We start from the raw sequence: 141423 nt of genomic DNA on the forward strand, positions 1-141423 counted from the left end.
ACGAGGCTCGGCGCTAATCACCGACAATAAATATGCCCCAAATAAGACTCCAGATAAGCCTGTTAATGCTGCAGGTCCCACTATGAGCCACAGCGGAGAAAAACATCATCATTTAAATTTGAGAAATGGTCAAAACATTTTCATGAAAAAAAAGCAGGTAAATGTGAATGTTGGAATTATTACTGAGCAGTCTCTGGAATTATTAATGAGCAGACTCTGGAATTATTACTGAGCAGTCTCTGGAATTATTACTGAGCCCACCCTGGAAGTACTACTGGGCAGACTCTGGAATTATTAATGAGCAAACTCTGGATCTGTTACTGAGCAGTCTCTGGAATTATTACTGAGCAGACTCTGGAATTTTTACTGTGACAACTCTGAAATTATTAATGAGCAGACTCTGGAATTATTACTGAGAAGACTCTGGAATTATTATTGAGAAGACTCTGGAATTATTAATGAGCAGACTCTGAAATTATTATTGAGAAGACTCTGGAATTATTAATGAGAAGACTCTGGAATTATTAATGAGCAGACTCTGGAATTATTACTGAGCAGTCTCTGGAATTATTACTGAGCAGACTCTGGAATTATTACTGAGCCCACCCTGGAAGTACTACTGGGCAGACTCTGGAATTATTAATGAGCAAACTCTGGATCTGTTACTGAGCAGTCTCTGGAATTATTACTGAGCAGACTCTGGAAGTACTACTGAGCAGACTCTGGAATTATTACTGAGAAGACTCTGGAATTATGAATGAGCAGACTCTGGAATTTTTACTGTGAAAACTCTGAAATTATTAATGAGCAGACTCTGGAATTATTACTGAGAAGACTCTGGAATTATTATTGAGAAGACTCTGGAATTATTAATGAGCAGACTCTGGAATTATTATTGAGAAGACTCTGGAATTATTAATGAGAAGACTCTGGAATTATTAATGAGCAGACTCTGGAATTATTACTGAGAAGACTCTGGAATTATTATTGAGAAGACTCTGGAATTATTAATGAGCAGACTCTGGAATTATTACTGAGAAGACTCTGGAATTATTATTGAGAAGACTCTGGAATTCACTTGTGCTTGTCGCTGACTAGCAGGTTACTCATACTCGTCGTTAACTGGCAGGTGACTCGTGCTGGTTGCTGACTGGCAGGTGACTCGTGCTGGTTGCTGACTGGCAGGTGACTCGTGCTGGTCGCTGACTGGCAGGTGACTCGTGCTGGTCGCTGACTAGCAGGTGACTTGTGCTTGTTGCTCACTGGCAGGTGACTCATGCTGGTCATTCACTGGCAGGTGACTCATGCTGGTCGCACACTGGCAGGTGACTCGTTCTGGTCGCTCATTGGCAGGTGACTCATGCTGCTCGCTCACTGGCAGCTGACTCTTGCTTTTTGCTGACTGGCAGGTGACTCATGCTGTCGCTCACTGGCAGGTGACTCGTGCTGGTCGCTTACTGGAATGTCACTCATGCTCATCAGTCACTGGCAGGAGACTCGTATTCATTGTTAACTGGCAGGTGATTCGTTCTTGTCGCTGACTAGCCGGTGACTCGTGCTTGTCGCTAACTCTGGAATTATTACTGAGCAGACTCTGGAATTGGACTTGTGCTTGTTGCTCACTGGCAGGTGACTCATGCTCATCGTTAACTGACTGGTGGCTCATGCTGGTCGCTCACTGGCAGGTGACTCGTGCTTGTTGCTGACTGGCAGGTGACGACTAGCAGGTGACTCATGCTGGTCGCTCAATGGCAGGTGACTCGTGCTTGTCGCTCACTGGCAGGTGACTCATGCTCATCGTTAACTGGCATGTGACTCATGCTAGTTGCTCACTGGCAGGTGACTCATGCTCATTACTTACTGGAAGGTGACTCATGCTCATCGCTCACTGGCAGGTGACTCGTACTCATTGCTAACTGGCAGGTGACCCGTGCTTGTCGCTGACTGGCAGGTGACTCATGCTGGTCGTTCACTGGCAGGTGACTCGTGCTTGTCACTGGCTAGCAGGTGACTCATGCTTGACACTCACTGCCAGGTGACTCGTGCTTGTCGTTAACTGACAGGTGACTCGTGCTGGTCACTCATTGGCAGATGACTCGTGCTGGTCGCTCACTGGCAGGTGATTCGTGCTGGTCGCTCGTTGGTAGGTGACTCGTGCTTGACGCTCACTGGCAGGTGACTCGTGCTTGACGCTCACTGGCAGGTGACCCGTGTTTGTCGTTGACTGGCTCGTGACTCGTGTTTGTCGTTGACTGGAATGTGACTCGTGCTTGACGCTCACTGGCAGGTGACTCGTGCCGAGGGTTAATGTAGCATGTCCAATTGGCTTGACTGCATGTCTTTGGACTGTGGGAGGAAACCGGAGAATCCGAAGGAAACCCACGCAGACACGGGGAGAACATGCAGACTCCACACAGAGAGGACCCTGGTCACCCAGCCAGGGAATATGCAGTGGGTAGAAAGGCTGAAAAGCACTGACGTGTTCCTTTAATCCAGAGCGAGGAATCAGCGCTGCTGTGTTAAAGGAGTCGTGGCGGCTCTGCTGTAAACACACTTTAAATCATGGATTATGAGCTGCTGGTGGCTTTGACGCTGACTGTGGGTCAGTTCTGCGGAGGATACAGTCAGCAGAGCTGATTTTAGCTCACAGAGCTCCATTAAAGCGTTAATCTCCTGATCTGAGGTCAGAACCCAGCAAGCCCCGGAGGGGGTGGTGGGGGGTGGGAGGGGTCGTGGGGGGAAAGGGGGGGTCACCATCCGCACGCTGACCTGTAATATGTTAAATAACGCTGAGGTGGATTAGGACAGAGTTACATCTGGGCGGCGAAGGCAGTAGGAGGATTTCTGACCTACTCTCTGGAGAATTAAGGCCAGGCTGGACGGCCTCCAGAGGGTTTCAGTGCTGATGAAGAGCTGGAGCTCGGCCAGGGCTCGTCTCACAGTGAGGAAAAATCTCAGATAAAAGCCCTGAAGACCTTTTCCATATTCACAGGGTGAAAGGCTAAAGAGATAATTCACTGTGTCCAGTGACCCTGTCCAGCACAGTGGACATTCACAGATAAACAGACCTACAGGCCGGACAGACAGCCCTTACAGAGAGAACACTGGGGTGGGAGAAGACTGGACAATTTACAGTCTCACTTTTAACAGCTGTGTTTAGTGAATAGAGCACTTTGGTTCTGCTCATCAGACTGAAGGTTTTCCTGTTCTCTGAGGTCCTTATATGAACTGGAACACTAAAGCATCTTATTGTTCTAATGAGGAACATCTACACTGATCCACAAGCCAAGGTCAGGACAGAGAATGGACAAACTGAACGTTTCCACATCGACAAATGAGTCCGGTGTGTTTGGAGGAGCTGAAGGTAAAAGAGGATGAGCAGCTACAAGATGCACAGAGACAATCAGAGGAACCAGCTATTCAGATGCCTGAAGACCCAAACAGAAGACAGGGCATTCTGAAGGAACACTGTCCACACAGTCACCAGGGGACAAAAACAGTGTGACAGCATAATAATAATAATAATAATAATAATAATAATAATTAAAGATCTATCAAATCTGATGCTGCTACATTAAAAGAATACATAGACAGTAATTAACTGGTTAAGATGTAATCAGAGCGGTTCTGGGTGGTTTGGTGTGAACTTTGGTGTGAAAAGTTCTAGATAAACTGACTGAGTCAGAGCCGCTCACAGTGGTGGTGATGGGAACCAGACGTCCCTCTAAAAGCTCCTACAGAAAGTTCCTACATGAACTGGTTCTGAATTCACTGCCTGATGACTGAGACGCTGTTTTATGAGAGTTTAGAGAACTTCAACTCCATTCATGGTGGAGGGAGACATGCAGGGCGCTGTGAGGCGGCTGTCCCAATAACACAAAGACATCATATTAAACATCGTCTGTGTTCAGGAACCTCGAACAGCTCAGTGATTTACACCCAGCCTGTTATTTCATATCGATCTGTCAGAGCACTTATTTCTGCAGTACGAATATCAGATAACGGGTCCACCCACAGTAGCAATCAGAGGACCAGCAGTAGCTGCTGTAAAGATCAGATTCTGTACAGAGACGTTGACTTTGATACGCTTTTTAACATGAAGGATCAGAAGCTGTGAATTACTGTCTGTTAATATTAGTATTAACACAAACAGATTCTCCAGTAGTGCTGCTAGGAACTGAATCTGAATCAGTCACTCAATCAGAAACAGAATTAAAATCAGGGAATCAGAGTCACAATCCAAAACAGAATCAGTATCGCAATCCGCGTCAGGACTGGAATAAGAATCAGAATCAGTAAAAGAATTCAAATCAGAATTCAAATCTGTCCAAATTCACAGTGAGAGTCAGAATCAGAGCCAAAGAGTCGAAATTCAAAACGAGAACCAGAATCAGAAGCAGTCAGCCTCTAAATTAGAATCAGTATCAGAATGAGAGCTAGAATCAGAGTCAGATTCAGAATCCAGATCAGTTAGAATCTGAATCAGTATCAGAATCAGGATTATTTTCAGAATGTGAGATAGAATGAAAATCAGAATAACAGTAAGAATCACAATCAAACCAGAAGTGAAACTAAGACAGTGAAACAATCCTGAAAATAAACAGGGTGTTTTACATCTAATCTACATATAAGCTCCTCCCCCTTTATGTACTGAGTGAACAGAAAAGTAGCAATACAGGTTCATTTAGATGAATACAGGTTCATTTACATTAATACAGGTTCATTTAGATGAATACAGGTTCATTTAGATGAATACAGGTTCATTTACATTAATACAGGTTCATTTAGATTAATACAGGTTCATTTAGATGAATACAGGTTCATTTACATTAATACAGGTTCATTTAGATTAATACAGGTTCATTTACATTAATACAGATTATAAATAAACACCAACTCCCTGCTTCCCAGATAAAAACCATTGAGCGTCTCGGTCTGGCTCAGTGAGCGTCTCGGTCTGGCTCAGAGAGCATCTAGATCAGACTCAGTGAGTGTCACTGGCTCAAAGAGCGTCACGGTCTGGCTCAGAGAGCGTCTTGTTCTGGCTCAGGAAGCATCCAGGTCAGACTCAGTGAGCGTCTCGGTCTGGCTCAGTGAGTGTCTATATCAGACTCAGTGAGCGTCTCGGTCTGACTCAGAAAGTGTCTCGGTCTGAGGCAGTGAGCATCTCGGTCTGGCTCAGAGAACGTCACGGTCTGGCTCATATCCACACTGATTCATATATCCACACTGATTCATATATCCCCTCTGATTCATATATCCACACTGATTCATATATCCCCTCTGGTTCATATATCCCCTCTAGTTCACATATCCACACTGATTCATATATCCCCTCTAGTTCATATATCCACACTGATTCATATATCCCCTCTGATTCATATATCCACACTGATTCATATATCCCCTCTGGTTCATATATCCCCTCTAGTGCATATATCCACACTGATTCATATATCCACACTGATTCATATATCCCCTCTGATTCATATATCCACACTGATTCATATATCCCCTCTGGTTCATATATCCCCTCTAGTTCATATATCCACACTGATTCATATATCCCCTCTAGTTCATATATCCCCTCTAGTTCATATATCCACACTGATTCATATATCCACACTGATTCATATATCCCCTCTGATTCATATATTCACACTGATTCATATATCCCCTCTGGTTCATATATCCCCTCTAGTTCATATATCCACACTGATTCATATATCCCCTCTGATTCATATATCCACACTGATTCATATATCCCCTCTGGTTCATATATCCCCTCTAGTTCATATATCCACACTGATTCATATATCCCCTCTGATTCATATATCCACACTGATTCATATATCCCCTCTGGTTCATATATCCCCTCTAGTTCATATATCCCCTCTGGTTCATATATCCACACTGATTCATATATCCCCTCTGGTTCATATATCCACACTGATTCATATATCCCCTCTGGTTCATATATCCCCTCTAGTTCATATATCCCCTCTAGTTCATATATCCACACTGATTCATATATCCCCTCTGGTTCATATATCCACACTGATTCATATATCCCCTCTGATTCATATATTCACACTGATTCATATATCCCCTCTGGTTCATATATCCCCTCTAGTTCATATATCCACACTGATTCATATATCCCCTCTGGTTCATATATCCCCTCTAGTTCATATATCCACACTGATTCATATATCCCCTCTAGTTCATATATCCACACTGATTCATATATCCCCTCTGGTTCATATATCCACACTGATTCATATATCCACACTCATTCATATATCCCCTCTGATTCATATATCCACTCTGATAAATATATCCACGCTGATTCATATATCCACTCTGATTCATATATCCACACTGATTCATATATCCCCACTGATTCATATATCCCCTCTGATTCATATATGCCCTCTGGTTCATATATCCCCTCTGGTTCATATATCCCCTCTGATTCATATACCCCCTCTGGTTCATATATCCACACTGATTCATATATCCACACTGATTCATATATCCACGCTGATTCATATATCCACTCTGGTTCATATATCCACTCTGATTCATATATCCACTCTGATTCATATATCCACACTGATTCATATATCCACTCTGATTCATATATCCCCTCTGATTCATATATCCCCTCTGGTTCATATATCCCCTCTGATTCATATATCCACACTGATTCATATATCCACTCTGATTCATATATCCACACTGATTCATATATTCCCCCCTGATTCATATATCCACGCTGATTCATATATCCACTCTGGTTCATATATCCACTCTGATTCATATATCCACTCTGATTCATATATCCACACTGATTCATATATCCCCTCTGATTCATATATCCACTCTGATTCATATATCCACACTGATTCATATATCCACTCTGATTCATATATCCACACTGATTCATATATCCACTCTGATTCATATATCCCCTCTGGTTCATATATCCCCTCTGATTCATATACCCCCTCTGGTTCATATATCCCCTCTGATTCATACATCCACACTGATTCATATATCCATTATTTTACGAAGACTCCAAGAACACAGTTTAGTTCAAGGCTGGATTACAGAGGTTCTGCAAGGGGTACGATCACAACACGGCAGCACAGCTTGACCCTCTAAATAAGGCCTGTAGCCTGTGGCGCCCCAGGAGCTTCACTCTTTCATCTACAACGTCCTTTGATGTCACGTACAACATCGTCGACCTGAAAGGGTTAATCAGCTCAGTACTTCAGGACTTTCCCTAATTTTATGGAATGTTAGGGTCAGGATTGTTCTTATATCAATATTATGTTCCAAACACCTCTGGAGAAATTGATACACAGCCTCTGATTAGGGTCTCAGAGACCCCCAGCTGGAATACAGGATAACAGGCAGTAGATTTCTGTGTGTTTAGTCTCTGTCCGGTGTTAAAGGTTCAGCTGAGTCTCTTTGACTGAAATCTACTGAAGACCTGAGTCTGCAGACCATGGCTGAAGGAGCTGGGAGACAGTGCAGGAGGAGGAGGGCTTGTTCCACCACTGAGGGGCACTAAAGGACACTAAAGAGACTCAGAGGCCTGTTCAGATCAGAAGATGAAGTGATGAGCTGCTCAAAAACACATGAAGTCATATAAAGATCATAAACTGAAAAATGTTTTTAATCCACAGGTCCAGCTCAGTAATGTAGTGAGATGTTTCTCGAGGTCTCACTGCTGAAAAGGTGCTATAGGACTTTTCATTCCCTGTGTGCGCAGAAAAGCCCAAACAGGCCCCGCCTGGCTGTGTGTGTGTGGTATTTATTTGATTTGGGTTCTGAGTGCTTTCCTGTTATTCTTGTAAAACCTTGTTCTTTCAGTAAAATACTGACATTCCATGTGTGATGCTGCCTTCACAAGGTTTTGCTCCTCAAAAAGCATTGTTTCTAAAGGTGATGTGTGACCAAGAGCAGCATAAACAACACAAGAACACAAAATTGCATTTTAAACATCTCAGAGGCTGCCGACTCGAACTCCACTGCCCCTCTGATCACCGTCCTCTGTTAATGTTGATGATGAAATATTACAGTGAAGATGGTGAATAATTGAGGAGGCGGAGCGGAACGGTCTGTTTATTAGGAGGAGAAATGTTGGCGCGCTCAGCTAAAGCATTTGGGAAATGGAGACTGAAACTGGGCAGCGGCGATGCTCTGATAAACAGCAGGAATATAATATGAATATGAATATGATAAACAGCAGGGGGAGCTCTGATAAACAGCAGGGGGCGACTCTGATAAACAGCAGGGGGCGACTCTGATAAACAGCAGGGGGAGCTCTGATAAACAGCAGGGGGCGACTCTGATAAACAGCAGGGGGAGCTCTGATAAACAGCAGGGGGCGACTCTGATAAACAGCAGGGGGTGCTCTGATAAACAGCAGGGGGAGACTCTGATAAACAGCAGGGGGCGACTCTGATAATCAGCAGGGGGCGACTCTGATAAACAGCAGGGGGCGACTCTGATAAACAGCAGGGGGAGACTCTGATAAACAGCAGGGGAAGCTCTAATAATCAGCAGGGGGCGACTCTAATAAACAGCAGGGGGAGACTCTGATAAACAGCGGGGGAAGCTCTGATAATCAGCAGGGGGAGCTCTGATAAACAGCAGGGGGAGACTCTGATAAACAGCAGGGGGAGCTCTGATAATCAGCAGGGGGAGCTCTGATAAACAGCAGGGGGAGCTCTGATAAACAGCAGGTGGAGTTCTGATAAACAGCAGGGGGCGCTCTGATAAACAGCATGGGGAGCTCTGATAATCAGCAGGGGGAGACTCTGATAAACAGCATGGGGAGCTCTGATAAACAGCAGGGGGCGCTCTGATAAACAGCAGGGGGAGCTCTGATAAACAGCAGGGGGAGCTCTGATAAACAGCAGGGGGAGACTCTGATAATCAGCAGGGGGCGACTCTGATAAATAGCAGGGGGAGCTCTGATAATCAGCAGGGGGAGCTCTGATAAACAGCAGGGGGCGCTCTGATAAACAGCAGGGGGAGCTCTGATAAACAGCAGGGGGCGACTCTGATAAACAGCAGGGGGAGCTCTGATAAACAGCGGGGGGAGCTCTGATAAACAGCAGGGGGCGACTCTGATAAACAGCAGGGGGTGACTCTGATAAACAGCAGGGGGAGCTCTGATAAACAGCAGGGGGCGACTCTGATAAACAGCAGGGGGAGACTCTGATAATCAGCAGGGGGAGCTCTGATAAACAGCAGGGGGAGACTCTGATAAACAGCAGGGGGAGCTCTGATAAACAGCAGGTGGAGTTCTGATAAACAGCAGGTGGAGTTCTGATAAACAGCAGGGGGCGCTCTGATAAACAGCATGGGGAGCTCTGATAATCAGCAGGGGGAGACTCTGATAAACAGCATGGGGAGCTCTGATAAACAGCAGGGGGCGCTCTGATAAACAGCAGGGGGAGCTCTGATAAACAGCAGGGGGAGCTCTGATAAACAGCAGGGGGAGACTCTGATAATCAGCAGGGGGCGACTCTCATAAATAGCAGGGGGAGCTCTGATAATCAGCAGGGGGAGCTCTGATAAACAGCAGGGGGCGCTCTGATAAACAGCAGGGGGAGCTCTGATAAACAGCAGGGGGCGACTCTGATAAACAGCAGGGGGAGCTCTGATAAACAGCGGGGGGAGCTCTGATAAACAGCAGGGGGCGACTCTGATAAACAGCAGGGGGTGACTCTGATAAACAGCAGGGGGAGCTCTGATAAACAGCAGGGGGCGACTCTGATAAACAGCAGGGGGAGACTCTGATAATCAGCAGGGGGAGCTCCGATAAACAGCAGGGGGAGACTCTGATAAACAGCAGGGGGAGCTCTGATAAACAGCAGGTGGAGTTCTGATAAACAGCAGGGGGCGCTCTGATAAACAGCATGGGGAGCTCTGATAAACAGCAGGGGGCGCTCTGATAAACAGCAGGGGGAGCTCTGATAAACAGCAGGGGGAGACTCTGATAAATAGCAGGGGGAGCTCTGATAATCAGCAGGGGGAGCTCTGATAAACAGCAGGGGGCGACTCTGATAAACAGCAGGGGGAGCTCTGATAAACAGCAGGGGGCGACTCTGATAAACAGCAGGGGGAGCTCTGATAAACAGCGGGGGGAGCTCTGATAAACAGCAGGGGGCGACTCTGATAAACAGCAGGGGGTGACTCTGATAAACAGCAGGGGGAGCTCTGATAAACAGCAGGGGGTGACTCTGATAAACAGCAGGGGGAGACTCTGATAATCAGCAGGGGGAGCTCTGATAAACAGCAGGGGGAGACTCTGATAAACAGCAGGGGGAGCTCTGATAAACAGCAGGGGGCGACTCTGATAAACAGCAGGGGGAGCTCTGATAAACAGCAGGGGGAGACTCTGATAAACAGCAGGGGGCGACTCTGATAAACAGCAGGGGGAGACTCTGATAATCAGCAGGGGGCGACTCTGATAAACAGCAGGGGGAGCTCTGATAAACAGCAGGGGGAGACTCTGATAAACAGCAGGGGGAGCTCTGATAAACAGCAGGGGGAGACACTGATAAACAGCAGGGAGAGACTCTGATAAACAGCAGGGGGCGCTCTGATAAACAGCAGGGGGCGACTCTGATAAACAGCAGGGGGAGCTTTGATAAACAGCGGGGGGAGCTCTGATAAACAGCAGGGGGCGACTCTGATAAACAGCAGGTGGAGTTCTGATAAACAGCAGGGGGAGCTCTGATAAACAGCAGGGGGTGACTCTGATAAACAGCAGGGGGAGACTCTGATAATCAGCAGGGGGAGCTCTGATAAACAGCAGGGGGAGACTCTGATAAACAGCAGGGGGAGCTCTGATAAACAGCAGGGGGCGACTCTGATAAACAGCAGGGGGAGCTCTGATAAACAGCAGGGGGAGACTCTGATAAACAGCAGGGGGAGCTCTGATAAACAGCAGGGGGAGACTCTGATAATCAGCAGGGGGCGACTATGATAAACAGCAGGGGGAGCTCTGATAAACAGCAGGGGGAGACTCTGATAAACAGCAGGGGGAGCTCTGATAAACAGCAGGGGGAGACACTGATAAACAGCAGGGAGAGCTCTGATAATCAGCAGGGGGAGCTCTGATAAACAGCAGGGGGAGCTCTGATAAACAGCAGGGGGAGCTCTGATAAACAGCAGGGGGCGCTCTGATAAACAGCAGGGGGCGACTCTGATAAACAGCAGGGGGCGCTCTGATAAACAGCAGGGGGCGCTCTGATAAACAGCAGGGGGAGCTCTGATAAACAGCAGGGGGCGCTCTGATAAACAGCAGGGGGCGCTCTGATAAACAGCAGGGGGAGCTCTGATAAACAGCAGGGAGAGCTCTGATAATCAGCAGGGGGAGCGCTGATAAACAGCAGGGGGAGCTCTGATAAACAGCAGGGGGAGCTCTGATAAACAGCAGGGGGCGACTCTGATAAACAGCAGGGGGAGCTCTGATAAACAGCAGGGGGCGACTCTGATAAACAGCAGGGGGAACTCTGATAAACAGCAGGGGGAGCTCTGATAAACAGCAGGGGGCGACTCTGATAAACAGCAGGGGGAGCTCTGATAAACAGCAGGGGGCGACTCTGATAAACAGCATGGGGAGCTCTGATAATCAGCAGGGGGAGCTCTGATAAACAGCAGGGGGCGACTCTAATAAACAGCAGGGGAAGCTCTGATAAACAGCAGGGGGCGACTCTAAACAGCAGGGGGAGACTCTGATAAACAGCAGGGAGATAGTTTGATAAACACAGAGCTCTGTGATTGGCTGCTCTAGTTTGAAGGACAGGTCAGAGCTCTGTGACTGGCTGCCCTAGTTTCACGGACAGGTCAGAGCTCTGTGATTGGCTGCTGTAGTTTGATGGACAGGTCAGAGCTCTGTGATTGGCTGCTCTAGTTTCACGGACAGGTCAGAGCTCTGTGATTGGCTGCTCTAGTTTGATGGACAGGTCAGAGCTCTGTCATTGGCTGCTGTAGTTTGATGGACAGGTCAGAGCTCTGTGTTTGGCTGCTCTAATTTGATGGACAGGTCAGAGCTCTGTGATTGGCTGCTGTAGTTCGACGGACAGGTCAGAGCTCTGTGATTGGCTGCTGTAGTTTCACGGACAGGTCAGAGCTCTGTGATTTGCTGCTGTAGTTTGATGGACAGGTCAGAGGTCTGTGATTGGCTGCTGTAATTCGACGGACAGGTCAGAGCTCTGTGATTGGCTGCTATAGTTTGATGGACAGGTCAGAGCTCTGTGATTGGCTGCTGTGTTTTGACAGACATATCAGAGCTCTGTGTTTGGCTATTGTAGTTTAACGAACAGCTCAGAGCTCTGTGATTGGCTGCTATAGTTTGATGGACAGGTCAGACCTCTGTGATTGGCTGCTCTAGTTTGATGGACAGCTCAGACCTCTGTGATTGGCTGCTCTAGTTTGATGGACATGTCAGAGCTCTGTGATTGGCTGCTCTAGTTTGATGGACAGGTCAGAGCTCTGTGATTTGCTGCTGTGGTTTGATGGACATATCAGAGCTCTGCGATTGGCTGCTCTAGTTTGATGGACATGTCAGAGCTCTGTGAATGGCTGCTGTAGTTTGATGGACAGGTCAGAGCTCTGTGATTGGCTGCTCTAGTTTGATGGACATGCCAGAGCTCTGTGATTCGCTGCTGTAGTTTGATGGACAGGTCCTAGCTCTGTGATTCGCTGCTGTAGTTTGATGGACAGGTCAGAGCTCTGTGATTTGCTGCTGTAGTTTGATGGACAGGTCAGAGGACTGTGATTGGCTGCTCTAGTTTGATGGACAGGTCAGAGCTCTGTGATTGGCTGCTCTAGTTTGATGGACATGTCAGAGCTCTGTGATTGGCTGCTCTAGTTTGATGGACATGTCCGAGCTCTGTGATTGGCTGCTCTAATTTGATGGACGTATCAGAGCTCTGTGATTGGCTGCTCTAGTTTGATGGACAGGTCAGAGCTCTGTTTAATCCCGCAGAGGGGGCTGTGATCTGTTGGAAGGAGAGGTGAAGTCTGGGTTGTCCTGATTAAAGCCGGGCACCACTGGTCAAATCACGGCTGATTTATTAATACAGATTATTAATACTGCAGCGCTTCCTCTGAGCTGCGTTTTAATTGGCCGGCTTTGTTGGAGCTGAGGAGAAAAATTGCTGTGTTGTCCTGCAGAGCTGAATCTGAAAAAGCTGAAAAATGCAAATGTATGTAAAGATGGATTATGATGTCATTTCAGCTTTAATGATTTGGTCTAAAGTGACTCATCCTTCTGAAATTAACACTCAGGTGGAGAACATCTCCATCTCTGCTCTCCAGCTCCTGGAGCTCCTTATCAAACACTGAGCACTGAGTTCTTCGCCTCTCACTGCTCTGACATCAGCCCTGAATGTGTAATATAATAATAGTTTATAGATAAACTCCATCTCATTTCTCTAGCTCACATCTCCAAACCGCGAAACCTCAGATCCTCAGAACGTGCTCTTCTCTGACTCTAGTTCTAATAATTATCTGTCTGATGAAGCTTAAAATGAATAACATATTAAAAATGAAGTTTCCCAAATGGCTCTTGGCTTCTTCTATTTGGCGCTGAACTTTACATTATGTGGAAAGAAATTTGCAGGTAAGAATGGAAACCCCTGCCGTAGAACTTTCGGTTCTTCAAAGCTGAGGTTCTCAAAACAGCCTTTGGGGCCCCCAGAAGGTCCACATTTTTCCACATCCTCATGTTTGCAAGCTGGGTTGAGACAAAACTGGGCTATCTATGGTTCCCTGAGGACCAGTTGGAGAACCACTGCCCTAGCTAACCAGTGGATGGTTGTCTGAAGAACCATGGTTTAAATCCTCCACATAATGTTAAGATTCTACACCACTTAATGTTTGGAACTGTTTATTCAAGCCAAGAACCGTTAAGGAAGCTTTATGTTTAAGAGTGTAGATTAGCACCCTGTCTTCTGGGTGAGTTCTGCTGATGAAAGTTCTCTTCTGTTCTTGCTCTTCTCCTCCTGGTGGTTAATTAATTAAATCTGACGCTCTTTATGGAGGCTGACCCGCTGTTTCAGATCTAATCGGGGGCGTCTGTGTTTGATTCTGTCTTTGGCAGAGCTAGAACCGATGACTGATCTTCTGGAGTGCGGGTCACAGAGTTGAGGGAGCTTCATTAGCATTCAGCCTGCAGGTTAGAGGAGCTCCAACATCGACAAGATGAAGGATCAGACAGACAGACCTTATTACAGCCCCTAAAACCTTTAGAGAACACACTCGTTTACTGTGCCTTAAAGTCTAGATATCAGCTTTATGAATGTGAGGTACAAACTGCAAGGTACTAGGAAATGATGGTGAATTAGAAGACAGTCTAAATTTCACTGAAATGTCCAACAGGTTCTAGATTTTAACTGAGTAAGGGTGAGGTACAAATCTCCACAGTGCTAGGTGCTAGGTCATTGTTTTGAGTAGTGCAATGGCGAGTTCCAACATGGTCTAACTAAATTTCACTGAAATGTCCAACAGGTTCTAGATTACTCAGATAAGTGGGTGTAACATGGATATTAAGGGTACCTGGTTGAAGTGCTGTTGAACTGTTTGGGGTAAAATGTAAGTGAGTAAGCAGACAGTCAGACTAACTGACACACGTTAAAGCTGGGAAATTAAATGAAATATTGATTTATTTCTTTGCTGTACATTTTTTAAATATTAATTAAAAGTGTTTCTATAAACACTTTAGTCACATTTTACCATGACCTTTATCTGCTTCATAGCTAGAACGTCTGAAGGCATTCTGTCTTGGCCTCACTGCTTTACCAACTTTTAAACCAAAACAACAGAACACTTTGGAGTTTGTACCACACACCTACCAAATCAATATCTAGAACCTTAATTCATTAAGTTTGGAATTTGTACCTCACTCTTACCTGGTTTATATCTAGAGCTTAAGGACACAACTGCTGACCTATGACTCACAGCAGATTCTGCTGCTGACCAACATCCCTCTCCAGACATCTTCAGCAGCACTGAGAGAACCGACATGTTTATCTGCCTCGTTCTGAGCAACTCTCCATGGGAACCATGTATGTCAACTGGACTTTATTGTCATTCCTCAATATAAATTCATATACATCAGAATGAAGTGTGGATCTTCAGGACCAGAACATCAGACAACAGAACCACACAGAGTGTGGAGACAGGACAGAGTATAGAATAGACAATAAACCCACCACACCGTAAACATAAACAACAATAAACACACCACACCATAAACATAAACAACAATAAACTCACCACCCTGTAAACATAAATAACAATAAACCCACTACACCATAAACATAAACAACAATAAACTCACCACCCTGTAAACATAAATAACAATAAACCCACCACACCATAAACATAAACAACAAAAAACACCACACCATAAGCATAAACAATAAACCCAATACACTGTAAACATTAACAACAATAAACCCACCACACCGTAAACATAAACAACAATAAACCCACCACACCATAAACATAAACAACAATAAACCACTGCACCATAAACATAAACAACAATAAACTCACCACCCCATAAACATAAACAACAATAAACCCACCACACCATAAACATTAACAACAATGAACCCACCACACCGTAAACATTAACAACAATAAACCCACCACACCGTAAACATAAACAACAATAAACCCACCACACCATAAACATAAACAACAATAAACCACTGCACCATAAACATAAACAACAATAAACTCACCACCCCATAAACATAAACAACAATAAACCCACCACACCATAAACATTAACAACAATGAACCCACCACACCGTAAACATAAACAACAATAAACCCACCACACCATAAACATAAACAACAATAAACCACCACACCATAAACATAAACAACAATAAACTCACCACCCCATAAACATAAACAACAATAAACCCACCACCCCGTAAACATTAACAACAATAAACCCACCACACCGTAAACATAAACAACAATAAACCCACCACCCCGTAAACATAAACAACAATAAACCCACCACACCATAAACATAAACAACAAAACACCCACCACACTGTAAACATTAACAACAATAAACACACCACACTGTAAACATAAACAAGAATAAACTCACCACCCCGTAAACATAAACAACAATAAACCCACCACACCGTAAACATAAACAACAATAAACCCACCACACCGTAAACATTAACAACAATAAACACACCACACTGTAAGCATAAACATCAATAAACCCACCACACCGTAAACATAAACAACAATAAACCCTACACACCATAAACATAAACAACAATAAACCCACCACACTGTAAACATTAACAACATTAAACACACCACACTGTAAGCATAAACAACAATAAACCCACCACACCATAAACATAAACAACAATAAACCTACCACACCGTAAACATAAACAACAATAAACCCACCACGCCGTAAACATTAACAACAATAAACCCACCACACCGTAAACATAAACAACAATAAACCCACCACACTGTAAACATTAACAACAATAAACACAACACACTGTAAACATAAACAACAATAAACCCACCACACTGTAAACATAAACAACAAAAAACACCACACCATAAGCATAAACAATAAACCCAATACACTGTAAACATTAACAACAATAAATCCACCACACCGTAAACATAAACAACAATAAACCCAATACACTGTAAACATAAACAACAATAAACCCACCACACCGTAAACATAAACAACAATAAACCCACCACACCATAAACATAAACAACAATAAACCCACCACCCCGTAAACATTAACACCAATAAACCCACCACACTGTAAACATAAACAACAACAAACCCGTCACACTGTAAACATAAACAATAATAAACATACCAGACAATAAACACTCAACAGAACAGTAAAGCAGTACACAAGATTGGGCGTGACTCTGTATATAAGTATAAACACATTTATAAATATACAAATGAATGGACTGGCGTCAAACAGCCTGTTAGTGATGAAGGAACCAGTGCACTGTCAGTGTGAACTGGACAGAAAGACTGAGTCTCAGCAGATTCACACAGTTTTAAAGTAAAGGTGTGCAGTGATGGTAAAGGGTCTGAGATCATTCTATGGTGGATGATGGAGAGGGTCTAGATTGGTCCAGCTGGATGATGGAGACGGTTTGGATTAGTCCAAGTGGATGTCAATGAGAGGAGTGGAGGAGTCGTCCACAGTGCTGGTGGCTTTGCAGATGTAGTGCTTGTGGTAGGAGATGTCGATGGAGGTAAAGACACCTCAGTGATCTTCTCAGCTAGACGGTGCAGATCCCAAACTACACAGTGAGTCGGTTGGTCAGGATGCTCTCTACTGTCCCCTGGAGGACGCAGTGAGTATGGAAGGGAGGGTTTGCACTGTAGGAGTAGGTAAAGTCACTGCTCGGCTTTCTTGGCGAGGCAGGTGGTGTTGGGGGTCCAGGTGAGGTCACTGGAGCTTTTGACTCTCCGCAGTTGAACCACTGAAGTGCAGTAGAGTTTGATCACTGCGAGGCTTCCTGAGGTCAGCAGTCATCTCTTTGTCTGATCAGCAGTGAGACACATTGATTCCTGCACCAGTCTGGACGCTGCTCCACCTCCTCGCTGTCTGTTGACTCCTGTTCCTGATCAGACTCAGCACTGTTGTGTCATCAGATGTGAGGAGGTGATTGAGCTCTGATTTCATTTTTGCACTCCTTCACAACCGGCTACATCATACATTCTTTATTTATTACTATAAAATTTTAAATAGGTAGGTTAAATCCGTAAATATTTGCGGTGGTGTGGATGTTGGTGGGTGGACCGGCCTTGAGAACAACAGTGTGAGTAAACAAGCCAACAACACTCAATTACACTCAACTGTTCAGTCAGTGAAGGTAATTTTGTTATGGGCTGATTTTATATGCACAGGGACCGGATGGCTCCCAGCTCTGCCGCCGTGTCCGTGTGCATGTCTCAGACATTATGTCTGTTGAATGTGCTGCGGGTCTAAATGAGACTGAATGAGCTCCGGCCGGTTTGTGGTGGAGGCCGAATGCTTCCAGTATGTATTGGAGTGGTTTGAACTCTGACGGCGTCACACTGTGTTCCTCTTTTAGTTTATTAGTACAGCAAGAGCACAAATTCAAAACACTGTGTGATTCATATTCAGGGCGTATTTCAGCCAGTTACACTGCAGCGTCTCTCTGTGGGAAAAACTCCAGACCAGCAGATGAAAATGAAAGAAAAACAAGCACAAGGTTTTGATGATTCCCTCCGTCAGCAGAGCAGCAGGTGCCACACTGAGAGGACAGAGCGAATAAAGGAGGTGCTGTGATGTCACTCTCTCATCAACTGGGCTCATTTCTCATGTATTCTCTATAAGACCCAACACAGAGAGGCTCTTCAGAGGTCAGATGATCATAAAGCAGGTCAGTTCTGCACTGTAGGTCAGTTCTGCACTGTAGGTCAGTCCTGTAGATCAGTTCCATAATGTAGGAGAGTTCTGCACTGTAGGTCAGTACTGTAGGACAGTTCTGCACTGTAGGTCAGTTCTGTAGGTCAGTTCTGTATTGTAGGTCAGGTCTGCACTGTAGGTCAGGTCTGGACGTTAGTTTTGTAGGTCAGTTCTGTAGGTAAGTTCTATAGGTCAGTTCTGTACTGTAGGACAGTTCTGCACTGTAGGTCAGTACTGTAGGTCAGGTCTGCACTGTAGGTCAGGTCTGGAGGTTAGTTCTATAGGTCAGTTCTAGACTGTAGGACAGTTCTGCACTGCAGGTCAGTTCTGTAGGTCAGTTCTGTACTGTAAGTCAGGTCTGGAGGTCAATTCTGTAGGTCAGTTCTGCACTGTAGGTCAGTTCTGTACTGTAGGTCACTTCTGTACTGTAGGTCAGTTCTGTAGGGCAGTTCTGCAATGTAGGTCAGTTTTGTACTGTAGGTCAGTTCAGCACTGTAGGTCAGGTCTAGAGGTTAGTTCTGTAGGTCAGTTCTGTAGGTCAGTTCTGTAGGTCAGTTCTGTACTGTACGACAGTTCTGCACTGTAGGTCAGTTCTGTAGGTCAGTTCTGTACTGTAGGTCTGTACTGTAGGACGGTTCTGCACTGTAGGTCAGGTCTGGAGGTCAGTTCTGTAGGTCAGTTCTGTACTGTAGGTCAGTTCTGTACTGTAGGACAGTTCTACACTGTAGGTCTGGAGGTTAGTTCTGTAGGTCAGTTGTTTTGTAGGTCAGTTCTGCACTGTAGGTCAGTTCTGCACTGTAGGTCAGTTCTGGAGGTTAGTTCTGTAGGTCAGTTCTGTACTATAGGTCAGTTCTGCACTGTAGGTCAGGTCTGCACTGTAGGTCAGGTCTGGAGGTTAGTTCTGTAGGTCAGTTCTGTAGGTCTGTTCTGTACTGTAGGACAGTTCTGCACTGCAGGTCAGTTCTGTAGGTCAGTTCTGTACTGTAGGTCAGGTCTGGAGGTCAATTCTGTAGGTCAGTTCTGCACTGTAGGTCAGTTCTGTAGGCCAGTTCTGTACTGTAGGTCACTTCTGTACTGTAGGTCAGATCTGTAGGTCAGTTCTGCACTGTAGGTCAGTTCTGCACTGTAGGTCAGTTCTGTAGGTCAGTTCTGCACTGTATGTCAGTTCTGTACTGTAGGACAGTTCTGTAGGTCAGTTCTGTACTGTATGTCAGTTCTGTACTGTAGGTCAGTTCTGCACTATAGATCAGGTCTGGAGGTTAGTTCTGTAGGTCAGTTCTGCACTGTAGGTCAGTTCTGTAGGTCAGGTCTGTACTGTAGGACAGTTCTGCACTGTAGGTCAGGTCTGGAGGTCAGTTATGTAGGTCAGTTGTGTACTGTAGATCAGTTCTGCACTGTGGGTCAGGTCTGGAGGTTCGCTCTGTAGGTCAGTTCTGTTTTATAGGTCAGTTCTGTACTGTAGGTCAGTTCTGTAGGTCAGTTCTGCACTGTAGGTCAGTTCTGCACTCTAGGTCAGTTCTGTACTGTAGGTCAGTTCTGCACTGTGGGTCAGGTCTGGAGGTCAGTTCTGTACTGTAGGACAGTTCTGCACTGTAGGTCAGGTCTGGAGCTCAGTTCTGTGGGTCAGTTCTGTACTGTAGATCAGTTCTGTACTGAAGGTCAGTTCTGTACTGTAGGTCAGTTCTGCACTGTAGGTCAGGTCTGGAGGTTAGTTCTGTAGGGCAGGTCTGTACTGTAGATCAGTTCTGTACTGTAGGTCAGTTCTGCACTGTAGGTCAGGTCTGGAGGTTAGTTCTGTAGGTCAGTTCTGCACTGTAGGTCAGTTCTGTAGGTCAGTTCTGTACTGTAGGACAGTTCTGTAAGTAAGTTCTGTACTGTAGGACAGTCCTGTAGGTAAGTTCTGCACTGTAGGTCAGGTCTGGACGTTAGTTTTGTAGGTCAGTTCTGTAGGTAAGTTCTGTAGGTCAGTTCTGTACTGTAGGACAGTTCTGCACTGTAGGTCAGTACTGTAGGTCAGTTCTGTACTGTAAGTCAGGTCTGGAGGTCAATTCTGTAGGTCAGTTCTGCACTGTAGGTCAGTTCTGTAGGTCAGTTCTGTACTGTAGGTCACTTCTGTACTGTAGGTCAGTTCTGTAGGGCAGTTCTGCACTGTAGGTCAGTTTTGTACTGTACGTCAGTTCAGCACTGTAGGTCAGGTCTGGAGGTTAGTTCTGTAGGTCAGTTCTGTAGGTCAGTTCTGTAGGTCAGTTCTGTACTGTACGACAGTTCTGCACTGCAGGTCAGTTCTGTAGGTCAGTTCTGTACTGTAAGTCAGGTCTGGAGGTCAATTCTGTAGGTCAGTTCTGCACTGTAGGTCAGTTCTGTAGGTCAGTTCTGTACTGTAGGTCACTTCTGTACTGTAGGTCAGTTCTGTAGGGCAGTTCTGCACTGTAGGTCAGTTTTGTACTGTACGTCAGTTCAGCACTGTAGGTCAGGTCTGGAGGTTAGTTCTGTAGGTCAGTTCTGTAGGTCAGTTCTGTAGGTCAGTTCTGTACTGTACGACAGTTCTGCACTGTAGGTCAGTTCTGTAGGTCAGTTCTGTACTGTAGGTCTGTACTGTAGGACGGTTCTGCACTGTAGGTCAGGTCTGGAGGTCAGTTCTGTAGGTCAGTTCTGTACTGTAGGACAGTTCTACACTGTAGGTCTGGAGGTTAGTTCTGTAGGTCAGTTGTTTTGTAGGTCAGTTCTGCACTGTAGGTCAGTTCTGCACTGTAGGTCAGTTCTGGAGGTTAGTTCTGTAGGTCAGTTCTGTACTATAGGTCAGTTCTGCACTGTAGGTCAGGTCTGCACTGTAGGTCAGGTCTGGAGGTTAGTTCTGTAGGTCAGTTCTGTAGGTCTGTTCTGTACTGTAGGACAGTTCTGCACTGCAGGTCAGTTCTGTAGGTCAGTTCTGTACTGTAGGTCAGGTCTGGAGGTCAATTCTGTAGGTCAGTTCTGCACTGTAGGTCAGTTCTGTAGGCCAGTTCTGTACTGTAGGTCACTTCTGTACTGTAGGTCAGATCTGTAGGTCAGTTCTGCACTGTAGGTCAGTTCTGCACTGTAGGTCAGTTCTGTAGGTCAGTTCTGCACTGTATGTCAGTTCTGTACTGTAGGACAGTTCTGTAGGTCAGTTCTGTACTGTATGTCAGTTCTGTACTGTAGGTCAGTTCTGCACTATAGATCAGGTCTGGAGGTTAGTTCTGTAGGTCAGTTCTGCACTGTAGGTCAGTTCTGTAGGTCAGGTCTGTACTGTAGGACAGTTCTGCACTGTACGTCAGGTCTGGAGGTCAGTTATGTAGGTCAGTTCTGTACTGTAGATCAGTTCTGCACTGTGGGTCAGGTCTGGAGGTTCGCTCTGTAGGTCAGTTCTGTTTTATAGGTCAGTTCTGTACTGTAGGTCAGTTCTGTAGGTCAGTTCTGCACTGTAGGTCAGTTCTGCACTCTAGGTCAGTTCTGTACTGTAGGTCAGTTCTGCACTGTGGGTCAGGTCTGGAGGTCAGTTCTGTACTGTAGGACAGTTCTGCACTGTAGGTCAGGTCTGGAGGTTAGTTCTGTAGGTCAGTTCTGCACTGTAGGTCAGTTCTGTAGGTCAGTTCTGTGCTGTAGGACAGTTCTGTAAGTAAGTTCTGTACTGTAGGACAGTTCTGTAGGTCAGTTCTGTACTGTAGGTCAGGTCTGGAGGTCAATTCTGTAGGTCAGTTCTGCACTGTAGGTCAGTTCTGTAGGTCAGTTCTGTACTGTAGGACAGTTCTGAAGGTCAGTTCTGTACTGTAGGACAGTTCTGCACTGCAGGTCAGTTCTGTAGGTCAGTTCTGTACTGTAGGTCAGGTCTGGAGGTCAATTCTGTAGGTCAGTTCTGCACTGTAGGTCAGTTCTGTAGGCCAGTTCTGTACTCTAGGTCACTTCTGTACTGTAGGTCAGTTCTGTAGGTCAGTTCTGCACTGTAGGTCAGTTCTGCACTGTAGGTCAGTTCTGTAGGTCATTTCTGCACTGTATGTCAGTTCTGTACTGTAGGACAGTTCTGACAGTTCTGTAGGTCAGTTATGTACTGTATGTCAGTTCTGTACTGTAGGTCAGTTCTGCACTATAGATCAGGTCTGGAGGTTAGTTCTGTAGGTCAGTTCTGTTTTATAGGTCAGTTCTGTACTGTAGGTCAGTTCTGTAGGTCAGTTCTGCACTGTAGGTCAGTTCTGTACTGAAGGTCAGTTCTGTACTGTAGGTCAGTTCTGCACTGTAGGTCAGGTCTGGAGGTTAGTTCTGTAGGTCAGGTCTGTACTGTAGCTCAGTTCTGTACTGTAGGTCAGTTCTGCACTGTAGGTCAGGTCTGGAGGTTAGTTCTGTAGGTCAGTTCTGTACTGTAGGTCAGTTCTGTACTGTAGGACAGTTCTACACTGTAGGTCTGGAGGTTAGTTCTGTAGGTCAGTTGTTTCTTAGGTCAGTTCTGCACTGTAGGTCAGTTCTGCACTGTAGGTCAGTTCTGGAGGTTAGTTCTGTAGGTCAGTTCTGTACTCTAGGTCAGTTCTGCACTGTAGGTCAGGTCTGCACTGTAGGTCAGGTCTGGAGGTTAGTTCTGTAGGTCAGTTCTGTAGGTCAGTTCTGTACTGTAGGTCAGGTCTGGAGGTCAATTCTGTAGGTCAGTTCTGCACTGTAGGTCAGTTCTGTAGGCCAGTTCTGTACTGTAGGTCACATCTGTACTGTAGGTCAGATCTGTAGGTCAGTTCTGCACTGTAGGTCAGTTCTGCACTGTAGGTCAGTTCTGTAGGTCAGTTCTGCACTGTATGTCAGTTCTGTACTGTAGGACAGTTCTGACAGTTCTGTAGGTCAGTTCTGTACTGTAGGTCAGTTCTGCACTATAGATCAGGTCTGGAGGTTAGTTCTGTAGGTCAGTTCTGCACTGTAGGTCAGTTCTGTAGGTCAGGTCTGTAATGTAGGACAGTTCTGCACTGTACGTCAGGTCTGGAGGTCAGTTATGTAGGTCATTTCTGTACTGTAGATCAGTTCTGCACTGTGGGTCAGGTCTGGAGGTTCGCTCTGTAGGTCAGTTCTGTTATATAGGTCAGTTCTGTACTGTAGGTCAGTTCTGTAGGTCAGTTCTGCACTGTAGGTCAGTTCTGCACTCTAGGTCAGTTCTGTACTGTAGGTCAGTTCTGCACTGTGGGTCAGGTCTGGAGGTCAGTTCTGTACTGAAGGTCAGTTCTGCACTGTGGGTCAGGTCTAGAGGTCAGTTCTGTTTTATAGGTCAGTTCTGTACTGTAGGTCAGTTCTGTAGGTCAGTTCTGCACTGTAGGTCAGTTCTGCACTGTAGGTCAGTTCTGCACTATAGATCAGGTCTGGAGGTTAGTTCTGTAGGTCAGGTCTGCACTGTAGGTCAGTTCTGTAGGTCAGGTCTGTAATGTAGGACAGTTCTGCACTGTACGTCAGGTCTGGAGGTCAGTTATGTAGGTCATTTCTGTACTGTAGATCAGTTCTGCACTGTGGGTCAGGTCTGGAGGTTCGCTCTGTAGGTCAGTTCTGTTATATAGGTCAGTTCTGTACTGTAGGTCAGTTCTGTAGGTCAGTTCTGCACTGTAGGTCAGTTCTGCACTCTAGGTCAGTTCTGTACTGTAGGTCAGTTCTGCACTGTGGGTCAGGTCTGGAGGTCAGTTCTGTACTGAAGGTCAGTTCTGCACTGTGGGTCAGGTCTAGAGGTCAGTTCTGTTTTATAGGTCAGTTCTGTACTGTAGGTCAGTTCTGTAGGTCAGTTCTGCACTGTAGGTCAGTTCTGCACTGTAGGTCAGTTCTGTAGGTCATTTCTGCACTGTATGTCAGTTCTGCACTGTAGGACAGTTCTGACAGTTCTGTAGGTCAGTTATGTACTGTAGGTCAGTTCTGTACTGAAGGTCAGTTCTGTACTGTAGGTCAGTTCTGCACTGTAGGTCAGGTCTGGAGGTTAGTTCTGTAGGTCAGGTCTGTACTGTAGCTCAGTTCTGTACTGTAGGTCAGTTCTGCACTGTAGGTCAGGTCTGGAGGTTAGTTCTGTAGGTCAGTTCTGTACTGTAGGTCAGTTCTGTACTGTAGGACAGTTCTACACTGTAGGTCTGGAGGTTAGTTCTGTAGGTCAGTTGTTTCTTAGGTCAGTTCTGCACTGTAGGTCAGTTCTGCACTGTAGGTCAGTTCTGGAGGTTAGTTCTGTAGGTCAGTTCTGTACTCTAGGTCAGTTCTGCACTGTAGGTCAGGTCTGCACTGTAGGTCAGGTCTGGAGGTTAGTTCTGTAGGTCAGTTCTGTAGGTCAGTTCTGTACTGTAGGTCAGGTCTGGAGGTCAATTCTGTAGGTCAGTTCTGCACTGTAGGTCAGTTCTGTAGGCCAGTTCTGTACTGTAGGACAGTTCTGCACTGTAGGTCAGTACTGTAGGTCAGTTCTGTACTGTAAGTCAGGTCTGGAGGTCAATTCTGTAGGTCAGTTCTGCACTGTAGGTCAGTTCTGTAGGTCAGTTCTGTACTGTAGGTCACTTCTGTACTGTAGGTCAGTTCTGTAGGGCAGTTCTGCACTGTAGGTCAGTTTTGTACTGTACGTCAGTTCAGCACTGTAGGTCAGGTCTGGAGGTTAGTTCTGTAGGTCAGTTCTGTAGGTCAGTTCTGTAGGTCAGTTCTGTACTGTACGACAGTTCTGCACTGCAGGTCAGTTCTGTAGGTCAGTTCTGTACTGTAAGTCAGGTCTGGAGGTCAATTCTGTAGGTCAGTTCTGCACTGTAGGTCAGTTCTGTAGGTCAGTTCTGTACTGTAAGTCACTTCTGTACTGTAGGTCAGTTCTGTAGGGCAGTTCTGCACTGTAGGTCAGTTTTGTACTGTACGTCAGTTCAGCACTGTAGGTCAGGTCTGGAGGTTAGTTCTGTAGGTCAGTTCTGTAGGTCAGTTCTGTAGGTCAGTTCTGTACTGTACGACAGTTCTGCACTGTAGGTCAGTTCTGTAGGTCAGTTCTGTACTGTAGGTCTGTACTGTAGGACGGTTCTGCACTGTAGGTCAGGTCTGGAGGTCAGTTCTGTAGGTCAGTTCTGTACTGTAGGACAGTTCTACACTGTAGGTCTGGAGGTTAGTTCTGTAGGTCAGTTGTTTTGTAGGTCAGTTCTGCACTGTAGGTCAGTTCTGCACTGTAGGTCAGTTCTGGAGGTTAGTTCTGTAGGTCAGTTCTGTACTATAGGTCAGTTCTGCACTGTAGGTCAGGTCTGCACTGTAGGTCAGGTCTGGAGGTTAGTTCTGTAGGTCAGTTCTGTAGGTCTGTTCTGTACTGTAGGACAGTTCTGCACTGCAGGTCAGTTCTGTAGGTCAGTTCTGTACTGTAGGTCAGGTCTGGAGGTCAATTCTGTAGGTCAGTTCTGCACTGTAGGTCAGTTCTGTAGGCCAGTTCTGTACTGTAGGTCACTTCTGTACTGTAGGTCAGATCTGTAGGTCAGTTCTGCACTGTAGGTCAGTTCTGCACTGTAGGTCAGTTCTGTAGGTCAGTTCTGCACTGTATGTCAGTTCTGTACTGTAGGACAGTTCTGTAGGTCAGTTCTGTACTGTATGTCAGTTCTGTACTGTAGGTCAGTTCTGCACTATAGATCAGGTCTGGAGGTTAGTTCTGTAGGTCAGTTCTGCACTGTAGGTCAGTTCTGTAGGTCAGGTCTGTACTGTAGGACAGTTCTGCACTGTACGTCAGGTCTGGAGGTCAGTTATGTAGGTCAGTTCTGTACTGTAGATCAGTTCTGCACTGTGGGTCAGGTCTGGAGGTTCGCTCTGTAGGTCAGTTCTGTTTTATAGGTCAGTTCTGTACTGTAGGTCAGTTCTGTAGGTCAGTTCTGCACTGTAGGTCAGTTCTGCACTCTAGGTCAGTTCTGTACTGTAGGTCAGTTCTGCACTGTGGGTCAGGTCTGGAGGTCAGTTCTGTACTGTAGGACAGTTCTGCACTGTAGGTCAGGTCTGGAGCTCAGTTCTGTGGATCAGTTCTGTACTGTAGATCAGTTATGTACTGAAGGTCAGTTCTGTACTGTAGGTCAGTTCTGCACTGTAGGTCAGGTCTGGAGGTTAGTTCTGTAGGTCAGGTCTGTACTGTAGATCAGTTCTGTACTGTAGGTCAGTTCTGCACTGTAGGTCAGGTCTGGAGGTTAGTTCTGTAGGTCAGTTCTGCACTGTAGGTCAGTTCTGTAGGTCAGTTCTGTGCTGTAGGACAGTTCTGTAAGTAAGTTCTGTACTGTAGGACAGTTCTGTAGGTCAGTTCTGTACTGTAGGTCAGGTCTGGAGGTCAATTCTGTAGGTCAGTTCTGCACTGTAGGTCAGTTCTGTAGGTCAGTTCTGTACTGTAGGACAGTTCTGAAGGTCAGTTCTGTACTGTAGGACAGTTCTGCACTGCAGGTCAGTTCTGTAGGTCAGTTCTGTACTGTAGGTCAGGTCTGGAGGTCAATTCTGTAGGTCAGTTCTGCACTGTAGGTCAGTTCTGTAGGCCAGTTCTGTACTCTAGGTCACTTCTGTACTGTAGGTCAGTTCTGTAGGTCATTTCTGCACTGTATGTCAGTTCTGTACTGTAGGACAGTTCTGACAGTTCTGTAGGTCAGTTATGTACTGTATGTCAGTTCTGTACTGTAGGTCAGTTCTGCACTATAGATCAGGTCTGGAGGTTAGTTCTGTAGGTCAGTTCTGTTTTATAGGTCAGTTCTGTACTGTAGGTCAGTTCTGTAGGTCAGTTCTGCACTGTAGGTCAGTTCTGTACTGAAGGTCAGTTCTGTACTGTAGGTCAGTTCTGCACTGTAGGTCAGGTCTGGAGGTTAGTTCTGTAGGTCAGGTCTGTACTGTAGCTCAGTTCTGTACTGTAGGTCAGTTCTGCACTGTAGGTCAGGTCTGGAGGTTAGTTCTGTAGGTCAGTTCTGTACTGTAGGTCAGTTCTGTACTGTAGGACAGTTCTACACTGTAGGTCTGGAGGTTAGTTCTGTAGGTCAGTTGTTTCTTAGGTCAGTTCTGCACTGTAGGTCAGTTCTGCACTGTAGGTCAGTTCTGGAGGTTAGTTCTGTAGGTCAGTTCTGTACTCTAGGTCAGTTCTGCACTGTAGGTCAGGTCTGCACTGTAGGTCAGGTCTGGAGGTTAGTTCTGTAGGTCAGTTCTGTAGGTCAGTTCTGTACTGTAGGTCAGGTCTGGAGGTCAATTCTGTAGGTCAGTTCTGCACTGTAGGTCAGTTCTGTAGGCCAGTTCTGTACTGTAGGTCACATCTGTACTGTAGGTCAGATCTGTAGGTCAGTTCTGCACTGTAGGTCAGTTCTGCACTGTAGGTCAGTTCTGTAGGTCAGTTCTGCACTGTATGTCAGTTCTGTACTGTAGGACAGTTCTGACAGTTCTGTAGGTCAGTTCTGTACTGTAGGTCAGTTCTGCACTATAGATCAGGTCTGGAGGTTAGTTCTGTAGGTCAGTTCTGCACTGTAGGTCAGTTCTGTAGGTCAGGTCTGTAATGTAGGACAGTTCTGCACTGTACGTCAGGTCTGGAGGTCAGTTATGTAGGTCAGTTCTGTACTGTAGATCAGTTCTGCACTGTGGGTCAGGTCTGGAGGTTCGCTCTGTAGGTCAGTTCTGTTATATAGGTCAGTTCTGTACTGTAGGTCAGTTCTGTAGGTCAGTTCTGCACTGTAGGTCAGTTCTGCACTCTAGGTCAGTTCTGTACTGTAGGTCAGTTCTGCACTGTGGGTCAGGTCTGGAGGTCAGTTCTGTACTGAAGGTCAGTTCTGCACTGTGGGTCAGGTCTAGAGGTCAGTTCTGTTTTATAGGTCAGTTCTGTACTGTAGGTCAGTTCTGTAGGTCAGTTCTGCACTGTAGGTCAGTTCTGCACTGTAGGTCAGTTCTGCACTGTACGTCAGGTCTGGAGGTCAGTTATGTAGGTCATTTCTGTACTGTAGATCAGTTCTGCACTGTGGGTCAGGTCTGGAGGTTCGCTCTGTAGGTCAGTTCTGTTATATAGGTCAGTTCTGTACTGTAGGTCAGTTCTGTAGGTCAGTTCTGCACTGTAGGTCAGTTCTGCACTCTAGGTCAGTTCTGTACTGTAGGTCAGTTCTGCACTGTGGGTCAGGTCTGGAGGTCAGTTCTGTACTGAAGGTCAGTTCTGCACTGTGGGTCAGGTCTAGAGGTCAGTTCTGTTTTATAGGTCAGTTCTGTACTGTAGGTCAGTTCTGTAGGTCAGTTCTGCACTGTAGGTCAGTTCTGCACTGTAGGTCAGTTCTGTAGGTCATTTCTGCACTGTATGTCAGTTCTGCACTGTAGGACAGTTCTGACAGTTCTGTAGGTCAGTTATGTACTGTATGTCAGTTCTGTACTGTAGGTCAGTTCTGCACTATAGATCAGGTCTGGAGGTTAGTTCTGTAGGTCAGTTCTGTTTTATAGGTCAGTTCTGTACTGTAGGTCAGTTCTGTAGGTCAGTTCTGCACTGTAGGTCAGTTCTGTACTGAAGGTCAGTTCTGTACTGTAGGTCAGTTCTGCACTGTAGGTCAGGTCTGGAGGTTAGTTCTGTAGGTCAGGTCTGTACTGTAGCTCAGTTCTGTACTGTAGGTCAGTTCTGCACTGTAGGTCAGGTCTGGAGGTTAGTTCTGTAGGTCAGTTCTGTACTGTAGGTCAGTTCTGTACTGTAGGACAGTTCTACACTGTAGGTCTGGAGGTTAGTTCTGTAGGTCAGTTGTTTCTTAGGTCAGTTCTGCACTGTAGGTCAGTTCTGCACTGTAGGTCAGTTCTGGAGGTTAGTTCTGTAGGTCAGTTCTGTACTCTAGGTCAGTTCTGCACTGTAGGTCAGGTCTGCACTGTAGGTCAGGTCTGGAGGTTAGTTCTGTAGGTCAGTTCTGTAGGTCAGTTCTGTACTGTAGGTCAGGTCTGGAGGTCAATTCTGTAGGTCAGTTCTGCACTGTAGGTCAGTTCTGTAGGCCAGTTCTGTACTGTAGGTCACATCTGTACTGTAGGTCAGATCTGTAGGTCAGTTCTGCACTGTAGGTCAGTTCTGCACTGTAGGTCAGTTCTGTTGGTCAGTTCTGCACTGTATGTCAGTTCTGTACTGTAGGACAGTTCTGACACTTCTGTAGGTCAGTTCTGTACTGTAGGTCAGTTCTGCACTATAGATCAGGTCTGGAGGTTAGTTCTGTAGGTCAGTTCTGCACTGTAGGTCAGTTCTGTAGGTCAGGTCTGTAATGTAGGACAGTTCTGCACTGTACGTCAGGTCTGGAGGTCAGTTATGTAGGTCATTTCTGTACTGTAGATCAGTTCTGCACTGTGGGTCAGGTCTGGAGGTTCGCTCTGTAGGTCAGTTCTGTTATATAGGTCAGTTCTGTACTGTAGGTCAGTTCTGTAGGTCAGTTCTGCACTCTAGGTCAGTTCTGCACTCTAGGTCAGTTCTGTACTGTAGGTCAGTTCTGCACTGTGGGTCAGGTCTGGAGGTCAGTTCTGTACTGAAGGTCAGTTCTGCACTGTGGGTCAGGTCTAGAGGTCAGTTCTGTTTTATAGGTCAGTTCTGTACTGTAGGTCAGTTCTGTAGGTCAGTTCTGCACTGTAGGTCAGTTCTGCACTCTAGGTCAGTTCTGTACTGTAGATCAGTTCTGCACTGTGGGTCAGGTCTGGAGGTTCGCTCTGTAGGTCAGTTCTGTTTTATAGGTCAGTTCTGTACTGTAGGTCAGTTCTGTAGGTCAGTTCTGCACTGTAGGTCAGTTCTGCACTCTAGGTTGGTTCTGTACTGTAGGTCAGTTCTGCACTGTGGGTCAGGTCTGGAGGTCAGTTCTGTACTGTAGGTCAGTTCTGTAGGTCAGTTCTGCACTGTAGGTCAGTTCTGTACTGAAGGTCAGTTCTGTACTGTAGGTCAGTTCTGCACTGTAGGTCAGGTCTGGAGGTTAGTTCTGTAGGTCAGGTCTGTACTGTAGCTCAGTTCTGTACTGTAGGTCAGTTCTGCACTGTAGGTCAGGTCTGGAGGTTAGTTCTGTAGGTCAGTTCCGCACTGTAGGTCAGTTCTGTAGGTCAGTTCTGTACTGTAGGACAGTTCTGTAGGTCAGTTCTGTACTGTAGGTCTGTACTGTAGGACGGTTCTGCACTGTAGGTCAGGTCTGGAGGTCAGTTCTATAGGTCAGTTCTGTACTGTAGGTCAGTTCTGTACTGTAGGACAGTTCTACACTGTAGGTCTGGAGGTTAGTTCTGTAGGTCAGTTGTTTCTTAGGTCAGTTCTGCACTGTAGGTCAGTTCTGCACTGTAGGTCAGTTCTGGAGGTTAGTTCTGTAGGTCAGTTCTGTACTCTAGGTCAGTTCTGCACTGTAGGTCAGGTCTGCACTGTAGGTCAGGTCTGGAGGTTAGTTCTGTAGGTCAGTTCTGTAGGTCAGTTCTGTACTGTAGGTCAGGTCTGGAGGTCAATTCTGTAGGTCAGTTCTGCACTGTAGGTCAGTTCTGTAGGCCAGTTCTGTACTGTAGGTCACATCTGTACTGTAGGTCAGATCTGTAGGTCAGTTCTGCACTGTAGGTCAGTTCTGCACTGTAGGTCAGTTCTGTAGGTCAGGTCTGTAATGTAGGACAGTTCTGCACTGTACGTCAGGTCTGGAGGTCAGTTATGTAGGTCATTTCTGTACTGTAGATCAGTTCTGCACTGTGGGTCAGGTCTGGAGGTTCGCTCTGTAGGTCAGTTCTGTTATATAGGTCAGTTCTGTACTGTAGGTCAGTTCTGTAGGTCAGTTCTGCACTCTAGGTCAGTTCTGCACTCTAGGTCAGTTCTGTACTGTAGGTCAGTTCTGCACTGTGGGTCAGGTCTGGAGGTCAGTTCTGTACTGAAGGTCAGTTCTGCACTGTGGGTCAGGTCTAGAGGTCAGTTCTGTTTTATAGGTCAGTTCTGTACTGTAGGTCAGTTCTGTAGGTCAGTTCTGCACTGTAGGTCAGTTCTGCACTGTAGGTCAGTTCTGTAGGTCATTTCTGCACTGTATGTCAGTTCTGTACTGTAGGACAGTTCTGACAGTTCTGTAGGTCAGTTATGTACTGTATGTCAGTTCTGTACTGTAGGTCAGTTCTGCACTATAGATCAGGTCTGGAGGTTAGTTCTGTAGGTCAGTTCTGTTTTATAGGTCAGTTCTGTACTGTAGGTCAGTTCTGTAGGTCAGTTCTGCACTGTAGGTCAGTTCTGTACTGAAGGTCAGTTCTGTACTGTAGGTCAGTTCTGCACTGTAGGTCAGGTCTGGAGGTTAGTTCTGTAGGTCAGGTCTGTACTGTAGCTCAGTTCTGTACTCTAGGTCAGTTCTGCACTGTAGGTCAGGTCTGGAGGTTAGTTCTGTAGGTCAGTTCTGTACTGTAGGTCAGTTCTGTACTGTAGGACAGTTCTACACTGTAGGTCTGGAGGTTAGTTCTGTAGGTCAGTTGTTTCTTAGGTCAGTTCTGCACTGTAGGTCAGTTCTGCACTGTAGGTCAGTTCTGGAGGTTAGTTCTGTAGGTCAGTTCTGTACTCTAGGTCAGTTCTGCACTGTAGGTCAGGTCTGCACTGTAGGTCAGGTCTGGAGGTTAGTTCTGTAGGTCAGTTCTGTAGGTCAGTTCTGTACTGTAGGTCAGGTCTGGAGGTCAATTCTGTAGGTCAGTTCTGCACTGTAGGTCAGTTCTGTAGGCCAGTTCTGTACTGTAGGTCACATCTGTACTGTAGGTCAGATCTGTAGGTCAGTTCTGCACTGTAGGTCAGTTCTGCACTGTAGGTCAGTTCTGTTGGTCAGTTCTGCACTGTATGTCAGTTCTGTACTGTAGGACAGTTCTGACAGTTCTGTAGGTCAGTTCTGTACTGTAGGTCAGTTCTGCACTATAGATCAGGTCTGGAGGTTAGTTCTGTAGGTCAGTTCTGCACTGTAGGTCAGTTCTGTAGGTCAGGTCTGTAATGTAGGACAGTTCTGCACTGTACGTCAGGTCTGGAGGTCAGTTATGTAGGTCATTTCTGTACTGTAGATCAGTTCTGCACTGTGGGTCAGGTCTGGAGGTTCGCTCTGTAGGTCAGTTCTGTTATATAGGTCAGTTCTGTACTGTAGGTCAGTTCTGTAGGTCAGTTCTGCACTGTAGGTCAGTTCTGCACTCTAGGTCAGTTCTGTACTGTAGGTCAGTTCTGCACTGTGGGTCAGGTCTGGAGGTCAGTTCTGTACTGAAGGTCAGTTCTGCACTGTGGGTCAGGTCTAGAGGTCAGTTCTGTTTTATAGGTCAGTTCTGTACTGTAGGTCAGTTCTGTAGGTCAGTTCTGCACTGTAGGTCAGTTCTGCACTCTAGGTCAGTTCTGTACTGTAGATCAGTTCTGCACTGTGGGTCAGGTCTGGAGGTTCGCTCTGTAGGTCAGTTCTGTTTTATAGGTCAGTTCTGTACTGTAGGTCAGTTCTGTAGGTCAGTTCTGCACTGTAGGTCAGTTCTGCACTCTAGGTTGGTTCTGTACTGTAGGTCAGTTCTGCACTGTGGGTCAGGTCTGGAGGTCAGTTCTGTACTGTAGGTCAGTTCTGTAGGTCAGTTCTGCACTGTAGGTCAGTTCTGTACTGAAGGTCAGTTCTGTACTGTAGGTCAGTTCTGCACTGTAGGTCAGGTCTGGAGGTTAGTTCTGTAGGTCAGGTCTGTACTGTAGCTCAGTTCTGTACTGTAGGTCAGTTCTGCACTGTAGGTCAGGTCTGGAGGTTAGTTCTGTAGGTCAGTTCCGCACTGTAGGTCAGTTCTGTAGGTCAGTTCTGTACTGTAGGACAGTTCTGTAGGTCAGTTCTGTACTGTAGGTCTGTACTGTAGGACGGTTCTGCACTGTAGGTCAGGTCTGGAGGTCAGTTCTATAGGTCAGTTCTGTACTGTAGGTCAGTTCTGTACTGTAGGACAGTTCTACACTGTAGGTCTGGAGGTTAGTTCTGTAGGTCAGTTGTTTCTTAGGTCAGTTCTGCACTGTAGGTCAGTTCTGCACTGTAGGTCAGTTCTGGAGGTTAGTTCTGTAGGTCAGTTCTGTACTCTAGGTCAGTTCTGCACTGTAGGTCAGGTCTGCACTGTAGGTCAGGTCTGGAGGTTAGTTCTGTAGGTCAGTTCTGTAGGTCAGTTCTGTACTGTAGGTCAGGTCTGGAGGTCAATTCTGTAGGTCAGTTCTGCACTGTAGGTCAGTTCTGTAGGCCAGTTCTGTACTGTAGGTCACATCTGTACTGTAGGTCAGATCTGTAGGTCAGTTCTGCACTGTAGGTCAGTTCTGCACTGTAGGTCAGTTCTGTTGGTCAGTTCTGCACTGTATGTCAGTTCTGTACTGTAGGACAGTTCTGACAGTTCTGTAGGTCAGTTCTGTACTGTAGGTCAGTTCTGCACTATAGATCAGGTCTGGAGGTTAGTTCTGTAGGTCAGTTCTGCACTGTAGGTCAGTTCTGTAGGTCAGGTCTGTAATGTAGGACAGTTCTGCACTGTACGTCAGGTCTGGAGGTCAGTTATGTAGGTCATTTCTGTACTGTAGATCAGTTCTGCACTGTGGGTCAGGTCTGGAGGTTCGCTCTGTAGGTCAGTTCTGTTATATAGGTCAGTTCTGTACTGTAGGTCAGTTCTGCACTGTGGGTCAGGTCTGGAGGTCAGTTCTGTACTGAAGGTCAGTTCTGCACTGTGGGTCAGGTCTAGAGGTCAGTTCTGTTTTATAGGTCAGTTCTGTACTGTAGGTCAGTTCTGTAGGTCAGTTCTGCACTGTAGGTCAGTTCTGCACTCTAGGTCAGTTCTGTACTGTAGATCAGTTCTGCACTGTGGGTCAGGTCTGGAGGTTCGCTCTGTAGGTCAGTTCTGTTTTATAGGTCAGTTCTGTACTGTAGGTCAGTTCTGTAGGTCAGCTCTGCACTGTAGGTCAGTTCTGCACTCTAGGTTGGTTCTGTACTGTAGGTCAGTTCTGCACTGTGGGTCAGGTCTGGAGGTCAGTTCTGTACTGTAGGTCAGTTCTGTAGGTCAGTTCTGCACTGTAGGTCAGTTCTGTACTGAAGGTCAGTTCTGTACTGTAGGTCAGTTCTGCACTGTAGGTCAGGTCTGGAGGTCAGTTCTATAGGTCAGTTCTGTACTGTAGGTCAGTTCTGTACTGTAGGACAGTTCTACACTGTAGGTCTGGAGGTTAGTTCTGTAGGTCAGTTGTTTCTTAGGTCAGTTCTGCACTGTAGGTCAGTTCTGCACTGTAGGTCAGTTCTGGAGGTTAGTTCTGTAGGTCAGTTCTGTACTATAGGTCAGTTCTGCACTGTAGGTCAGGTCTGCACTGTAGGTCAGGTCTGGGGGTTAGTTCTGTAGGTCAGTTCTGTAGGTGTGTTCTGTACTGTAGGACAGTTCTGCACTGCAGGTCAGTTCTGTAGGTCAGTTCTGTACTGTAGGTCAGGTCTGGAGGTCAATTCTGTAGGTCAGTTCTGCACTGTAGGTCAGTTCTGTAGGCCAGTTCTGTACTGTAGGTCACTTCTGTAATGTAGGTCAGCTCTGTAGGTCAGTTCTGCACTGTATGTCAGTTCTGTACTGTAGGTCAGTTCTGCACTATAGATCAGGTCTGGAGGTTAGTTCTGTAGGTCAGTTCTGCACTGTAGGTCAGTTCTGTAGGTCAGGTCTGTACTGTAGGACAGTTCTTCACTGTAGGTCAGGTCTGGAGGTCAGTTATGTAGGTCAGTTCTGTACTGTAGATCAGTTCTGCACTGTGGGTCAGGTCTGGAGGTTCGCTCTGTAGGTCAGTTCTGTTTTATAGGTCAGTTCTGTACTGTAGGTCAGTTCTGTAGGTCAGTTCTGCACTGTAGGTCAGTTCTGCACTCTAGGTTAGTACTGTACTGTAGGTCAGTTCTGCACTGTAGGTCAGTTCTGCACTCTAGGTTAGTACTGTACTGTAGGTCAGTTCTGCACTGTGGGTCAGGTCTGGAGGTCAGTTCTGTACTGTAGGACAGTTCTGCACTGTAGGTCAGGTCTGGAGCTCAGTTCTGTGGGTCAGTTCTGTACTGTAGATCAGTTCTGTACTGAAGGTCAGTTCTGTACTGTAGGTCAGTTCTGCACTGTAGGTCAGGTCTGGAGGTTAGTTCTGTAGGTCAGTTCTGCACTGTAGGTCAGTTCTGTAGGTCAGTTCTGTACTGTAGGACATTTCTGTAGGTCAGTTCTGTACTGTAGGACAGTTCTGTAGGTAAGATCTGCACTGTAGGTCAGGTCTAGACGTTAGTTTTGTAGGTCAGTTCTGTAGGTAAGTTCTGTAGGTCAGTTCTGTACTGTAGGACAATTCTGCACTGTAGGTCAGTACTGTAGGTCAGGTCTGCACTGTAGGTCAGGTCTGGAGGTTAGTTCTGTAGGTCAGTTCTAGACTGTAGGACAGTTCTGCACTGTAGGTCAGTTCTGTAGGGCAGTTCTGCACTGTAGGTCAGTTTTGTACTGTAGGTCAGTTCAGCACTGTAGGTCAGGTCTGGAGGTTAGTTCTGTAGGTCAGTTCTAGACTGTACGACAGTTCTGCACTGTAGGTCAGTTCTGTAGGTCAGTTCTGTACTGTAGGTCTGCACTCTAGGTCAGTTCTGTACTGTTGGTCAGTTCTGCACTGTGGGTCAGGTCTGGAGGTCAGTTCTGTACTGTAGGACAGTTCTGCACTGTAGGTCAGGTCTGGAGCTCAGTTCTGTGGGTCAGTTCTGTACTGTAGATCAGTTCTGTACTGAAGGTCAGTTCTGTACTGTAGGTCAGTTCTGCACTGTAGGTCAGGTCTGGAGGTTAGTTCTGTAGGTCAGGTCTGTACTGTAGATCAGTTCTGTACTGTAGGTCAGTTCTGCACTGTAGGTCAGGTCTGGAGGTTAGTTCTGTAGGTCAGTTCTGCACTGTAGGTCAGTTCTGTAGGTCAGTTCTGTACTGTAGGACAGTTCTGTAAGTAAGGTCTGTACTGTAGGACAGTTCTGTAGGTCAGTTCTGTACTGTAGGTCAGGTCTGGAGGTCAATTCTGTAGGTCAGTTCTGCACTGTAGGTCAGTTCTGTAGGTCAGTTCTGTACTGTAGGACAGTTCTGAAGGTCAGTTCTGTACTGTAGGACAGTTCTGTAGGTATGTTCTGCACTGTAGGTCAGGTCTGGACGTTAGTTTTGTAGGTCAGTTCTGTAGGTAAGTTCTGTAGGTCAGTTCTGTACTGTAGGACAGTTCTGCACTGTAGGTCAGTACTGTAGGTCAGGTCTGCACTGTAGGTCAGGCCTGGAGGTTAGTTCTGTAGGTCAGTTCTAGACTGTAGGACAGTTCTGCACTGCAGGTCAGTTCTGTAGATCAGTTCTGTACTGTAAGTCAGGTCTGGAGTTCAATTCTGTAGGTCAGTTCTGCACTGTAGGTCAGTTCTGTAGGTCAGTTCTGTACTGTAGGTCACTTCTGTACTGTAGGTCAGTTCTGTAGGGCAGTTCTGCACTGTAGGTCAGTTTTGTACTGTAGGTCAGTTCAGCACTGTAGGTCAGGTCTGGAGGTTAGTTCTGTAGGTCACTTCTGTAGGTCAGTTCTGTAGGTCAGTTCTGTACTGTACGACAGTTCTGCACTGTAGGTCAGTTCTGTAGGTCAGTTCTGTACTGTAGGTCTGTACTGTAGGACGGTTCTGCACTGTAGGTCAGGTCTGCAGGTCAGTTCTGTAGGTCAGTTCTGTACTGTAGGACAGTTCTACACTGTAGGTCTGGAGGTTAGTTCTGTAGGTCAGTTGTTTTGTAGGTCAGTTCTGCACTGTAGGTCAGTTCTGCACTGTAGGTCAGTTCTGGAGGTTAGTTCTGTAGGTCAGTTCTGTACTATAGGTCAGTTCTGCACTGTAGGTCAGGTCTGCACTGTAGGTCAGGTCTGGAGGTTAGTTCTGTAGGTCAGATCTGTAGGTCAGTTCTGTACTGTAGGACAGTTCTGCACTGCAGGTCAGTTCTGTAGGTCAGTTCTGTACTGTAGGTCAGGTCTGGAGGTCAATTCTGTAGGTCAGTTCTGCACTGTAGGTCAGTTCTGTAGGCCAGTTCTGTACTGTAGGTCATTTCTGCACTGTATGTCAGTTCTGTACTGTAGGACAGTTCTGACAGTTCTGTAGGTCAGTTCTTTACTGTATGTCAGTTCTGTACTGTAGGTCAGTTCTGCACTATAGATCAGGTCTGGAGGTTAGTTCTGTAGGTCAGTTCTGTTTTATAGGTCAGTTCTGTACTGTAGGTCAGTTCTGTAGGTCAGTTCTGCACTGTAGGTCAGTTCTGTACTGAAGGTCAGTTCTGTACTGTAGGTCAGTTCTGCACTGTAGGTCAGGTCTGCAGGTCAGTTCTGTAGGTCAGTTCTGTACTGTAGGACAGTTCTACACTGTAGGTCTGGAGGTTAGTTCTGTAGGTCAGTTGTTTTGTAGGTCAGTTCTGCACTGTAGGTCAGTTCTGCACTGTAGGTCAGTTCTGGAGGTTAGTTCTGTAGGTCAGTTCTGTACTATAGGTCAGTTCTGCACTGTAGGTCAGGTCTGCACTGTAGGTCAGGTCTGGAGGTTAGTTCTGTAGGTCAGATCTGTAGGTCAGTTCTGTACTGTAGGACAGTTCTGCACTGCAGGTCAGTTCTGTAGGTCAGTTCTGTACTGTAGGTCAGGTCTGGAGGTCAATTCTGTAGGTCAGTTCTGCACTGTAGGTCAGTTCTGTAGGCCAGTTCTGTACTGTAGGTCATTTCTGCACTGTATGTCAGTTCTGTACTGTAGGACAGTTCTGACAGTTCTGTAGGTCAGTTCTTTACTGTATGTCAGTTCTGTACTGTAGGTCAGTTCTGCACTATAGATCAGGTCTGGAGGTTAGTTCTGTAGGTCAGTTCTGTTTTATAGGTCAGTTCTGTACTGTAGGTCAGTTCTGTAGGTCAGTTCTGCACTGTAGGTCAGTTCTGTACTGAAGGTCAGTTCTGTACTGTAGGTCAGTTCTGCACTGTAGGTCAGGTCTGGAGGTTAGTTCTGTAGGTCAGTTCTGCACTGTAGGTCAGTTCTGTAGGTCAGTTCTGTACTGTAGGACAGTTCTGTAGGTCAGTTCTGTACTGTAGGTCTGTACTGCAGGACGGTTCTGCACTGTAGGTCAGGTCTGGAGGTCAGTTCTGTAGGTCAGTTCTGTACTGTAGGTCAGTTCTGTACTGTAGGACAGTTCTACACTGTAGGTCTGGAGGTTAGTTCTGTAGGTCAGTTGTTTCTTAGGTCAGTTCTGCACTGTAGGTCAGTTCTGGAGGTTAGTTCTGTAGGTCAGTTCTTTACTCTAGGTCAGTTCTGCACTGTAGGTCAGGTCTGCACTGTAGGTCAGGTCTGGAGGTTAGTTCTGTAGGTCAGTTCTGTAGGTCAGTTCTGTACTGTAGGTCAGTTCTGTACTGTAGGACAGTTCTGACAGTTCTGTAGGTCAGTTCTGTACTGTAGGTCAGGTCTGGAGCTCAGTTCTGTGGGTCAGTTCTGTACTGTAGATCAGTTCTGTACTGAAGGTCAGTTCTGTACTGTAGGTCAGTTCTGCACTGTAGGTCAGGTCTGGAGGTTAGTTCTGTAGGTCAGGTCTGTACTGTAGATCAGTTCTGTACTGTAGGTCAGTTCTGCACTGTAGGTCAGGTCTGGAGGTTAGTTCTGTAGGTCAGTTCTGCACTGTAGGTCAGTTCTGTAGGTCAGTTCTGTACTGTAGGACAGTTCTGTAAGTAAGTTCTGTACTGTAGGACAGTTCTGTAGGTCAGTTCTGTACTGTAGGTCAGGTCTGGAGGTCAATTCTGTAGGTCAGTTCTGCACTGTAGGTCAGTGCTGTAGGTCAGTTCTGTACTGTAGGTCACTTCTGTACTGTAGATCAGTTCTGTAGGGCAGTTCTGCACTGTAGGTCAGTTTTGTACTGTAGGTCAGTTCAGCACTGTAGGTCAGGTCTGGAGGTTAGTTCTGTAGGTCACTTCTGTAGGTCAGTTCTGTAGGTCAGTTCTGTACTGTACGACAGTTCTGCACTGTAGGTCAGTTCTGTAGGTCAGTTCTGTACTGTAGGTCTGTACTGTAGGACGGTTCTGCACTGTAGGTCAGGTCTGCAGGTCAGTTCTGTAGGTCAGTTCTGTACTGTAGGACAGTTCTACACTGTAGGTCTGGAGGTTAGTTCTGTAGGTCAGTTGTTTTGTAGGTCAGTTCTGCACTGTAGGTCAGTTCTGCACTGTAGGTCAGTTCTGGAGGTTAGTTCTGTAGGTCAGTTCTGTACTATAGGTCAGTTCTGCACTGTAGGTCAGGTCTGCACTGTAGGTCAGGTCTGGAGGTTAGTTCTGTAGGTCAGATCTGTAGGTCAGTTCTGTACTGTAGGACAGTTCTGCACTGCAGGTCAGTTCTGTAGGTCAGTTCTGTACTGTAGGTCAGGTCTGGAGGTCAATTCTGTAGGTCAGTTCTGCACTGTAGGTCAGTTCTGTAGGCCAGTTCTGTACTGTAGGTCATTTCTGCACTGTATGTCAGTTCTGTACTGTAGGACAGTTCTGACAGTTCCTTAGGTCAGTTCTGTACTGTATGTCAGTTCTGTACTGTAGGTCAGTTCTGCACTATAGATCAGGTCTGGAGGTTAGTTCTGTAGGTCAGTTCTGTTTTATAGGTCAGTTCTGTACTGTAGGTCAGTTCTGTAGGTCAGTTCTGCACTGTAGGTCAGTTCTGTACTGAAGGTCAGTTCTGTACTGTAGGTCAGTTCTGCACTGTAGTTCAGGTCTGGAGGTTAGTTCTGTAGGTCAGTTCTGCACTGTAGGTCAGTTCTGTAGGTCAGTTCTGTACTGTAGGACAGTTCTGTAGGTCAGTTCTGTACTGTAGGTCTGTACTGTAGGACGGTTCTGCACTGTAGGTCAGGTCTGGAGGTCAGTTCTGTAGGTCAGTTCTGTACTGTAGGTCAGTTCTGTACTGTAGGACAGTTCTACACTGTAGGTCTGGAGGTTAGTTCTGTAGGTCAGTTGTTTCTTAGGTCAGTTCTGCACTGTAGGTCAGTTCTGCACTGTAGGTCAGTTCTGGAGGTTAGTTCTGTAGGTCAGTTCTTTACTCTAGGTCAGTTCTGCACTGTAGGTCAGGTCTGCACTGTAGGTCAGGTCTGGAGGTTAGTTCTGTAGGTCAGTTCTGTAGGTCAGTTCTGTACTGTAGGTCAGTTCTGTACTGTAGGACAGTTCTGACAGTTCTGTAGGTCAGTCCTGTACTGTAGGTCAGTTCTGCACTATAGATCAGGTCTGGAGGTTAGTTCTGTAGGTCAGTTCTGCACTGTAGGTCAGTTCTGTAGGTCAGGTCTGTAATGTAGGACAGTTCTGCACTGTACGTCAGGTCTGGAGGTCAGTTATGTAGGTCATTTCTGTACTGTAGATCAGTTCTGCACTGTGGGTCAGGTCTGGAGGTTCGCTCTGTAGGTCAGTTCTGTTATATAGGTCAGTTCTGTACTGTAGGTCAGTTCTGTAGGTCAGTTCTGCACTGTAGGTCAGTTCTTCACTCTAGGTCAGTTCTGTACTGTAGGTCAGTTCTGCACTGTGGGTCAGGTCTGGAGGTCAGTTCTGTACTGAAGGTCAGTTCTGCACTGTGGGTCAGGTCTAGAGGTCAGTTCTGTTTTATAGGTCAGTTCTGTACTGTAGATCAGTTCTGCACTGTGGGTCAGGTCTGGAGGTTCGCTCTGTAGGTCAGTTCTGTTTTATAGGTCAGTTCTGTACTGTAGGTCAGTTCTGTAGGTCAGTTCTGCACTGTAGGTCAGTTCTGCACTCTAGGTTGGTTCTGTACTGTAGGTCAGTTCTGCACTGTGGGTCAGGTCTGGAGGTCAGTTCTGTACTGTAGGTCTGTACTGTAGCTCAGTTCTGTACTGTAGGTCAGTTCTGCACTGTAGGTCAGGTCTGGAGGTTAGTTCTGTAGGTCAGTTCCGCACTGTAGGTCAGTTCTGTAGGTCAGTTCTGTACTGTAGGACAGTTCTGTAGGTCAGTTCTGTACTGTAGGTCTGTACTGTAGGACGGTTCTGCACTGTAGGTCAGGTCTGGAGGTCAGTTCTATAGGTCAGTTCTGTACTGTAGGTCAGTTCTGTACTGTAGGACAGTTCCACACTGTAGGTCTGGAGGTTAGTTCTGTAGGTCAGTTGTTTCTTAGGTCAGTTCTGCACTGTAGGTCAGTTCTGCACTGTAGGTCAGTTCTGGAGGGTAGTTCTGTAGGTCAGTTCTGTACTATAGGTCAGTTCTGCACTGTAGGTCAGGTCTGCATTGTAGGTCAGGTCTGGAGGTTAGTTCTGTAGGTCAGTTCTGTAGGTGTGTTCTGTACTGTAGGACAGTTCTGCACTGCAGGTCAGTTCTGTAGGTCAGTTCTGTACTGTAGGTCAGGTCTGGAGGTCAATTCTGTAGGTCAGTTCTGCACTGTAGGTCAGTTCTGTAGGCCAGTTCTGTACTGTAGGTCACTTCTGTAATGTAGGTCAGCTCTGTAGGTCAGTTCTGCACTGTATGTCAGTTCTGTACTGTAGGTCAGTTCTGCACTATAGATCAGGTCTGGAGGTTAGTTCTGTAGGTCAGTTCTGCACTGTAGGTCAGTTCTGTAGGTCAGGTCTGTACTGTAGGACAGTTCTTCACTGTAGGTCAGGTCTGGAGGTCAGTTATGTAGGTCAGTTCTGTACTGTAGATCAGTTCTGCACTGTGGGTCAGGTCTGGAGGTTCGCTCTGTAGGTCAGTTCTGTTTTATAGGTCAGTTCTGTACTGTAGGTCAGTTCTGTAGGTCAGTTCTGCACTGTAGGTCAGTTCTGCACTCTAGGTTAGTACTGTACTGTAGGTCAGTTCTGCACTGTGGGTCAGGTCTGGAGGTCAGTTCTGTACTGTAGGACAGTTCTGCACTGTAGGTCAGGTCTGGAGCTCAGTTCTGTGGGTCAGTTCTGTACTGTAGATCAGTTCTGTACTGAAGGTCAGTTCTGTACTGTAGATCAGTTCTGCACTGTAGGTCAGGTCTGGAGGTTAGTTCTGTAAGTCAGTTCTGCACTGTAGGTCAGTTCTGTAGGTCAGTTCTGTGCTGTAGGACATTTCTGTAGGTCAGTTCTGTACTGTAGGACAGTTCTGTAGGTAAGATCTGCACTGTAGGTCAGGTCTAGACGTTAGTTTTGTAGGTCAGTTCTGTAGGTAAGTTCTGTAGGTCAGTTCTGTACTGTAGGACAGTTCTGCACTGTAGGTCAGTACTGTAGGTCAGGTCTGCACTGTAGGTCAGGTCTGGAGGTTAGTTCTGTAGGTCAGTTCTAGACTGTAGGACAGTTCTGCACTGTAGATCAGTTCTGTAGGGCAGTTCTGCACTGTAGGTCAGTTTTGTACTGTAGGTCAGTTCAGCACTGTAGGTCAGGTCTGGAGATTAGTTCTGTAGGTCAGTTCTAGACTGTACGACAGTTCTGCACTGTAGGTCAGTTCTGTAGGTCAGTTCTGTACTGTAGGTCTGTACTGTAGGACGGTTCTGCACTGTAGGTCAGGTCTGGAGGTCAGTTCTGTAGGTCAGTTCTGTACTGTAGGTCAGTTCTGTAGGTCAGTTCTGCACTATATGTCAGTTCTGTACTGTAGGTCAGTTCTGCACTATAGATCAGGTCTGGAGGTTAGTTCTGTAGGTCAGTTCTGCACTGTAGGTCAGTTCTGTAGGTCAGGTCTGTACTGTAGGACAGTTCTGCACTGTAGGTCAGTTCTGTACTGTAGGACAGTTCTGACAGTTCTGTAGGTCAGTTCTGTACTGTATGTCAGTTCTGTACTGTAGGTCAGTTCTGCACTATAGATCAGGTCTGGAGGTTAGTTCTGTAGGTCAATTCTGCACTGTAGGTCAGTTCTGTAGGTCAGGTCTGTACTGTAGGACAGTTCTGCACTGTAGGTCAGGTCTGGAGGTCAGTTATGTAGGTCAGTTCTGTACTGTAGATCAGTTCTGCACTGTGGGTCAGGTCTGGAGGTTCGCTCTGTAGGTCAGTTCTGTTTTATATGTCAGTTCTGCACTGTAGGTCAGGTCTGGAGGTTAGTTCTGTAGGTCAGTTCTGTACTGTAGGTCAGTTCTGTAGATCAGTTCTGCACTGTAGGTCAGTTCTGCACTCTAGGTCAGTTCTGTACTGTAGGTCAGTTCTGCACTGTGGGTCAGGTCTGGAGGTCAGTTCTGTACTGTAGGACAGTTCTGCACTGTAGGTCAGGTCTGGAGCTCAGTTCTGTGGGTCAGTTCTGTACTGTAGATCAGTTCTGTACTGAAGGTCAGTTCTGTACTGTAGGTCAGTTCTGCACTGTAGGTCAGGTCTGGAGGTTAGTTCTGTAGGTCCGGTCTGTACTGTAGCTCAGTTCTGTACTGTAGGTCAGTTCTGCACTGTAGGTCAGTTCTGTACTGTAAGTCAGTTCTGTACTGTAGATCAGTTCTGCACTGTAGGTCAGGTCTGGAGGTCAGTTCTGTAGGTCAGTTCTGTACTGTAGGTCAGTTCTGCACTGTAGGTCAGGTCTGGAGGTCAGTTGTGTAGTTCAGTACTGTAGTGTAGGTAAGTTCTGCACTGTAGGTCAGTTCTGTTCTGTAGGACAGTTCTGCACTGTAGGTCAGGTTTGGAGGTTAGTTCTGTAGGTCAGTTCTGCAGTGTAGGTCAGTTCTGCACTGAAGGTCAGTTCTGTACTGTAGGACAGGTCTGCACTGTAGGTCAGGTCTGGAGGTTAGTTCTGTGGGTCAGTTCTGTACTGTAAGTTAGTTCTGTACTGTAGATCAGTTCTGCACTGTAGGTCAGGTCTGGAGGTCAGTTCTGTACTGTAGATCAGTTGTGTACTGTAGGTCAGTTCTGCACTGTAGGTCAGTTCTGTACTGTAGGAGAGTTCTGCACTGTAGGTCAGGTCTGGAGGTCAGTTCTGTGGGTCAGTTCTGTACTGTAAGTTAGTTCTGTACTGTAGATCAGTTCTGCACTGTAGGTCAGGTCTGGAGGTCAGTTCTGTACTGTAGATCAGTGCTGTACCATAGGTCAGTTCTGTACTGTAGGTCAGTTCTGCACTGTAGGTCAGGTCTGGAGGTTAGTTCTGTAGGTCAGGTCTGTACTGTAGCTCAGTTCTGTACTGTAGGTCAGTTCAGCACTGTAGGTCAGGTCTGGAGGTTAGTTCTTTAGATCAGTTCTGCACTGTAGGTCAGTTCTGTACTGTAGATCAGTTCTGCACTGTAGGTCAGTTCTGTAGGTCAGTTCTGTACTGTAGGACAGTTCTGCACTGTAGGTCAGGTCTGGAGGTCAGTTTTTTGGGTCAGTTCTGTACTGTAGGTCAGTTCTGTACTGTAGGTCAGTTCTGCACTGTAGGTCAGGTCTGGAGGTTAGTTCTGTAGGTCAGGTCTGCACTGTAGATCACTTCTGTACTGTAGGACAGTTCTGCACTGTAGGTCAGGTCTGGAGGTCAGTTCTGTGGGTCAGTTCTGTACTGTAGGTCAGTTCTGCACTGTAGGTCAGTTCTGTATTGTAGATCAGTTCTGTAGGTCTGTTCTGCACTGTAGGTCAGTTCTGGAGCTCGGTTCTGTACTGTAGGACAGTTCTGCACTGTAGGTCAGGTCTGGAGGTCAGTTCTGTGGGTCAGTTCTGTACTGTAGATCAGTTCTGCACTGTAGGTAAGGTCTGGAGGTTAGTTCTGTAGGTCAGTTCTGCACTGTAGGTCAGTTCTGTACTGTAGGTCAGGTCTGGAGGTTAGTTCTGTAGGTCAGGTCTGTACTGTAGGTCAGTTCTGCACTGTAGGTCAGTTCTGTAGGTCAGTTCTGTACTGTAGGACAGTTCTGAAGGTCAGTTCTGTACTGTAGGACTGTTCTGTAGGTAAGTTCTGCACTGTAGGTCAGGCCTGGACGTTAGTTTTGTAGGTCAGTTCTGTAGGTAAGTTCTGTAGGTGAGTTCTGTACTGTAGGACAGTTCTGCACTGTAGGTCAGTACTCTAGGTCAGGTCTGCACTGTAGGTCAGGTCTGGAGGTTAGTTCTGTAGGTCAGTTCTAGACTGTAGGACAGTTCTGCACAGCAGGTAAGTTCTGTAGGTCAGTTCTGTACTGTAAGTCAGGTCTGAAGGTCAATTCTGTAGGTCAGTTCTGCACTGTAGGTCAGTTCTGTAGGTCAGTTCTGTACTGTAGGTCACTTCTGTACTGTAGGTCAGTTCTGTAGGGCAGTCCTGCACTGTAGGTCAGTTTTGTACTGTAGGTCAGTTCAGCACTGTAGGTCAGGTCTGGAGGTTAGTTCTGTAGGTCAGTTCTGTAGGTCAGTTCTGTAGGTCAGTTCTGTACTGTACGATAGTTCTGCACTGTAGGTCAGTTCTGTAGGTCAGTTCTGTACTGTAGGTCTGTACTGTAGGACGGTTCTGCACTGTAGGTCAGGTCTGGAGATCAGTTCTGTAGGTCAGTTCTGTACTGTATGTCAGTTCTGTACTGTAGGTCAGTTCTGCACTATAGATCAGGTCTGGAGGTTAGTTCTGTAGGTCAGTTCTGCACTGTAGGTCAGTTCTGTAGGTCAGGTCTGTACTGTAGGTCAGTTCTGCACTGTGGGTCAGGTCTGGAGGTTCGCTCTGTAGGTCAGTTCTGTTTTATAGGTCAGTTCTGTACTGTAGGTCAGTTCTGTAGGTCAGTTCTGCACTGTAGGTCAGTTCTGCACTCTAGGTTAGTTCTGTACTGTAGGTCAGTTCTGCACTGTGGGTCAGGTCTGGAGGTCAGTTCTGTTTTATAGGTCAGTTCTGTACTGTAGGTCAGTTCTGTAGGTCAGTTCTGCACTGTAGGTCAGTTCTGCACTCTAGGTCAGTTCTGTACTGTAGGTCAGTTCTGCACTGTGGGTCAGGTCTGGAGGTCAGTTCTGTACTGTAGGACAGTTCTGCACTCTAGGTCAGGTCTGGAGCTCAGTTCTGTGGGTCAGTTCTGTACTGTAGATCAGTTCTGTACTGAAGGTCAGTTCTGTACTGTAGGTCAGTTCTGCACTGTAGGTCAGGTCTGGAGGTTAGTTCTGTAGGTCAGGTCTGTACTGTAGCTCAGTTCTGTAGATCAGTTCTGCACTGTAGGTCAGTTCTGCACTCTAGGTCAGTTCTGTACTGTAGGTCAGTTCTGCACTGTGGGTCAGGTCTGGAGGTCAGTTCTGTACTGTAGGACAGTTCTGCACTGTAGGTCAGGTCTGGAGCTCAGTTCTGTGGGTCAGTTCTGTACTGTAGATCAGTTCTGTACTGAAGGTCAGTTCTGTACTGTAGGTCAGTTCTGCCCTGTAGGTCAGGTCTGGAGGTTAGTTCTGTAGGTCAGGTCTGTACTGTAGCTCAGTTCTGTACTGTAGGTCAGTTCTGCACTGTAGGTCAGTTCTGTACTGTAAGTCAGTTCTGTACTGTAGATCAGTTCTGCACTGTAGGTCAGGTCTGGAGGTCAGTTCTGTAGGTCAGTTCTGTACTGTAGGTCAGTTCTGCACTGTAGGTCAGGTCTGGAGGTCAGTTGTGTAGTTCAGTACTGTAGTGTAGGTAAGTTCTGCACTGTAGGTCAGTTCTGTTCTGTAGGACAGTTCTGCACTGTAGGTCAGGTTTGGAGGTTAGTTCTGTAGGTCAGTTCTGCAGTGTAGGTCAGATCTGCACTGAAGGTCAGTTCTGTACTGTAGGACAGGTCTGCACTGTAGGTCAGGTCTGGAGGTTAGTTCTGTGGGTCAGTTCTGTACTGTAAGTTAGTTCTGTACTGTAGATCAGTTCTGCACTGTAGGTCAGGTCTGGAGGTCAGTTCTGTACTGTAGATCAGTTGTGTACTGTAGGTCAGTTCTGCACTGTAGGTCAGTTCTGTACTGTAGGAGAGTTCTGCACTGTAGGTCAGGTCTGGAGGTCAGTTCTGTGGGTCAGTTCTGTACTGTAAGTTAGTTCTGTACTGTAGATCAGTTCTGCACTGTAGGTCAGGTCTGGAGGTCAGTTCTGTACTGTAGATCAGTGCTGTACCATAGGTCAGTTCTGTACTGTAGGTCAGTTCTGCACTGTAGGTCAGGTCTGGAGGTTAGTTCTGTAGGTCAGGTCTGTACTGTAGCTCAGTTCTGTACTGTAGGTCAGTTCAGCACTGTAGGTCAGGTCTGGAGGTTAGTTCTTTAGATCAGTTCTGCACTGTAGGTCAGTTCTGTACTGTAGATCAGTTCTGCACTGTAGGTCAGTTCTGTAGGTCAGTTCTGTACTGTAGGACAGTTCTGCACTGTAGGTCAGGTCTGGAGGTCAGTTTTTTGGGTCAGTTCTGTACTGTAGGTCAGTTCTGTACTGTAGGTCAGTTCTGCACTGTAGGTCAGGTCTGGAGGTTAGTTCTGTAGGTCAGGTCTGCACTGTAGATCACTTCTGTACTGTAGGACAGTTCTGCACTGTAGGTCAGGTCTGGAGGTCAGTTCTTTGGGTCAGTTCTGTACTGTAGGTCAGTTCTGCACTGTAGGTCAGTTCTGTATTGTAGATCAGTTCTGTAGGTCTGTTCTGCACTGTAGGTCAGTTCTGGAGGTCGGTTCTGTACTGTAGGACAGTTCTGCACTGTAGGTCAGGTCTGGAGGTCAGTTCTGTGGGTCAGTTCTGTACTGTAAGTCAGTTCCGTACTGTAGATCAGTTCTGCACTTTAGGTCAGGTCTGGAGGTCAGTTCTGTACTGTAGATCAGTTCTGCACTGTAGGTAAGGTCTGGAGGTTAGTTCTGTAGGTCAGTTCTGCACTGTAGGTCAGTTCTGTACTGTAGGTCAGGTCTGGAGGTTAGTTCTGTAGGTCAGGTCTGTACTGTAGGTCAGTTCTGCACTGTAGGTCAGTTCTGTAGGTCAGTTCTGTACTGTAGGACAGTTCTGAAGGTCAGTTCTGTACTGTAGGACTGTTCTGTAGGTAAGTTCTGCACTGTAGGTCAGGTCTGGACGTTAGTTTTGTAGGTCAGTTCTGTAGGTAAGTTCTGTAGGTGAGTTCTGTACTGTAGGACAGTTCTGCACTGTAGGTCAGTACTCTAGGTCAGGTCTGCACTGTAGGTCAGGTCTGGAGGTTAGTTCTGTAGGTCAGTTCTAGACTGTAGGACAGTTCTGCACTGCAGGTAAGTTCTGTAGGTCAGTTCTGTACTGTAAGTCAGGTCTGAAGGTCAATTCTGTAGGTCAGTTCTGCACTGTAGGTCAGTTCTGTAGGTCAGTTCTGTACTGTAGGTCACTTCTGTACTGTAGGTCAGTTCTGTAGGGCAGTCCTGCACTGTGGGTCAGTTTTGTACTGTAGGTCAGTTCAGCACTGTAGGTCAGGTCTGGAGGTTAGTTCTGTAGGTCAGTTCTGTAGGTCAGTTCTGTAGGTCAGTTCTGTACTGTAGGTCTGTACTGTAGGACGGTTCTGCACTGTAGGTCAGGTCTGGAGATCAGTTCTGTAGGTCAGTTCTGTACTGTAGGACAGTTCTACACTGTAGGTCTGGAGGTTAGTTCTGTAGGTCAGTTGTTTTGTAGGTCAGTTCTGCACTGTAGGTCAGTTCTGCACTGTAGGTCAGTTCTGGAGGTTAGTTCTGTAGGTCAGTTCTGCACTATAGGTCAGTTCTGCACTGTAGGTCAGGTCTGCACTGTAGGTCAGGTCTGGAGGTTAGTTCTGTAGGTCAGTTCTGTAGGTCAGTTCTGTACTGTAGGACAGTTCTGCACTGCAGGTCAGTTCTGTAGGTCAGTTCTGTACTGTAGGTCAGGTCTGGAGGTCAATTCTGTAGGTCAGTTCTGCACTGTAGGTCAGTTCTGTAGGCCAGTTCTGTACTGTAGGTCACTTCTGTACTGTAGGTCAGTTCTGTAGGTCAGTTCGGCACTGTAGGTCAGTTCTGCACTGTAGGTCAGTTCTGTAGGTCAGTTCTGCACTGTATGTCAGTTCTGTACTGTAGGACTGTTCTGACAGTTCTGTAGGTCAGTTCTGTACTGTATGTCAGTTCTGTACTGTAGGTCAGTTCTGCACTATAGATCAGGTCTGGAGGTTAGTTCTGTAGGTCAGTTCTGCACTGTAGGTCAGTTCTGCACTCTAGGTTAGTTCTGTACTGTAGGTCAGTTCTGCACTGTGGGTCAGGTCTGGAGGTCAGTTCTGTTTTATAGGTCAGTTCTGCACTGTAGGTCAGTTCTGCACTCTAGGTCAGTTCTGTACTGTAGGTCAGTTCTGTACTGTAGGACAGTTCTGCACTGTAGGTCAGGTCTGGAGCTCAGTTCTGTGGGTCAGTTCTGTACTGTAGATCAGTTCTGTACTGAAGGTCAGTTCTGTACTGTAGGTCAGTTCTGCACTGTAGGTCAGGTCTGGAGGTTAGTTCTGTAGGTCAGGTCTGTACTGTAGCTCAGTTCTGTACTGTAGGTCAGTTCTGCACTGTAGGTCAGGTCTGGAGGTTAGTTCTGTAGGTCAGTTCTGCACTGTAGGTCAGTTCTGTAGGTCAGTTCTGTACTGTAAGACAGTTCTGTACTGTAGGTCAGTTCTGTAGGTCAGTTCTGCACTGTAGGTCAGTTCTGCACTGTAGGTCAGTTCTGTAGGTCATTTCTGCACTGTATGTCAGTTCTGTACTGTAGGACAGTTCTGACAGTTCTGTAGGTCAGTTCTGTACTGTATGTCAGTTCTGTACTGTAGGTCAGTTCTGCACTATAGATCAGGTCTGGAGGTCAGTTCTGTAGGTCAGTTCTGCACTGTAGGTCAGTTCTGTAGGTCAGGTCTGTACTGTAGGACAGTTCTGCACTGTAGGTCAGTTCTGCACTCTAGGTCAGTTCTGTACTGTAGGTCAGTTCTGCACTGTGGGTCAGGTCTGGAGGTCAGTTCTGTACTGTAGGACAGTTCTGCACTGTAGGTCAGGTCTGGAGCTCAGTTCTGTGGGTCAGTTCTGTACTGTAGATCAGTTCTGTACTGAAGGTCAGTTCTGTACTGTAGGTCAGTTCTGCACTGTAGGTCAGGTCTGGAGGTTAGTTCTGTAGGTCAGGTCTGTACTGTAGCTCAGTTCTGTACTGTAGGTCAGTTCTGCACTGTAGGTCAGGTCTGGAGGTTAGTTCTGTAGGTCAGTTCTGCACTGTAGGTCAGTTCTGTAGGTCAGTTCTGTACTGTAAGACAGTTCTGTACTGTAGGTCAGTTCTGTAGGTCAGTTCTGCACTGTAGGTCAGTTCTGCACTGTAGGTCAGTTCTGTAGGTCATTTCTGCACTGTATGTCAGTTCTGTACTGTAGGACAGTTCTGACAGTTCTGTAGGTCAGTTCTGTACTGTATGTCAGTTCTGTACTGTAGGTCAGTTCTGCACTATAGATCAGGTCTGGAGGTCAGTTCTGTAGGTCAGTTCTGCACTGTAGGTCAGTTCTGTAGGTCAGGTCTGTACTGTAGGACAGTTCTGCACTGTAGGTCAGTTCTGCACTCTAGGTCAGTTCTGTACTGTAGGTCAGTTCTGCACTGTGGGTCAGGTCTGGAGGTCAGTTCTGTACTGTAGGACAGTTCTGCACTGTAGGTCAGGTCTGGAGCTCAGTTCTGTGGGTCAGTTCTGTACTGTAGATCAGTTCTGTACTGAAGGTCAGTTCTGTACTGTAGGTCAGTTCTGCACTGTAGGTCAGGTCTGGAGGTTAGTTCTGTAGGTCAGGTCTGTACTGTAGCTCAGTTCTGTACTGTAGGTCAGTTCTGCACTGTAGGTCAGGTCTGGAGGTTAGTTCTGTAGGTCAGTTCTGCACTGTAGGTCAGTTCTGTAGGTCAGTTCTGTACTGTAAGTCAGTTCTGTACTGTAGATCAGTTCTGCACTGTAGGTCAGGTCTGGAGGTCAGTTCTGTAGGTCAGTTCTGCACTGTAGGTCAGTTCTGCACTGTAGGTCAGGTCTGGAGGTCAGTTGTGTAGGTCAGTACTGTAGTGTAGGTCAGTTCTGCACTGTAGGTCAGTTCTGTTCTGTAGGACAGTTCTGCATTGTAGGTCAGGTTTGGAGGTTAGTTCTGTAGGTCAGTTCTGCAGTGTAGGTCAGTTCTGCACTGAAGGTCAGTTCTGTACTGTAGGACAGGTCTGCACTGTAGGTCAGGTCTGGAGGTTAGTTCTGTGGGTCAGTTCTGTACTGTAAGTTAGTTCTGTACTGTAGATCAGTTCTGCACTGTAGGTCAGGTCTGGAGGTCAGTTCTGTACTGTAGATCAGTTCTCTACCATGGGTCAGTTCTGTACTGTGGGTCAGTTCTGCACTGTAGGTCAGGTCTGGAGGTTAGTTCTGTAGGTCAGGTCTGTACTGTAGCTCAGTTCTGTACTGTAGGTCAGTTCTGCACTGTAGGTCATGTCTGGAGGTTAGTTCTTTAGATCAGTTCTGCACTGTAGGTCAGTTCTGTACTGTAGATCAGTTCTGCACTGTAGGTCAGTTCTGTAGGTCAGTTCTGTACTGTAGGACAGTTCTGCACTGTAGGTCAGGTCTGGAGGTCAGTTTTTTGGGTCAGTTCTGTACTGTAGGTCAGTTCTGTACTGTAGGTCAGTTCTGCACTGTAGGTCAGGTCTGGAGGTTAGTTCTGTAGGTCAGGTCTGCACTGTAGGTCTGTTCTGTATTGTAGATCAGTTCTGTAGGTCAGTTCTGCACTGTAGGTCAGTTCTGCACTGTAGGTCAGTTCTGCAATTTAGGTCAGTTCTGGAGGTCAGTTCTGCACTGTAGGTCAGTTCTGCACTGTAGATCACTTCTGTACTGTAGGACAGTTCTGTACTGTAGATCAGTTCTGTAGGTCAGTTCTGCACTGTAGGTCAGGTCTGCACTGTAGGTCTGTTCTGTACTGTAGATCAGTTCTGTAGGTCAGTTCTGCACTGTAGGTCAGTTCTGCACTGTAGGTCAGTTCTGTACTGTAGGTCAGTTCTGCACTGTAGGTCAGTTCTGTATTGTAGATCAGTTCTGTAGGTCTGTTCTGCACTGTAGGTCAGTTCTGGAGGTCAGTTCTGTACTCTAGGACAGTTCTGCACTGTAGGTCAGGTCTGGAGGTCAGTTCTGTGGGTCAGTTCTGTACTGTAAGTCAGTTCCGTACTGTAGATCAGTTCTGCACTTTAGGTCAGGTCTGGAGGTCAGTTCTGTACTGTAGATCAGTTCTGCACTGTAGGTAAGGTCTGGAGGTTAGTTCTGTAGGTCAGTTCTGCACTGTAGGTCAGTTCTCTACTGTAGGTCAGGTCTGGAGGTTAGTTCTGTAGGTCAGGTCTGTACTGTAGCTCAGTTCTGTACTGTAGGTCAGTTCTGCACTGTAGTTAAGGTCTGGAGGTTAGTTCTGTAGGTCAGTTCTGCACTGTAGGTCAGTTCTGTACTGCAGATCAGTTCTGCAGTGTAGCTCAGTTCTGTAGGTCAGTTCTGCAGTGTAGGTCAGGTCTGCACTGTAGGTCAGTTCTGTACTGTAGGACAGTTCTGCACTGTAGGTCAGGTCTGGAGGTCAGTTCTGTGGGTCAGTTCTGTACTGTAAGTTAGTTCTGTACTGTAGATCAGTTCTGCACTGTAGGTCAGGTCTGGAGGTCAGTTCTGTACTGTAGATCAGTTCTCTACCATGGGTCAGTTCTGTACTGTGGGTCAGTTCTGCACTGTAGGTCAGGTCTGGAGGTTAGTTCTGTAGGTCAGGTCTGTACTGTAGCTCAGTTCTGTACTGTAGGTCAGTTCTGCACTGTAGGTCATGTCTGGAGGTTAGTTCTTTAGATCAGTTCTGCACTGTAGGTCAGTTCTGTACTGTAGATCAGTTCTGCACTGTACGTCAGTTCTGTAGGTCAGTTCTGTACTGTAGGACAGTTCTGCACTGTAGGTCAGGTCTGGAGGTCAGTTTTTTGGGTCAGTTCTGTACTGTAGGTCAGTTCTGTACTGTAGGTCAGTTCTGCACTGTAGGTCAGGTCTGGAGGTTAGTTCTGTAGGTCAGGTCTGCACTGTAGGTCTGTTCTGTACTGTAGATCAGTTCTGTAGGTCAGTTCTGCACTGTAGGTCAGTTCTGCACTTTAGGTCAGTTCTGGAGGTCAGTTCTGCACTGTAGGTCAGTTCTGCACTGTAGATCACTTCTGTACTGTAGGACAGTTCTGCACTGTAGGTCAGGTCTGGAGGTCAGTTCTGTAGGTCAGTTCTGTACTGTAGGTCAGTTCTGCACTGTAGGTCAGTTCTGTATTGTAGATCAGTTCTGTAGGTCTGTTCTGCACTGTAGGTCAGTTCTGGAGGTCAGTTCTGTACTGTAGGACAGTTCTGCACTGTAGGTCAGGTCTGGAGGTCAGTTCTGTGGGTCAGTTCTGTACTGTAAGTCAGTTCCGTACTGTAGATCAGTTCTGCACTTTAGGTCAGGTCTGGAGGTCAGTTCTGTACTGTAGATCAGTTCTGCACTGTAGGTAAGGTCTGGAGGTTAGTTCTGTAGGTCAGTTCTGCACTGTAGGTCAGTTCTGCACTGTAGATCACTTCTGTACTGTAGGACAGTTCTGCACTGTAGGTCAGGTCTGGAGGTTAGTTCTGTAGGTCAGTTCTGCACTGTAGGTCAGGTCTGGAGGTTAGTTCTGTAGGTCAGTTCTGCACTGCAGGTCAGTTCTGTAGGTCAGTTCTGTACTGTAAGTCAGGTCTGGAGGTCAATTCTGTAGGTCAGTTCTGCACTGTAGGTCAGTTCTGTAGGTCAGATCTGTACTGTAGGTCACTTCTGTACTGTAGGTCAGTTCTGTAGGGCAGTTCTGCACTGTAGGTCAGTTTTGTACTGTAGATCAGTTCAGCACTGTAGGTCAGGTCTGGAGGTTAGTTCTGTAGGTCAGTTCTGCACTGTAGGTCAGTTCTGTACTGTAGGTCAGGTCTGGAGGTTAGTTCTGTAGGTCAGGTCTGTACTGTAGCTCAGTTCTGTACTGTAGGTCAGTTCTGCACTGTAGGTAAGGTCTGGAGGTTAGTTCTGTAGGTCAGTTCTGCACTGTAGGTCAGTTCTGTACTGCAGATCAGTTCTGCAGTGTAGCTCAGTTCTGTAGGTCAGTTCTGCTGTGTAGGTCAGGTCTGCACTGTAGGTCAGTTCTGTACTGTAGGACAGTTCTGCACTGTAGGTCAGGTCTGGAGGTCAGTTCTGTGGGTCAGTTCTGTACTGTAAGTTAGTTCTGTACTGTAGATCAGTTCTGTACTGTAGATGAGTTCTGCACTGTAGCTCAGTTCTGTAGGTCAGTTCTGCAGTGTAGGTCAGGTCTGGAGGTCGGTTCTGCACTGTAGGTCAGTTCTGTACTGTAGATCAGTTCTGCACTGTAGCTCAGTTCTGTAGGTCAGTTCTGCAGTGTAGGTCAGGTCTGCACTGTAGGTAAGTTCTGTACTGTAGGACAGTTCTGCACTGTAGGTCAGGTCTGGAGGTTAGTTCTGTAGGTCAGGTCTGTACTGTAGCTCAGTTCTGTACTGTAGGTCAGTTCTGCACTGTAGGTCAGGTCTGGAGGTTAGTTCTGTAGATCAGTTCTGCACTGTAGGTCAGTTCTGTACTGTAGATCAGTTCTGCACTGTAGGTCAGTTCTGTACTGTAGATCAGTTCTGCACTGTAGGCCAGTTCTGGAGGTCAGTTCTGTAGGTCAGTTCTGCACGGTAGGTCAGTTTCTGCACTGTAGATCAGTTCTGTACTGTAGATCACTTCTGTACTGAAGGACAGTTCTGCACTGTAGCTCAGGTCTTGAGGTCAGTTCTGTGGGTCAGTTCTGTACTGTAGGTCAGTTCTGTGCTGTAGGTCAGTTCTGCACTGTAGGTCAGGTCTGGAGGTTAGTTCTTTAGGTCAGGTCTGTACTGTAGGTCAGTTCTGTACTGTAGGTTAGTTCTGTACTGTAGGTCAGGTCTGGAGGTTAGTTCTGTAGGTCAGGTCTGTACTGTAGGTCAGTTCTGTACTGTAGATCAGTTCTGCACTGTAGGTCAGTTCTTGAGGTCAGTTCTGGAGGTCAGTTCTGCACTGTAGGTCAGTTCTGCACTGTAGGTCAGGTCTGGAGGTCAGTTGTGTAGGTCAGTACTGTAGTGTAGGTCAGTTCTGCACTGTAGGTCAGTTCTGTTCTGTAGGACAGTTCTGCGCTGTAGGTCAGGTTTGGAGGTTAGTTCTGTAGGTCAGTTCTGCAGTGTAGGTCAGGTCTGCACTGTAGGTCAGTTCTGTACTGTAGGACAGTTCTGCACTGTAGGTCAGGTCTGGAGGTCAGTTCTGTGGGTCAATTCTGTACTGTAAGTTAGTTCTGTACTGTAGATCAGTCTGCACTGTAGGTCAGGTCTGGAGGTCAGTTCTGTACTGTAGATCAGTTCTGTACTGTAGGTCAGTTCTGCAATGTAGGTCAGTTCTGTACTGTAGGACAGTTCTGCACTGTAGGTCAGGTCTGGAGGTTAGTTCTGAATGGTCAGTTCTGCAGTGTAGGTCAGGTCTGCAATGTAGGTCAGTTCTGTACTGTAGGACAGTTCTGCACTGTAGGTCAGGTCTGGAGGTCAGTTCTGTGGGTCAGTTCTGTACTGTAATTTAGTTCTGTACTGTAGATCAGTTCTGCACTGTAGGTCAGGTCTGGAGGTCAGTTCTGTACTGTAGATCAGTTCTGTACTATAGGTCAGTTCTGTACTGTAGGTCAGTTCTGCACTGTAGGTCAGGTCTGGAGGTTAGTTCTGTAGGTCAGGTCTGTACTGTAGCTCAGTTCTGTCCTGTAGGTCAGTTCTGCACTGTAGGTCTGGTCTGGAGGTTAGTTCTGTAGATCAGTTCTGCACTGTAGGTCAGTTCTGTACTGTAGGACAGTTCTGCACTGTAGGTCAGGTCTGGAAGTCAGTTCTTTGGTTCAGTTCTGTACTGTACGTCAGTTCTGTACTGTAGGTCAGTTCTGCACTGTAGGTCAGGTCTGGAGGTCAGTTGTGTAGGTCAGTACTGTAGTGTAGGTCAGTTCTGCACTGTAGGTCAGTTCTGTTCTGTAGGACAGTTCTGCACTGTAGGTCAGGTTTGGAGGTTAGTTCTGTAGGTCAGTTCTGCAGTGTAGGTCAGGTCTGCACTGTAGGTCAGTTCTGTACTGTAGGACAGTTCTGCACTGTAGGTCAGGTCTGGAGGTCAGTTCTGTTGGTCAATTCTGTACTGTAAGTTAGTTCTGTACTGTAGATCAGTTCTGTACTGTAGGTCAGTTCTGCAATGTAGGTCAGTTCTGTACTGTAGGACAGTTCTGCACTGTAGGTCAGGTCTGGAGGTTAGTTCTGAATGGTCAGTTCTGCAGTGTAGGTCAGGTCTGCAATGTAGGTCAGTTCTGGAGGTCAGTTCTGTGGGTCAGTTCTGTACTGTAATTTAGTTCTGTACTGTAGATCAGTTCTGCACTGTAGGTCAGGTCTGGAGGTCAGTTCTGTACTGTAGATCAGTTCTGTAGGTCAGTTCTGCACTGTAGGTCAGTTCTGTTCTGTAAATCAGTTCTGCACTTTAGGTCAGTTCTGGAGGTCAGTTCTGCACTGTAGGTCAGTTCTGCACTGTAGATCACTTCTGTACTGTAGGACAGTTCTGCACTGTAGGTCAGGTCTGGAGGTTAGTTCTGTAGGTCAGTTCTGCACTGTAGGTCATGTCTGGAGGTTAGTTCTGTAGGTCAGGTCTGTACTGTAGATCAGTTCTGTACTGTAGGTCAGTTCTGCACTGTAGGTCAGGTCTGGAGGTTAGTTCTGTAGGTCAGTTCTGCACTGCAGGTCAGTTCTGTAGGTCAGTTCTGTACTGTAAGTCAGGTCTGGAGGTCAATTCTGTAGGTCAGTTCTGCACTGTAGGTCAGTTCTGTAGGTCAGTTCTGTAATGTAGGTCACTTCTGTACTGTAGGTCAGTTCTGTAGGGCAGTTCTGCACTGTAGGTCAGTTTTGTACTGTAGGTCAGTTCAGCACTGTAGGTCAGGTCTGGAGGTTAGTTCTGTAGGTCAGTTCTGCACTGTAGGTCAGTTCTGTACTGTAGGTCAGGTCTGGAGGTTAGTTCTGTAGGTCAGGTCTGTACTGAAGCTCAGTTCTGTACTGTAGGTCAGTTCTGCACTGTAGGTAAGGTCTGGAGGTTAGTTCTGTAGGTCAGTTCTGCACTGTAGGTCAGTTCTGTACTGCAGATCAGTTCTGCAGTGTAGCTCAGGTCTGCACTGTAGGTCAGTTCTGTACTGTAGGACAGTTCTGCACTGTAGGTCAGGTCTGGAGGTCAGTTCTGTGGGTCAGTTCTGTACTGTAAGTTAGTTCTGTACTGTAGATCAGTTCTGTACTGTAGATCAGTTCTGCACTGTAGCTCAGTTCTGTAGGTCAGTTCTGCAGTGTAGGTCAGGTCTGGAGGTCAGTTCTGTTGGTCAATTCTGTACTGTAAGTTAGTTCTGTACTGTAGATCAGTTCTGTACTGTAGGTCAGTTCTGCAATGTAGGTCAGTTCTGTACTGTAGGACAGTTCTGCACTGTAGGTCAGGTCTGGAGGTTAGTTCTGAATGGTCAGTTCTGCAGTGTAGGTCAGGTCTGCAATGTAGGTCAGTTCTGGAGGTCAGTTCTGTGGGTCAGTTCTGTACTGTAATTTAGTTCTGTACTGTAGATCAGTTCTGCACTGTAGGTCAGGTCTGGAGGTCAGTTCTGTACTGTAGATCAGTTCTGTAGGTCAGTTCTGCACTGTAGGTCAGTTCTGTTCTGTAAATCAGTTCTGCACTTTAGGTCAGTTCTGGAGGTCAGTTCTGCACTGTAGGTCAGTTCTGCACTGTAGATCACTTCTGTACTGTAGGACAGTTCTGCACTGTAGGTCAGGTCTGGAGGTTAGTTCTGTAGGTCAGTTCTGCACTGTAGGTCATGTCTGGAGGTTAGTTCTGTAGGTCAGGTCTGTACTGTAGATCAGTTCTGTACTGTAGGTCAGTTCTGCACTGTAGGTCAGGTCTGGAGGTTAGTTCTGTAGGTCAGTTCTGCACTGCAGGTCAGTTCTGTAGGTCAGTTCTGTACTGTAAGTCAGGTCTGGAGGTCAATTCTGTAGGTCAGTTCTGCACTGTAGGTCAGTTCTGTAGGTCAGTTCTGTAATGTAGGTCACTTCTGTACTGTAGGTCAGTTCTGTAGGGCAGTTCTGCACTGTAGGTCAGTTTTGTACTGTAGGTCAGTTCAGCACTGTAGGTCAGGTCTGGAGGTTAGTTCTGTAGGTCAGTTCTGCACTGTAGGTCAGTTCTGTACTGTAGGTCAGGTCTGGAGGTTAGTTCTGTAGGTCAGGTCTGTACTGAAGCTCAGTTCTGTACTGTAGGTCAGTTCTGCACTGTAGGTAAGGTCTGGAGGTTAGTTCTGTAGGTCAGTTCTGCACTGTAGGTCAGTTCTGTACTGCAGATCAGTTCTGCAGTGTAGCTCAGGTCTGCACTGTAGGTCAGTTCTGTACTGTAGGACAGTTCTGCACTGTAGGTCAGGTCTGGAGGTCAGTTCTGTGGGTCAGTTCTGTACTGTAAGTTAGTTCTGTACTGTAGATCAGTTCTGTACTGTAGATCAGTTCTGCACTGTAGCTCAGTTCTGTAGGTCAGTTCTGCAGTGTAGGTCAGGTCTGGAGGTCAGTTCTGCACTGTAGGTCAGTTCTGTACTGTAGATCAGTTCTGCACTGTAGCTCAGTTCTGTAGGTCAGTTCTGCAGTGTAGGTCAGGTCTGCACTGTAGGTCAGTTCTGTACTGTAGGACAGTTCTGCACTGTAGGTCAGGTCTGGAGGTTAGTTCTGTAGGTCAGGTCTGTACTGTAGCTCAGTTCTGTACTGTAGGTCAGTTCTGCACTGTAGGTCAGGTCTGGAGGTTAGTTCTGTAGATCAGTTCTGCACTGTAGGTCAGTTCTGTACTGTAGATCAGTTCTGCACTGTAGGTCAGTTCTGTACTGTAGATCAGTTCTGCACTGTAGGCCAGTTCTGGAGGTCAGTTCTGTAGGTCAGTTCTGCACGGTAGGTCAGTTTCTGCACTGTAGATCAGTTCTGTACTGTAGATCACTTCTGTACTGAAGGACAGTTCTGCACTGTAGCTCAGGTCTTGAGGTCAGTTCTGTGGGTCAGTTCTGTACTGTAGGTCAGTTCTGTGCTGTAGGTCAGTTCTGCACTGTAGGTCAGGTCTGGAGGTTAGTTCTTTAGGTCAGGTCTGTACTGTAGGTCAGTTCTGTACTGTAGGTTAGTTCTGTACTGTAGGTCAGGTCTGGAGGTTAGTTCTGTAGGTCAGGTCTGTACTGTAGGTCAGTTCTGTACTGTAGATCAGTTCTGCACTGTAGGTCAGTTCTGGAGGTCAGTTCTGGAGGTCAGTTCTGTACTGTAGGTCACTTCTGTACTGTAGGTCAGGTCTGTAGGGCAGTTCTGCACTGTAGGTCAGTTTTGTACTGTAGGTCAGTTCAGCACTGTAGGTCAGGTCTGGAGGTTAGTTCTGTAGGTCAGTTCTGCACTGTAGGTCAGTTCTGTACTGTAGGTCAGGTCTGGAGGTTAGTTCTGTGGGTCAGGTCTGTACTGAAGCTCAGTTCTGTACTGTAGGTCAGTTCTGCACTGTAGGTAAGGTCTGGAGGTTAGTTCTGTAGGTCAGTTCTGCACTGTAGGTCAGTTCTGTACTGCAGATCAGTTCTGCAGTGTAGCTCAGGTCTGCACTGTAGGTCAGTTCTGTACTGTAGGACAGTTCTGCACTGTAGGTCATGTCTGGAGGTCAGTTCTGTGGGTCAGTTCTGTACTGTAAGTTAGTTCTGTACTGTAGATCAGTTCTGTACTGTAGATCAGTTCTGCACTGTAGCTCAGTTCTGTAGGTCAGTTCTGCAGTGTAGGTCAGGTCTGGAGGTCAGTTCTGCACTGTAGGTCAGTTCTGTACTGTAGATCAGTTCTGCACTGTAGCTCAGTTCTGTAGGTCAGTTCTGCAGTGTAGGTCAGGTCTGCACTGTAGGTCAGTTCTGTACTGTAGGACAGTTCTGCACTGTAGGTCAGGTCTGGAGGTTAGTTCTGTAGATCAGTTCTGCACTGTAGGTCAGTTCTGTACTGTAGATCAGTTCTGCACTGTAGGTCAGTTCTGTACTGTAGATCAGTTCTGCACTGTAGGCCAGTTCTGGAGGTCAGTTCTGTAGGTCAGTTCTGCACGGTAGGTCAGTTTCTGCACTGTAGATCAGTTCTGTACTGTAGATCACTTCTGTACTGAAGGACAGTTCTGCACTGTAGCTCAGGTCTTGAGGTCAGTTCTGTGGGTCAGTTCTGTACTGTAGGTCAGTTCTGTACTGTAGGTCAGTTCTGCACTGTAGGTCAGGTCTGGAGGTTAGTTCTGTAGATCAGTTCTGCACTGTAGGTCAGTTCTGTACTGTAGATCAGTTCTGCACTGTAGGTCAGTTCTGTACTGTAGATCAGTTCTGCACTGTAGGCCAGTTCTGGAGGTCAGTTCTGTAGGTCAGTTCTGCACGGTAGGTCAGTTTCTGCACTGTAGATCAGTTCTGTACTGTAGATCACTTCTGTACTGAAGGACAGTTCTGCACTGTAGCTCAGGTCTTGAGGTCAGTTCTGTGGGTCAGTTCTGTACTGTAGGTCAGTTCTGTGCTGTAGGTCAGTTCTGCACTGTAGGTCAGGTCTGGAGGTTAGTTCTTTAGGTCAGGTCTGTACTGTAGGTCAGTTCTGTACTGTAGGTTAGTTCTGTACTGTAGGTCAGGTCTGGAGGTTAGTTCTGTAGGTCAGGTCTGTACTGTAGGTCAGTTCTGTACTGTAGATCAGTTCTGCACTGTAGGTCAGTTCTGGAGGTCAGTACTGGAGGTCAGTTCTGCACTGTAGGTCAGTTCTGCACTGTAGGTCAGGTCTGGAGGTCAGTTGTGTAGGTCAGTACTGTAGTGTAGGTCAGTTCTGCACTGTAGGTCAGTTCTGTTCTGTAGGACAGTTCTGCACTGTAGGTCAGGTTTGGAGGTTAGTTCTGTAGGTCAGTTCTGCAGTGTAGGTCAGGTCTGCACTGTAGGTCAGTTCTGTACTGTAGGACAGTTCTGCACTGTAGGTCAGGTCTGGAGTTCAGTTCTGTGGGTCAATTCTGTACTGTAAGTTAGTTCTGTACTGTAGATCAGTCTGCAATGTAGGTTAGGTCTGGAGGTCTGTTCTGTACTGTAGATCAGTTCTGTACTGTAGGTCAGTTCTGCAATGTAGGTCAGTTCTGTACTGTAGGACAGTTCTGCACTGTAGGTCAGGTCTGGAGGTTAGTTCTGAATGGTCAGTTCTGCAGTGTAGGTCAGGTCTGCAATGTAGGTCAGTTCTGTACTGTAGGACAGTTCTGCACTGCAGGTCAGGTCTGGAGGTCAGTTCTGTGGGTCAGTTCTGTACTGTAATTTAGTTCTGTACTGTAGATCAGTTCTGCACTGTAGGTCAGGTCTGGAGGTCAGTTCTGTACTGTAGATCAGTTCTGTACTGTAGGTCAGTTCTGTACTGTAGGTCAGTTCTGCACTGTAGGTCAGGTCTGGAGGTTAGTTCTGTAGGTCAGGTCTGTACTGTAGCTCAGTTCTGTCCTGTAGGTCAGTTCTGCACTGTAGGTCTGGTCTGGAGGTTAGTTCTGTAGATCAGTTCTGCACTGTCGGTCAGTTCTGTACTGTAGGACAGTTCTGCACTGTAGGTCAGGTCTGGAAGTCAGTTCTTTGGGTCAGTTCTGTACTGTACGTCAGTTCTGTACTGTAGGTCAGTTCTGCACTGTAGGTCAGGTCTGGAGGTCAGTTGTGTAGGTCAGTACTGTAGTGTAGGTCAGTTCTGCACTGTAGGTCAGTTCTGTTCTGTAGGACAGTTCTGCACTGTAGGTCAGGTTTGGAGGTTAGTTCTGTAGGTCAGTTCTGCAGTGTAGGTCAGGTCTGCACTGTAGGTCAGTTCTGTACTGTAGGACAGTTCTGCACTGTAGGTCAGGTCTGGAAGTCAGTTCTGGAGGTCAGTTCTGCACTGTAGGTCAGTTCTGCACTGTAGGTCAGGTCTGGAGGTCAGTTGTGTAGGTCAGTACTGTAGTGTAGGTCAGTTCTGCACTGTAGGTCAGTTCTGTTCTGTAGGACAGTTCTGCACTGTAGGTCAGGTTTGGAGGTTAGTTCTGTAGGTCAGTTCTGCAGTGTAGGTCAGGTCTGCACTGTAGGTCAGTTCTGTACTGTAGGACAGTTCTGCACTGTAGGTCAGGTCTGGAAGTCAGTTCTTTGGGTCAGTTCTGTACTGTACGTCAGTTCTGTACTGTAGGACAGTTCTGCACTGTAGGTCAGGTCTGGAAGTCAGTTCTTTGGGTCAGTTCTGTACTGTACGTCAGTTCTGTACTGTAGGTCAGTTCTGCACTGTAGGTCAGGTCTGGAGGTCAGTTGTGTAGGTCAGTACTGTAGTGTAGGTCAGTTCTGCACTGTAGGTCAGTTCTGTTCTGTAGGACAGTTCTGCACTGTAGGTCAGGTTTGGAGGTTAGTTCTGTAGGTCAGTTCTGCAGTGTAGGTCAGGTCTGCACCGTAGGTCAGTTATGTACTGTAGGACAGTTCTGCACTGTAGGTCAGGTCTGGAGGTCAGTTCTGTTGGTCAATTCTGTACTGTAAGTTAGTTCTGTACTGTAGATCAGTTCTGTACTGTAGGTCAGTTCTGCAATGTAGGTCAGTTCTGTACTGTAGGACAGTTCTGCACTGTAGGTCAGGTCTGGAGGTTATTTCTGAATGGTCAGTTCTGCAGTGTAGGTCAGGTCTGCAATGTAGGTCAGTTCTGTACTGTAGGACAGTTCTGCACTGTAGGTCAGGTCTGGAGGTCAGTTCTGTGGGTCAGTTCTGTACTGTAATTTAGTTCTGTACTGTAGATCAGTTCTGCACTGTAGGTCAGGTCTGGAGGTCAGTTCTGTACTGTAGATCAGTTCTGTACTGTAGGTCAGTTCTGTACTGTAGGTCAGTTCTGCACCGTAGGTCAGGTCTGGAGGTTAGTTCTGTAGGTCAGGTCTGTACTGTAGCTCAGTTCTGTCCTGTAGGTCAGTTCTGCACTGTAGGTCTGGTCTGGAGGTTAGTTCTGTAGATGAGTTCTGCACTGTAGGTCAGTTCTGTACTGTAGATCAGTTCTGTAGGTCAGTTCTGTACTGTAGGACAGTTCTGCACTGTAGGTCAGGTCTGGAGGTCAGTTCTTTGGGTCAGTTCTGTACTGTACGTCAGTTCTGTACTGTAGGTCAGTTCTGCACTGTAAGTCAGGTCTGGAGGTTAGGTCTGTAGGTCAGTTCTGCACTGTAGGTCAGTTCTGTAGGTCAGTTCTGTACTGTAGGACAGTTCTGTAGGTCAGTTCTGTACTGTAGGACAGTTCTGTAGGTAAGTTCTGCACTGTAGGTCAGGTCTGGACGTTAGTTTTGTAGGTCAGTTCTGTAGGTAAGTTCTGTAGGTCAGTTCTGTACTGTAGGACAGTTCTTCACTGTAGGTCAGTACTGTAGGTCAGGTCTGCACTGTAGGTCAGGTCTGGAGGTTAGTTCTGTAGGTCAGTTCTGCACTGTAGGTCAGGTCTGGAGGTTAGTTCTGTAGGTCAGGTCTGTACTGTAGATCAGTTCTGTACTGTAGGTCAGTTCTGCACTGTAGGTCAGGTCTGGAGGTTAGTTCTGTAGGTCAGTTCTGCACTGCAGGTCAGTTCTGTAGGTCAGTTCTGTACTGTAAGTCAGGTCTGGAGGTCAATTCTGTAGGTCAGTTCTGCACTGTAGGTCAGTTCTGTAGGTAAGTTCTGTAGGTCAGTTTTGTACTGTAGGTCAGTTCAGCACTGTAGGTCAGGTCTGGAGGTTAGTTCTGTAGGTCAGGTCTGTACTGTAGCTCAGTTCTGTACTGTAGGTCAGTTCTGCACTGTAGGTAAGGTCTGGAGGTTAGTTCTGTAGGTCAGTTCTGCACTGTAGGTCAGTTCTGTACTGCAGATCAGTTCTGCACTGTAGCTCAGTTCTGTAGGTCAGTTCTGCAGTGTAGGTCAGGTCTGCACTGTAGGTCAGTTCTGTACTGTAGGACAGTTCTGCACTGTAGGTCAGGTCTGGAGGTCAGTTTTGTGGGTCAGTTCTGTACTGTAAGTTAGTTCTGTACTGTAGATCAGTTCTGCACTGTAGCTCAGTTCTGTAGGTCAGTTCTGCAGTGTAGGTCAGGTCTGCACTGTAGGTCAGTTCTGTACTGTAGGACAGTTCTGCACTGTAGGTCAGGTCTGGAGGTCAGTTTTGTGGGTCAGTTCTGTACTGTAAGTTAGTTCTGTACTGTAGATCAGTTCTGCACTGTAGCTCAGTTCTGTAGGTCAGTTCTGCAGTGTAGGTCAGGTCTGCAGTGTAGGTCAGTTCTGGAGGTTAGTTCTGTAGGTCAGGTCTGTACTGTAGCTCAGTTCTGTACTGTAGGTCAGTTCTGCACTGTAGGTCAGGTCTGGAGGTTAGTTCTGTAGATCAGTTCTGCACTGTAGGTCAGGTCTGTACTGTAGATCAGTTCTGCACTGTAGGTCAGTTCTGGAGGTCAGTTCTGTAGGTCAGTTCTGCACGGTAGGTCAGTTTCTGCACTGTAGATCAGTTCTGTACTGTAGATCACTTCTGTACTGTAGGACAGTTCTGCACTGTAGCTCAGGTCTTGAGGTCAGTTCTGTGGGTCAGTTCTGTACTGTAGGTCAGTTCTGTGCTGTAGGTCAGTTCTGCACTGTAGGTCAGGTCTGGAGGTTAGTTCTTTAGGTAAGGTCTGTACTGTAGGTCAGTTCTGTACTGTAGGTTAGTTCTGTACTGTAGGTCAGGTCTGGAGGTTAGTTCTGTAGGTCAGGTCTGTACTGTAGGTCAGTTCTGTACTGTAGATCAGTTCTGCATTGTAGGTCAGTTCTGGAGGTCAGTTCTGGAGGTCAGTTCTGCAGTGTAGGTCAGGTCTGCACTGTAGGTCAGTTCTGTACTGTAGGACAGTTCTGCACTGTAGGTCAGGTCTGGAGGTCAGTTCTGTGGGTCAGTTCTGTACTGTAAGTTAGTTCTGTACTGTAGATCAGTTCTGCACTGTAGGTCAGGTCTGGAGGTCAGTTCTGCACTGTAGGTCAGTTCTGTACTGTAGATCAGTTCTGCACTGTAGCTCAGTTCTGTAGGTCAGTTCTGCAGTGTAGGTCAGGTCTGCAATGTAGGTCAGTTCTGTACTGTAGGACAGTTCTGCACTGTAGGTCAGGTCTGGAGGTTAGTTCTGTAGGTCAGGTCTGTACTGTAGCTCAGTTCTGTACTGTAGGTCAGTTCTGCACTGTAGGTCAGGTCTGGAGGTTAGTTCTGTAGATCATTTCTGCACTGTAGGTCAGTTCTGTACTGTAGATCAGTTCTGCACTGTAGGTCAGTTCTGGAGGTCAGTTCTGTAGGTCAGTTCTGCACGGTAGGTCAGTTTCTGCACTGTAGATCAGTTCTGTACTGTAGATCACTTCTGTACTGTAGGACAGTTCTGCACTGTAGCTCAGGTCTTGAGGTCAGTTCTGTGGGTCAGTTCTGTACTGTAGGTCAGTTCTGTGCTGTAGGTCAGTTCTGCACTGTAGGTCAGGTCTGGAGGTTAGTTCTTTAGGTCAGGTCTGTACTGTAGGTCAGTTCTGTACTGTAGGTTAGTTCTGTACTGTAGGTCAGGTCTGGAGGTTAGTTCTGTAGGTCAGGTCTGTACTGTAGGTCAGTTCTGTACTGTAGATCAGTTCTGCACTGTAGGTCAGTTCTGGAGGTCATTTCTGGAGGTCAGTTCTGCACTGTAGGTCAGGTCTGGAGGTTAGTTCTGTAGGTCAGTTCTGCACTGTAGGTCAGTTCTGTACTGTAGGTCAGGTCTGGAGGTTAGTTCTGTAGGTTAGGTCTGTACTGTAGCTCAGTTCTGTACTGTAGGTCAGTTCTGCACTGTAGGTAAGGTCTGGAGGTTAGTTCTGTAGGTCAGTTCTGCACTGTAGGTCAGTTCTGTACTGCAGATCAGTTCTGCAGTGTAGCTCAGTTCTGTAGGTCAGTTCTGCAGTGTAGGTCAGGTCTGCACTGTAGGTCAGTTCTGTACTGTAGGACAGTTCTGCACTGTAGGTCAGGTCTGGAGGTCAGTTCTGTGGGTCAGTTCTGTACTGTAAGTTAGTTCTGTACTGTAGATCAGTTCTGTACTGTAGATCAGTTCTGCACTGTAGCTCAGTTCTGTAGGTCAGTTCTGCAGTGTAGGTCAGGTCTGGAGGTCAGGTCTGCACTGTAGGTCAGTTCTGTACTGTAGGACAGTTCTGCACTGTAGGTCAGGTCTGGAGGTTAGTTCTGTAGGTCAGGTCTGTACTGTAGCTCAGTTCTGTACTTTAGGTCAGTTCTGCACTGTAGGTCAGGTCTGGAGGTTAGTTCTGTAGATCAGTACTGCACTGTAGGTCAGTTCTATACTGTAGATCAGTTCTGCACTGTAGGTCAGTTCTGTACTGTAGATCAGTTCTGCACTGTAGGCCAGTTCTGGAGGTCAGTTCTGTAGGTCAGTTCTGCACGGTAGGTCAGTTTCTGCACTGTAGATCAGTTCTGTACTGTAGATCACTTCTGTACTGAAGGACAGTTCTGCACTGTAGCTCAGGTCTTGAGGTCAGTTCTGTGGGTCAGTTCTGTACTGTAGGTCAGTTCTGTGCTGTAGGTCAGTTCTGCACTGTAGGTCAGGTCTGGAGGTTAGTTCTTTAGGTCAGGTCTGTACTGTAGGTCAGTTCTGTACTGTAGGTTAGTTCTGTACTGTAGGTCAGGTCTGGAGGTTAGTTCTGTAGGTCAGGTCTGTACTGTAGATCAGTTCTGCACTGTAGGTCAGTTCTGTAGGTCAGTTCTGGAGGTCAGTTCTGCACTGTAGGTCAGTTCTGCACTGTAGGTCAGGTCTGGAGGTCAGTTGTGTAGGTCAGTACTGTAGTGTAGGTCAGTTCTGCACTGTAGGTCAGTTCTGTTCTGTAGGACAGTTCTGCACTGTAGGTCAGGTTTGGAGGTTAGTTCTGTAGGTCAGTTCTGCAGTGTAGGTCAGGTCTGCACTGTAGGTCAGTTCTGTACTGTAGGACAGTTCTGCACTGTAGGTCAGGTCTGGAGGTCAGTTCTGTGGGTCAATTCTGTACTGTAAGTTAGTTCTGTACTGTAGATCAGTCTGCACTGTAGGTCAGGTCTGGAGGTCAGTTCTGTACTGTAGATCAGTTCTGTACTGTAGGTCAGTTCTGCAATGTAGGTCAGTTCTGTACTGTAGGACAGTTCTGCACTGTAGGTCAGGTCTGGAGGTTAGTTCTGAATGGTCAGTTCTGCAGTGTAGGTCAGGTCTGCAATGTAGGTCAGTTCTGTACTGTAGGACAGTTCTGCACTGTAGGTCAGGTCTGGAGGTCAGTTCTGTGGGTCAGTTCTGTACTGTAATTTAGTTCTGTACTGTAGATCAGTTCTGCACTGTAGGTCAGGTCTGGAGGTCAGTTCTGTACTGTAGATCAGTTCTGTACTGTAGGTCAGTTCTGTACTGTAGGTCAGTTCTGCACTGTAGGTCAGGTCTGGAGGTTAGTTCTGTAGGTCAGGTCTGTACTGTAGCTCAGTTCTGTCCTGTAGGTCAGTTCTGCACTGTAGGTCTGGTCTGGAGGTTAGTTCTGTAGATCAGTTCTGCACTGTAGGTCAGTTCTGTACTGTAGATCAGTTCTGTAGGTCAGTTCTGTACTGTAGGACAGTTCTGCACTGTAGGTCAGGTCTGGAAGTCAGTTCTTTGGGTCAGTTCTGTACTGTACGTCAGTTCTGTACTGTAGGTCAGTTCTGCACTGTAGGTCAGGTCTGGAGGTCAGTTGTGTAGGTCAGTACTGTAGTGTAGGTCAGTTCTGCACTGTAGGTCAGTTCTGTTCTGTAGGACAGTTCTGCACTGTAGGTCAGGTTTGGAGGTTAGTTCTGTAGGTCAGTTCTGCAGTGTAGGTCATGTCTGCACTGTAGGTCAGTTCTGTACTGTAGGACAGTTCTGCACTGTAGGTCAGGTCTGGAGGTCAGTTCTGTTGGTCAATTCTGTACTGTAAGTTAGTTCTGTACTGTAGATCAGTTCTGTACTGTAGGTCAGTTCTGCAATGTAGGTCAGTTCTGTACTGTAGGACAGTTCTGCACTGTAGGTCAGGTCTGGAGGTTCGTTCTGAATGGTCAGTTCTGCAGTGTAGGTCAGGTCTGCAATGTAGGTCAGTTCTGTACTGTAGGACAGTTCTGCACTGTAGGTCAGGTCTGGAGGTCAGTTCTGTAGGTCAGTTCTGTACTGTAATTTAGTTCTGTACTGTAGATCAGTTCTGCACTGTAGGTCAGGTCTGGAGGTCAGTTCTGTACTGTAGATCAGTTCTGTACTGTAGGTCAGTTCTGTACTGTAGGTCAGTTCTGCACTGTAGGTCAGGTCTGGAGGTTAGTTCTGTAGGTCAGGTCTGTACTGTAGCTCAGTTCTATCCTGTAGGTCAGTTCTGCACTGTAGGTCTGGTCTGGAGGTTAGTTCTGTACTGTAGATCAGTTCTGTAGATCAGTTCTGTACTGTAGGTCAGTTCTGCACTGTAAGTCAGGTCTGGAGGTTAGTTCTGTAGGTCAGTTCTGCACTGTAGGTCAGTTCTGTAGGTCAGTTCTGTACTGTAGGACAGTTCTGTAGGTCAGTTCTGTACTGTAGAACAGTTCTGTAGGTAAGTTCTGCACTGTAGGACAGTGCTTCACTGTAGGTCAGTACTGTAGGTCAGGTCTGCACTGTAGGTCAGGTCTGGAGGTTAGTTCTGTAGGTCAGTTCTGCACTGTAGGTCAGGTCTGGAGGTTAGTTCTGTAGGTCAGGTCTGTACTGTAGATCAGTTCTGTACTGTAGGTCAGTTCTGCACTGTAGGTCAGGTCTGGAGGTTAGTTCTGTAGGTCAGTTCTGCACTGCAGGTCAGTTCTGTAGGTCAGTTCTGTACTGTAAGTCAGGTCTGGAGGTCAATTCTGTAGGTCAGTTCTGCACTGTAGGTCAGTTCTGTAGGTCAGTTCTGTACTGTAGGTCACTTCTGTACTGTAGGTCAGTTCTGTAGGGCACTTCTGCACTGTAGGTCAGTTTTGTACTGTAGGTCAGTTCAGCACTGTAGGTCAGGTCTGGAGGTTAGTTCTGTAGGTCAGTTCTGCACTGTAGGTTAGTTCTGTACTGTAGGTCAGGTCTGGAGGTTAGTTCTGTAGGTCAGGTCTGTACTGTAGCTCAGTTCTGTACTGTAGGTCAGTTCTGCACTGTAGGTAAGGTCTGGAGGTTAGTTCTGTAGGTCAGTTCTGCACTGTAGGTCAGTTCTGTACTGCAGATCAGTTCTGCACTGTAGCTCAGTTCTGTAGGTCAGTTCTGCAGTGTAGGTCAGGTCTGCACTGTAGGTCAGTTCTGTACTGTAGGACAGTTCTGCACTGTAGGTCAGGTCTGGAGGTCAGTTCTGTGGGTCAGTTCTGTACTGTAAGTTAGTTCTGTACTGTAGATCAGTTCTGCACTGTAGCTCAGTTCTGTAGGTCAGTTCTGCAGTGTAGGTCAGGTCTGCACTGTAGGTCAGTTCTGGAGGTTAGTTCTGTAGGTCAGGTCTGTACTGTAGCTCAGTTCTGTACTGTAGGTCAGTTCTGCACTGTAGGTCAGGTCTGGAGGTTAGTTCTGTAGATCAGTTCTGCACTGTAGGTCAGTTCTGTACTGTAGGACAGTTCTGCACTGTAGGTCAGGTCTGGAGGTCAGTTCTGTTGGTCAATTCTGTACTGTAAGTTAGTTCTGTACTGTAGATCAGTTCTGTACTGTAGGTCAGTTCTGCAATGTAGGTCAGTTCTGTACTGTAGGACAGTTCTGCACTGTAGGTCAGGTCTGGAGGTTCGTTCTGAATGGTCAGTTCTGCAGTGTAGGTCAGGTCTGCAATGTAGGTCAGTTCTGTACTGTAGGACAGTTCTGCACTGTAGGTCAGGTCTGGAGGTCAGTTCTGTGGGTCAGTTCTGTACTGTAATTTAGTTCTGTACTGTAGATCAGTTCTGCACTGTAGGTCAGGTCTGGAGGTCAGTTCTGTACTGTAGATCAGTTCTGTACTGTAGGTCAGTTCTGTACTGTAGGTCAGTTCTGCACTGTAGGTCAGGTCTGGAGGTTAGTTCTGTAGGTCAGGTCTGTACTGTAGCTCAGTTCTATCCTGTAGGTCAGTTCTGCACTGTAGGTCTGGTCTGGAGGTTAGTTCTGTACTGTAGATCAGTTCTGTAGATCAGTTCTGTACTGTAGGTCAGTTCTGCACTGTAAGTCAGGTCTGGAGGTTAGTTCTGTAGGTCAGTTCTGCACTGTAGGTCAGTTCTGTAGGTCAGTTCTGTACTGTAGGACAGTTCTGTAGGTCAGTTCTGTACTGTAGAACAGTTCTGTAGGTAAGTTCTGCACTGTAGGACAGTGCTTCACTGTAGGTCAGTACTGTAGGTCAGGTCTGCACTGTAGGTCAGGTCTGGAGGTTAGTTCTGTAGGTCAGTTCTGCACTGTAGGTCAGGTCTGGAGGTTAGTTCTGTAGGTCAGGTCTGTACTGTAGATCAGTTCTGTACTGTAGGTCAGTTCTGCACTGTAGGTCAGGTCTGGAGGTTAGTTCTGTAGGTCAGTTCTGCACTGCAGGTCAGTTCTGTAGGTCAGTTCTGTACTGTAAGTCAGGTCTGGAGGTCAATTCTGTAGGTCAGTTCTGCACTGTAGGTCAGTTCTGTAGGTCAGTTCTGTACTGTAGGTCACTTCTGTACTGTAGGTCAGTTCTGTAGGGCACTTCTGCACTGTAGGTCAGTTTTGTACTGTAGGTCAGTTCAGCACTGTAGGTCAGGTCTGGAGGTTAGTTCTGTAGGTCAGTTCTGCACTGTAGGTTAGTTCTGTACTGTAGGTCAGGTCTGGAGGTTAGTTCTGTAGGTCAGGTCTGTACTGTAGCTCAGTTCTGTACTGTAGGTCAGTTCTGCACTGTAGGTAAGGTCTGGAGGTTAGTTCTGTAGGTCAGTTCTGCACTGTAGGTCAGTTCTGTACTGCAGATCAGTTCTGCACTGTAGCTCAGTTCTGTAGGTCAGTTCTGCAGTGTAGGTCAGGTCTGCACTGTAGGTCAGTTCTGTACTGTAGGACAGTTCTGCACTGTAGGTCAGGTCTGGAGGTCAGTTCTGTGGGTCAGTTCTGTACTGTAAGTTAGTTCTGTACTGTAGATCAGTTCTGCACTGTAGCTCAGTTCTGTAGGTCAGTTCTGCAGTGTAGGTCAGGTCTGCACTGTAGGTCAGTTCTGGAGGTTAGTTCTGTAGGTCAGGTCTGTACTGTAGCTCAGTTCTGTACTGTAGGTCAGTTCTGCACTGTAGGTCAGGTCTGGAGGTTAGTTCTGTAGATCAGTTCTGCACTGTAGGTCAGTTCTGTACTGTAGATCAGTTCTGCACTGTAGGTCAGTTCTGGAGGTCAGTTCTGTAGGTCAGTTCTGCACGGTAGGTCAGGTCTGGAGGTTAGTTCTGTAGGTCAGTTCTGCAGTGTAGGTCATGTCTGCACTGTAGGTCAGTTCTGTACTGTAGGACAGTTCTGCACTGTAGGTCAGGTCTGGAGGTCAGTTCTGTTGGTCAATTCTGTACTGTAAGTTAGTTCTGTACTGTAGATCAGTTCTGTACTGTAGGTCAGTTCTGCAATGTAGGTCAGTTCTGTACTGTAGGACAGTTCTGCACTGTAGGTCAGGTCTGGAGGTTCGTTCTGAATGGTCAGTTCTGCAGTGTAGGTCAGGTCTGCAATGTAGGTCAGTTCTGTACTGTAGGACAGTTCTGCACTGTAGGTCAGGTCTGGAGGTCAGTTCTGTGGGTCAGTTCTGTACTGTAATTTAGTTCTGTACTGTAGATCAGTTCTGCACTGTAGGTCAGGTCTGGAGGTCAGTTCTGTACTGTAGATCAGTTCTGTACTGTAGGTCAGTTCTGTACTGTAGGTCAGTTCTGCACTGTAGGTCAGGTCTGGAGGTTAGTTCTGTAGGTCAGGTCTGTACTGTAGCTCAGTTCTATCCTGTAGGTCAGTTCTGCACTGTAGGTCTGGTCTGGAGGTTAGTTCTGTACTGTAGATCAGTTCTGTAGATCAGTTCTGTACTGTAGGTCAGTTCTGCACTGTAAGTCAGGTCTGGAGGTTAGTTCTGTAGGTCAGTTCTGCACTGTAGGTCAGTTCTGTAGGTCAGTTCTGTACTGTAGGACAGTTCTGTAGGTCAGTTCTGTACTGTAGAACAGTTCTGTAGGTAAGTTCTGCACTGTAGGACAGTGCTTCACTGTAGGTCAGTACTGTAGGTCAGGTCTGCACTGTAGGTCAGGTCTGGAGGTTAGTTCTGTAGGTCAGTTCTGCACTGTAGGTCAGGTCTGGAGGTTAGTTCTGTAGGTCAGGTCTGTACTGTAGATCAGTTCTGTACTGTAGGTCAGTTCTGCACTGTAGGTCAGGTCTGGAGGTTAGTTCTGTAGGTCAGTTCTGCACTGCAGGTCAGTTCTGTAGGTCAGTTCTGTACTGTAAGTCAGGTCTGGAGGTCAATTCTGTAGGTCAGTTCTGCACTGTAGGTCAGTTCTGTAGGTCAGTTCTGTACTGTAGGTCACTTCTGTACTGTAGGTCAGTTCTGTAGGGCACTTCTGCACTGTAGGTCAGTTTTGTACTGTAGGTCAGTTCAGCACTGTAGGTCAGGTCTGGAGGTTAGTTCTGTAGGTCAGTTCTGCACTGTAGGTTAGTTCTGTACTGTAGGTCAGGTCTGGAGGTTAGTTCTGTAGGTCAGGTCTGTACTGTAGCTCAGTTCTGTACTGTAGGTCAGTTCTGCACTGTAGGTAAGGTCTGGAGGTTAGTTCTGTAGGTCAGTTCTGCACTGTAGGTCAGTTCTGTACTGCAGATCAGTTCTGCACTGTAGCTCAGTTCTGTAGGTCAGTTCTGCAGTGTAGGTCAGGTCTGCACTGTAGGTCAGTTCTGTACTGTAGGACAGTTCTGCACTGTAGGTCAGGTCTGGAGGTCAGTTCTGTGGGTCAGTTCTGTACTGTAAGTTAGTTCTGTACTGTAGATCAGTTCTGCACTGTAGCTCAGTTCTGTAGGTCAGTTCTGCAGTGTAGGTCAGGTCTGCACTGTAGGTCAGTTCTGGAGGTTAGTTCTGTAGGTCAGGTCTGTACTGTAGCTCAGTTCTGTACTGTAGGTCAGTTCTGCACTGTAGGTCAGGTCTGGAGGTTAGTTCTGTAGATCAGTTCTGCACTGTAGGTCAGTTCTGTACTGTAGATCAGTTCTGCACTGTAGGTCAGTTCTGGAGGTCAGTTCTGTAGGTCAGTTCTGCACGGTAGGTCAGGTCTGGAGGTTAGTTCTGTAGGTCAGGTCTGTACTGTAGCTCAGTTCTGTACTGTAGGTCAGTTCTGCACTGTAGGTCAGGTCTGGAGGTTAGTTCTGTAGATCAGTTCTGCACTGTAGGTCAGTTCTGTACTGTAGATCAGTTCTGCACTGTAGGTCAGTTCTGGAGGTCAGTTCTGTAGGTCAGTTCTGCACGGTAGGTCAGTTTCTGCACTGTAGATCAGTTCTGTACTGTAGATCACTTCTGTACTGTAGGACAGTTCTGCACTGTAGCTCAGGTCTTGAGGTCAGTTCTGTGGGTCAGTTCTGTACTGTAGGTCAGTTCTGTGCTGTAGGTCAGTTCTGCACTGTAGGTCAGGTCTGGAGGTTAGTTCTTTAGGTCAGGTCTGTACTGTAGGTCAGTTCTGTACTGTAGGTTAGTTCTGTACTGTAGGTCAGGTCTGGAGGTAAGTTCTGTAGGTCAGGTCTGTACTGTAGGTCAGTTCTGTACTGTAGATCAGTTCGGCACTGTAGGTCAGGTCTGGAGGTTAGTTCTGTAGATCAATTCTGCACTGTAGGTCAGTTCTGTACTGTAGGTCAGTTCTGTACTGTAGATCAGTTCTGCACTGTAGCTCAGTTCTGTAGGTCAGTTCTGCAGTGTAGGTCAGGTCTGCAATGTAGGTCAGTTCTGTACTGTAGGACAGTTCTGCACTGTAGGTCAGGTCTGGAGGTTAGTTCTGTAGGTCAGGTCTGTACTGTAGCTCAGTTCTGTACTGTAGGTCAGTTCTGCACTGTAGGTCAGGTCTGGAGGTTAGTTCTGTAGATCAATTCTGCACTGTAGGTCAGTTCTGTACTGTAGATCAGTTCTGCACTGTAGGTCAGTTCTGGAGGTCAGTTCTGTAGGTCAGTTCTGCACGGTAGGTCAGTTTCTGCACTGTAGATCAGTTCTGTACTGTAGATCACTTCTGTACTGTAGGACAGTTCTGCACTGTAGCTCAGGTCTTGAGGTCAGTTCTGTGGGTCAGTTCTGTACTGTAGGTAAGTTCTGTGCTGTAGGTCAGTTCTGCACTGTAGGTCAGGTCTGGAGGTTAGTTCTTTAGGTCAGGTCTGTACTGTAGGTCAGTTATGTACTGTAGGTTAGTTCTGTACTGTAGGTCAGGTCTGGAGGTTAGTTCTGTAGGTCAGGTCTGTACTGTAGGTCAGTTCTGTACTGTAGATCAGTTCTGCACCATAGGTCAGTTCTGGAGGTCAGTTCTGGAGGTCAGTTCTGCACTGTAGGTCAGTTCTGCACTGTAGGTCAGGTCTGGAGGTCAGTTGTGTAGGTCAGTACTGTAGTGTAGGTCAGTTCTGCACTGTAGGTCAGTTCTGTTCTGTAGGACAGTTCTGCACTGTAGGTCAGGTTTGGAGGTTAGTTCTGTAGGTCAGTTCTGCAGTGTAGGTCAGGTCTGCACTGTAGGTCAGATCTGTACTGTAGGACAGTTCTGCACTGTAGGTCAGGTCTGGAGGTCAGTTCTGTGGGTAAATTCTGTACTGTAAGTTAGTTCTGTACTGTAGATCAGTTCTGCACTGTAGGTCAGGTCTGGAGGTCAGTTCTGTACTGTAGATCAGTTCTGTACTGTAGGTCAGTTCTGCAATGTAGGTCAGTTCTGTACTGTAGGACAGTTCTGCACTGTAGGTCAGGTCTGGAGGTTAGTTCTGAATGGTCAGTTCTGCAGTGTAGGTCAGGTCTGCAATGTAGGTCAGTTCTGTACTGTAGGACAGTTCTGCACTGTAGGTCAGGTCTGGAGGTCAGTTCTGTGGGTCAGTTCTGTACTGTAATTTAGTTCTGTACTGTAGATCAGTTCTGCACTGTAGGTCAGGTCTGGAGGTCAGTTCTGTACTGTAGATCAGTTCTGTACTGTAGGTCAGTTCTGTACTGTAGGTCAGTTCTGCACTGTAGGTCAGGTCTGGAGGTTAGTTCTGTAGGTCAGGTCTGTACTGTAGCTCAGTTCTGTCCTGTAGGTCAGTTCTGCACTGTAGGTCTGGTCTGGAGGTTAGTTCTGTAGATCAGTTCTGCACTGTAGGTCAGTTCTGTACTGTAGATCAGTTCTGTAGGTCAGTTCTGTACTGTAGGACAGTTCTGCACTGTAGGTCATTTCTGCACTGTAGGTCAGGTCTGGAGGTTAGTTCTGTAGGTCAGGTCTGTGCTGTAGGTCAGTTCTGCACTGTAGGTCAGTTCTGTACTGTAGATCAGTTCTGTAGGTCAGTTCTGCACTGTAGGTCAGTTCTGTAGGTCAGTTCTGTAGGTCAGGTCTGTACTGTAGGTCAGTTCTGCACTGTAGGTCAGGTCTGGAGGTTAGTTCTGCACTGTAGGTCAGTTCTGCACTGTAGATCAGTTCTGCACTGTAGATCACTTCTGTACTGTAGGACAGTTCTGCACTGTAGGTCAGGCCTGGAGGTCAGTTCTCTGGGTCAGTTCTGTACTGTAGGTCAGTTCTGTACTGTAGGTCAGTTCTGCACTGTAGGTCAGGTCTGGAGGTTAGTTCGGTAGGTCAGTTCGGCACTGTAGGTCAGTTCTGTACTGTAGATCAGTTCTGTAGGTCAGTTCTGCACTGTAGGTCAGTTCTGTACTGTAGGTCAGTTCTGCACTGTAGGTCAGGTCTGGAGGTTAGTTCTGTAGGTCAGTTCTGCACTGTAGGTCAGTTCTGTACTGTAGATCAGTTATGTAGGTCAGTTCTGCACTGTAGGTCAGTTCTGTAGGTCAGTTCTTTACTGTAGGACAGTTCTGCAGTGTAGGTCAGGTCTGGAGGTCAGTTCTGTGGGTCAGTTCTGTACTGTAAGTCAGTTCTGTACTGTAGATCAGTTCTGCACTGTAGGTCAGTTCTGTACTGTAGGTTAGTTCTGTACTGTAGGTAAGGTCTGGAGGTTAGTTCTGTAGGTCAGGTCTGTACTGTAGGTCAGATCTGTACTGTAGGTCAGTTCTGCACTGTAGGTCAGTTGTGGGGGTCAGTTCTGTAGGTCAGTTCTGCACTGTAGGTCAGTTCTGCACTGTAGGTCAGGTCTGGAGGTCAGTTCTGTACTTTAGATCAGGTGTGGAGATTAGTTCTATAGGACAGTTCTGCACTGTAGGTAAGTTCTATACTGTAGATCAGTTCTGCACTGTAGGTCAATTCTGTAGGTCAGTTCTGCACTGTAGGTCAGTTCTGCATTGAAGATCAGTTCTGTACTGTAGGTCAGGTCTGGAGGTCAGTTCTTTCGGTCAGTTCTGTACTGTAGGTCAGTTCTGTGCTGTAGGTCAGTTCTGCACTGTAGGTCAGGTCTGGAGGTTAGTTCTGTAGGTCAGGTCTGTACTGTAGGTCAGTTCTGTAGGTCAGTTCTTTACTGTAGGACAGTTCTGCACTGTAGGTCAGGTCTGGAGGTCAGTTCTTTGGGTCAGTTCTGTACTGTAAGTCAGTTCTGTACTGTAGATCAGTTCTGCACTGTAGGTCAGGTCTGGATGTCAGTTCTGTACTGTAGATCAGTTCTGTACTGTAGGTCAGTTCTGTACTGTAGGTTAGTTCTGTACTGTAGGTCAGTTCTGTACTGTAGGTTAGTTCTGCACCGTAGGTCAGGTCTGGAGGTTAGTTCTGTAGGTCAGGTCTGTACTGTAGGTCAGTTCTGTACTGTAGGTCAGTTCTGCACTGTAGGTCAGGTCTGGAGGTTAGTTCTGTAGATCAGTTCTGCACTGTAGGTCAGTTCTGTACTGTAGATCAGTTCTGCACTGTAGGTCAGTTCTGGAGGTCAGTTCTGTAGGTCAGTTCTGCACGGTAGGTCAGTTTCTGCACTGTAGATCAGTTCTGTACTGTAGATCACTTCTGTACTGTAGGACAGTTCTGCACTGTAGCTCAGGTCTTGAGGTCAGTTCTGTGGGTCAGTTCTGTACTGTAGGTCAGTTCTGTGCTGTAGGTCAGTTCTGCACTGTAGGTCAGGTCTGGAGGTTAGTTCTTTAGGTCAGGTCTGTACTGTAGGTCAGTTCTGTACTGTAGGTTAGTTCTGTACTGTAGGTCAGGTCTGGAGGTTAGTTCTGTAGGTCAGGTCTGTACTGTAGGACAGTTCTGCACTGTAGGTCAGGTCTGGAGGTCAGTTCTGTGGGTAAATTCTGTACTGTAAGTGAGTTCTGTACTGTAGATCAGTTCTGCACTGTAGGTCAGTTCTGGAGGTCAGTTCTGTACTGTAGATCAGTTCTGTACTGTAGGTCAGTTCTGCAATGTAGGTCAGTTCTGTACTGTAGGACAGTTCTGCACTGTAGGTCAGGTCTAGAGGTTAGTTCTGAATGGTCAGTTCTGCAGTGTAGGTCAGGTCTGCAATGTAGGTCAGTTCTGTACTGTAGGACAGTTCTGCACTGTAGGTCAGGTCTGGAGGTCAGTTCTGTGGGTCAGTTCTGTACTGTAATTTAGTTCTGTACTGTAGATCAGTTCTGCACTGTAGGTCAGGTCTGGAGCTCAGTTCTGTACTGTAGATCAGTTCTGTACTGTAGGTCAGTTCTGTACTGTAGGTCAGTTCTGCACTGTAGGTCAGGTCTGGAGGTTAGTTCTGTAGGTCAGGTCTGTACTGTAGCTCAGTTCTGTCCTGTAGGTCAGTTCTGCACTGTAGGTCTGGTCTGGAGGTTAGTTCTGTAGGTCAGTTCTGCACTGTAGGTCAGTTCTGTACTGTAGATCAGTTCTGCACTGTAGGACAGTTCTGTAGGTCAGTTCTGCACTGTAGGTCAGTTCTGCACTGTAGATCAGTTCTGTACTGTAGATCACTTCTGTACTGTAGGACAGTTCTGCACTGTAGGTCAGGTCTGGAGGTCAGTTCTGTGGGTCAGTTCTGTGCTGTAGGTCAGTTCTGCACTGTAGGTCAGTTCTGTAGGTCAGTTCTGCACTGTATGTCAGTTCTGCACTGTAGATCAGTTCTGTACTGTAGGACAGTTCTGCACTGTAGGTCAGGTCTGGAGGTCAGTTCTGTGGGTCAGTTCTGTACTGTAGGTCAGTTCTGTGCTGTCGGTCATTTCTGCACTGTAGGTCAGTTCTGTAGGTCAGTTCTGCACTGTAGGTCAGGTCTGGAGGTCAGTTCTGTAGGTCAGTTCTGCACTGTAGGTCAGTTCTGCACTGTAGGTCAGGTCTGGAGGTCAGTTCTGTTGGTCAGTTCTGTACTGTAGATCAGGTCTGGAGATTAGTTCTATAGGACAGTTCTGCACTGTAGGTCAGTTCTGCACTGTAGATCAGTTCTGTACTGTAGATCACTTCTGTACTGTAGGACAGTTCTGCACTGTAGGTCAGGTCTGGAGGTCAGTTCTTTCGGTCAGTTCTGTACTGTAGGTCAGTTCTGTGCTGTAGGTCAGTTCTGCACTGTAGGTCAGGTCTGGAGGTTAGTTCTGTAGGTCAGGTCTGTACTGTAGGTCAGTTCTGTAGGTCAGTTCTTTACTGTAGGACAGTTCTGCACTGTAGGTCAGGTCTGGAGGTCAGTTCTTTGGGTCAGTTCTGTACTGTAAGTCAGTTCTGTACTGTAGATCAGTTCTGCACTGTAGGTCAGGTCTGGATGTCAGTTCTGTACTGTAGATCAGTTCTGTACTGTAGGTCAGTTCTGTACTGTAGGTTAGTTCTGTACTGTAGGTCAGTTCTGTACTGTAGGTTAGTTCTGCACCGTAGGTCAGGTCTGGAGGTTAGTTCTGTAGGTCAGGTCTGTACTGTAGCTCAGTTCTGTACTGTAGGTCAGTTCTGCACTGTAGGTCAGGTCTGGAGGTTAGTTCTGTAGATCAGTTCTGCACTGTAGGTCAGTTCTGTACTGTAGATCAGTTCTGCACTGTAGGTCAGTTCTGGAGGTCAGTTCTGTAGGTCAGTTCTGCACGGTAGGTCAGTTTCTGCACTGTAGATCAGTTCTGTACTGTAGATCACTTCTGTACTGTAGGACAGTTCTGCACTGTAGCTCAGGTCTTGAGGTCAGTTCTGTGGGTCAGTTCTGTACTGTAGGTCAGTTCTGTGTTGTAGGTCAGTTCTGCACTGTAGGTCAGGTCTGGAGGTTAGTTCTTTAGGTCAGGTCTGTACTGTAGGTCAGTTCTGTACTGTAGGTTAGTTCTGTACTGTAGGTCAGGTCTGGAGGTTAGTTCTGTAGGTCAGGTCTGTACTGTAGGACAGTTCTGCACTGTAGGTCAGGTCTGGAGGTCAGTTCTTTGGGTCAGTTCTGTACTGTAAGTCAGTTCTGTACTGTAGATCAGTTCTGCACTGTAGGTCAGGTCTGGATGTCAGTTCTGTACTGTAGATCAGTTCTGTACTGTAGGTCAGTTCTGTACTGTAGGTTAGTTCTGTACTGTAGGTCAGTTCTGTACTGTAGGTTAGTTCTGCACCGTAGGTCAGGTCTGGAGGTTAGTTCTGTAGGTCAGGTCTGTACTGTAGGACAGTTCTGCACTGTAGGTCAGGTCTGGAGGTCAGTTCTTTCGGTCAGTTCTGTACTGTAGGTCAGTTCTGTGCTGTAGGTCAGTTCTGCACTGTAGGTCAGGTCTGGAGGTTAGTTCTGTAGGTCAGGTCTGTACTGTAGGTCAGTTCTGTAGGTCAGTTCTTTACTGTAGGACAGTTCTGCACTGTAGGTCAGGTCTGGAGGTCAGTTCTTTGGGTCAGTTCTGTACTGTAAGTCAGTTCTGTACTGTAGATCAGTTCTGCACTGTAGGTCAGGTCTGGATGTCAGTTCTGTACTGTAGGTCAGGTTTGGAGGTTAGTTCTTTAGGTCAGGTCTGTACTGTAGGTCAGTTATGTACTGTAGGTTAGTTCTGTACTGTAGGTCAGGTCTGGAGGTTAGTTCTGTAGGTCAGGTCTGTACTGTAGGTCAGTTCTGTACTGTAGATCAGTTCTGCACCATAGGTCAGTTCTGGAGGTCAGTTCTGGAGGTCAGTTCTGCACTGTAGGTCAGTTCTGCACTGTAGGTCAGGTCTGGAGGTCAGTTGTGTAGGTCAGTACTGTAGTGTAGGTCAGTTCTGCACTGTAGGTCAGTTCTGTTCTGTAGGACAGTTCTGCACTGTAGGTCAGGTTTGGAGGTCAGTTGTGTAGGTCAGTACTGTAGTGTAGGTCAGTTCTGCACTGTAGGTCAGTTCTGTTCTGTAGGACAGTTCTGCACTGTAGGTCAGGTTTGGAGGTTAGTTCTGTAGGTCAGTTCTGCAGTGTAGGTCAGGTCTGCACTGTAGGTCAGTTCTGTACTGTAGGACAGTTCTGCACTGTAGGTCAGGTCTGGAGGTCAGTTCTGTGGGTAAATTCTGTACTGTAAGTTAGTTCTGTACTGTAGATCAGTTCTGCACTGTAGGTCAGGTCTGGAGGTCAGTTCTGTACTGTAGATCAGTTCTGTACTGTAGGTCAGTTCTGCAATGTAGGTCAGTTCTGTACTGTAGGACAGTTCTGCACTGTAGGTCAGGTCTGGAGGTTAGTTCTGAATGGTCAGTTCTGCAGTGTAGGTCAGGTCTGCAATGTAGGTCAGTTCTGTACTGTAGGACAGTTCTGCACTGTAGGTCAGGTCTGGAGGTCAGTTCTGTGGGTCAGTTCTGTACTGTAATTTAGTTCTGTACTGTAGATCAGTTCTGCACTGTAGGTCAGGTCTGGAGGTCAGTTCTGTACTGTAGATCAGTTCTGTACTGTAGGTCAGTTCTGTACTGTAGGTCAGTTCTGCACTGTAGGTCAGGTCTGGAGGTTAGTTCTGTAGGTCAGGTCTGTACTGTAGCTCAGTTCTGTCCTGTAGGTCAGTTCTGCACTGTAGGTCTGGTCTGGAGGTTAGTTCTGTAGATCAGTTCTGCACTGTAGGTCAGTTCTGTACTGTAGATCAGTTCTGTAGGTCAGTTCTGTACTGTAGGACAGTTCTGCACTGTAGGTCATTTCTGCACTGTAGGTCAGGTCTGGAGGTTAGTTCTGTAGGTCAGGTCTGTGCTGTAGGTCAGTTCTGCACTGTAGGTCAGTTCTGTACTGTAGATCAGTTCTGTAGGTCAGTTCTGCACTGTAGGTCAGTTCTCTAGGTCAGTTCTGTAGGTCAGGTCTGTACTGTAGGTCAGTTCTGCACTGTAGGTCAGGTCTGGAGGTTAGTTCTGCACTGTAGGTCAGTTCTGCACTGTAGATCAGTTCTGCACTGTAGATCACTTCTGTACTGTAGGACAGTTCTGCACTGTAGGTCAGGTCTGGAGGTCAGTTCTCTGGGTCAGTTCTGTACTGTAGGTCAGTTCTGTACTGTAGGTCAGTTCTGCACTGTAGGTCAGGTCTGGAGGTTAGTTCGGTAGGTCAGTTCGGCACTGTAGGTCAGTTCTGTACTGTAGATCAGTTCTGTAGGTCAGTTCTGCACTGTAGGTCAGTTCTGTACTGTAGGTCAGTTCTGTAGGTCAGTTCTTTACTGTAGGTCAGTTCTGCACTGTAGGTCAGGTCTGGAGGTTAGTTCTGTAGGTCAGTTCTGCACTGTAGGTCAGTTCTGTACTGTAGATCAGTTATGTAGGTCAGTTCTGCACTGTAGGTCAGTTCTGTAGGTCAGTTCTTTACTGTAGGACAGTTCTGCAGTGTAGGTCAGGTCTGGAGGTCAGTTCTGTGGGTCAGTTCTGTACTGTAAGTCAGTTCTGTACTGTAGATCAGTTCTGCACTGTAGGTCAGTTCTGTACTGTAGGTTAGTTCTGTACTGTAGGTAAGGTCTGGAGGTTAGTTCTGTAGGTCAGGTCTGTACTGTAGGTCAGATCTGTACTGTAGGTCAGTTCTGCACTGTAGGTCAGTTGTGGGGGTCAGTTCTGTAGGTCAGTTCTGCACTGTAGGTCAGTTCTGCACTGTAGGTCAGGTCTGGAGGTCAGTTCTGTTGGTCAGTTCTGCTACTGTAGATCAGGTGTGGAGATTAGTTCTATAGGACAGTTCTGCACTGTAGGTAAGTTCTATACTGTAGATCAGTTCTGCACTGTAGGTCAATTCTGTAGGTCAGTTCTGCACTGTAGGTCAGTTCTGCATTGAAGATCAGTTCTGTACTGTAGGTCAGGTCTGGAGGTCAGTTCTTTCGGTCAGTTCTGTACTGTAAGTCAGTTCTGTACTGTAGATCAGTTCTGCACTGTAGGTCAGGTCTGGATGTCAGTTCTGTACTGTAGATCAGTTCTGTACTGTAGGTCAGTTCTGTACTGTAGGTTAGTTCTGTACTGTAGGTCAGTTCTGTACTGTAGGTCAGTTCTGTACTGTAGGTCAGGTCTGTACTGTAGCTCAGTTCTGTACTGTAGGTCAGTTCTGCACTGTAGGTCAGGTCTGGAGGTTAGTTCTGTAGATCAGTTCTGCACTGTAGGTCAGTTCTGTACTGTAGATCAGTTCTGCACTGTAGGTCAGTTCTGGAGGTCAGTTCTGTAGGTCAGTTCTGCACGGTAGGTCAGTTTCTGCACTGTAGATCAGTTCTGTACTGTAGATCACTTCTGTACTGTAGGACAGTTCTGCACTGTAGCTCAGGTCTTGAGGTCAGTTCTGTGGGTCAGTTCTGTACTGTAGGTCAGTTCTGTGCTGTAGGTCAGTTCTGCACTGTAGGTCAGGTCTGGAGGTTAGTTCTTTAGGTCAGGTCTGTACTGTAGGTCAGTTCTGTACTGTAGGTTAGTTCTGTACTGTAGGTTAGTTCTGTACTGTAGGTCAGTTCTGTACTGTAGGTTAGTTCTGTACTGTAGGTCAGGTCTGGAGGTTAGTTCTGTAGGTCAGGTCTGTACTGTAGGACAGTTCTGCACTGTAGGTCAGGTCTGGAGGTCAGTTCTGTGGGTAAATTCTGTACTGTAAGTGAGTTCTGTACTGTAGATCAGTTCTGCACTGTAGGTCAGTTCTGGAGGTCAGTTCTGTACTGTAGATCAGTTCTGTACTGTAGGTCAGTTCTGCAATGTAGGTCAGTTCTGTACTGTAGGACAGTTCTGCACTGTAGGTCAGGTCTAGAGGTTAGTTCTGAATGGTCAGTTCTGCAGTGTAGGTCAGGTCTGCAATGTAGGTCAGTTCTGTACTGTAGGACAGTTCTGCACTGTAGGTCAGGTCTGGAGGTCAGTTCTGTGGGTCAGTTCTGTACTGTAATTTAGTTCTGTACTGTAGATCAGTTTTGCACTGTAGGTCAGGTCTGGAGCTCAGTTCTGTACTGTAGATCAGTTCTGTACTGTAGGTCAGTTCTGTACTGTAGGTCAGTTCTGCACTGTAGGTCAGGTCTGGAGGTTAGTTCTGTAGGTCAGGTCTGTACTGTAGCTCAGTTCTGTCCTGTAGGTCAGTTCTGCACTGTAGGTCTGGTCTGGAGGTTAGTTCTGTAGGTCAGTTCTGCACTGTAGGTCAGTTCTGTACTGTAGATCAGTTCTGCACTGTAGGACAGTTCTGTAGGTCAGTTCTGCACTGTAGGTCAGTTCTGCACTGTAGATCAGTTCTGTACTGTAGATCACTTCTGTACTGTAGGACAGTTCTGCACTGTAGGTCAGGTCTGGAGGTCAGTTCTGTGGGTCAGTTCTGTTCTGTAGGACAGTTCTGCACTGTAGGTCAGGTTTGGAGGTCAGTTGTGTAGGTCAGTACTGTAGTGTAGGTCAGTTCTGCACTGTAGGTCAGTTCTGTTCTGTAGGACAGTTCTGCACTGTAGGTCAGGTTTGGAGGTTAGTTCTGTAGGTCAGTTCTGCAGTGTAGGTCAGGTCTGCACTGTAGGTCAGTTCTGTACTGTAGGACAGTTCTGCACTGTAGGTCAGGTCTGGAGGTCAGTTCTGTGGGTAAATTCTGTACTGTAAGTTAGTTCTGTACTGTAGATCAGTTCTGCACTGTAGGTCAGGTCTGGAGGTCAGTTCTGTACTGTAGATCAGTTCTGTACTGTAGGTCAGTTCTGCAATGTAGGTCAGTTCTGTACTGTAGGACAGTTCTGCACTGTAGGTCAGGTCTGGAGGTTAGTTCTGAATGGTCAGTTCTGCAGTGTAGGTCAGGTCTGCAATGTAGGTCAGTTCTGTACTGTAGGACAGTTCTGCACTGTAGGTCAGGTCTGGAGGTCAGTTCTGTGGGTCAGTTCTGTACTGTAATTTAGTTCTGTACTGTAGATCAGTTCTGCACTGTAGGTCAGGTCTGGAGCTCAGTTCTGTACTGTAGATCAGTTCTGTACTGTAGGTCAGTTCTGTACTGTAGGTCAGTTCTGCACTGTAGGTCAGGTCTGGAGGTTAGTTCTGTAGGTCAGGTCTGTACTGTAGCTCAGTTCTGTCCTGTAGGTCAGTTCTGCACTGTAGGTCTGGTCTGGAGGTTAGTTCTGTAGATCAGTTCTGCACTGTAGGTCAGTTCTGTACTGTAGATCAGTTCTGTAGGTCAGTTCTGTACTGTAGGACAGTTCTGCACTGTAGGTCATTTCTGCACTGTAGGTCAGGTCTGGAGGTTAGTTCTGTAGGTCAGGTCTGTACTGTAGGTCAGTTCTGCACTGTAGGTCAGTTCTGTACTGTAGATCAGTTCTGTAGGTCAGTTCTGCACTGTAGGTCAGTTCTCTAGGTCAGTTCTGTAGGTCAGGTCTGTACTGTAGGTCAGTTCTGCACTGTAGGTCAGGTCTGGAGGTTAGTTCTGCACTGTAGGTCAGTTCTGCACTGTAGATCAGTTCTGCACTGTAGATCACTTCTGTACTGTAGGACAGTTCTGCACTGTAGGTCAGGTCTGGAGGTCAGTTCTCTGGGTCAGTTCTGTACTGTAGGTCAGTTCTGTACTGTAGGTCAGTTCTGCACTGTAGGTCAGGTCTGGAGGTTAGTTCGGTAGGTCAGTTCGGCACTGTAGGTCAGTTCTGTACTGTAGATCAGTTCTGTAGGTCAGTTCTGCACTGTAGGTCAGTTCTGTACTGTAGGTCAGTTCTGTAGGTCAGTTCTTTACTGTAGGTCAGTTCTGCACTGTAGGTCAGGTCTGGAGGTTAGTTCTGTAGGTCAGTTCTGCACTGTAGGTCAGTTCTGTACTGTAGATCAGTTATGTAGGTCAGTTCTGCACTGTAGGTCAGTTCTGTAGGTCAGTTCTTTACTGTAGGACAGTTCTGCAGTGTAGGTCAGGTCTGGAGGTCAGTTCTGTGGGTCAGTTCTGTACTGTAAGTCAGTTCTGTACTGTAGATCAGTTCTGCACTGTAGGTCAGTTCTGTACTGTAGGTTAGTTCTGTACTGTAGGTAAGGTCTGGAGGTTAGTTCTGTAGGTCAGGTCTGTACTGTAGGTCAGATCTGTACTGTAGGTCAGTTCTGCACTGTAGGTCAGTTGTGGGGGTCAGTTCTGTAGGTCAGTTCTGCACTGTAGGTCAGTTCTGCACTGTAGGTCAGGTCTGGAGGTCAGTTCTGTTGGTCAGTTCTGCTACTGTAGATCAGGTGTGGAGATTAGTTCTATAGGACAGTTCTGCACTGTAGGTAAGTTCTATACTGTAGATCAGTTCTGCACTGTAGGTCAATTCTGTAGGTCAGTTCTGCACTGTAGGTCAGTTCTGCATTGAAGATCAGTTCTGTACTGTAGGTCAGGTCTGGAGGTCAGTTCTTTCGGTCAGTTCTGTACTGTAAGTCAGTTCTGTACTGTAGATCAGTTCTGCACTGTAGGTCAGGTCTGGATGTCAGTTCTGTACTGTAGATCAGTTCTGTACTGTAGGTCAGTTCTGTACTGTAGGTTAGTTCTGTACTGTAGGTCAGTTCTGTACTGTAGGTCAGGTCTGTACTGTAGCTCAGTTCTGTACTGTAGGTCAGTTCTGCACTGTAGGTCAGGTCTGGAGGTTAGTTCTGTAGATCAGTTCTGCACTGTAGGTCAGTTCTGTACTGTAGATCAGTTCTGCACTGTAGGTCAGTTCTGGAGGTCAGTTCTGTAGGTCAGTTCTGCACGGTAGGTCAGTTTCTGCACTGTAGATCAGTTCTGTACTGTAGATCACTTCTGTACTGTAGGACAGTTCTGCACTGTAGCTCAGGTCTTGAGGTCAGTTCTGTGGGTCAGTTCTGTACTGTAGGTCAGTTCTGTGCTGTAGGTCAGTTCTGCACTGTAGGTCAGGTCTGGAGGTTAGTTCTTTAGGTCAGGTCTGTACTGTAGGTCAGTTCTGTACTGTAGGTTAGTTCTGTACTGTAGGTTAGTTCTGTACTGTAGGTCAGTTCTGTACTGTAGGTTAGTTCTGTACTGTAGGTCAGGTCTGGAGGTTAGTTCTGTAGGTCAGGTCTGTACTGTAGGACAGTTCTGCACTGTAGGTCAGGTCTGGAGGTCAGTTCTGTGGGTAAATTCTGTACTGTAAGTGAGTTCTGTACTGTAGATCAGTTCTGCACTGTAGGTCAGTTCTGGAGGTCAGTTCTGTACTGTAGATCAGTTCTGTACTGTAGGTCAGTTCTGCAATGTAGGTCAGTTCTGTACTGTAGGACAGTTCTGCACTGTAGGTCAGGTCTAGAGGTTAGTTCTGAATGGTCAGTTCTGCAGTGTAGGTCAGGTCTGCAATGTAGGTCAGTTCTGTACTGTAGGACAGTTCTGCACTGTAGGTCAGGTCTGGAGGTCAGTTCTGTGGGTCAGTTCTGTACTGTAATTTAGTTCTGTACTGTAGATCAGTTTTGCACTGTAGGTCAGGTCTGGAGCTCAGTTCTGTACTGTAGATCAGTTCTGTACTGTAGGTCAGTTCTGTACTGTAGGTCAGTTCTGCACTGTAGGTCAGGTCTGGAGGTTAGTTCTGTAGGTCAGGTCTGTACTGTAGCTCAGTTCTGTCCTGTAGGTCAGTTCTGCACTGTAGGTCAGGTCTGGAGGTTAGTTCTGTAGGTCAGTTCTGCACTGTAGGTCAGTTCTGTACTGTAGATCAGTTCTGCACTGTAGGACAGTTCTGTAGGTCAGTTCTGCACTGTAGGTCAGTTCTGCACTGTAGATCAGTTCTGTACTGTAGATCACTTCTGTACTGTAGGACAGTTCTGCACTGTAGGTCAGGTCTGGAGGTCAGTTCTGTGGGTCAGTTCTGTGCTGTAGGTCAGTTCTGCACTGTAGGTCAGTTCTGTAGGTCAGTTCTGCACTGTATGTCAGTTCTGCACTGTATGTCAGTTCTGTACTGTAGGACAGTTCTGCACTGTAGGTCAGGTCTGGAGGTCAGTTCTGTGGGTCAGTTCTGTACTGTAGGTCAGTTCTGTGCTGTCGGTCAGTTCTGCACTGTAGGTCAGTTCTGTAGGTCAGTTCTGCACTGTAGGTCAGGTCTGGAGGTCAGTTCTGTAGGTCAGTTCTGCACTGTAGGTCAGTTCTGCACTGTAGGTCAGGTCTGGAGGTCAGTTCTGTTGGTCAGTTCTGTACTGTAGATCAGGTCTGGAGATTAGTTCTATAGGACAGTTCTGCACTGTAGGTAAGTTCTATACTGTAGATCAGTTCTGCACTGTAGGTCAATTCTGTAGGTCAGTTCTGCACTGTAGGTCAGTTCTGCACTGTAGATCAGTTCTGTACTGTAGATCACTTCTGTACTGTAGGACAGTTCTGCACTGTAGGTCAGGTCTGGAGGTCAGTTCTTTCGGTCAGTTCTGTACTGTAGGTCAGTTCTGTGCTGTAGGTCAGGTCTGTACTGTAGCTCAGTTCTGTACTGTAGGTCAGTTCTGCACTGTAGGTCAGGTCTGGAGGTTAGTTCTGTAGATCAGTTCTGCACTGTAGGTCAGTTCTGTACTGTAGATCAGTTCTGCACTGTAGGTCAGTTCTGGAGGTCAGTTCTGTAGGTCAGTTCTGCACGGTAGGTCAGTTTCTGCACTGTAGATCAGTTCTGTACTGTAGATCACTTCTGTACTGTAGGACAGTTCTGCACTGTAGCTCAGGTCTTGAGGTCAGTTCTGTGGGTCAGTTCTGTACTGTAGGTCAGTTCTGTGCTGTAGGTCAGTTCTGCACTGTAGGTCAGGTCTGGAGGTTAGTTCTTTAGGTCAGGTCTGTACTGTAGGTCAGTTCTGTACTGTAGGTTAGTTCTGTACTGTAGGTTAGTTCTGTACTGTAGGTCAGTTCTGTACTGTAGGTTAGTTCTGTACTGTAGGTCAGGTCTGGAGGTTAGTTCTGTAGGTCAGGTCTGTACTGTAGGACAGTTCTGCACTGTAGGTCAGGTCTGGAGGTCAGTTCTGTGGGTAAATTCTGTACTGTAAGTGAGTTCTGTACTGTAGATCAGTTCTGCACTGTAGGTCAGTTCTGGAGGTCAGTTCTGTACTGTAGATCAGTTCTGTACTGTAGGTCAGTTCTGCAATGTAGGTCAGTTCTGTACTGTAGGACAGTTCTGCACTGTAGGTCAGGTCTAGAGGTTAGTTCTGAATGGTCAGTTCTGCAGTGTAGGTCAGGTCTGCAATGTAGGTCAGTTCTGTACTGTAGGACAGTTCTGCACTGTAGGTCAGGTCTGGAGGTCAGTTCTGTGGGTCAGTTCTGTACTGTAATTTAGTTCTGTACTGTAGATCAGTTTTGCACTGTAGGTCAGGTCTGGAGCTCAGTTCTGTACTGTAGATCAGTTCTGTACTGTAGGTCAGTTCTGTACTGTAGGTCAGTTCTGCACTGTAGGTCAGGTCTGGAGGTTAGTTCTGTAGGTCAGGTCTGTACTGTAGCTCAGTTCTGTCCTGTAGGTCAGTTCTGCACTGTAGGTCTGGTCTGGAGGTTAGTTCTGTAGGTCAGTTCTGCACTGTAGGTCAGTTCTGTACTGTAGATCAGTTCTGCACTGTAGGACAGTTCTGTAGGTCAGTTCTGCACTGTAGGTCAGTTCTGCACTGTAGATCAGTTCTGTACTGTAGATCACTTCTGTACTGTAGGACAGTTCTGCACTGTAGGTCAGGTCTGGAGGTCAGTTCTGTGGGTCAGTTCTGTGCTGTAGGTCAGTTCTGCACTGTAGGTCAGTTCTGTAGGTCAGTTCTGCACTGTATGTCAGTTCTGCACTGTATGTCAGTTCTGTACTGTAGGACAGTTCTGCACTGTAGGTCAGGTCTGGAGGTCAGTTCTGTGGGTCAGTTCTGTACTGTAGGTCAGTTCTGTGCTGTCGGTCAGTTCTGCACTGTAGGTCAGTTCTGTAGGTCAGTTCTGCACTGTAGGTCAGGTCTGGAGGTCAGTTCTGTAGGTCAGTTCTGCACTGGAGGTCAGTTCTGCACTGTAGGTCAGGTCTGGAGGTCAGTTCTGTTGGTCAGTTCTGTACTGTAGATCAGGTCTGGAGATTAGTTCTATAGGACAGTTCTGCACTGTAGGTAAGTTCTATACTGTAGATCAGTTCTGCACTGTAGGTCAATTCTGTAGGTCAGTTCTGCACTGTAGGTCAGTTCTGCACTGTAGATCAGTTCTGTACTGTAGATCACTTCTGTACTGTAGGACAGTTCTGCACTGTAGGTCAGGTCTGGAGGTCAGTTCTTTCGGTCAGTTCTGTACTGTAGGTCAGTTCTGTGCTGTAGGTCAGTTCTGCACTGTAGGTCAGGTCTGGAGGTTAGTTCTGTAGGTCAGGTCTGTACTGTAGGTCAGTTATGTAGGTCAGTTCTTTACTGTAGGACAGTTCTGCACTGTAGGTCAGGTCTGGAGGTCAGTTCTTTGGGTCAGTTCTGCACGGTAGGTCAGTTTCTGCACTGTAGATCAGTTCTGTACTGTAGATCACTTCTGTACTGTAGGACAGTTCTGCACTGTAGCTCAGGTCTTGAGGTCAGTTCTGTACTGTAGGTTAGTTCTGTACTGTAGGTCAGTTCTGTACTGTAGGTTAGTTCTGCACCGTAGGTCAGGTCTGGAGGTTAGTTCTGTAGGTCAGGTCTGTACTGTAGCTCAGTTCTGTACTGTAGGTCAGTTCTGCACTGTAGGTCAGGTCTGGAGGTTAGTTCTGTAGATCAGTTCTGCACTGTAGGTCAGTTCTGTACTGTAGATCAGTTCTGCACTGTAGGTCAGTTCTGGAGGTCAGTTCTGTAGGTCAGTTCTGCACGGTAGGTCAGTTTCTGCACTGTAGATCAGTTCTGTACTGTAGATCACTTCTGTACTGTAGGACAGTTCTGCACTGTAGCTCAGGTCTTGAGGTCAGTTCTGTGGGTCAGTTCTGTACTGTAGGTCAGTTCTGTGCTGTAGGTCAGTTCTGCACTGTAGGTCAGGTCTGGAGGTTAGTTCTTTAGGTCAGGTCTGTACTGTAGGTCAGTTCTGTACTGTAGGTTAGTTCTGTACTGTAGGTCAGGTCTGGAGGTTAGTTCTGTAGGTCAGGTCTGTACTGTAGGACAGTTCTGCACTGTAGGTCAGGTCTGGAGGTCAGTTCTTTGGGTCAGTTCTGTACTGTAAGTCAGTTCTGTACTGTAGATCAGTTCTGCACTGTAGGTCAGGTCTGGATGTCAGTTCTGTACTGTAGATCAGTTCTGTACTGTAGGTCAGTTCTGTACTGTAGGTTAGTTCTGTACTGTAGGTCAGTTCTGTACTGTAGGTTAGTTCTGCACCGTAGGTCAGGTCTGGAGGTTAGTTCTGTAGGTCAGGTCTGTACTGTAGGACAGTTCTGCACTGTAGGTCAGGTCTGGAGGTCAGTTCTTTCGGTCAGTTCTGTACTGTAGGTCAGTTCTGTGCTGTAGGTCAGTTCTGCACTGTAGGTCAGGTCTGGAGGTTAGTTCTGTAGGTCAGGTCTGTACTGTAGGTCAGTTCTGTAGGTCAGTTCTTTACTGTAGGACAGTTCTGCACTGTAGGTCAGGTCTGGAGGTCAGTTCTTTGGGTCAGTTCTGTACTGTAAGTCAGTTCTGTACTGTAGATCAGTTCTGCACTGTAGGTCAGGTCTGGATGTCAGTTCTGTACTGTAGATCAGTTCTGTACTGTAGGTCAGTTCTGTACTGTAGGTTAGTTCTGTACTGTAGGTCAGTTCTGTACTGTAGGTTAGTTCTGCACCGTAGGTCAGGTCTGGAGGTTAGTTCTGTAGGTCAGGTCTGTACTGTAGCTCAGTTCTGTACTGTAGGTCAGTTCTGCACTGTAGGTCAGGTCTGGAGGTTAGTTCTGTAGATCAGTTCTGCACTGTAGGTCAGTTCTGTACTGTAGATCAGTTCTGCACTGTAGGTCAGTTCTGGAGGTCAGTTCTGTAGGTCAGTTCTGCACGGTAGGTCAGTTTCTGCACTGTAGATCAGTTCTGTACTGTAGATCACTTCTGTACTGTAGGACAGTTCTGCACTGTAGCTCAGGTCTTGAGGTCAGTTCTGTGGGTCAGTTCTGTACTGTAGGTCAGTTCTGTGCTGTAGGTCAGTTCTGCACTGTAGGTCAGGTCTGGAGGTTAGTTCTTTAGGTCAGGTCTGTACTGTAGGACAGTTCTGCACTGTAGGTCAGGTCTGGAGGTCAGTTCTTTCGGTCAGTTCTGTACTGTAGGTCAGTTCTGTGCTGTAGGTCAGTTCTGCACTGTAGGTCAGGTCTGGAGGTTAGTTCTGTAGGTCAGGTCTGTACTGTAGGTCAGTTCTGTAGGTCAGTTCTTTACTGTAGGACAGTTCTGCACTGTAGGTCAGGTCTGGAGGTCAGTTCTTTGGGTCAGTTCTGTACTGTAAGTCAGTTCTGTACTGTAGATCAGTTCTGCACTGTAGGTCAGGTCTGGATGTCAGTTCTGTACTGTAGATCAGTTCTGTACTGTAGGTCAGTTCTGTACTGTAGGTTAGTTCTGTACTGTAGGTCAGTTCTGTACTGTAGGTTAGTTCTGCACCGTAGGTCAGGTCTGGAGGTTAGTTCTGTAGGTCAGGTCTGTACTGTAGCTCAGTTCTGTACTGTAGGTCAGTTCTGCACTGTAGGTCAGGTCTGGAGGTTAGTTCTGTAGATCAGTTCTGCACTGTAGGTCAGTTCTGTACTGTAGATCAGTTCTGCACTGTAGGTCAGTTCTGGAGGTCAGTTCTGTAGGTCAGTTCTGCACGGTAGGTCAGTTTCTGCACTGTAGATCAGTTCTGTACTGCAGATCACTTCTGTACTGTAGGACAGTTCTGCACTGTAGCTCAGGTCTTGAGGTCAGTTCTGTGGGTCAGTTCTGTACTGTAGGTCAGTTCTGTGCTGTAGGTCAGTTCTGCACTGTAGGTCAGGTCTGGAGGTTAGTTCTTTAGGTCAGGTCTGTACTGTAGGTCAGTTCTGTACTGTAGGTTAGTTCTGTACTGTAGGTCAGGTCTGGAGGTTAGTTCTGTAGGTCAGGTCTGTACTGTAGGACAGTTCTGCACTGTAGGTCAGGTCTGGAGGTCAGTTCTGTGGGTAAATTCTGTACTGTAAGTGAGTTCTGTACTGTAGATCAGTTCTGCACTGTAGGTCAGGTCTGGAGGTCAGTTCTGTACTGTAGATCAGTTCTGTACTGTAGGTCAGTTCTGCAATGTAGGTCAGTTCTGTACTGTAGGACAGTTCTGCACTGTAGGTCAGGTCTGGAGGTTAGTTCTGAATGGTCAGTTCTGCAGTGTAGGTCAGGTCTGCAATGTAGGTCAGTTCTGTACTGTAGGACAGTTCTGCACTGTAGGTCAGGTCTGGAGGTCAGTTCTGTGGGTCAGTTCTGTAAAGTAATTTAGTTCTGTACTGTAGATCAGTTCTGCACTGTAGGTCAGGTCTGGAGCTCAGTTCTGTACTGTAGATCAGTTCTGTACTGTAGGTCAGTTCTGTAGGTCAGTTCTGCACTGTAGGTCAGGTCTGGAGGTCAGTTCTGTAGGTCAGTTCTGCACTGTAGGTCAGTTCTGCACTGTAGGTCAGGTCTGGAGGTCAGTTCTGTTGGTCAGTTCTGTACTGTAGATCAGGTCTGGAGATTAGTTCTATAGGACAGTTCTGCACTGTAGGTAAGTTCTATACTGTAGATCAGTTCTGCACTGTAGGTCAATTCTGTAGGTCAGTTCTGCACTGTAGGTCAGTTCTGCACTGTAGATCAGTTCTGTACTGTAGATCACTTCTGTACTGTAGGACAGTTCTGCACTGTAGGTCAGGTCTGGAGGTCAGTTCTTTCGGTCAGTTCTGTACTGTAGGTCAGTTCTGTGCTGTAGGTCAGTTCTGCACTGTAGGTCAGGTCTGGAGGTTAGTTCTGTAGGTCAGGTCTGTACTGTAGGTCAGTTCTGTAGGTCAGTTCTTTACTGTAGGACAGTTCTGCACTGTAGGTCAGGTCTGGAGGTCAGTTCTTTGGGTCAGTTCTGCACGGTAGGTCAGTTTCTGCACTGTAGATCAGTTCTGTACTGTAGATCACTTCTGTACTGTAGGACAGTTCTGCACTGTAGCTCAGGTCTTGAGGTCAGTTCTGTACTGTAGGTTAGTTCTGTACTGTAGGTCAGTTCTGTACTGTAGGTTAGTTCTGCACCGTAGGTCAGGTCTGGAGGTTAGTTCTATAGGTCAGGTCTGTACTGTAGCTCAGTTCTGTACTGTAGGTCAGTTCTGCACTGTAGGTCAGGTCTGGAGGTTAGTTCTGTAGATCAGTTCTGCACTGTAGGTCAGTTCTGTACTGTAGATCAGTTCTGCACTGTAGGTCAGTTCTGGAGGTCAGTTCTGTAGGTCAGTTCTGCACGGTAGGTCAGTTTCTGCACTGTAGATCAGTTCTGTACTGTAGATCACTTCTGTACTGTAGGACAGTTCTGCACTGTAGCTCAGGTCTTGAGGTCAGTTCTGTGGGTCAGTTCTGTACTGTAGGTCAGTTCTGTGCTGTAGGTCAGTTCTGCACTGCAGGTCAGGTCTGGAGGTTAGTTCTTTAGGTCAGGTCTGTACTGTAGGTCAGTTCTGTACTGTAGGTTAGTTCTGTACTGTAGGTCAGGTCTGGAGGTTAGTTCTGTAGGTCAGGTCTGTACTGTAGGACAGTTCTGCACTGTAGGTCAGGTCTGGAGGTCAGTTCTTTGGGTCAGTTCTGTACTGTAAGTCAGTTCTGTACTGTAGATCAGTTCTGCACTGTAGGTCAGGTCTGGATGTCAGTTCTGTACTGTAGATCAGTTCTGTACTGTAGGTCAGTTCTGTACTGTAGGTTAGTTCTGTACTGTAGGTCAGTTCTGTACTGTAGGTTAGTTCTGCACCGTAGGTCAGGTCTGGAGGTTAGTTCTGTAGGTCAGGTCTGTACTGTAGGACAGTTCTGCACTGTAGGTCAGGTCTGGAGGTCAGTTCTTTCGGTCAGTTCTGTACTGTAGGTCAGTTCTGTGCTGTAGGTCAGTTCTGCACTGTAGGTCAGGTCTGGAGGTTAGTTCTGTAGGTCAGGTCTGTACTGTAGGTCAGTTCTGTAGGTCAGTTCTTTACTGTAGGACAGTTCTGCACTGTAGGTCAGGTCTGGAGGTCAGTTCTTTGGGTCAGTTCTGTACTGTAAGTCAGTTCTGTACTGTAGATCAGTTCTGCACTGTAGGTCAGGTCTGGATGTCAGTTCTGTACTGTAGATCAGTTCTGCACTGTAGGTCAGTTCTGTACTGTAGGTTAGTTCTGTACTGTAGGTCAGTTCTGTACTGTAGGTTAGTTCTGCACCGTAGGTCAGGTCTGGAGGTTAGTTCTGTAGGTCAGGTCTGTACTGTAGCTCAGTTCTGTACTGTAGGTCAGTTCTGCACTGTAGGTCAGGTCTGGAGGTTAGTTCTGTAGATCAGTTCTGCACTGTAGGTCAGTTCTGTACTGTAGATCAGTTCTGCACTGTAGGTCAGTTCTGGAGGTCAGTTCTGTAGGTCAGTTCTGCACGGTAGGTCAGTTTCTGCACTGTAGATCAGTTCTGTACTGTAGATCACTTCTGTACTGTAGGACAGTTCTGCACTGTAGCTCAGGTCTTGAGGTCAGTTCTGTGGGTCAGTTCTGTACTGTAGGTCAGTTCTGTGCTGTAGGTCAGTTCTGCACTGTAGGTCAGGTCTGGAGGTTAGTTCTTTAGGTCAGGTCTGTACTGTAGGACAGTTCTGCACTGTAGGTCAGGTCTGGAGGTCAGTTCTTTCGGTCAGTTCTGTACTGTAGGTCAGTTCTGTGCTGTAGGTCAGTTCTGCACTGTAGGTCAGGTCTGGAGGTTAGTTCTGTAGGTCAGGTCTGTACTGTAGGTCAGTTCTGTAGGTCAGTTCTTTACTGTAGGACAGTTCTGCACTGTAGGTCAGGTCTGGAGGTCAGTTCTTTGGGTCAGTTCTGTACTGTAAGTCAGTTCTGTACTGTAGATCAGTTCTGCACTGTAGGTCAGGTCTGGATGTCAGTTCTGTACTGTAGATCAGTTCTGTACTGTAGGTCAGTTCTGTACTGTAGGTTAGTTCTGTACTGTAGGTCAGTTCTGTACTGTAGGTTAGTTCTGCACCGTAGGTCAGGTCTGGAGGTTAGTTCTGTAGGTCAGGTCTGTACTGTAGCTCAGTTCTGTACTGTAGGTCAGTTCTGCACTGTAGGTCAGGTCTGGAGGTTAGTTCTGTAGATCAGTTCTGCACTGTAGGTCAGTTCTGTACTGTAGATCAGTTCTGCACTGTAGGTCAGTTCTGGAGGTCAGTTCTGTAGGTCAGTTCTGCACGGTAGGTCAGTTTCTGCACTGTAGATCAGTTCTGTACTGCAGATCACTTCTGTACTGTAGGACAGTTCTGCACTGTAGCTCAGGTCTTGAGGTCAGTTCTGTGGGTCAGTTCTGTACTGTAGGTCAGTTCTGTGCTGTAGGTCAGTTCTGCACTGTAGGTCAGGTCTGGAGGTTAGTTCTTTAGGTCAGGTCTGTACTGTAGGTCAGTTCTGTACTGTAGGTTAGTTCTGTACTGTAGGTCAGGTCTGGAGGTTAGTTCTGTAGGTCAGGTCTGTACTGTAGGACAGTTCTGCACTGTAGGTCAGGTCTGGAGGTCAGTTCTGTGGGTAAATTCTGTACTGTAAGTGAGTTCTGTACTGTAGATCAGTTCTGCACTGTAGGTCAGGTCTGGAGGTCAGTTCTGTACTGTAGATCAGTTCTGTACTGTAGGTCAGTTCTGCAATGTAGGTCAGTTCTGTACTGTAGGACAGTTCTGCACTGTAGGTCAGGTCTGGAGGTTAGTTCTGAATGGTCAGTTCTGCAGTGTAGGTCAGGTCTGCAATGTAGGTCAGTTCTGTACTGTAGGACAGTTCTGCACTGTAGGTCAGGTCTGGAGGTCAGTTCTGTGGGTCAGTTCTGTAAAGTAATTTAGTTCTGTACTGTAGATCAGTTCTGCACTGTAGGTCAGGTCTGGAGCTCAGTTCTGTACTGTAGATCAGTTCTGTACTGTAGGTCAGTTCTGTACTGTAGGTCAGTTCTGCACTGTAGGTCAGGTCTGGAGGTTAGTTCTGTAGGTCAGGTCTGTACTGTAGCTCAGTTCTGTCCTGTAGGTCAGTTCTGCACTGTAGGTCTGGTCTGGAGGTTAGTTCTGTAGGTCAGTTCTGCACTGTAGGTCAGTTCTGTACTGTAGATCAGTTCTGCACTGTAGGACAGTTCTGTAGATCAGTTCTGCACTGTAGGTCAGTTCTGCACTGTAGATCAGTTCTGTACTGTAGATCACTTCTGTACTGTAGGACAGTTCTGCACTGTAGGTCAGGTCTGGAGGTCAGTTCTGTGGGTCAGTTCTGTGCTGTAGGTCAGTTCTGCACTGTAGGTCAGTTCTGTAGGTCAGTTCTGCACTGTATGTCAGTTCTGCACTGTAGATCAGTTCTGTACTGTAGGACAGTTCTGCACTGTAGGTCAGGTCTGGAGGTCAGTTCTGTGGGTCAGTTCTGTACTGTAGGTCAGTTCTGTGCTGTCGGTCAGTTCTGCACTGTAGGTCAGTTCTGTAGGTCAGTTCTGCACTGTAGGTCAGGTCTGGAGGTCAGTTCTGTAGGTCAGTTCTGCACTGTAGGTCAGTTCTGCACTGTAGGTCAGGTCTGGAGGTCAGTTCTGTTGGTCAGTTCTGTACTGTAGATCAGGTCTGGAGATTAGTTCTATAGGACAGTTCTGCACTGTAGGTAAGTTCTATACTGTAGATCAGTTCTGCACTGTAGGTCAATTCTGTAGGTCAGTTCTGCACTGTAGGTCAGTTCTGCACTGTAGATCAGTTCTGTACTGTAGATCACTTCTGTACTGTAGGACAGTTCTGCACTGTAGGTCAGGTCTGGAGGTCAGTTCTTTCGGTCAGTTCTGTACTGTAGCTCAGTTCTGTGCTGTAGGTCAGTTCTGCACTGTAGGTCAGGTCTGGAGGTTAGTTCTGTAGGTCAGGTCTGTACTGTAGGTCAGTTCTGTAGGTCAGTTCTTTGGGTCAGATCTGTACTGTAAGTCAGTTCTGTACTGTAGATCAGTTCTGCACTGTAGGTCAGGTCTGGATGTCAGTTCTGTACTGTAGATCAGTTCTGCACTGTAGGTCAGTTCTGTACTGTAGGTTAGTTCTGTACTGTAGGTCAGTTCTGTACTGTAGGTTAGTTCTGCACCATAGGTCAGGTCTGGAGGTTAGTTCTGTAGGTCAGGTCTGTACTGTAGCTCAGTTCTGTACTGTAGGTCAGTTCTGCACTGTAGGTCAGGTCTGGAGGTTAGTTCTGTAGATCAGTTCTGCACTGTAGGTCAGTTCTGTACTGTAGATCAGTTCTGCACTGTAGGTCAGTTCTGGAGGTCAGTTCTGTAGGTCAGTTCTGCACGGTAGGTCAGTTTCTGCACTGTAGATCAGTTCTGTACTGTAGATCACTTCTGTACTGTAGGACAGTTCTGCACTGTAGCTCAGGTCTTGAGGTCAGTTCTGTGGGTCAGTTCTGTACTGTAGGTCAGTTCTGTGCTGTAGGTCAGTTCTGCACTGTAGGTCAGGTCTGGAGGTTAGTTCTTTAGATCAGGTCTGTACTGTAGGTCAGTTCTGTACTGTAGGTTAGTTCTGTATTGTAGGTCAGTTCTGTACTGTAGATCAGTTCTGCACTGTAGGTCAGTTCTGGAGGTCAGTTCTGGAGGTCAGTTCTGCACTGTAGGTCAGTTCTGCACTGTAGGTCAGGTCTGGAGGTCAGTTGTGTAGGTCAGTACTGTAGTGTAGGTCAGTTCTGCACTCTAGATCAGTTCTGTTCTGTAGGACAGTTCTGCACTGTAGGTCAGGTTTGGAGGTTAGTTCTGTAGGTCAGTTCTGCAGTGTAGGTCAGGTCTGCACTGTAGGTCAGTTCTGTACTGTAGGACAGTTCTGCACTGTAGGTCAGGTCTGGAGGTCAGTTCTGTGGGTAAATTCTGTACTGTAAGTTAGTTCTGTACTGTAGATCAGTTCTGCACTGTAGGTCAGGTCTGGAGGTCAGTTCTGTACTGTAGGTCAGTTCTGTACTGTAGGTCAGTTCTGCAATGTAGGTCAGTTCTGTACTGTAGGACAGTTCTGCACTGTAGGTCAGGTCTGGAGGTTAGTTCTGAATGGTCAGTTCTGCAGTGTAGGTCAGGTCTGCAATATAGGTCAGGTCTGGAGGTCAGTTCTGTACTGTAGGACAGTTCTGCACTGTAGGTCAGGTCTGGAGGTCAGTTCTGTGGGTCAGTTCTGTACTGTAATTTAGTTCTGTACTGTAGATCAGTTCTGCACTGTAGGTCAGGTCTGGAGCTCAGTTCTGTACTGTAGATCAGTTCTGTACTGTAGGTCAGTTCTGTACTGTAGGTCAGTTCTGCACTGTAGGTCAGGTCTGGAGGTTAGTTCTGTAGGTCAGGTCTGTACTGTAGCTCAGTTCTGTCCTGTAGGTCAGTTCTGCACTGTAGGTCTGGTCTGGAGGTTAGTTCTGTAGGTCAGTTCTGCACTGTAGGTCAGTTCTGTACTGTAGATCAGTTCTGTAGGTCAGTTCTGTACTGTAGGACAGTTCTGCACTGTAGGTCAGGTCTGGAGGTCAGTTCTTTTGGTCAGTTCTGTACTGTACGTCAGTTCTGTACTGTAGATCAGTTCTGTAGGTCAGTTCTGCACTGCAGGTCAGTTCTGTAGGTCAGTTCTGTAGGTCAGGTCTGTACTGTAGGTCAGTTCTGCACTGTAGGTCAGGTCTGGAGGTTAGTTCTGCACTGTAGGTCAGTTCTGCACTGTAGATCAGTTCTGCACTGTAGATCACTTCTGTACTGTAGGACAGTTCTGCACTGTAGGTCAGGTCTGGAGGTCAGTTCTCTGGGTCAGTTCTGTACTGTAGGTCAGTTCTGTACTGTAGGTCAGTTCTGCACTGTAGGTCAGGTCTGGAGGTTAGTTCTGTAGGTCAGGTCTGTACTGTAGCTCAGTTCTGTCCTGTAGGTCAGTTCTGCACTGTAGGTCTGGTCTGGAGGTTAGTTCTGTAGGTCAGTTCTGCACTGTAGGTCAGTTCTGTACTGTAGATCAGTTCTGTAGGTCAGTTCTGTACTGTAGGACAGTTCTGCACTGTAGGTCAGGTCTGGAGGTCAGTTCTTTTGGTCAGTTCTGTACTGTAGGTCAGTTCTGTACTGTAGATCAGTTCTGTAGGTCAGTTCTGCACTGCAGGTCAGTTCTGTAGGTCAGTTCTGTAGGTCAGGTCTGTACTGTAGGTCAGTTCTGCACTGTAGGTCAGGTCTGGAGGTTAGTTCTGCACTGTAGGTCAGTTCTGCACTGTAGATTAGTTCTGCACTGTAGATCACTTCTGTACTGTAGGACAGTTATGCACTGTAGGTCAGGTCTGGAGGTCAGTTCTCTGGGTCAGTTCTGTACTGTAGGTCAGTTCTGTACTGTAGGTCAGTTCTGCACTGTAGGTCAGGTCTGGAGGTTAGTTCTGTAGGTCAGGTCTGTACTGTAGCTCAGTTCTGCACTGTAGGTCTGGTCTGGAGGTTAGTTCTGTAGATCAGTTCTGTACTGTAGGACAGTTCTGCACTGTAGGTCAGGTCTGGAGGTCAGTTCTTTGGGTCAGTTCTGTACTGTACGTCAGTTCTGTACTGTAGGTCATTTCTGCACTGTAGGTCAGGTCTGGAGGTTAGTTCTGTAGGTCAGGTCTGTGCTGTAGGTCAGTTCTGCACTGTAGGTCAGTTCTGTACTGTAGATCAGCTCTGTAGGTCAGTTCTGCCCTGTAGGTCAGTTCTGTAGGTCAGTTCTGTAGGTCAGGTCTGTACTGTAGGTCAGTTCTGCACTGTAGGTCAGGTCTGGAGGTTAGTTCTGCACTGTAGGTCAGTTCTGCACTGTAGATCAGTTCTGCACTGTAGATCACTTCTGTACTGTAGGACAGTTCTGCACTGTAGGTCAGGTCTGGAGGTCAGTTCTCTGGGTCAGTTCTGTACTGTAGGTCAGTTCTGTACTGTAGGTCAGTTCTGCACTGTAGGTCAGGTCTGGAGGTTAGTTCGGTAGGTCAGTTCGGCACTGTAGGTCAGTTCTGTACTGTAGATCAGTTCTGTAGGTCAGTTCTGCACTGTAGGTCAGTTCTGTACTGTAGGTCAGTTCTGCACTGTAGGTCAGGTCTGGAGGTTAGTTCTGTAGGTCAGTTCTGCACTGTAGGTCAGTTCTGTACTGTAGATCAGTTCTGTAGGTCAGTTCTGCACTGTAGGTCAGTTCTGTAGGTCAGTTCTTTACTGTAGGACAGTTCTGCAGTGTAGGTCAGGTCTGGAGGTCAGTTCTGTGGGTCAGTTCTGTACTGTAAATCAGTTCTGTACTTTAGATCAGTTCTGCACTGTAGGTCAGGTCCGGAGGTCAGTTCTGTACTGTAGATCAGTTCTGCACTGTAGGTCAGTTCTGTACTTTAGGTTAGTTCTGTACTGTAGGTAAGGTCTGGAGGTTAGTTCTGTAGGTCAGGTCTGTACTGTAGGTCAGATCTGTACTGTAGGTCAGTTCTGCACTGTAGGTCAGTTCTGGGCGTCAGTTCTGTAGGTCAGTTCTGCACTGTAGGTCAGGTCTGGAGGTCAGTTCTGTTGGTCAGTTCTGTACTGTAGATCAGTTCTGGAGATTAGTTCTATAGGACAGTTCTGCACTGTAGGTAAGTTCTATACTGTAGATCAGTTCTGCACTGTAGGTCAATGCTGTAGGTCAGTTCTGCACTGTAGGTCAGTTCTGCACTGTAGATCAGTTCTGTACTGTAGATCACTTCTGTACTGTAGGACAGTTCTGCACTGTAGGTCAGGTCTGGAGGTCAGTTCTTTCGGTCAGTTCTGTACTGTAGGTCAGTTCTGTGCTGTAGGTCAATTCTGCACTGTAGGTCAGGTCTGGAGGTTAGTTCTGTAGGTCAGGTCTGTACTGTAGGTCAGTTCTGTAGGTCAGTTCTTTACTGTAGGACAGTTCTGCACTGTAGGTCAGGTCTGGAGGTCAGTTTTTTGGGTCAGTTCTGTACTGTAAGTCAGTTCTGTACTGTAGATCAGTTCTGCACTGTAGGTCAGGTCTGGATGTCAGTTCTGTACTGTAGATCAGTTCTGTACTGTAGGTCAGTTCTGTACTGTAGGTTAGTTCTGTACTGTAGGTCAGGTCTGGAGGTTAGTTCTGTTTGTGTGTACTGTAGGTCAGTTCTGTACTGTAGATCAGTTCTGCACTGTAGGTCAGGTCTGGATGTCAGTTCTGTACTGTAGATCAGTTCTGTACTGTAGATCAGTTTTGTACTGTAGGTCAGTTCTGTACTGTAGGTTAGTTCTGTACTGTAGGTCAGGTCTGGAGGTTAGTTCTGTAGGTCAGGTCTGTACTGTAGGTCAGTTCTGTACTGTAGATCAGTTCTGCACTGTAGGTCAGGCCTGGAGGTTAGTTCTGTAGGTCAGGTCTGTACTGTAGGTCAGTTCTGTACTGTAGATCAGTTCTGCACTGTAGGTCAGTTCTGTACTGTAGGAGAGTTCTGCACTGTAGGTCAGGTCTGGAGGTCAGTTCTATAGGTCAGGTCTGCACTGTAGGTCAGTTCTGCACTGTAGATCAGTTCTGTAGGTCAGTTCTGCACTGTAGGTCAGTTCTTTAGGTCAGTTCTTTACTGTAGGACAGTTCTGCACTGTAGGTCAGGTCTGGAGGTCAGTTCTGTGTGTCAGTTCTGTACTGTAAGTCAGTTCTGTACTGTAGATCAGTTCTGCACTGTAGGTCAGGTCTGGAGGTCAGTTCTGTACTGTAGATCAGTTCTGTACTGTAGGTCAGTTCTGTACTGTAGATCAGTTCTGTACTGAAGGTCAGTTCTGTACTGTAGGTCAGGTCTGGAGGTTAGTTCTGTAGGTCAGTTCTGTACTGTAGGTTAGTTCTGTACTGTAGGTCAGGTCTGGAGGTCATTTATGTGGGTCAGTTCTGTACTGTAAGTCAGTTCTGTACTGTAGATCAGTTCTGCACTGTAGATCAGGTCTGAAGGTCAGTTCTGTACTGTAGATCATTTCTGTATTGTAGGTCAGTTCTGTACTGTAGGTTAGTTCTGTACTGTAGGTCAGGTCTGGAGGTTAGTTCTGTAGGTCAGTTCTGCACTGTAGGTCAGTTCTGTACTGTAGATCAGTTCTGCACTGTAGGACAGTTCAGTAGGTCAGTTCTGCACTGTAGGTCAGTTCTGCACTGTAGATCAGTTCTGTACTGTAGATCACTTCTGTACTGTAGGACAGTTCTGCACTGTAGGTCAGGTCTGGAGGTCAGTTCTGTGGGTCAGTTCTGTGCTGTAGGTCAGTTCTGCACTGTAGGTCAGTTCTGTAGGTCAGTTCTGCACTGTATGTCAGTTCTGCACTGTAGATCAGTTCTGTACTGTAGGACAGTTCTGCACTGTAGGTCAGGTCTGGAGGTCAGTTCTGTGGGTCAGTTCTGTACTGTAAGTCAGTTCTGTACTGTAGATCAGTTCTGTACTGTAGATCAGTTCTGTACTGTAGGTCAGTTCTGTACTGTAGGTCAGGTCTGGAGGTTAGTTCTGTAGGTCAGGTCTGTACTGTAGGTCAGTTCTGTACTGTAGATCAGTTCTGCACTGTAGGTCAGTTCTGGAGGTCAGTTCTGTAGGTCAGTTCTGCACTGTAGGTCAGTTCTGCACTGTAGGTCAGGTCTGGAGGTCAGTTCTGTAGCTCATTTCTGTACTGTAGGTCAGGTCTGGAGGTTAGTTCTGTAGGTCAGGTCTGTACTGTATGTCAGTTCTGTACTGTCGGTCAGTTCTGTCGGTCAGTTCTGTGGGTCAGTTCTGTACTGTAGATCAGTTCTGTACTGTAGGTCAGTTCTGTACTGTAGGTCAGTTCTGCACTGTAGGTCAGGTCTGGAGGTTAGTTCTGTAGGTCAGTTCTGCACTGTAGGTCAGTTCTGTCGGTCAGTTCTTTACTGTAGGACAGTTCTGCACTGTAGGTCAGGTCTGGAGGTCAGTTCTGTGGGTCAGTTCTGTACTGTAAGTCAGTTCTGTACTGTAGATCAGTTCTGCACTGTAGGTCAGGTCTGGAGGTCAGTTCTGTACTGTAGATCAGTTCTGTACTGTAGGTCAGTTCTGTACTGTAGATCAGTTCTGTACTGAAGGTGAGTTCTGTACTGTAGGTCAGGTCTGGAGGTTAGTTCTGTAGGTCAGTTCTGTACTGTAGGTTAGTTCTGTACTGTAGGTCAGGTCTGGAGGTCAGTTCTGTGGGTCAGTTCTGTACTGTAAGTCAGTTCTGTACTGTAGATCAGTTCTGCACTGTAGGTCACGTCTGGAGGTCAGTTCTGTACTGTAGATCATTTCTGTATTGTAGGTCAGTTCTGTACTGTAGGTTAGTTCTGTACTGTAGGTCAGGTCTGGAGGTTAGTTCTGTAGGTCAGTTCTGCACTGTAGGTCAGTTCTGTACTGTAGATCAGTTCTGCACTGTAGGACAGTTCTGTAGGTCAGTTCTGCACTGTAGGTCAGTTCTGCACTGTAGATCAGTTCTGTACTGTAGATCACTTCTGTACTGTAGGACAGTTCTGCACTGTAGGTCAGGTCTGGAGGTCAGTTCTGTGGGTCAGTTCTGTGCTGTAGGTCAGTTCTGCACTGTAGGTCAGTTCTGTAGGTCAGTTCTGCACTGTATGTCAGTTCTGCACTGTAGATCAGTTCTGTACTGTAGGACAGTTCTGCACTGTAGGTCAGGTCTGGAGGTCAGTTCTGTGGGTCAGTTCTGTACTGTAGGTCAGTTCTGTGCTGTCGGTCAGTTCTGCACTGTAGGTCAGTTCTGTAGGTCAGTTCTGCACTGTAGGTCAGGTCTGGAGGTTAGTTCTGTAGGTCAGTTCTGTACTGTCGGTCAGTTCTGTACTGTCGGTCAGTTCTGCACTGTAGGTCAGGTCTGGAGGTTAGGTCTGTAGGTCAGTTCTGCACTGTAGGTCAGGTCTGGAGGTCAGTTCTGTGGGTCAGTTCTGTACTGTAAGTCAGTTCTGTACTGTAGATCAGTTCTGTACTGTAGATCAGTTCTGTACTGTAGGTCAGGTCTGGAGGTTAGTTCTGTAGGTCAGGTCTGTACTGTAGGTCAGTTCTGTACTGTAGATCAGTTCTGCACTGTAGGTCAGTTCTGGAGGTCAGTTCTGTAGATCAGTTCTGCACTGTAGGTCAGTTCTGCACTGTAGGTCAGGTCTGGAGGTCAGTTCTGTAGGTCAGTTCTGTACTTTAGGTCAGGTCTGGAGGTTAGTTCTGTACTGTCGGTCAGTTCTGCACTGTAGGTCAGGTCTGGATGTTAGGTCTGGAGGTCAGTTCTGCACTGTAGGTCAGGTCTGGAGGTCAGTTCTGTGGGTCAGTTCTGTACTGTAGATCAGTTCTGTACTGTAGGTCAGGTCTGGAGGTTAGTTCTGTAGGTCAGTTCTGCACTGTAGGTCAGTTCTGCACTGCAGGTCAGGTCTGGAGGTCAGTTCTGTTGGTCAGTTCTGTACTGTAGGTCAGTTCTATACTGTAGATCAGTTCTGCACTCTAGATCAATTCTGTAGGTCAGTTCTGCAGTTTAGGTCAGTTCTGTAGGTCAGTTCTTTACTCTAGGACAGTTCTGCAGTGTAGGTCAGGTCTGGAGGTTAGTTCTGTAGGTCAGTTCTGCACTGTAGGTCAGTTCTGTACTGTAGATCAGTTCTGTAGGTCAGTTCTGCACTGTAGGTCAGTTCTGTAGGTCAGTTCTTTACTGTAGGACAGTTCTGCAGTGTAGGTCAGGTCTGGAGGTCAGTTCTGTGGGTCAGTTCTGTACTGTAAGTCAGTTCTGTACTTTAGATCAGTTCTGCACTGTAGGTCAGGTCCGGAGGTCAGTTCTGTACTGTAGATCAGTTCTGCACTGTAGGTCAGTTCTGTACTGTAGGTTAGTTCTGTACTGGAGGTCAGGTCTGGAGGTTAGTTCTGTAGGTCAGGTCTGTACTGTAGGTCAGATCTGTACTGTAGGTCAGTTCTGCACTGTAGGTCAGTTCTTGGGGTCAGTTCTGTAGGTCAGTTCTGCACTGTAGGTCAGTTCTGCACTGTAGGTCAGGTCTGGAGGTCAGTTCTGTTGGTCAGTTCTGTACTGTAGATCAGTTCTGCACTGTAGGTCAATTCTGTAGGTCAGTTCTGCAGTGTAGTTCAGGTCTGCACTGTAGGTCAGTTCTGTACTGTAGATCACTTCGGTACTGTAGATCAGTTCTGCACTGTAGGTCAGTTCTGGAGGTCAGTTCTGCACTGTAGGTCAGTTCTGTACTGTAGATCAGTTCTGTAGGTCAGTTCTGCACTGTAGGTCAGTTCTGTAGGTCAGTTCTTTACTGTAGGACAGTTCTGCAGTGTAGGTCAGGTCTGGAGGTCAGTTCTGTGGGTCAGTTCTGTACTGTAAGTCAGTTCTGTACTTTAGATCAGTTCTGCACTGTAGGTCAGGTCCGGAGGTCAGTTCTGTACTGTAGATCAGTTCTGCACTGTAGGTCAGTTCTGTACTGTAGGTTAGTTCTGTACTGGAGGTCAGGTCTGGAGGTTAGTTCTGTAGGTCAGGTCTGTACTGTAGGTCAGATCTGTACTGTAGGTCAGTTCTGCACTGTAGGTCAGTTCTTGGGGTCAGTTCTGTAGGTCAGTTCTGCACTGTAGGTCAGTTCTGCACTGTAGGTCAGGTCTGGAGGTCAGTTCTGTTGGTCAGTTCTGTACTGTAGATCAGTTCTGCACTGTAGGTCAATTCTGTAGGTCAGTTCTGCAGTGTAGGTCAGGTCTGCACTGTAGGTCAGTTCTGTACTGTAGATCACTTCGGAACTGTAGATCAGTTCTGCACTGTAGGTCAGTTCTGGAGGTCAGTTCTGCACTGTAGGTCAGTTCTGCACTGTAGGTCAGTTCTGCACTGTAGATCACTTCTGTTCTGTAGGTCAGTTCTGTACTGTAGATCAGTTCTGCACTGTAGGTCAGGTCTGGAGGTCAGTTCTGTAGGTCAGTTCTGCACTATAGGTCAGTTCTGCACTGTAGATCAGTTCTGTACTGTAGGTCAGTTCTGTACTGTAGATCAGTTCTGCACTGTAGGTCCGGTCTGGAGGTCAGTTCTGTAGGTCAGTTCTGCACTGTAGGTCAGTTCTGCACTGTAGGTCAGGTCTGTACTGTAGGTCAGTACTGTAGGTCAGTTCTGTACTGTAGGTCTCTACTGTAGGTCAGTTCTGTAACATAATTTTTAAGTGTTCCTGTCTTCATTGCTGTTTGGCCATTCAGTTTATCCCTCCTCTCTTTTCTTCAGAGTCTTTTCTATCATTCTTTCATTGCAAATGAAGGCTAAAAATGATGGATTTCTCTCCAGCCTTCTCAGCAGCTCTCTGAGAAAATGATATGACAGTGTTCAGACATGATAGAGAGAGAGGGGAGAGAGGGAGAGAGAGAGACAGGGAGAGAGGGGAGAGAGGGAGAGAGAGAGACAGAGAGAGAGGGAGAGAGAGAGACAGAGAGAGAGAGAGAGGGAGAGAGGGAGAGAGACAGAGAGAGAGCGAGAGAGCGAGAGTCAGAGAGAGAGAGAGAGAGAGAGAGAGAGGGAGAGAGAGAGAGACAGATAGAGAGAGAGAGGGGGAGAGAGGGGAGAGATGGAGAGAGAGAGACAGAGAGAGAGAGAGAGGGAGAGAGAGAGATAGAGAGAGAGAGAGAGAGGGGGAGAGAGGGGAGAGAGGGAGAGAGAGAGACAGAGAGAGAGAGAGAGAGAGGGAGAGAGGGGAGAGAGGAAGAGAGAGAGAGAGAGAGAGAGAGAGAGAGAGAGAAGGAGAGAGAGAGACAGAGAGAGGGAGAGAGAGAGACAGATAGAGAGAGAGAGGGGGAGAGAGGGGAGAGAGAGAGAGGAAGAGAGAGGGAGAGAGAGAGAGACAGAGAGAGAGAGGGAGAGAGAGAGACAGAGAGAGAGAGAGAGAGAGAGAGGGGAGAGAGAGAGAGAGAGAGAGAGAGAGAGGGAGAGAGAGAGACAGAGAGCGCGAGAGAGAGAGACAGATAGAGAGGGGAGAGAGGGAGAGAGAGAGACAGAGAGCGAGAGAGCGAGAGTCAGAGAGAGAGAGAGAGATAAGGGGGGGGGGGTGGTTCTGGCGTGCTCAGGGGCTCCAGGGACTGAACTTTTAGAATCATGGCACCTTTAACACCCCCCACCCCCACCCCCACCCCCACCCACGTGCGATCATATTTAATTCACACACATAAATAATTGTACAGACAGAAGCAGATTTGTAATGAATAATTCTGTTTCTGCTGTTAGACGGGACGTTCTAATATTCATACTGCAGAAGAATACGGCACCATCAGCTGTCGTCTGCAGCGAGTCTGAGTAAGTCCCTCCGTCACCTCCGGCGCTGAAGATGTTGCTGTAATTGTATTTGCTTGAATGCCGTCCCATATTTGTCAGCTAACTGGCCAACTGGCATGTGAGGAGTTGATGAAGTAATGAAGATGTTTCATAACATGTCTGCATCAGATCCTTCACGGCTCGGAAAAGCCTTTTACTGCTGCCTGAACTTCATAAACACCGAAACCGTATTTCATAATCTGACTGATGTGTTTCCAGCCGTGAACACTGTAATTCTTCAACCCTTTGATCTGGAGAAATTCTGGGGGAACATCACATGAAGGGGTCAAAAATGTACAGTACTGTGCAAAAGAGACCACGTTCGTTCAATCTGCAGTCAGCGTCAGGCAGGGGGGTAACTTTGGGTTGAACTTTGATGAGATTTAACAGAACCTTCTGTGCAACCAGAGGAAAAAAGATGGTCATAGATTTTAACCCCCTGTGATGCATGAGTGCACCCGTGTCGATGTTTTGTCGATGTTTCTGTGTCTGTGTCCGTCTCTTTGTGATGATCCAGCTCAGAAATCCAGTTCAAACCCTTCCTGAATCTGTCGAGCCGCCCTTTCCATTCCATCTCATCATGAGATCATATGAGACACACATCCATAGTTACAGTGGGTTGCAAAAGTATTCATACCCCTTGAACTTTTCCATATTTTGTCACATTACAACCACAAACATAAATATATTTCACTGGAATTTAATGTGAAAGACCAACACAAAGTGGTATACAATTGTGAAGTGGAAAGAAAATTATACATGAATCAAAACATTTTTTACAAATAAAAAACTAATAAGTGCGACGTGCAAAAGTATTCAGCCCCCCTGAGTCAATACTTTGTGGAGCCACCTTTTGCTGCAATTACAGCTGCAAGTCTTTTAGGGTATGTCTCCACCAGCTTTGCACATCTAGTGACTGAAATTCTTGCCCATTCCTCCTTGCAAAACAGCTCAAGCTCAGTCAGATTGGATGGAGAGCGTTTGTGAACAGCAGTTTTGAGATCTTGCCACAAATTCTCAATTGGGTTTAGGTCTGGACTCTGACTGGGCCATTCTAACACATGAATATTCTTTTTTTTAAACCACTCCATTGTAGCTCTGGCTTTATGTTTAGGGTCGTTGTCCTGCTGGAAGGTGAACCTCCGCCCCAGTCTCAAATCTTTTGCTGACTCCAACAGGTTTTCTTCCAAGATTGCCCTGTATTTGGCTCCATCCATCTTCCCATCAACTTTGACCAACTTCCCGGTCCCTGCTGAAGAGAAGCACCCCCAGAGCATGATGCTGCCACCACCATATTTGACAGTGGGGATGGTGTTTTCAGAGTGATGTGCAGTGTTATTTCTCCGCCACGCATAGCGTTTTGCATTGTGGCCAAAAAGTTCTATTTTGGTCTCGTCTGACCAAAGCACCTTCTTCCACATGTTTGCTGTGTCCTCAACATGGCTTCTGGCAAACTGCAAACGGGACTTCTTATGGTTTTCTTTTAACAATGGCTTTCTCCTTGCCACTCTTCCATAAGGACCACATTTGTGTAGTGCACGACTAATTGTTGTCCTGTGGACAGTTTCCCCCACCTGAGCTGTGGCTCTCTGCATTTCATCCAGAGTCACCATGGGCCTCTTGGCTGCCTCTCTGATCAGTGATCTCCTTGTTCGGCCTGTAAGTTTAGGTGGACGGCCTTGTCTTGGCAGGTTTACTGTGGTGCCATACTCTTTCCATTTCCGGATGATGGATTGAACAGTGCTCCGTGAGATGTTCAAAGCTTGGGAAATCTTTTTATAACCTAAGCCTGCTTTAAACTTCTCCAAAACCATATTCCTAACCTGTCTGGTGTGTTCTTTGGACTTCATGATGCTGTTTGCTCCCCAATATTCTCTTAACCAACATCTGAGGCCGTCACGGAGCAGCTGTATTTGTACTGAGATTAGATTACACACAGGTGGACCCTTTTGAGTCATTAGCAGTCATCAGGCAACTTCTGAATGCAATTGGTTGCACTCAGGGAAAAGGGGGCTGAATACTTTTGCACGTCGCACTTATTAGTTTTTTATTTGTAAAAAATGTTTTGATTCATGTATAAATTTCTTTCCACTTCACAATTGTATACCACTTTGTGTTGGTCTTTCACATTAAATTCCAGTGAAATATATTTATGTTTGTGGTTGTAATGTGACAAAATATGGAAAAGTTCAAGGGGTATGAATACTTTTGCAACCCACTGTATAAGCCTGTGAAGAGGGGCTGAGATACATGTCATCTGCCTCTCACTGTGTGGAGCTGCTGGATTCGGGTGACCGTCTACATTCTGTGTAAAACTGACCGACGGACACCCGGAGATCACTAAGGACTGACCGTCACGCCGGAAACCATTCATTCTTCATTCAGTCCACTTCGGAGACTCGTGTGAAGCGGCATCAGAGAGTTTCCAGCTGCTGAAGCTGCTGCAGCGGGTTTGGAAAGTAGTGATGAAGATAACAGAGCGTTTAGATATGAAACAGATGAGGATCCTGTTCTATGAAGAACCTTTAGAGGAGAGTTTAAGAAGAGATGGACAGAACCAGAGAGAAGGAGCTCAGAGCCCAGTGAAGTAAAGAGCTTTTAGAGATGTACAATCTCACCACGAGAGTTTCAACATGAAAATGGTTTTAATGGTGGGACCAAACTCTCAGTGGTCTAGGAGGGAATATTATCACTAGTCAGAGGTCCAGCTGTGGTCAGTTATTTCTACTATGATTGTGTCACATTGAAGGTACTAATCCTTTTATACATGAATTACTAAAAATCCTTATTTTTAGATGTTTTACCACAGAACTGGGAGAGCAGACAACAAAATGCCTCCATCAATAGTCATAAGATCAGTACTAGTAGCATTTGTCACATCAGTAAATGTTTTTAGTAAGTTTTATAACTTTAATCACTGTGGCTTAGTAAGTCACCTGGAAATCACACCCACAGTGTCAGAAAAAACACAGAACCTATTTAACAACAGCTAAATCTAATAGCAGCTGCTGGAGTGTTCAGTATTTTAGGAATGGTAAAATATATCATTCGTCACCAAGGTGGTCTTTGTTTAAGAGTGGACATGACACATTGATGAAAATGTATAAAGGCTGAAAAGTCATGCAGTTTTAACAGCTGATTTATCCTTTGAGTAATTTCATTTGTAATTCAACTCATTTGCTTCGTACTTAACTCATAAACATCTCATCAGGGGAGATAAAACACGAAAAAAGGGGGTTTGGTGTGTTTTACACTGTTTGGGTGTCCCTCACATTCTGAACACATGCAGTTTGTCAAAAGGCTCATTATTCATCCGAAGGCTGGCAGCTATAAGTGCGCTTTGGGTTCTATTAGGAGTTCTGTAAAGGTCACTTCCCTGCCTGTGGAACCTGCACACACACATAAGGCTAATGTGAACAACTTTCTCCACGTTTTCAGATCAATGCATGGCCAGAGTAACCTTTACTGCGATTAGAGAGGCTAACACTTAGCAGCATGTTGCTTATTGATCTCATTCCACCAGGAAAGTCCTCATCAAGCGCTTCTGTTCCTCTTACACAGGAGTGTTTCATGTGAAGTGAGCTGCGTAGGATCTAAGCATGTACTTATTAAAATATATTCACTATCATAAGTCAAAAATGCACAACACATCTGCCATATATCCAACCATGAGGCTGAAATCGGCTTCCTATTGGAATTCCGTTAACACTTTATTTGAAGGCTGCCTACATAAGGGCTTCATACCACATTCATAAGCACTGAATAATGTTTATGAAGCACTACTTGAACATGTATTAAGTGCTTATGTCGGTTCTCGCGACCTGACATAAGACGTTTTATGAAATAAATGACATTGTACTGACATAATAAGAATAAACATTGAACTTATTTACATCACTAAACATATTTAAAACACTATGCATAACTATGTCAGCATTCCTCCAGCAGAGGGTGCTATTAGGAGAACTGTCAGTATGAACTCACACTAGCAGGAGCAGAATACATGTATTTGTAGTAACGAACAAGAGGTGAAATAATTTTCAAACAAACCCCACCGAGTAGGATGTTGCTTCAGGCCTCCAGATGTTCAGAACCAGTCCTGTGAGAGTCCGACATGAACCTGAGGAAAAGAGAATCGTTCCAGCAGTCTGCTCTACACTAAACATGCTGCCCGGTGGAACTGCCAGAACCTGTGATGGAAAACAGCCACATCCCATGAGGCAAAGAACAATACAGTTGAAGTTGGGGATCATTTAACAACTCATTAAAGGCAGCAGAGTGAGCCGTAATGACTCTCCAGCAGAGAGACGGCCTCTGGGCAAAACTGACTGCACTGAAACACATTAAAGGCAAACTTTACCCAAGACTAACTCAGTACTCCGCTTGGCATAATAAATCAACAATGAACAGTGACACGGCATAGCAATGGCCCTGTCTGAATTCACCTAGAGCTCTGCTACAGCCTTTGGTGGCTTCACATCTACCTTGGTCACATCTGTCCAAGTGCTAAAGGAACATCTCTGATGTCAGCAGCTCTCAGACACTGTCTCTCCTTTCTTTCCCCTCTAAAATGATCTGATGTGCATTTTCTCCCATGGTGTCCCACAAGGGTCCGTCCTGGGTCCAATTCTCTTTTCTCCTATTTCTGTATGTTTTTAAATAGCCATTCATTTTCCTTTAAGGATTAAAAATGTGGAATTTAAGCAGTGAATTGTACTGTGAATACAGTACAATAGCACAGTATTAAGTATAAAGATTAAAATAATTATAATTATAAAGATTAAAATATCGTTTGTGAAACTCTTTTTCTCTCCTTAACCATCAGTCACTCACTCGGAACATTACCAGAGTGTACAACTGAATATGGAGGTGACACATCACAGCAACGTGTAATGTGCAGAACCTCTAATTGATTTGTGAACCTACATGATGAATGTAAACAGCAGGGGGTGCTCTGACTACTTCCTCTCACTGTACCTGGTCTCTGAACACTGGTAATGCAGTTCACTCCCTGCTCACTCCCAGCCAGGTTAGTTTTAGATGGAGAGTTGATGTTTACAGTTAGCGCTGATTTAAAAATATATATATTTTAATTGTTTTTTTCAGAGGCATAAAATCTGATTATATCAAGGATCCCACGTTGATGTAAACTTGCCTTATCATATGCAGAAGTGTGTTTTTGTAACGTGGAGCGAGGTAGCGGACGCATGTGCGGAGGTAAGCGACTTTTATTGAGGGCAAATCCAAAATCAGGGTCATAACGGTCCAGGGTCAAAGAACCAACACGAACAGATTGAGTTTTTGACATTACAAACAGCTGGAACGGCAACACCAACACGACGAGAACACAACGACCAGCGAAAACAAAGGGCAAACACAGGGCTTAAATACACAGGGGCAACAAGCAACAGGTGAAAACAATCAGGGGCGGAGTTACAAAACCAAAACACGAACACATGGACAGGACTGGGAGGGGCCAATCGTGACAGTTTTATGTGTGTTTTATGTCCACAGTTGAATTTCCTTAAAGCTGAATGGGTGGAGCTAAACTGCTGTAGCTGAATGGGTGGAGCTAAATTGCTGTAGCTGAATGGGTGGGGCTAAACTGCTGTAGCTGAATGGGTGGAGCTAAACTACTGTAGCTGAATGGTTGGGGCTAAACTGCTGTAGCTGAATGGGTGGGGCTGAACTGCTGTAGCTAAACGGGTGGGGCTGAACTGCTGTAGGCTGAATGGGTGGGGCTAAACTGCTGTAGCTGAATGGGTGGGGCTGAACTGCTGTAGCTAAATGGGTGGGGCTGAACTGCTGTAGGCTGAATGGGTGGGGCTAAACTGCTGTAGCTGAATGGGTGGGGCTACACTGATGTAGCTGAGTGGGTGGAGCTAAACTGCTGTAGCTGAATGGGTGGAGCTACACTACTGTAGCTGAATGGGTGGGGCTAAACTGCTGTAGCTGAATGGGTGGGGCTGATCTGCTGTAGCTGAATGGGTGGAGTTAATCTTCTGTTTCTATATGCGGACTGTTTGGACTCCAGACTGAAGGATATGCTATTGTGTATGCTGTCTATGCAGAGATTTGTCTTGTTTGTGATTGGCTGAGTCCCTCTGGGTGGGCATGGTGGGTATATGGTGGGTGGTGCTTAAAGCTAATCCCACCTCCAGATTCCTCAGTATTGATTTTCCGCAGTGGTGGATAAGCAGAGCAGGCCATGTTAACACATTTCATTTTTAATTGCAGCCTCCAGCGAGTGCTGCGCTGCGCGGCTCTGTCCTCCGGGGAGCGCTGCGAATTAAAACAGGAAAACAACAGAGCACTTTAAACGGCTGTCATTTTAGACTTTAGACACAAACAAGTAAACAAGCAAAGGGAATGAAAACGCAGTCGCTGCAGGGTGGGCAGGGCTGGGGTCAGCGCGCCAGTGCGCTGTAATTAAGATTGTGCTCAGCTGCGGTTCTTCCAGAGCTGCTGTGACTTTAACCAACTCTGTTTCTCACTGTTTATAAACACAGTCGCAGTCAGTAAGCAGCACGCTTCTGATGACCTTCACTCAACTCTTCTTCTTCTTCACTTACACACTCTGATCTGACCAGGTCAGAACCCCAGTCTGATCAGGTGAGGACCTCAGTCTGATCAGGTCAGAACCCCAGTCTGATCAGGTCAGAACCCCAGTCTGATCAGGTCAGAACCTCAGTCTGATCAGGTGAGGACCTCAGTCTGATCAGGTCAGAACCCCAGTCTGATCAGGTTAGGACTTCAGTCTGATCAGGTCAGAACCCCAGTCTGATCAGGTGAGGACCTCAGTCTGATCAGGTCAGAACCCCAGTCTGATCAGGTCAGAACCCCAGTCTGATCAGGTCAGAACCTCAGTCTGATCAGGTGAGGACCTCAGTCTGATCAGGTCAGAACCCCAGTCTGATCAGGTTAGGACTTCAGTCTGATCAGGTCAGAACCCCAGTCTGATCAGGTGAGGACCTCAGTCTGATCAGGTCAGAACCCCAGTCTGATCAGGTCAGAACCCCAGTCTGATCAGGTCAGAACCTCAGTCTGATCAGGTCAGAACCGTTCTTTAAAGGTGTCGTGTCATGAACTCATTCAGCGTTTGAAGTGTTCTCCAGTCTGATCAGGTCAGAACCGTTCTTTAAAGGTGTCGTGTGATGAACTCATTCAGCGTTTGAAGTGTTCTCCAGTCAGATCAGGTCAGAACCGTTCTTTAAAGGTGTCGTGTCATGAAGTCATTCAGCGTTTGAACAAACAAACAAACAACACAAACAAAATTTATTTATATAGCGCTTTTTACAACAGGTGTTGTCACAAAGCAGCTTTACAGAACAATCAGCATTACAGAGAGAAGAGAAAAGAAGAGAGAAACTCCGGGTCCGAGCCCCCATGAGCAAGCCAGCGGCGACGGTGGCAAGGAAAAACTCCCTAAAAGAGGAAGAAACCTTGAGAGGAACCAAGACTCAGAAGGGGAACCCATCCTCCTATGGTCGACACCGGACAGCGAACATTAATAGTAAGAAGTATTATAGTAAAGTGGGAAAAGAAAGAGAAGATCTGAGGGTGAGGACTGCACAGCGCTGTACAGCAAGAAGCTCAGTGGTGGTCAAACCGGTCCAGAAGGCTGGTGAGCAGCGGCACCAATCAAGGCAGTAGAGGCAACAGCATCAGGCGCACAGGATGGGCAGCTGATCAGCTCAGCAGAGAAAGGAGAAGAAAAAACAGAGTCAGTTCTGTAAAGAGTGGCTGACCACAGATTACAGTAAAACAGAGCAGTGTAGACTCCAGCAGGTCTAGACCTGACAGGGAAGACTAGTCACCAAATGCTTGACTGTACAAATAAGTTTTTAGTCTAGACTTAAAGATTGGGGCTGTGTCTGATTCCCGAACATTGGCAGGAAGATTATTCCAGAGCTGGGGAGCTTTGTATGAGAAAGCTCTCCCCCCTGATGTAGCTTTATTTATTCTAGGTACCAGTAGTAGGCCAGCACCTTGTGATCTAAGTAGGCGTGATGGTTCATAGTAGGAGAGGAGCTCACTCAGGTACTGAGGGGCGAGTCCGTTTAGAGCTTTATAAGTCAGTAATAGAATTTTATAATCAATGCAAAATTTGACTGGTAACCAGTGCAGGGCTGATAAAACTGGACTAATATGGTCAAACTTCCTAGTTCTTGTGAGGACTCTGGCTGCAGCGTTCTGGACTAGCTGAAGCTTGTTAAGGCTTTTGCTGGGACATCCAGACAGCAGGGCATTACAATAATCTAGCCTTGAAGTGATAAATGCATGAACTAGCTTTTCTGCATCCTGTAGAGATAATGAATTTCTTAATTTAGCGATATTGCGGAGATGCAGGAAGGCTGTTCTAGTGATATTAGATATATGTGTGTCGAAGGAGAGATCAGCGTCTATCATGACACCAAGATTTTTAACAGATAGGCTTGATGAAACTGAGAGATTGTTAAGTTTTAGTGTTAAGTTAGACAGTCTGTGTCTGGCTAATTTTGGACCAAGAAGCAGGACCTCTGTTTTATCTGAGTTAAGTAACAGAAAATTATTTGACATCCAATCTTTTATGTCTTTTACACAGTCCTCAATCTTGGCAAGTTTAATTTTATCATCCGGTTTACTTGATATGTATAACTGGGTGTCATCTGCATAACAGTGGAAATTTATGCCGTGTTTACTGATAATGGTGCCTAGTGGTAGCATATATATTGTAAATAATATAGGTCCTAAAACAGAACCTTGTGGAACACCATAAATTACTTTTGCACGAACAGATGATTCACCCTTTACATTAACAAACTGATATCGATCAGTGAGGTAGGACCTGAACCAGGAAAGAGCTGTTCCTGTTACCCCTACAAGGTTTTCTAGTCTATCTAGTAGGATAGAGTGGTCTATTGTGTCGAATGCTGCACTAAGGTCAAGGAGGACTAACAACGACACATTTCCTTGGTCCGTGAATAATAGAAGATCATTTATCATTTTTACTAATGCTGTTTCTGTACTATGATGTGGCCTAAAACCAGACTGAAATTTTTCGTGTAGATTATTCCTATGCAAATAAGGGCTTAATTGTTTTGCTACCACTTTTTCCAGGATTTTAGATATGAAGGGGAGATTTGAGATGGGTCTATAATTTGATAGTTCACAGGGATCGAGGTTAGCTTTCTTAATCAGCGGTCTAATTACTGCAAGTTTAAAAGTTTGAAGTGTTCTCCAGTCTGATCAGGTCAGAACCGTTCTTTAAAGGTGTCGTGTCATGAACTCATTCAGCGTTTGAAGTGTTCTCCAGTCTGATCAGGTCAGAACCGTTCTTTAAAGGTGTCGTGTAATGAACTCATTCAGCGTTTGAAGTGTTCTCCAGTCTGATCAGGTCAGAACCGTTCTTTAAATGTCTCGTGTCATGAACTCATTCAATGATTGAAGTGTTCTCCAGTCTGATCAGGTCATAACCGTTCTTTAAAGGTGTCGTGTAATGAACTCATTCAGCGTTTGAAGTGTTCTCCAGTCTGATCAGGTCAGAACCATTCTTTAAAGGTGTCGTGTGATGAACTCATTCAGTGTTTGAAGTGTTCTCCAGTCTGATCAGGTCAGAACCGTTCTTTAAAGGTGTTGTGTAATGAACTCATTCAGTGTTTGAAGTGTTCTCCAGTCTGATCAGGTCAGAACCGTTCTTTAAAGGTGTCGTGTGATGAACTCATTCAGTGTTTGAAGTGTTCTCCAGTCTGATCAGGTCATAACCATTCTTTAAAGGTGTCGTGTAATGAACTCATTCAGTGTTTGAAGTGTTCTCCAGTCAGATCAGGTCAGAATCGTTCTTTAAAGGTGTCGTGTAATGAACTCAGTCAGTGTTTGAAGTGTTCTCCAGTCTGATCAGGTCAGAACCGTTCTTTAAAGGTGTCGTGTAATGAACTCAGTCAGTGTTTGAAGTGTTCTCCAGTCTGATCAGGTCAGAACCGTTCTTTAAAGGTGTTGTGTAATGAACTCATTCAGTGTTTGAAGTGTTCTCCAGTCTGATCAGGTCAGAACCGTTCTTTAAAGGTGTTGTGTAATGAACTCATTCAGTGTTTGAAGTGTTCTCCAGTCTGATCAGGTCAGAACCGTTCTTTAAAGGTGTCGTGTGATGAACTCATTCAGTGTTTGAAGTGTTCTCCAGTCTGATCAGGTCAGAACCGTTCTTTAAAGGTGTCGTGTGATGAACTCATTCAGTGTTTGAAGTGTTCTCCAGTCTGATCAGGTCAGAACCGTTCTTTAAAGGTGTCGTGTGATGAACTCATTCAGTGTTTGAAGTGTTCTCCAGTCTGATCAGGTCATAACCGTTCTTTAAAGGTGTCGTGTGATGAACTCATTCAGCGTTTGAAGTGTTCTCCAGTCTGATCAGGTCAGAACCGTTCTTTAAAGGTGTCGTGTGATGAACTCATTCAGTGTTTGAAGTGTTCTCCAGTCTGATCAGGTCAGAACCGTTCCTTAAAGTTGTCGTGTAATAAACTCATTCAGCGTTTGAAGTGTTCTCCAGTCTGATCAGGTCATAACCGTTCTTTAAAGGTGTCGTGTAATGAACTCATTCAGTGTTTGAAGTGTTCTCCAGTCTGATCCGGTCAGAACCGTTCTTTAAAGGTGTTGTGTAATGAACTCATTCAGTGTTTGACGTGTTCTCCAGTCTGATCAGGTCAGAACCGTTCTTTAAAGGTGTCGTGTAATGAACTCATTCAGCGTTTGAAGTGTTCTCCAGTCTGATCAGGTCAGAACCGTTCTTTAAAGGTGTCGTGTGATGAACTCATTCAGCGTTTGAAGTGTTCTCCAGTCTGATCAGGTCAGAACCGTTCTTTAAAGGTGTCGTGTGATGAACTCATTCAGCGTTTGAAGTGTTCTCCAGTCTGATCAGGTCAGAACCGTTCTTTAAAGGTGTCGTGTGATGAACTCATTCAGCGTTTGAAGTGTTCTCCAGTCTGATCCGGTCAGAACCGTTCTTTAAAGGTGTCGTGTGATGAACTCATTCAGCGTTTGAAGTGTTCTCCAGTCTGATCAGGTCAGAACCGTTCTTTAAAGGTGTAGTGTCATGAAGTCATTCAGCGTTTGAAGTGTTCTCCAGTCTGATCAGGTCAGAACCGTTCTTTAAAGGTGTAGTGTCATGAAGTCATTCAGCGTTTGACGTGTTCTCCAGTCAGATCAGGTCAGAACTGTTCTTTAAAGGTGTCGTGTAATGAACTCATTCAGTGTTTGAAGTGTTCTCCAGTCTGATCAGGTCAGAACCGTTCTTTAAAGGTGTCGTGTGATGAACTCATTCAGCGTTTGAAGTGTTCTCCAGTCTGATCAGGTCAGAACCGTTCTTTAAAGGTGTAGTGTCATGAAGTCATTCAGCGTTTGACGTGTTCTCCAGTCAGATCAGGTCAGAACTGTTCTTTAAAGGTGTCGTGTAATGAACTCATTCAGTGTTTGAAGTGTTCTCCAGTCTGATCCGGTCAGAACCGTTCTTTAAAGGTGTCGTGTGATGAACTCATTCAGCGTTTGAAGTGTTCTCCAGTCTGATCAGGTCAGAACCGTTCTTTAAAGGTGTAGTGTCATGAAGTCATTCAGCGTTTGACGTGTTCTCCAGTCAGATCAGGTCAGAACTGTTCTTTAAAGGTGTCGTGTAATGAACTCATTCAGTGTTTGAAGTGTTCTCCAGTCTGATCAGGTCAGAACCGTTCTTTAAAGGTGACGTGTCATGAACTCATGCTGTGCTTTTCCTCTCCCAGTTACAGCCCTGTGATTCAGCCCCAGAACCAAACCAGCCGTTTCCCTTTGTTTGGGGGCTCATTAATAATCTAATGAGCTCTGCTCTGATTGGCTGGTTTACAGTGAGGCACCCTGCATGTAAATCAGCTGCTCATGCTGTTCAGTTAGCTGTGCTGGTCGCTGCTGTTAGCTACACTAGCCACTCGCTTCGATCTGGACAGCAGTGAATTAAAGCTGCTGTGACTGTGAAGCTCTGGGTTTAAGATGATCTGGATTTAAACAGTGGAGCAGATCCCCCAGCAGGCCTGCTGACGCGCTGCTGTCGGGGTTGTGATGTAATAAAGGTGGAACTGCGTCTCTTCAGGCTGAAGCGCTGAGCGAAGCTGCTTTGAGAAACTGACCGGACTGAAATGAGCAGAGAAGCTAATGGCTCTGAATCAAAGCTGTTCTTTAGAGAACCAACCAGCAATCAAAGTGGTTCTCTTGTGATGGTTAAAGAACCTTAAATATAACATGTCTGATATATTTATAGACTGGTGGTTCTAGAACAAACCGATACCTGGAGTAAACCTTTACAGTCTGTCAGAATAGAGGGAGAGAGGAAATAGAGGTGGATAGATAGAGCATAGACAAATGGGATGATGGATGGAGAAAGAGGAGTGAGGGATGGAGGGATGGAGAAGGAGGAGTGAGGAATGGAGGGATGGAGAAGGAGGAGTGAGGGATGGAGGGGTGGAGAAGGAGGAGTGAGGGATGGAGGGATGGAGGAGGATGAGTGAGGGATGGAGGGATAGAGGAGGAGGAGTGAGGAATGGAGGGATGGAGAAGGAGGAGTGAGGGATGGAGGGATGGAGGAGGAGGAGTGAGGAATGGAGAGATGGAGAAGGAGTGAGGGATGGAGGGATGGAGGAGGAGTGAGGGATGGAGGGATGGAGGAGTGAGGAATGGAGGGATGGAGAAGGAGGAGTGAGGAATGGAGGGATGGAGGAGGAGGAGTGAGGGATGGAGGGATGGAGAAGGAGGAGTGAGGAATGGAGGGATGGAGGAGGAGGAGTGAGGGATGGAGGGATGGAGAAGGAGGAGTGAGGAATGGAGGGATGGAGAAGGAGGAGTGAGGAATGGAGGGATGGAGGAGGAGGAGTGAGGGATGGAGAAGGAGTAGTGAGGGATGGAGGGATGGAGGAGGAGGAGTGAGGGATGGAGGAGGAGGAGTGAGGAATGGAGAAGGAGGAGTGAGGAATGGAGGGATGGAGGAGGAGGAGTGAGGGATGGAGAAGGAGTGAGGAATGGAGGGATGGAGAAGGAGGAGTGAGGGATGGAGGGATGGAGAAGGAGGAGTGAGGAATGGAGGGATGGAGAAGGAGGAGTGAGGGATGGAGGGATGGAGAAGGAGGAGTGAGAATACTCCAGTTTTTTTCTTGGTTCTTCAGTTCTTTAATATTTAATCAGGCCTGAAGATGTAAAGCCTCAGTATCTCTAAGACGGCCCTCATCTGCATATTCATGAGGCTCCTCAGAGACTATAGAGAAAGAAGCAGCGGAGTGGAAACTTAAAGAGCAGTTAGAACCGGTTCCACTGTTTCTAGATTAGATTATAAAGTACAGTGCAGAATCTTCTCTCTTGGTTCTAGATCTGGATAATCTCAGTTCAGTGCTGTAAGAGCATCTCCCCTCTGTTCCTTTGAGCATAGACGGACGTTCTCTTGCTCAAAAGAGTTCTAGATTAAAGCTCTGATACAACTCATCACTGCACAGCTCTTCTAAAGGTCAACGGTTATGTGGTTCTGAAGCTGATGATCTGTCAGATATCACAGCCTGTTGAGCATCCGTGAGACGGGTTCTCTTGTTCGGTTCCTGCAGGCGTCTTCGGTTTTCACCTCTGAAGAACTCTGTTAATGAAGAACTTTATTAAAGAGCCTGTACCCCAGGTTCTCCTATGGCTTTATTAAAGAGCCTGTACCCCACGTTCTCCTATGGCTTTATTAAAGAGCCTGTACCCCACGTTCTCCTATGACTTCATTAAAGAGCCTGTACCCCACGTTCTCCTATGGCTTTATTAAAGAGCCTGTACCCCACGTTCTCCTATGACTTCATTAAAGAGCCTGTACCCCACGTTCTCCTACGACTTCATTAAAGAGCCTGTACCCCACGTTCTCCTATGGCTTTATTAAAGAGCCTGTACCCCACGTTCTCCTATGACTTCATTAAAGAGCCTGTATCCCACGTTCTCCTATGGCTTTATTAAAGAGCCTGTACCCCACGTTCTCCTATGACTTCATTAAAGAGCCTGTACCCCACGTTCTCCTACGACTTCATTAAAGAGCCTGTACCCCACGTTCTCCTATGGCTTTATTAAAGAGCCTGTACCCCACGTTCTCCTATGGCTTCATTAAAGTGCCTGTACCCCACGTTCTCCTATGGCTTTATTAAAGAGCCTGTACCCCACGTTCTCCTACGACTTCATTAAAGAGCCTGTACCCCACGTTCTCCTATGGCTTTATTAAAGAGCCTGTACACCACATTCTCCTATGGCTTTATTAAAGAGCCTGTACCCCACGTTCTCCTACGGCTTTATTAAAGAGTCTGTACCCCGCGTTCTCCTACGGCTTTATTAAAGAGCCTGTACCCCACGTTCTCCTACGACTTCATTAAAGGGCCTGTACCCCACGTTCTACTATGGCTTTATTAAAGAGCCTGTACCCAACGTTCTCCTACGGCTTTATTAAAGAGCCTGTACCCAACGTTCTCCTATGGCTTTATTAAAGAGCCTGTACCCCACGTTCTCCTATGGCTTTATTAAAGAGCCTGTACCCCACGTTCTCCTACGGCTTTATTAAAGAGCCTGTACCCCACGTTCTCCTACGACTTCATTAAAGGGCCTGTACCCCACGTTCTCCTATGGCTTTATTAAAGAGCCTGTACCCAACGTTCTCCTACGGCTTTATTAAAGAGCCTGTACCCCACGTTCTCCTACGACTTCATTAAAGAGCCTGTACCCCACATTCTCCTACGACTTCATTAAAGAGCCTGTACCCCACGTTCTCCTACGACTTCATTAAAGAGCCTGTACCCCACGTTCTCCTACGACTTCATTAAAGAGCCTGTACCCCACGTTCTCCTACGACTTCATTAAAGAGCCTGTACCCCACGTTCTCCTACGGCTTTATTAAAGAGCCTGTACCCCACGTTCTCCTATGGCTTTATTAAAGAGCCTGTACCCCACGTTCTCCTATGACTTCATTAAAGAGCCTGTACCCCACATTCTCCTATGGCTTTATTAAAGAGCCTGTACCCCGTGTTCTCCTATGACTTCATTAAAGAGCCTGTACCCCACGTTCTCCTATGGCTTTATTAAAGAGCCTGTACCCCACGTTCTCCTATGACTTCATTAAAGAGCCTGTACCCCACATTCTCCTATGGCTTTATTAAAGAGCCTGTACCCCACGTTCTTCTATGGCTTTATTAAAGAGCCTGTACCCCACGTTCTCCTACAACTTCAATAAAGAGCCTGTACCCCATGTTCTCCTATGGCTTTATTAAAGAGCCTGTACCCCACATTCTCCTATGACTTCATTAAAGAGCCTGTACCCCACGTTCTCCTATGGCTTTATTAAAGAGCCTGTACCCAATGTTCTCCTATGACTTCATTAAAGAGCCTGTACCCCACGTTCTCCTATGGCTTTATTAAAGAGCCTGTACCCCACGTTCTCCTATGACTTCATTAAAGAGCCTGTACCCCACGTTCTCCTATGGCTTTATTAAAGAGCCTGTACCCAATGTTCTCCTATGACTTCATTAAAGAGCCTGTACCCCGTGTTCTCCTATGACTTCATTAAAGAGCCTGTACCCCACGTTCTCCTATGGCTTTATTAAAGAGCCTGTACCCCACGTTCTCCTATGACTTCATTAAAGAGCCTGTACCCCACATTCTCCTATGGCTTTATTAAAGAGCCTGTACCCCACGTTCTTCTATGGCTTTATTAAAGAGCCTGTACCCCACGTTCTCCTACAACTTCAATAAAGAGCCTGTACCCCATGTTCTCCTATGGCTTTATTAAAGAGCCTGTACCCCACATTCTCCTATGGCTTTATTAAAGAGCCTGTACCCCACGTTCTCCTACGACTTCACTAAAGAGCCTGTACCCCACGTTCTCCTATGGCTTTATTAAAGAGCCTGTACCCCACGTTCTCCTACGACTTCATTAAAGAGCCTGTACCCCACGTTCTCCTATGGCTTTATTAAAGAGCCTGTACCCCATGTTCTCCTATGGCTTTATTAAAGAGCCTGTACCCCACGTTCTCCTATGGCTTTATTAAAGAGCCTGTACCCCACGTTCTCTTACGACTTCATTAAAGAGCCTGTACCCCACGTTCTCCTATGGCTTCATTAAAGTGCCTGTACCCCACGTTCTCCTATGGCTTTATTAAAGAGCCTGTACCCCACGTTCTCCTACGACTTCATTAAAGAGCCTGTACCCCACGTTCTCCTATGGCTTTATTAAAGAGCCTGTACACCACGTTCTCCTATGGCTTTATTAAAGAGCCTGTACCCCACGTTCTCCTACGGCTTTATTAAAGAGTCTGTACCCCGCGTTCTCCTACGGCTTTATTAAAGAGCCTGTACCCCACGTTCTCCTACGACTTCATTAAAGGGCCTGTACCCCACGTTCTACTATGGCTTTATTAAAGAGCCTGTACCCAACGTTCTCCTACGGCTTTATTAAAGAGCCTGTACCCAACGTTCTCCTATGGCTTTATTAAAGAGCCTGTACCCCACGTTCTCCTATGGCTTTATTAAAGAGCCTGTACCCCACGTTCTCCTACGGCTTTATTAAAGAGCCTGTACCCCACGTTCTCCTACGACTTCATTAAAGGGCCTGTACCCCACGTTCTCCTATGGCTTTATTAAAGAGCCTGTACCCAACGTTCTCCTACGGCTTTATTAAAGAGCCTGTACCCCACGTTCTCCTACGACTTCATTAAAGAGCCTGTACCCCACATTCTCCTACGACTTCATTAAAGAGCCTGTACCCCACGTTCTCCTACGACTTCATTAAAGAGCCTGTACCCCACGTTCTCCTACGACTTCATTAAAGAGCCTGTACCCCACGTTCTCCTACGACTTCATTAAAGAGCCTGTACCCCACGTTCTCCTACGGCTTTATTAAAGAGCCTGTACCCCACGTTCTCCTACGACTTCATTAAAGAGCCTGTACCCCACGTTCTCCTACGACTTCATTAAAGAGCCTGTACCCCGTGTTCTCCTATGACTTCATTAAAGAGCCTGTACCCCACGTTCTCCTATGGCTTTATTAAAGAGCCTGTACCCCACATTCTCCTATGACTTCATTAAAGAGCCTGTACCCCGCTTTCTCCTACAACTTCATTAAAAAGCCTGTACCCCACGTTATCCTACAACTTCATTAAAGAGCCTGTACCCCACGTTCTCCTAAGGCTTTATTAATGACCCTGTACCCCACGTTCTCCTACAACTTCATTAAAGAGCCTGTACCCCACATTCTCCTACGACTTTATTAAAGAGCCTGTACCCCACATTCTCCTACAGCTTTATTAAAGAGCCTGTACCCCACGTTCTCCTATGACTTCATTAAAGAGCCTGTACCCCACGTTCTCCTACGGCTTTATTAAAGAGCCTGTACCCCACCTTCTCCTACATCTTCATTAAAGAGCCTGTACCCAATGTTTTCCTACGACTTCATTAAAGTGCCTGTATCCCATGTTCTCCTATGGCTTCTTTAAAGAACTCATACTTCACGTTCTCCTACGACCTCATTACAGAGCCTGAACCCTGTGTTCTCTTCATTATTCATCATTGGCTTCATTAAAGAGCTCCTACCCTGCATACTCCTTTGTTTCATTACATTTTCCTAAATGATAATGGAATTTAGAACTGAACCGAATGTTTTGGTGACTGTGCCTTTAAGACTGATGTAAGTAGTATAACTATAAGTGATCTGTGTTCTGATTGGTTACAGATAGTCTGCAGAAATAACACTTCTTATAATTTTGACATTAATGGCTGAATCTAAACTGATGTAGGCTGATGGGTGGGGCTAAGCTGCTGTAGGCTGAATGGGTGGAGGTAAACTGCTGTAGGCTGAATGGTGGAGCTAAACCGCTGTAGCTGAATGGATGGAGCTAAGCTGCTGACGGCTGAATGGGTGGAGCTAAACTGCTATAGCTCAATGGGCAGGGCTAAACTGCTGTTTTTTGTGTACTGTATGTTCTGGGAAGTGAATGCTGGGTCTTAAAACTTTAAGAATGTTTTTATACTAAATTAAACTAATTTCCTTTAAAACTGGGGATATGAGCTCTTTAATTCCCTGTTGCTGCTGCTTTTGGCTGTAAATCATTCTGTGTGCAGTCTGACGCTCCCACACTGCCATAAACGCCAGTCGTTTTAATTCCCACCAGCGTCTGTAGAGTAATTTCTGCACCAAAGTGCCTCCAGATCTGCTCCAATCACAGCGCTCTCTCTGAGTGAGTGATGCTAATATCCTCTAATATCCTTCTTTCCATCTCCATCTCCATTAAAGCCCAGCGCTCTGTTCTCACAGGTTTACTATAATTGCCTATATTTGTCTTTGGGACTCATAAATTATGCGAAACTCATTAATTATTCATGTTTTCAGGCTCTCTGTTAATGTGAGTAGGGTAACCTTCCCAAACAGAGTCCGCTCCATGGCCTGCGCGCTGCCCGGCTCCTGAGGGAGCGCCATCAAGTGCACACTTCAAGTGCCCAGATACTTCAAGTGCGCGGATGTAGCTGCGTGAATATGAAGTATGGAAATGCAGAGAAAAGCAGTCAAACTGTTTATTCTGGATTCTTCACATCACAACCCAAGACTGACCAAGTCGAGTTCCCTCTACACCGCGTGAAAGTACTCATTCTGTTCATGTAGGACCATCAGTGTCCAAATAGCACTGATTTCTGCTGAAAAAGACTGGAGAACCCATTAAAGGGTGTCTAACAGTCTCTAATGGTGTTCTGTGTTTTCCTGGTGGGTGAATATCACAGTGTAAAGGACTCTAAAAGCCGGTTTAAAGTCCAGGCCGTGAGCGTCACTTGACGAAACATGACGTTGATGAAACGAATGTATAGATATTTTTAAAATGAGGTGGAAAGATTTAGATTACAAGGTTAATTTTTAAGTAAAATGAAGTAAATAAATAAAACCTGACCAAAACAAGATGTGTTTTACTCCATAGGCGGGCCATATTTTAGCCACGCCCCTCCATTTCAGAGCAGGAAGTGAGGCTGCATCCCTGTCCCTCAGGGCCACACAGTGAGCAGTTAGATCCCAGTGTTTTGAAGTAAGTGTGTCCCAAAGTCTGAAAGTCAGTGAGGAACATTAAGACTCGGCTTAATTTCTGCAGTTCAGCACTTTTTAGTGTTTAACTGTAAAATATGAAGATTTCCTTTGTTACTGAAACAGAAACTACTGAAAAGCAACTAGTAAAACAGACATTACTGAAACAGTCACTACTGAAACAGACACTACTGTAAAGCCACTAGTGAAACAGCCACTATTGCAACAGACACTACTGAAACAGACACTTCTGAAAAGCCACTAGTGAAAATAGACATTACTGAAACAGTCACTACTTAAACAGCCACTACTGAAACAGTCACTACTTAAACAGCCACTACTGAAACAGTCACTACTGGAACAGTCACTATTGGAACAGACACTACTGGAACAACCACTACTGGAACAGCCACTACTGGAACAGCCACTACTGAAACAGACACTACTGAAACAGACACTACTGAAAAAGTCACGACTGAAACAGACACAACTGAAACAGACACTACTGGAACAGCCACTACTGGAAAAGACACTACTGAAAAGCCACTAGTGAAACAGACACTACTGAAACAGCCACTACTGAAATAGAAACTACTGCAAAGCCACTACTGAAACAGAAACTACTGCAAAGCCACTAGGGAAATAGCCACTATTGCAACAGACACTACTGAAACAGACACTACTGAAAAGCCACTAGTAAAACAGCCACTACTGAAACGGCCACTACTGAAACAGCCACTACTGGTAAGCCACAAGTGAAACAGCCACTATTGCAACAGACACTACTGAAACAGACACTTCTGAAAAGCCACTAGTGAAAACAGACATTACTGAAACAGTCACTACTGAAACAGTCACTAGTGAAACAGACACTACTGAAACAGACACTACTGAAACAGTCACTACTGGAAAAGACACTACTGAAAAGCCAATAGTAAAACAGGCATTACTGAAACAGCCACTACTGAAACAGAAACTACTGCAAAGCCACTACTGAAACAGAAACTACTGCAAAGCCACTACTGAAACAGAAACTACTGCAAAGTCACTAGGGAAATAGCCACTATTGCAACAGACACTACTGAAACAGACACTACTGAAAAGCCACTAGTGACACAGTCACTATTGAAACAGTCACTACTGAAACAGTCACTACTGGAACAATTACTACTGCAACAGACACTACTGCAACAGTCACTACTGAAACAGTCACTACTGAACCAGCCACTACTGAACCAGCCACTACTGAAACAGTCACTACTGAAACAGACACTACTGGAACAGTCTCTACCGGAACAGACACTACTGAAACAGAAACTACTGCAAAGCCACTACTGAAACAGAAACTACTGCAAAGTCACTAGGGAAATAGCCACTATTGCAACAGACACTACTGAAACAGACACTACTGAAAAGCCACTAGTGACACAGTCACTATTGAAACAGTCACTACTGAAACAGTCACTACTGGAACAATTACTACTGCAACAGACACTACTGCAACAGTCACTACTGAAACAGTCACTACTGAACCAGCCACTACTGAACCAGCCACTACTGAAACAGTCACTACTGCAACAGTCACTACTGAAACAGTCACTACTGAACCAGCCACTACTGAACCAGCCACTACTGAAACAGTCACTACTGAAACAGTCACTACTGAAACAGTCACTACTGGAACAGACACTACTGAAACAGTCACTACTGAAACAGACACTACTGAAAAGCCAGGAGTGAAACAGACACTACTGAAACAGCCACTACTGAAACAGACACTACTGAAACAGTCACTACTGGAACAGACACTACTGAAACAGTCACTAGTGAAACAGCCACTATTGCAACAGACACTAATGAAACAGACACTACTGAAACAGTCACTACTGGAACAGACACTACTGAAACAGTCACTAGTGAAACAGCCACTATTGCAACAGACACTAATGAAACAGTCACTACTGGAACAGACACTACTGAAACAGTCACTAGTGAAACAGCCACTATTGCAACAGACACTAATGAAACAGACACTACTGAAACAGACACTACTGAAACAGTCACTAGTGAAACAGCCACTATAGCAACAGACACTAATGAAACAGACACTACTGAAACAGACACTACTGAAAAGCCACTAATAAAACAGACATTACTGAAACAGCCACTACTGAAACAGCCACTACTGAAACAGACACTACTGAAACAGCCACTACTGGAACAGTCACTACTGAAACAGCCACTACTGGAACAGTCACTACTGAAACAGCCACTACTGGAACAGACACTACTGTATGTGAACAGCAGGATGGCTGTGAAGAGTGTGTTGTAGGTTCTGGATCAGGCTGATCAGCTCTCTGACACTCTCAGTCAGTGTGTTAAAGCAGCGTGAGACCTACTGGAAAACATCCCCTCTTATGTGTCTTTTTACACCCCTTAACTCGACTTCACAGAGTCTTGAATAATGTTGTTCTCTGTATAATAAACAAAAAAGGCCCTGTAGCACTGCATGCTAATAAAGTCTGGCTCTCTTAGCTAGCTCCTGATTTAGCTTTGCTCCCAACCTCACCGGCGGTCCAGCACAAATAAGGCATCAGCACAATCTATATCCAGATACGACCGCCGGCTGTGTCCTGTCGCCGCTCCTCTGATAAGCATCCGGAGCACTAGCAGTAACGCTTATTAGCTTATCACAGTGTAACATGTTTGTTTCCCCACAGAAAGGAGGGAAAATATGTGTTTATGACTTGAAAGAATAGAGAAACAGCTTTATTAGCGCATGTGACTAACTCACGCTAACATTCCTGCGGCTAATAGCAGCTAAGTGCACTTCAAAGTCCGGCGCTTGGTACCTCTGCGCGTCCCGGCGTCTCACAGCCCTTTTATCTGCGCTCCCCGGGATTTTTCAGAGGCATCATTAGCACCGAATCGTGCTTTAGCCGTCGGGGGAGGAGCGTTCATGATTCCTCTCTCTCCAGACGCCACCCACCGCTGACGCTGCCGTGCTAGCTTCATGTCTGAGATCCTTCAGCAGTGCTGACAGTGAAGAGCTTATCAGAGCCATCAGAACCGAAACACCTGCTTTAGAAGTGTATCTGATGGTCACACTGGATCTGATGATAGGACTGTATCTGATGATCAGACTGTATCTGATGGTCAGTCTGTATCTGATACTAGAACTGTATCTGATGATCAGACTATATCTGATGATCAGACTGTATCTGATGGTCAGTCTGTATCTCATAGTAGGACTGTATCTGATGGTCAGACTATTTGTGATGGTCAGACTGTATCTGATGGTCAGACTGTCTCTGATGGTCAGACTATATCTGATGATCAGACTGTATCTGATGGTCAGACTGTATCTGATAGTAGGACTGTATCTGGTGGTCAGTCTGTATCTGATGGTCAGACTATCTGATGGTCAGACTGTATCTGATGGTCAGTCTGTATCTGATGGTCAGACTGTATCTGATGATCAGACTGTATATATATATATATATATATATATATATATATATATATATATATATATATATATATGAGAGAGAGGGGGGTATAGACGTGTGTATATACAGAGGTATAGAGGTGTGTATATATAGAGGTATAGATGTGTATATACAGAGGGATATAGGTGTGTGTATATACAGAGGTATAGAGGTGTGTATATATAGAGGTATAGATGTGTATATACAGAGGGATATAGGTGTGTGTATATAGAGGTATAGACGTGTGTATATAGAGAGGTATAGAGGTGTGTATATATAGAGGTATAGATGTGTATATACAGAGGGATATAGGTGTGTGTATATAGAGGTATAGACGTGTGTATATACAGAGGTATAGAGGTGTGTATATATAGAGGTATAGATGTGTATATACAGAGGGATATAGGTGTGTGTATATACAGAGGTATAGAGGTGTGTATATATAGAGGTATAGATGTGTATATACAGAGGGATATAGGTGTGTGTATATAGAGGTATAGACGTGTGTATAAAGAGAGGTATAGAGGTGTGTATATATAGAGGTATAGATGTGTATATACAGAGGGATATAGGTGTGTGTATATAGAGGTATAGACGTGTGTATATACAGAGGTATAGAGGTGTGTATATATAGAGGTATAGATGTGTATATACAGAGGGATATAGGTGTGTGTATATAGAGGTATAGAGGTGTGTATATAGAGGTATAAAGGTGTGTACATACAGAGGGATAGATGTGTGTATACAGAGGGATATAGGTGTGTGTATATACAGAGTGATGGAGGTGTGTGTATATAGAGGTATAAAGGTGTGTATATACAGAGGTATAGATGTGTGTATACAGAGAGATATAGGTGTGTGTATATACAAAGTGATGGAGGTGTGTATATAGAGGTATAAAGGTGTGTCTATATAGAGGTATAAAGGTGTGTATATACAGAGGTATAGATGTGTGTATACAGAGAGATATAGGTGTGTGTATAAGAGTGAATCAGATGTGTGTATATAGAGGTATAAAGGTGTGTATATACAGAGGGATAAAGGTGTGTGTATATAGAGGTATAGAGGTGTGTATATACAGAGTGATGGAGGTGTGTATATAGAGGTATAAAATTGTGTCTATACAGAGGGATATAGGTGTGTGTATATAGAGGTATAGAGGTGTGTATATAGAGGTATAAAGGTGTGTACATACAGAGGGATAGATGTGTGTATACAGAGGGATATAGGTGTGTGTATATACAGAGTGATGGAGGTGTGTGTATATAGAGGTTTAAAGGTGTGTATATACAGAGGTATAGATGTGTGTATACATAGAGATATAGGTGTGTGTATATACAAAGTGATGGAGGTGTGTATATAGAGGTATAAAGGTGTGTCTATATAGAGGTATAAAGGTGTGTATATACAGAGGTATAGATGTGTGTATACAGAGAGATATAGGTGTGTGTATAAGAGTGAATCAGGTGTGTGTATATAGAGGTTTAAAGGTGTGTATATACAGAGGGATATAGGTGTGTGTATATAGAGGTATAGAGGTGTGTATATACAGAGGTATATAGGTGTGTGTATATAGAGGTATAGAGGTGTGTATATACATCTGGTTTGGCTGAAAGAACACAAACTGTGGTAATAGAAGAGAGACTGGAAACATTTTGTCCGCTTCAGCAGTCAGAACTAGAAAAAATAACATCTTCCTCAAATTCTGCAACATGCACACGACACGACTCCAACACACTTATTTAAACAAGTTCTACCAGCTGTAATTAACCCATTTTAACGATGATTCATTCTTCTCTTAGCCTAGGTCATGTACCCAAGTCATTCAGACTAGCAGTGATTAAACCTTCAATAAAGAAGCCGAATCTTGACCCCAGCCAATTGTCGAGCTACAGGCCCATTTCCAACTTATCATATATTTCTAAGATTTTAGCCCAGCAACTCTGTTCATATCTACATTAGAACAACATGTATGAAAAATTCAAATCTGGTTTTAGGCCCCACCGCAGCACAGAGACGGCTCTAGTTAAGATAACAGATGATCGTCTTGCCTCTGATCAAGGCCACGTATCTCTGCTGGTACTGCTCTAAGTGCAGCTTTTGACTCTATAGATCACTCTATTCTCTTAGACTACAAAACATGGTTGAAATCAGAGGAGTAGCGTTATCCTGGTTCTCATCCTACCTCACTGACTGGTTTCAGTTCATACAATTAAATAATGAATCATTTAATTATACAAAAGTGAAATATGGAGTTCCACAAGGTTCTGTTTTAGGTCCTCTGTTATTCACATCCCCTACCATTATGCTTAGTTATAAATAGACATGGAATTTGTTTCCACTGCTATGCTGATGATACACAGCTGAACATATCAGCCAAACCAGATGATAATCCAGATTAAATAAAAAAGAAGATTGTGTTAAAGATATAAGAAACTGGATGTTGCAGAATTTCATTCTTTTAAAGATAAACCAGAAGTTCTCCTTCTTGGACAAAAGGAATAAACGCTCAGCTTTAATGTTAAATCTTGCTGACTTCTCTGTAGAACCTGGTTCAGTAGTTAAAAATCTCGGTGTGACGATTGATTCAGATCTAACGTTTAATCAACACACAGGTAAAATTACAAGGACAGCGTTTCTTCACCTCCGACACATTTCAAAGGTAAGACATGCGTTACCCCTACATGACGCTGAAAAATTGGTACATGCCTGTCAATATTGGCTCCTCCCACTCCATGTGCGTTTGTTTTGGTTTTGTAACTCCGCCCTGATTGTTTTCTCCTGACCCTCATTTCTCCTGTGTATTTAAGCCCTGTGTTTGCCCCTTGTGTTTGCCGGTCTTTGTTCAATGTATTGGTCTTTGTTTGATATTTGCTTCGTTGAACTCTGTTTGTTCTTAGTCCTATTCTGGTTTGTGTCATGTCTGAACCCCTATCTATCCATGTTGGGATGTGAACCTGGACCGTTTTGACTATGACCCTGGATTTGCCCCTGATAAATCTTGCTTATCTCAGCGTATGCATCTGCCTCCTCGCTCCGCGTTACAATGCCTTTATAACTTCAAGGCTAGACTACTGTAATGCACTGTTGTTGTCAGGAAGCTCCAACAGGAACCTAAATAAACTTCAGTTACTTCGGAATGCTGCAGCTGGAGTTCTCACTAAAACCAGGACATCTGACCACAGCCGCCCAGTTTTATCAGCGTTACACTGACTTCCTATCAAATTCCGTATTGACTATAAAATTCTCTTATTGACGTATAAAGCCCTGCAAGGTCTCTCACCAGAGTACCTGCAAGGTCTTATTTCCCATTATGAACCGCCTTGCTTACTCAGATCCCAGGATGCTGGTTCGGCACTCTGACACAGTCTCAGCCTTTAAGTCTAGACTGAAAACATATTTGTTTAGTTCAGCTTTTGATAACTAGCCTTCCCCTTTAGATAAAGGCAGGAGATCCAGGGGTTCGTGGGCATAGAGGCTTATGGTAAACTGAGATGTTGGTGCTGTTGACCCACCACTTCACACGATCACACAGGTTTGTTGATGGTGGAGTGGGAGGATCCCAGTGTCTCAGGGTTCTCTCATATCTATGTTCCCTTCTGGTTCTCTCCTTTTAGTTCATGCTGTTATAGTTAGATCTGCCGGAGTCACCGGCCACACTCTGGGGGAGATCATATTTATTACAGTCAAACTCCTGAGCAGAACTCATTTAGTCTCTTTACTCTTCCTGAGATAATGACTGCCCTCCCATCCCGCTGAAGACTGACCATCAGGGCCTCCTCCTCACCATCACCAACCTGCTCTCCTGCTCATTTGAGCTGCAACACCCTCAGTTACATCACTGTGCCATCCAGATGTACCAGCACTGAGAAAAGATGGGACCGTTTCAGTTCACTCCCACTATTCATAAAGACTCAGTCAGAGACTGCCCCAGTCAGAGACCGCCTCAGTCAGAGACCGCCACAGTCAGAGACCGCCTCAGTCAGAAAACGCCTCAGTCAGAGACCGCCTCAGTCAGAGACCGCCTCAGTCAGAGACCGCCCCAGTCAGAGACCAACTCAGTCAGAGACAGCCTCAGTCAGAGACCACCTCAGTCAGAGACCAACTCAGTCAGAGACCGCCTCAGTCAGAGATGGCCCCAGTCAGAGACTGACTCAGTCAGAGACCACCTCAGTCAGAGACCGCCCCAGTCAGAGACCAACTCGGTCAGAGACAGCCTCAGTCAGAGACCACCCCAGTCAGAGACCAACTCAGTCAGAGACCGCCCCAGTCAGAGACAGCCTCAGTCAGAGACCGACTCAGAGAGCTCCTCAGTCAGAGATAGCCTCAGTCAGAGACAGCCTCAGTCAGAGACCAACTCAGTCAGAGACCGCCTCAGTCAGAGACCGCCTCAGTCAGAGACTAGCCTCAGTCAGAGACAGCCTCAGTCAGAGACAGCCTCAGTCAGAGAAGGCCTCAGTCAGAGAAGGCCTCAGTCAGAGACTAGCCTCAGTCAGAGACAGCCTCAGTCAGAGAAGGCCTCAGTCAGAGACCTCCTCATTCAGACAGCCTCAGTCAGAGACTGCCTCAGTCAGAGACCTCCTCAGTCAGAGACCGCCTTAGTCAGAGACCGCCTCAGTCAGAGAGCTCCTCAGTCAGAGACCTCCTCAGTCAGAGACAGCCTCAGTCAGAAACCGACTCAGTCAGAGACTGCCTCAGTCAGAGAAGGCCTCAATCAGAGAAGGTCTCAGTCAGAGACCGCCTCAGTCAGAGACCGCCTCAGTCAGAGAGCTCCTCAGTCAGAGACCTCCTCAGTCAGAGTCCGACTCAGTCAGAGACCACCTCAGTCAGAGACCGACTCAGTCAGAGACCGCCTCAGTCAGAGAAGGCCTCATTCAGAGACCTCCTCAGTCAAAGACTGAATCAGTCAGAGACCTCCTCAGTCAGAGACTGCCTCAGTCAGAGAAGGCCTCAATCAGAGACCGACTCAGTCAGAGACCGCATCAGTCAGAGACAGCCTCAGTCAGAGACCGACTCAGTCAGAGACCGCATCAGTCAGAGACAGCCTCAATCAGAGACCGACTCAGAGAGCTCCTCAGTCAGAGACAGCCTCAGTCAGAGACCGCCTCAATCAGAGACCGACTCAGAGAGCTCCTCAGTCAGAGACAGCCTCAGTCAGAGACCGCCTCAGTCAGAGACAGACTCAGTCAGAGAGCGCCTCAGTCAGAGACTAGCCTCAGTCAGAGACAGCCTCAGTCAGAGATCGACTCAGTCAGAGAAGGCCTCAGTCAGAGACAGCCTCAGTCAGAGACTTCCTCAGTCAGAGACCTCCTCAGTCAGAGACAGCCTCAGTCAGAGACCGACTCAGTCAGAGACAGCCTCAGTCAGAGAAGGCCTCAATCAGAGACCGACTCAGTCAGAGACCGCGTCAGTCAGAGACAGCCTCAGTCAGAGACCGACTCAGTCAGAGACCGCATCAGTCAGAGAAGGCCTCAGTCAGAGACCTCCTCAGTCAGAGACAGCCTCAGTCAGAGACTTCCTCAGTCAGAGACAGCCTCAGTCAGAGACAGCCTCAGTCAGAGACCGCGTCAGTCAGAGACAGCCTCAGTCAGAGACCGCCTCAGTCAGAGACCTCCTCAGTCAAAGACTGACTCAGTCAGAGACCGACTCAGTCAGAGACCGCCTCTCCCAGTTCAGTTTCTTTAAGACCATCCAGTCTTAAAACAGAGATCCTCTCAGCTTCTATTTGGTCTTCAGCTTATTAAACTGTAAACACTGTCTGACCAGAGGAGGACGGGTCTCCCCTTGTGAGTCTTGGTTCCTCCCAAGGTTTCTTCCTGCAGTCTGAGGGAGTTTTTCCTTGCCACTGTTGCCTCTGGCTCGCTCACTGGGGGATTATATGTTGTAACTCTGTGTTTTCAAACTTCTGTAAAGCTGCTTTGTGACCACATTGTTGTAAAAAGCGCTAAACAAATAAACTTGACTTGACTTGACTATATACAGATATAGAGGTGTGTACATAGAGAGGTGTAGAGCTGTATATATACAGAGGTATATACGTAGGTATGTAGAGGTGTATATATGCAGATGTATAGAGGTGTGTATATACAGGTGTATAGGTGTATACATAGAGGTGTGTATATGTAGAGGTATTCTGTATATAGAGGTACACATGTATATATAGAGGTAGTAAGTTGTGTATATAGAGGTACAGATGTGTATATATAGAAGTATAGAGGTGTGTATATACAGGTATAAAGGTGTTTATATATAAAGGTATAGAAGTGTTTTATATAAAGACGTAGAGGTGTGTATGTACAGGTATAGAGGCGTGTGTATAGCGAGGTATAAAGCTGTATATATAGAGGTAGAGAAGTGTATATTTAGAGGTATAGAGGTGTGTATATAGAGGTATAGAAGCGTGTATATAGTGGTGTATAGGTGTATACATAGAGGTATAGATGTGTGTGTATATATACAGGTAGTAATTTGTGTATATAGAGGTATACATGTGTGTATATAGAGATGTTCACATATAAAGGTATAGAGGTGTTTATATATAGAGGTATACACACACACACACTCACACACACACACTCACACTCACACACACACTCACACTCACTCACTCACACACACACGCACGCACGCACACACACACACTCACACTCACTCACACACACACACTCACACAGAGCAGTTGAGTAAGGAGCAGGCAGAGCTGTAGAGGAACGTGATGTGCTCAGCTCGTATAAACAGAGCGTGCAAGGAAACCTGCGTCTGTATCTACAGAAGCTGCAGCTCCTTTTATTATGTTTAATGTGTTTATGCTGAAAAATTCCTGCAGTCTTTCTCACCAGCAGGACTGCCTCTGGAACCTCACACAGAAAGATTAGAATGACTGAAGCCTAGTTTTTTGTCTTTTTTCTGGACAGACGTTCAGTGACACCTTAAAACTGGTAAAACTGGGTAAAGGTGGGTATTATTCTACTATTTTGGGTATTATTTGGTAGTATTGCATTTTGTTATTACCCATAATTTGGTAAAAGTGGATAACTTTAGTTATTATTGGGTAATAAATTGGAATGTTGGGTTATGTTAGGTTATGCTCCAGCGCCTTATGTTAGGTTAGGCTCCAGCGCCCCCTGTGGGGGATAAGTGTCTTCGATGAAGTGAGTGAGAGAAACTGGCCAACATGAAAAAAATATTTGATAATGATGAGAATTATTGTGTAATATTGAATATTACTGTGTAAGTTGGGTGTAATTGTGTAATATTAGGTATTGTTAAGCAGTGTTGGGCATGATTTGGTAAAAGTGGGTAACTTTAGGTATTATTGGGTAAGCTGGGTTTTATTTGATAAGCCTGGTAAGACTGAGTATTACTGTGCAATGCAGAGTATAATTGTGTAGTATTGGATTTTATTGGGCTTTATGTGGTAAAACTCAGTAATATTGTGTATTATGTGTAATACTGGGTATTACAACAATAGGTAATCTTAAAATAGCTACATTCACGCATTAGGTGGACTTGTCTGGATAGTTGTGGACATACATATGTACACTGTTAAACATACATACATACATGTGACATACAACGCTAAATCCAGTGGCGCAAAAAGGGGGTATGCAGCGTATGCGGCGCATATGGGCGCTGAACTAGAGGGGCGCTGCACTAGAGGGGCGCCAAAACGATGCCGGAACATTATTTCTAGTCTGCATTTTCTGTAAGAGCTGTTTGTTCAAGTATGATAATACACATCAAAAAACAGCACAGCACTAATCAGGGGCCCATCCACTCCGTCCCCACCCTCCTGTCATTTGCTCCCAAACACAGGCGCTTGAGAACGCGGCCCATAGGGAACGGAAGAGGGAGAGAGAAAAAGATGTTGTAGGGATGAAGAAAAGCTTCTCAAAGTGGTTGAAAGACAGCAGGTTGGTCAGTTTATACGCTTTATTCACCTACGTCACCTTTGTTTACCAAAACGAGACTGTAGGGTCCGAAAGTAGGGCTGGACCACTGGGTTCTAGCAAAGCCGCCTCACTGCTGCGTTCCCAAACGCACTTATTCAAAAATAAAGGAATCTAATAACCAAACCTTCCATAGTTTCCCCAAAGATCCCGAACTTCACCGGGAATAGATTCACACCATCAGAAGAGATCGCCTCTTCAGTTTAAGATGTATGTTACTGTGCTAGCTAAGGCTAGCCATGTTAATATTACCCAGCCAGCCAGATGAATGATAGCAGTGAGGCAGCAAGCTAACGCTAAAGCTAAACTCGGTTCTCCAGCTACGACCTGATTAACCCTGAACTGCTTATTTTCTCAGTTTAACTTCAAAACGAGTGACATTAGTCGAGCCACAGCTCTTTATAGTAGCCTGTTTAGCTAGCTAACCTAGCTAATCAACACTCTAGCTAATATGCTAACCGTGGCGGCCTGGTCTAAAGCTCAGCTCGCTGGTGGCACTAAATCAGCTTAAACTCTTAGTTTCCAGCCACATTCAGACACATTCAGCCTGTAACTGTCTTAGTTGAGTTTTCCTTTACATTTTTATTTATTTTGTCCTTTTATATATTTAATTTTCTGTTTTACCTTTTTATTTATTTTATTCCATACTTTTCACCTTTTACTTTTTTATTTAATTTATTTCTTCCTTTTATTTATTCTGTCTTCTGTTTTACTGTTTATTTGATTTCCATAATTTACTTTTTTATATAAACTTGGTGTTTTAACCCTCTTTCTTTGTGCTTATATTTTATTATTCTTATTATTAATCTCTATTTTAGTGCGTTACATTTTAGCCTGTCCACTTATCAGTTTATTCTGAATTATTTTATTTCTTCTTAATTAAATCCTCATTGCTTGTTTTTTGCTCTTACCATTTAATTTGTATTCTGTTTATAAAGTTCCTTATTTTAGCTTGCCTGCTTAAATATTTGATTTTAATTTTAATTTTTTTCAGTCACTTTAAGTTAAGGGGCGGGTTTTGGGGGGGGCGCCGATAATATGTTTGCATCCACCTCAGAAAATATGTAGTTGCACCCCTGGCTAAATCCCATGTACAACCAATATGGAGAATCCAGATTAGAACGAGAGCACCAGACCCAGTTAGTGAAGAATTCCAGTGTGACTTAATGAGGTTGGAGGTATGCTAGCCTGGTGCTAAATTAGCACTGCTAATTACGCCACAGTGTGGAGTGTATTTGAGGCTAACTCATGCATGCTCTTCCCTCTGGCTGGAACTGAATGTGGGACAACAATGGCAGTCCAACATTAACATTCTGTACTGTATTTAACTCACAATGATGGAGGAATTTCTGCTCCAGTAGCTCCGACTGGACCCTCACAGAACACCAGCCAGGCCAATCTGAGCTAATCAGAGTCATTTTATGCTGTCCATCATTCCCAGAACTTCCTACAGTCACAGAACAGACCAGCAAGAAACCTGCCCACAACCTTCAGTCCACAAACTACGACCATCTCATAAATGAAATAAAGATGTGAAAGGAACTAGACTAGACGGCCAGTGCTGCAGCGTGACGTCCTGTGGATCAGAAGCAGTGCACAATCCTAAAGAAACTGTCACCTGCAGACATCCACAGATGCACCTAAAGGCAAGGACAGCATGGTTCTGTCTGCTGCTTGAGTGTTTATATTCTTCATTTAACCTCATTTAAGCTGTAATATGTGTTACCATGTGTGTTTACAGAAACATTGAATGAAGAAAGAAAAACTCACTAACATGCAGAAATAAAATGAAGACATGTTCACAAATTAAAGCATGAACACTGAAGCTGGTACCCCAGGGCTCCATACTATGGCCCTTGCTTTATATATGGAGATCTTGCCTTTGGAGAAATGAGCTCTTGGCTTGGGTCAGTTTAGTGTGTTTCTGTAGACAATACACAATTATATATTAACAACGAGTGATGTAGTGTGTTCAGTACGTAGTTGTGTTGGGTAATATAGTGTGTTCAGTGTGTAGTAATGTGGCCTAATGTACTGTTTAATTTGTAGTAACAGTGGGTAATATAATGTGTTCACTATGTAGTAATAGTAATATAGTGTGTTCAGTATGTAGTAACATTAGTGACACTACTGAATACTGAACACACTACATCACCCCATATTACTACTTAATGAAAACACTACATTACCCCACATCACTACATACTGAACACACTACATTACCCCACATCACTACATACTGAACACACATTGCACCACATTACTACACACTGAACAGACATTACACCACATTACTACACACTGAACAGACTTTACACCACATTACTACATACTGAACATACTACATTACCCCACATCACTACATACTGAACACACATTACACCACATTACTACATACTGAACACACATTACACCACATTACTACACACTGAACAGACATTACACCACATTACTACACACTGAACAGACTTTACACCACATTACTATATGCTGAACACACATTACCCCACATTACTACATACTGAACACAATACATTACCCCACATTACTACATACTGAACACACTACATTACCCCACATTACTACATACTGAACACAATACATTACCCCACATTACTACATACTGAACACACTACATTACCCCACATTACTACTTAATGAACACACATTACATCACATTACCACATATTGAACAGACATTACACCACATTACTACATACTGAACACACATTACACCATATTACTACATGCTGAACACACATTACACCATATTACTATATGCTGAACAGACATTACACCACATTACTACATGCTGAACAGACATTACACCACATTACTACATGCTGAACACACATTACACCACATTACTACACACTGAACACACATTACACCACATTACTACACACTGAACACACATTACACCACATTACTATATGCTGAACAGACATTACACCACATTACTACATACTGAACAGACATTACACCACATTACTACATGCTGAACACACATTACACCACAGTACTATATGCTGAACACACATTACACCACATTACTACATACTGAACACACATTACACCACATTACTACTTACTGAACACACATTACACCACATTACTACATACTGAACAGACATTACACCACATTACTACATGCTGAACACACATTACACCACAGTACTATATGCTGAACACACATTACACCACATTACTACATACTGAACACACATTACACCACATTACTACTTACTGAACACACATTACACCACATTACTACATACTGAACACACATTACACCACATTACTACATGCTGAACACACATTACACCACATTGCTACATGCTGAACACACATTACACCA

Source organism: Pygocentrus nattereri, chromosome 12 (assembly GCF_015220715.1).
Source record: "Pygocentrus nattereri isolate fPygNat1 chromosome 12, fPygNat1.pri, whole genome shotgun sequence".
Taxonomy (NCBI): Eukaryota; Metazoa; Chordata; class Actinopteri; order Characiformes; family Serrasalmidae; genus Pygocentrus; species Pygocentrus nattereri.